This window comes from Schistocerca gregaria, chromosome 11 (assembly GCF_023897955.1).
Source record: "Schistocerca gregaria isolate iqSchGreg1 chromosome 11, iqSchGreg1.2, whole genome shotgun sequence".
Lineage (NCBI taxonomy): Eukaryota > Metazoa > Arthropoda > Insecta > Orthoptera > Acrididae > Schistocerca > Schistocerca gregaria.
In genome coordinates this window covers 9,075,298-9,219,476 of record NC_064930.1, presented here as the reverse complement: position 1 = coordinate 9,219,476, position 144,179 = coordinate 9,075,298, and positions in this window count along the sequence as shown.

Genomic DNA, 144,179 nt, shown 5'->3' with positions numbered 1-144,179 from the left:
AGAAATTGCATCGGGATTGAATACAACAGTCACCATCCACACTTTCTTCCATGGGAGTAATGTCTGAAACAGTCCACGCTTTGATCGTTCCCTGGAAGACCAGTAGTAGTTTCCGATGCACATCTGGTGGCATTATGTAATCTGTGGACTATCAGAGTGTTGATGGAACACAGAAATTGTATGGGGATTGAATACAACAGTCACCATGCGCACTTTCCTCCACGGGAGTAATGTCCGAAACAGTCTATCTTTGATCGTTCCCTGGAAGACCAGTAGTAGTTTCCGATGCACATCTGGAGGCATTCTGTAATCTGTGGACTATCATAGTGTTGATGAAACAAAGAAATTGCATCGGGATTGAATACAACAGTCACCATGCGCACTTTCTTCCATGGGAGTAATGTCTGAAACAGTCTACGCTTAGATCGTTCCCTGTAAGACCAGTAGTAGTTTCCGATGCACATATGGAATCAATATGTAATCTGTGGACCTTCAAAGTGTTGATGAATCACAAAAATTGCATCGAGATTGAATACAACAGTCACCATGCGCACTTTCCTCCATGTTAGTAATGTCTCAAACAGTCTACGCATTGATCGTTCCCTGGAAGACCAGTAGTAGTTTCCGATGCACATCTGGAGGCATTCTGTAATCTGTGGACTATCATAGTGTTGATGAAACAGAAATTGCATCGGGATTGAATACAACAGTCACCATGCGCCCTTTCCTCCATGGGAGTAATGTGTGAAACAGTCTGCGCTTTAATCGTTCCCTGGAAGACCAGTAATATTTTCCGATGCACATCTGGAGGCAATCTGTAATCTGTGGACTATCAGAGTGTTGATGAAACGCAGAAATTGCATCGGGATTGAATACAACAGGCACCATCCGTAGATTTCTCCATGGTGGTAATGTCTCAAACTGTCACCGCTATCGTCGTTCCCTGTAGACCAGTATGAGTTTCGGATGCACATCTGGAGGCATTCAGTAATCTGTGGACTATCCGAGTGTTGATGAAACACAGAAATTGCATCGGGATTGAATACAATAGGCGCCATGCGTACATTTCTCCATGGGAGTAATGTCTCAAACTGACATCGCTTTGATCGTCCCTGAAGACCAGTAGTAGTTTTCGATGCACATCTGGAGGCATTCTGTAATCTGTGGACTATCCGAGTGTTGATGAAACATAGAAATTGCATCGGCATTGAATAAAACAGTCACCATGCGCACCTTCCACCATGGGAGTAATGTATCGAACAGTCTACGCCTTGATTGTTCTCTGGAAGACCAGTAGTAGTTTCCGATGCACATCTGGAGGCATTCTGTAATCTGTGGTCTATCCGGGTGTTGATGAAACACAGAAATTGCATCGGGATTGAGTACAACAGGCACCATGCGTACATTTCTCCATGGGAGTAATGTCTAAAACTGTCATCGCTTTGATCGTTCCCTGAAGACCAGTAGTAGTTTCCGATGCACATCTTGGGGCATTCTGTAATCTGTGGAATATCAGAGTGTTGTTGAAACACAGAAATTGCATCGGGATTGAATACAACAGTCACCATGCGCACTTTCCTCCATGGGAGTAATGTCTCAAACAGTTTACGCTTTGATCGTTCCCTGGAAGACCAGTAGTAGTTTCCGATGCACATCTGGAGGCATTTTGTAATCTGTTTACTATCATAGTGTTGTTGAAACACAGAAATTGAATCCGGATTGAATACAACAGTCACCATGCGTACTTTTCTCCATGGGAGTAATGTCTCAAACAGTCTACGCTTTGATCGTTCCCTGGAAGACCAGTAGTAGTTTCCGATGCACATCTGGGGGCATTCTGTAATTTGTGGACTATCAGAGTGTTGTTGAAACACAGAAATTGCATCGGGATTGAATACAACAGCCACCATGCGCACTTTCCTTCATGGGAGTAATGTCTCAAACAGTCTACGTTTTGATCGTTCCCTGGAAGAAAAGTAGTAGCTCCGATGCACATCTGAAGGCATTCTGTAATCTGTGGACTATCAGAGTGTTGATGAAGCACAGAAATTCAATCGGGATTGAATACAACAGTCACCATGCGCACTTTCCTGCATGGGAGTAATTTTCAAACAGTCTACACTTTGATCGTTCCCTGGAAGACCAGTAGTAGTTTCCGATGCACATCTGGAGGCATTCTGTAATCTGTGGACTTTCAAAGTGTTGATGAAACACAGAAATTGAATCTTGAGTGAAAACAACAGTCACCATCCGCACTTTCCTCCAAGGGAGTAATGTTTGAAACAGTCTACGATTTGATCGTTCCCCGGAAGACCAGTAGTAGTTTCGATTCACATCTGGAGGCATTCTGTAATCTGTGGACCTTCAAAGTGTTGATGAAACACAGAAATTGCATCGGGATTGAATACAACAGTCACCATCCGAATTTCCCTCCATGGGAGTAATGTCCCAAACAGTCTACGCTTTGATCGTTCCCTGGAAGACCAGTAGTAGTTTCCGATGCACATCTGGGGGCATTCTGTAATCTGTGGACTATCAGAGTGTTGTTGAAACACAGATATTGCATCGGGATTGAATACAAGAGTCATCATGCGCCCTTTCCTCCATGGGAGTAATGACTCAAACAGTCTACGCTTTGATCGTTACCTGGAAGACCAGTAGTAGTTTCCGGTGCGCATGTGGTGGCATTCTGTAATCTGTGGACCTTCAAAGTGTTGATGAAGCACAGAAATTGCATCGGGATTGAATACAACAGTCATTATCCGCATTTCCCTCCATCGGAGTAATGTCTCGAACCGTCTACGCTTTGATCGTTCCCAGGAAGACCAGTAGTAGTTTCCGATGCACATCTGGAGGCATTCTGTAATCTGTTTACTATCATAGTGTTGTTGAAACACAGAAATTGAATCCGGATTGAATACAACAGTCACCATGCAAACTTTCCTCCATGGGAGTAATGTCTCAAAAGTCTACACTTTGATCGTTCCCTGGAAGACCAGTAGTAGTTTCCGATGCACATCTGGGGGCATTCTGTAATCTGTGGACTATCAGAGTGTTGTTGAAACACAGAAATTGCATCGGGTTGAATACAACAGCCACCATGCGCACTTTCCTCCATGGGAGTAATGTCTCAAACAGTCTACGCTTTGATCGTTCCCTGGAAGACCAGTAGTAGTTTCCGATGTTATCTGGAGGCATTCTGTATTCTGTGGACTATCAGAGTGATGATGAAAGACAGATATTGCATCGGGATTGAATACAACTGTCCCCATGCGCACTTTCCTCCATGGGAGTTATGTCTCAAACAGTCTACGCTTTGATCGTTCCCTGGAAGACCAGTAGTAGTTTCCGATGCACATCTGGAGGCATTCTGTAATCTGTGGACCTTCAAAGTGTTGATGAAACACAGAAATTGCATCGGGATTGAATACAACCGGCACCATGCGTACATTTCTCCATGGGAGTAATGTCTCAAACTGTCATCGCTTTGATCGATCCCTGAAGACCAGTAGTAGTTTCCGATGCACATCTGGAGGCAATCTGTAATCTGTGGACCTTCAAAGTGTTGATGAAACACAGAAATTGCATCATGAGTGAATACAACAGTCACCATCTGCACTTTCCTCCATGGGAGCAATGTCTGAAACAGTCTACGCTTTGATCGTTCCCTGGATGACCAGTAGTAGTTTCGATTCACATCTGGAGGCATTCTGTATTCTGTGGACCTTCAAAGTGTTGTTGAAACACAGAAATTGCATCGGGATTGAATACAACAGTCACCAAGCGCACCTTCCTCCATGGGAGTAATGTCTCGAACAGTCTACGCCTTGATTGTTCCCTGGAAGACCAGTAGTAGTGTCCGATGCACATCTGGAGGCATTCTGTAATCTGTGGTCTATCTGGGTGTTGATGAAACATAGAAATGGCATCGGCATTGAATACAACAGTCACCATGCGCACGCTCCTCCATGGGAGTAATGTCTCAAACAGTCTACGCCTTGATCGTTCCCTGGAAGACCAGTAGTAGTTTCCGATGTTATCTGAAGGCATTCTGTAATCTGTGGACAATCAGGGTGTTGTTGAAACACAGAAATTGCATCGCGATTTGATACAAGAGTCACCATGTGCACTTTCCTCCATGGGAGTAATGTCTCAAACAGTCTACGCTTTCTTCGTTCCCAGGAAGATCAGTAGTAGTTTCCGATGCACATGTGGTGGCATTCTGTAATCTGTGGACTATTAGAGTGTTGCTGAAACACAGAAATTGCATCGGGATTGAATACAACAGTCACCATCCACACTTTCTTCCATGTGAGTAATGTCTGAAACAGTCCACGCTTTGATCGTTCCCTGGAAGAGCAGTAGTAGTTTCCGATGCACATCTGGTGGCATTATGTAATCTGTGGACTATCAGAGTGTTGATGGAACACAGAAATTGTATGGGGATTGAATACAACAGTCACCATGCGAACTTTCCTCCACGGGAGTAATGTCCGAAACAGTCTATCCTTTGATCGTTCCCTGGAAGACCAGTAGTAGTTTCCGATGCACATCTGTAGGCATTCTGTAATCTGTGGACTATCATAGTGTTGATGAAACAAAGAAATTGCATCGGGATTGAATACAACAGTCACCATGCGCACTTTCTTCCATGGGAGTAATGTCTGAAACAGTCTACACTTTGATCGTTCCCTGTAAGACCAGTAGTAGTATCCGATGCACATCTGGAATCAATATGTAATCTGTGGACCTTCAAAGTGTTGATGAATCACAAAAATTGCATCGGGATTGAATACAACAGTCACCATGCGCACTTTCCTCCATGTTAGTAATGTCTCAAACAGTCTACGCATTGATCGTTCCCTGGAAGACCAGTAGTAGTTTCCGATGCACATCTGGAGGCATTCTGTAATCTGTGGACTATCATAGTGTTGATGAAACAGAAATTGCATCGGGATTGAATACAACAGTCACCATGCGCCCTTTCCTCCATGGGAGTAATGTGTGAAACAGTCTACGCTGTAATCGTTCCCTGGAAGACCAGTAAAATTTTCCGATGCACATCTGGAGGCAATCTGTAATCTGTGGACTATCAGAGTGTTGATGAAACGCAGAAATTGCATCGGGATTGAATACAACAGGCACCATGCGTACATTTCTCCATGGTGGTAATGTCTCAAACTGTCACCGCTATCGTCGTTCCCTGTAGACCAGTATGAGTTTCGGATGCACATCTGGAGGCATTCAGTAATCTGTGGACTATCCGAGTGTTGATGAAACACAGAAAATGCATCGGGATTGAATACAACAGGCACCATGCGTACATTTCTCCATGGGAGTAATGTCTCAAACTGACATCGCTTTGATCGTCCCTGAAGACCAGTAGTAGTTTTCGATGCACATCTGGAGGCATTCTGTAATCTGTGGACTATCCGAGTGTTGATGAAACATAGAAATTGCATCGGCATTGAATACAACAGTCACCATACGCACCTTCCACCATGGGAGTAATGTCTCGAACAGTCTACGCCTTGATTGTTCTCTGGAAGACCAGTAGTAGTTTCCGATGCACATCTGGAGGCATTCTGTAATCTGTGGTCTATCCGGGTGTTGATGAAACACAGAAATTGCATCGGGATTGAGTACAACAGGCACCATGCGTACATTTCTCCATGGGAGTAATGTCTAAAACTGTCATCGCTTTGATCGTTCCCTGGAAGACCAGTAGTAGTTTCGATTCACATCTGGAGGCATACTGTAATCTGTGGGCCTTCAAAGTGTTGATGTAGCACAGAAATTGCATCGGGATTGAATACAACAGTCACCATCCGAATTTTCCTCCATGTGAGTAATGTCTCAAACCGTCTACGCTCTGATCGTTCCCAGGAAGACTAGTAGTAGTTTCCGATGCACATCTGAAGGCATTCTGTAATCTGTGGACCCTCAAAGTGTTGATGAAACACAGAAATTCCATCGGGATTGAATACAACAGTCACCCTGCGCACATTCCTCCATGGGAGTAATTCTCAAACAGTCTACGATTTGATCGTTCCCTCGAAGACCAGTAGTAGTTTCCGATGCACATCTTGAGGCATTATGTAATCTGTGGACCTTCAAAGTTTTGATGAAACACTGAAATTGAATCTTGAGTGAAAACAACAGTCACCATCCGCACTTTCCTCCATGGGAGTAATGTCTGAAACAGTCTAAGATTTGATCGTTCCCTGGAAGACCAGTAGTAGTTTCGACTCACATCTGGGGACATTCTGTAATCTGTGGACCTTCAAAGTGTTGATGAAACACAGAAATTGCATCGGGATTGAATACAACAGCCACCATGCGCACTTTCCTCCATGGGAGTAATGTCTCAAACAGTCTACGCTTTGATCGTTCCCTGGAAGACCAGTAGTAGCTCCGATGCACATCTGAAGGCATTCTGTAATCTGTGGACTATCAGAGTGTTGATGAAACACAGAAATTCCATCGGGATTGAATACAACAGTCACAATGCGCACTTTCCTCCATGGGAGTAATTCTCAAACAGTCTAAGCTTTGATCGTTCCCTGGAAGACCAGTAGTAGTTTCCGATTCCCATCCGGTGGCATTCTGTAATCTGTGGACCTTCAATTGTGTTGATGAAACAAAGAAATTGATTCTTGAGTGAAAACAACAGTCACCATCCACACTTTCCTGAATGGGAGTAATGATTGAAACAGTCTACGATTTGATCGTTCCCTGGAAGGCTAGTAGTAGTTTCGATTCACATCTGGAGTCATTCTGTAATCTGTGGACCTTCAAAGTGTTGATGAAACACAGAAATTGCATCGGGATTGAATACAACAGTCACCATCCGCATTTTCCTCCATGGGAGTAATGTCCCAAACAGTCTACGCTTTGATCGTTCCCTGGAAGACCAGTAGTAGTTTCCGATGCAAATCTGGGGGCAATCTGTAATCCGTGGACTATCAGAGTGTTGTTGAAACTCAGATATTGCATCGGGATTGAATACAAGAGTCACCATGCGCACTTTCCTCCAAGGGAGTAATGACTCAAACAGTCTACGCTTTGATCGTTCCCTGGAAGACCAGTAGTAGTTTCCGGTGCACATGTGGTGGCATTCTGTAATCTGTGGACCTTCAAAGTGTTGATGAAGCACAGAAATTGCATGGGGATTGAATACAACAGTCATTATCCGCATTTCCCTAAATGGGAGTAATGTCTCAAACCGTCTACGTTTTGATCGTTCCCAGGAAGACCAGTAGTAGTTTCCGATGCACAACTGGAGGCAATCTGTAATCTGTTTACTATCATAGTGTTGTTGAAACACAGAAATTGAATCCGGATTGAATACAACAGTCACCATGCGGACTTTCCCAAATGGGAGTAATGCCTCAAACAGTCTACGCTTTGATCGTTCATTGGAAGACCAGTAGTAGTTTCCGATGCACATCTGGGGGCATTCTGTAATCTGTGGACTATCAGAGTGTTGTTGAAACACAGAAATAGCATCGCGATTGAATACAACAGCCACCATGCGTACTTTCCTCCATGGGAGTAAAGTCTCAAACAGTCTACGCTTTGATCGTTCCCTGGAAGACCAGTAGTAGTTCCCGATGTTATCTAGAGGCATTCTGTAATCAGTGGACTATCAGAGTGTTGTTAAAACACAGAAATTGCATCGCGATTTAATACAAGAGTCACCATGAGCACTTTGCTCCATAGGAGTAATGACTTAAACAGCCTACGTTTTCATCGTTCGCAGGAAGACCAGTAGTATTTTCCGATGCACATGTGGTGGCATTCTGTAATCTGTGGACTATCAGAGTGTTGATGAAACACAGAAATTGCGTCGGCATTGAATACAACAGTCACCATGCGCACCTTCCTCCATGGGAGTAATGTCTCGAACAGTCTACGCCTTGATCGTTCCATGGAAGACTTGTAGTACTTTCCGATGCACATCTGGAGGCATTCTGTAATCTGTGGTCTATCCGGGTGTTGATGAAACATAGATATGGCATCGGGATTGAATACAACAGTCACCATGCGTACGCTCCTCCATGGGAGTAATGTCTCAAACAGTCTACACCTTCATCGTTCCCTGGAAGCCCAGTAATAGTTTCCGATGTTATCTGAAGGCATTCTGTAATCTGTGGACAATCAGAGTGTTGTTGAAACACAGAAATTGCATCGCGATTTGATACAAGAGTCACCATGCGCTCTTTCCTCCATGGGAGTAATGTCTCAAACAGTCTACGCTTTGATCGTTCCCTGGAAGACCAGTAGTAGTTTCACATGCACGTCTGGAGGCATTTTGTAATCTGTGGACTATCAGAGTGTTGATGAAAAACAAAAATTGCATCGGGATTGAATACAAGAGTCAATATTCGCACTTTCCTAGATGGGAGTAATGTCTCAAACAGCATACGTTTTGATCGTTCCCTGGAAGACCAGTAGTAGTTTCCGATGCACATCTGGTGGCATTATGTAATCTGTGGACTATCAGAGTGTTGATGGAACACAGAAATTGTATGTGGATTGAATACAACAGTCACCATGCGCACTTTCCTCCACGGGAGTAATGTCCAAAACAGTCTATTCTTTGATCGTTCCCTGGAAGACCAGTAGTAGTTTCCGATGCACATCTGGAGGCATTCTGAAATCTGTGGACGATCATAGTGTTGATGAAACAAAGAAATTGCATCGGGATTGAATACAACAGTCACCATGCGCACTTTCCTCCATGTTAGTAATGTCTCAAACAGTCTACGCATTGATCGTTCCCTGGAAGACCAGTAGTAGTATCCGATGCACATTTGGAGGCATTCTGTAATCTGTGGACGATCATAGTGTTGATGAAACAGAACTTGCATCGGGCATGAATACAACAGTCACCATGCGCCCTTTCCTCCATGGGAGTAATGTCTGAAACAGTCTACGCTTTGCCCGTTCCCTAGAAGACCAGTAATATTTTCCGATGCACATCTGGAGGCAATCTGTAATCTGTGGACTATCAGAGTGTAGATGAAACGCAGAAATTGCATCGGGATTGAATACAACAGGCACCATGCGTACATTTCTCCATGGTGGTAATGTCTCAAACTGTCATCGGTATGGTCGTTCCCTGTAGACCAGTATTAGTTTCCGATGCACATCTGGAGGCATTCAGTAATCTGTGGACTATCCGAGTGTTGATGATACACAGAAATTGCATCGGGATTGGATACAACAGGCACCATGCGTACATTTCTCCATGGGAGTAATGTCTCAAACTGTCATCGCTTTGATCGTTCCCTGAAGACCAGTAGTAGTTTCCGATGCACATCTGGAGGCATTCTGTAATCTGTGGACCTTCAATTGTGTTGATGAAACACAGAAATTGAATCTTGAGTGAAAACAACAGTCACCATCCGCACTTTCCTCCATGGGAGTAATGTTTGAAACAGTCTACGATTTGATCGTTCCCTGGAAGACCAGTAGTAGTTTCGATTTACATCTGGAGTCATTCTGTAATCTGTGGACCTTCAAAGTGTTGATGAAACACAGAAATTGCATCGGGATTGAATACAACTGTCCCCATGCGCACTTTCCTCCATGGGAGTAATGTCTCAAACAGTCTACGCTTTGATCGTTCCCTGGAAGACCAGTAGTAGTTTCCGATGCACATCTGGAGGCATTCTGTAATCTGTGGACCTTAAAAGTTTTGATGAAACACAGAAATTGCATCGGGATTGAATACAACCGGCACCATGCGTACCTTTCTCCATGATAGTAATGTCTCAAACTGTCATCGCTTTGATCGTTCCCTGAAGACCAGTAGTAGTTTCCGATGCACATCTGGAGGCAATCTGTAATCTGTGGACCTTCAAAGTGTTGATGAAACACAGAAATTGCATCATGAGTGAATACAACAGTCACCATCCGCACTTTGCTACATGGGAGTAATGTCTGAAACAGTCTACGCTCTGATCGTTCCCTGGATGACCAGTAGTAGTTTCGATTGACTTCGGGAGGCATTCTGCATTTTGTGGACCTTCAAAGTGGTGATGAAACACAGAAATTGCGTCGGCATTGAATATAACAGTCACCATCCGCACCCTCCTCCATGGGAGTAATGTCTCAAACAGTCTACACCTTCATCGTTCCCTGGAAGCCCAGTAGTAGTTTCCGATGTTATCTGAAGGCATTCTGTAATCTGTGGACAATCAGAATGTTCTTGAAACACAGAAATTGCAACGCGATTTGATACAAGAGTCACCATGCGCTCTTTCCTCCATGGGAGTAATGTCTCAAACAGTCTACGCTTTCATCGTTCCCAGGAAGACCAGTAGTAGTTTCCGATGCACATGTGGTGGCATTCTGTGATCTGTGGACTATCAGAGTGTTGATGAAACACAGAAATTGCATCGGGTTTGAATACAACAGTCACCATCCACACTTTCTTCCATGGGAGTAATGTCTGAAACAGTCCACGCTTTGATCGTTCCCTGGAAGAACAGTAGTAGTTTCCGATGCACATCTGGTGGCATTATGTAATCTGTGGACTATCAGAGTGTTGATGGAACACAGAAACTGTATGGGGATTGAATACAACAGTCTCCATGCGCACTTTCCTCCACGGGAGTAATGTCCCAAACAGTCTATCCTTTGATCGTTCCCTGGAAGACCAGTAGTAGTTTCCGATGCACATCTGGAGGCATTCTGAAATCTGTGGACGATCATAGTGTTGATGAAAACAAGAAATTGCATCGGGATTGAATACAACAGTCACCATGCGCACTTTCCTCCATGTTAGTAATGTCTCAAACAGTCTACGCATTGATCGTTCCCTGGAAGACCAGTAGTAGTTTCCGATGCACATCTGGAGGCATTCTGTAATCTGTGGACCTTAAAAGTTTTGATGAAACACAGAAATTGCATCGGGATTGAATACAACCGGCACCATGCGTACCTTTCTCCATGATAGTAATGTCTCAAACTGTCATCGCTTTGATCGTTCCCTGAAGACCAGTAGTAGTTTCCGATGCACATCTGGAGGCAATCTGTAATCTGTGGACCTTCAAAGTGTTGATGAAACACAGAAATTGCATCATGAGTGAATACAACAGTCACCATCCGCACTTTGCTACATGGGAGTAATGTCTGAAACAGTCTACGCTCTGATCGTTCCCTGGATGACCAGTAGTAGTTTCGATTCACTTCGGGAGGCATTCTGCATTTTGTGGACCTTCAAAGTGTTGATGAAACACAGAAATTGCGTCGGCATTGAATACAACAGTCACCATGCGCACCTTCCTCCATGGGAGTAATGTCTCGAACAGTCTACGCCTTGATCGTTCCCTGGAAGACCTGTAGTAGTTTCCGATGCACATCTGGAGGCATTCTGTAATCTGTGGTCTATCCGGGTGTTGATGAAACATAGATATGGCATCGGGATTGAATACAACAGTCACCATGCTCACGCTCCTCCATGGGAGTAATGTCTCAAACAGTCTACACCTTCATCGTTCCCTGGAAGCCCAGTAGTAGTTTCCGATGTTATCTGAAGGCATTCTGTAATCTGTGGACAATCAGAGTGTTCTTGAAACACAGAAATTGCATTGCGATTTGATACAAGAGTCACCATGCGCTCTTTCCTCCATGGGAGTAATGTCTCAAACAGTCTACGCTTTCATCGTTCCCAGGAAGACCAGTAGTAGTTTCCGATGCACATGTGGTGGCATTCTGTAATCTGTGGACTATCAGAGTGTTGATGAAACACAGAAATTGCATCGGGTTTGAATACAACAGTCACCATCCACACTTTCTTCCATGGGAGTAATGTCTGAAACAGTCCACGCTTTGATCGTTCCCTGGAAGAACAGTAGTAGTTTCCGATGCACATCTGGTGGCATTATGTAATCTGTGGACTATCAGAGTGTTGATGGAACACAGAAATTGTATGGGGATTGAATACAACAGTCACCATGCGCACTTTCCTCCACGGGAGTAATGTCCCAAACAGTCTATCCTTTGATCGTTCCCTGGAAGACCAGTAGTAGTTTCCGATGCACATCTGGAGGCATTCTGAAATCTGTGGACGATCATAGTGTTGATGAAACAAAGAAATTGCATCGGGATTGAATACAACAGTCACCATGCGCACTTTCCTCCATGTTAGTAATGTCTCAAACAGTCTACGCATTGATCGTTCCCTGGAAGACCAGTAGTAGTTTCCGATGCACATCTGGTGGCATCCTGTAATCTGTGGACTATCATAGTGTTGATGAAACAGAAATTGCATCGGGCATGAATACAACAGTCACCATGCGCCCTTTCCTCCATGGGAGTAATGTCTGAAACAGTCTACGCTTTGTCCGTTCCCTGGAAGACCAGTAATATTTTCCGATGCACATCTGGAAGCAATCTGTAATCTGTGGACTATCAGAGTGTAGATGAAACCCAGAAATTGCATCGGGATTGAATACAACAGGCACCATGCGTACATTTCTCCATGGTGGTAATGTCTCAAACTGTCATCGCTATGGTCGTTCCCTGTAGACCAGTATTAGTTTCCGATGCACATCTGGAGGCATTCAGTAATCTGTGGACTATTCGAGTGTTGATGAAACACAGAAATTGCATCGGGATTGGATACAACAGGCACCATGCGTACATTTCTCCATGGGAGAAATGTCTCAAACTGTCATCGCTTTGATCGTTCTCTGAAGACCAGTAGTATTTTCCGATGCACATGTGGTGGCATTCTGTAATCTGTGGACTATCAGAGTGTTGATGAAACACTGAAATTTGCATCGGGATTGAATACAACTGTCCCCATGCGCACTTTCCTCCATGGGAGTATTGTCTCAAACAGTCTACGCTTTGATCGTTCCCTGGAAGACCAGTAGTAGTTTCCGATGCACATCTGGAGGCATTCTGTAATCTGTGGACCTTAAAAGTTTTGATGAAACACAGAAATTGCATCGGGATTGAATACAACCGGCACCATGCGTACTTTTCTCCATTGGAGTAATGTCTCAAACTGTCATCGCTTTGATCGTTCCCTGAAGACCATTAGTAGTTTCCGATGCAAATCTGGAGGCAATCTGTAATCTGTGGACCTTCAAAGTGTTGATGAAACACAGAAATTGCATCATGAGTGAATACAACAGTCACCATCCGCACTTTCCTCCATGGGAGTAATGTTTGAAACAGTCTACGATTTGATCGTTCTCTGGAAGACCAGTAGTAGTTTCGATTCACATCTGGAGTCATTCTGTAATCTGTAGACCTTCAAAGAGTTGATGAAACACAGAAATTGCATCGGGACTGAATACAACAGTCACCATCTGCATTTTCCTCCATGGGAGTAATGTCCCAAACAGTCTACGCTTTGATCGTTCCCTGGAAGACCAGTAGTAGTTTCCGATGCACATCTGGGGGCATTCTGTAATCTGTGGACTATCAGAGTGTTGTTGAAACTCAGATATTGCATCGGGATTGAATACAAGAGTCACCATGCGCACTTTCCTCCATGAGAGTAATGTCCCAAAGAGTCTACGCTTTGATCGTTCCCTGGAAGACCAGTAGTAGTTTCCGGTGCACATGTGGTGGCATTCTGTAATCTGTGGACCTTCAAAGTGTTGATGAAGCACAGAAATTGCATCGGGATTGAATACAACAGTCATTATCCACATTTCCATAAATGGGAGTAATGTCTTAAACCGTCTACGTTTTGATCCTTCCCAGGAAGGCCAGTAGTAGTTTCCGATGCACAACTGGAGGCAATCTGTAATCTGTTTACTATCATAGTGTTGTTGAAACACAGAAATTGAATCCGGATTGAATACAACAGTCACCATGCGGACTTTCCCCCATGGGAGTAATGTCTCAAACAGTCTACGGTTTGATCGTTCATTGGAAGACCAGTAGTAGTTTCCGATGCACATCTGGGGGCATTCTGTAATCTGTGGACCATCAGAGTGTTGTTGAAACACAGAAATTTCATCGGGATTGAATACAACAGCCACCATGCGCACTTTCCTTCATGGGAGTAATGTCTCAAACAGTCTACGCTTTGATCGTTCCCTGGAAGACCAGTAGTAGTTTACGATGTTATCTAGAGGCATTCTGTAATCAGTGGACTATCAGAGTGTTGTTAAAACACAGAAATTGCATCCCGATTTAATACAAGAGTCACCATGAGCACTTTGCTCCATAGGAGTAATGACTTAAACAGCCTACGTTTTCATCGTTCGCAGGAAGACCAGTAGTATTTTCCGATGCACATGTGGTGGCATTCTGTAATCTGTGGACTATCAGAGTGTTGATGAAACACAGAAATTGCATCGGGATTGAATACAACACTCAGCATACGCACTTTCTTCCATGGGAGTAATGTCTGAAACAGTCCACGCTTTGATCGTTCCCTGGAAGAGGAGTAGTAGTTTCCGAAGTTATCTGGAGGCATTCTGTAATCTGTGGACTACCAGAGTGATCATGAAAGACAGAAATTGCATCGGGATTGAATACATCTGTCCCCATGCGCACTTTCCTCCATGGGAGTAATGTCTCAAACAGTTTACGCTTTGATCGTTCCCTGGAAGACCAGTAGTAGTTTCCAATGCACATCTGGAGGCATTCTGTAATCTGTGGATCTTAAAAGTTTTGATGAAACACAGAAATTGCATCGGGATTGAATACAACCGGCATCATGCGTACTTTTCTCCATGATAGTAATGTCTCAAACTGTCATCGCTTTGATCGTTCCCTGAAGATCAGTAGTAGTTTCCGATGCACATCTGGAGGCAATCTGTAATCTGTGGATCTTCAAAGTGTTGATGAAACACAGAAATTGCATCATGAGTGAATACAACAGTAACCATCCGCACTTTCCTCCATGGGAGTAATGTCTGAAACAGTCTACGCTTTGATCGTTCCCTGGATGACCAGTAGTAGTTTCGATTCACTTCGGGAGGCATTCTGCATTCTGTGGACCTTCAAAATGTTGATGAAATACAGAAATTGCGTCGGCATTGAATACAACAGTCACCATGCGCACCTTCCTCCATGGGAGTAATGTCTCGAACAGTCTACGCCTTGATCGTTCCCTGGAAGACCTGTAGTAGTTTTCGATGCACATCTGGAGGCATTCTGTAATCTGTGGTCTATCCGGGTGTTGATGAAACATAGAAATGGCATCGGGATTGAATACAACAGTCACCATCCACACTTTCTTCCATGGGAGTAATGTCTGAAACAGTCCACGCTTTGATCGTTCCCTGGAAGAACAGTAGTAGTTTCCGATGCACATCTGGTGGCATTATGTAATCTGTGGACTATCAGAGTGTTGATGGAACACAGAAATTGTATGGGGATTGAATACAACAGTCACCATGCGCACTTTCCTCCACGGGAGTAATGTCCCAAACAGTCTATCCTTTGATCGTTCCCTGGAAGACCAGTAGTGGTTTCCGATGCACATCTGGAGGAATTCTGTAATCTGTGGACTATCAGACTGTTGATGAAACACATAAATGGCATCGGGATCGAATGCAACAGTCAATATTCGCACTTTCCGCCATTGCAGTAATGTCTCAATCAGCATACGCTTTGATCGTTCCCTGTAAGAACAGTAGTAGTTTCCGATGCACATCTGGAGGCATTCTGTAATCTGTGGACTATCAGAGTGTTGATGAAACACAGAAATTGCATCTCGACTGAATACAACAGTCACCATGCGTACTTTCCTCCATACTAGTAATGTCTGAAACAGTCTACGCTTTGATCGTTCCCTGGAAGACCAGTAGTAGTTTCCGATGCACATCTGGAGGCATTCTGTAATCTGTGGACTATCAGAGTGTTCATGAAACACAGAAATTCCATCGGGATTGAATACAACTGTCACCATGCGCACTTTCCTTCATGGGAGTAATTCTCGAACAGTCTACGCTTTTATCGTTCACTATAAGACCATTAGTAGTTTCCGATGGACATCTGGTAGCATTCTGTAATCTGTGGACAATCAGAGTGTTGATGAAACACAGAAATATCATGGGGATTGATAACATCAGTCACCATGCGCACTTTCCTCCACGGGAGTAATGTCTCAAACAGTCAACCTTTTGAATGTTCCCTGGAAGACCAGTAACATTTTCCGATGCACATCTGGAGGCATTCTGTAATCTGTGGACTATCCGAGTTTTGATGAAACACAGAAATTGCATCGGGATTGAATACAACAGTCACCATGACCACTTTCCTCCGTGGGAGTAATGTCTCAAACAGTCTACGCTATGATCGTTCCCTGGAAGACCAGTAGTAGTTTCGATTCACATCTGGAGGCAATCTGTAATCTGTGGACCTTCAAAGTGTTGATAAAAGACAGATATTGCATCGGGATTGAATACAACAGTAACCATGCACGCTTTCCTCCATGGGAGTAATATCTCAAAGAGTCTACGTTTTCACCTTTCCCAGGAATACCTGTAGTAGTTTCCGATGCACATCTGGAGTCATTCTGTAATCTGTGGATTATCAGAGTGTTGATGACACACAAAAATTGCATCCGGATTCAATACAACAGTCACCATGCGCACTTTCCTCCATGGGAGTAATGTCTAAATCAGTCTACGATTTGATCGTTCCATGGAAGACCAGTAGTAGTTTCCCATGCACACCTGGAGACATTCTGTAATCTGTGGACTATCAGAATGTTGATGAAACACAGAAATTGCATCGGGATTGAATACAACAGTCACCATGCGCACTCTCCTCCATACTAGTAATGTCTCAAACAGTCTACGCTTTGATCGTTCCCTTGAAGACCAGTAGTAGTTTCCGATGCACATCTGGAGGCAATCTGTAATCTGTTGACCTTAAAAGTGTTGATGAAAAACACAGAGATTGCATCAGGAGTGAATACAACAGTCAGCATCCCCACTTTCCTACATGGGAATAATGCCTGTAAGAGTCTACGGTTTGATCGTTCCGCGAAGACCAGTAGTAGTTTCCGATGCACATCTGGAGACAATCTGCAAATCTGTGGACTATCAGAGTGTTGATGAAATACAGACATTTCATCGGGATTGAATACAACAGTCACCATCCGCACTTTCCTCCGAGGGAGTAACGTCTGAATCAGTCTACGCTTTGATCGTTCACAGGAAGACCAGTAGTAGTTTCCGATGCACATCTGGAGGCAATCTGTAATCTGTGGACCTTCAAAGTGTTGATGAAACACAGAAAATGCATTATGAGTGAATACAACAGTCACCATCCGCACTTTCCTCCATGGGAGTAATGTCTGAAACAGTCTACGCTTTGATCGTTCCCTGGATGACCAGTAGTAGTTTCGATTCACTTCGGGAGGCATTCTGCATTCTGTGGACCTTCAAAGTGTTGATGAAACACAGAGATTGCGTCGGCATTGAATACAACAGTCACCATGCACACCTTCCTCCATGGGAGTAATGTCTCGAACAGTCTACGCCTTGATCGTTCCCTGGAAGACCTGTAGTAGTTTCCGATGCACATCTGGAGGCATTCTGTAATCTGTGGTCTATCCGGGTGTTGATGAAACATAGAAATGGCATCGGGATTGAATACAACAGTCACCATCCACACTTTCTTCCATGGGAGTAATGTCTGAAACAGTCCACGCTTTGATCGTTCCCTGGAAGAACAGTAGTAGTTTCCGATGCACATCTGGTGGCATTATGTAATCTGTGGACTATCAGAGTGTTGATGGAACACAGAAATTGTATGGGGATTGAATACAACAGTCACCATGCGCACTTTCCTCCACGGGAGTAATGTCCCAAACAGTCTATCCTTTGATCGTTCCCTGGAAGACCAGTAGTGGTTTCCGATGCACATCTGGAGGAATTCTGTAATCTGTGGACTATCAGACTGTTGATGAAACACATAAATGGCATCGGGATCGAATGCAACAGTCAATATTCGCACTTTCCGCCATTGCAGTAATGTCTCAATCAGCATACGCTTTGATCGTTCCCTGGAAGAACAGTAGTAGTTTCCGATGCACATCTGGAGGCATTCTGTAATCTGTGGACTATCAGAGTGTTGATGAAACACAGAAATTGCATCTCGACTGAATACAACAGTCACCATGCGCACTTTCCTCCATACTAGTAATGTCTGAAACAGTCTACGCTTTGATCGTTCCCTGGAAGACCAGTAGTAGTTTCCGATGCACATCTGGAGGCATTCTGTAATCTGTGGACTATCAGAGTGTTCATGAAACACAGAAATTCCATCGGGATTGAATACAACTGTCACCATGCGCACTTTCCTTCATGGGAGTAATTCTCGAACAGTCTACGCTTTTATCGTTCACTATAAGACCATTAGTAGTTTCCGATGGACATCTGGTAGCATTCTGTAATCTGTGGACCATCAGAGTGTTGATGAAACACAGAAATATCATGGGGATTGATAACATCAGTCACCATGCGCACTTTCCTCCACGGGAGTAATGTCTCAAACAGTCAACCTTTTGATCGTTCCCTGGAAGACCAGTAACATTTTCCGATGCACATCTGGAGGCATTCTGTAATCTGTGGACTATCCGAGTTTTGATGAAACACAGAAATTGCATCGGGATTGAATACAACAGTCACCATGACCACTTTCCTCCGTGGGAGTAATGTCTCAAACAGTCTACGCTATGATCGTTCCCTGGAAGACCAGTAGTAGTTTCGATTCACATCTGGAGGCAATCTGTAATCTGTGGACCTTCAAAGTGTTGATAAAAGACAGATATTGCATCGGGATTGAATACAACAGTAACCATGCACGCTTTCCTCCATGGGAGTAATATCTCAAAGAGTCTACGTTTTCACCTTTCCCAGGAATACCTGTAGTAGTTTCCGATGCACATCTGGAGTCATTCTGTAATCTGTGGATTATCAGAGTGTTGATGACACACAAAAATTGCATCCGGATTCAATACAACAGTCACCATGCGCACTTTCCTCCATGGGAGTAATGTCTAAATCAGTCTACGATTTGATCGTTCCATGGAAGACCAGTAGTAGTTTCCCATGCACACCTGGAGACATTCTGTAATCTGTGGACTATCAGAATGTTGATGAAACACAGAAATTGCATCGGGATTGAATACAACAGTCACCATGCGCACTCTCCTCCATACTAGTAATGTCTCAAACAGTCTACGCTTTGATCGTTCCCTTGAAGACCAGTAGTAGTTTCCGATGCACATCTGGAGGCAATCTGTAATCTGTTGACCTTAAAAGTGTTGATGAAAAACACAGAGATTGCATCAGGAGTGAATACAACAGTCAGCATCCCCACTTTCCTACATGGGAATAATGCCTGTAAGAGTCTACGGTTTGATCGTTCCGCGAAGACCAGTAGTAGTTTCCGATGCACATCTGGAGACAATCTGCAAATCTGTGGACTATCAGAGTGTTGATGAAATACAGACATTTCATCGGGATTGAATACAACAGTCACCATCCGCACTTTCCTCCGAGGGAGTAACTTCTGAATCAGTCTACGCTTTGATCGTTCACAGGAAGACCAGTAGTAGTTTCCGATGCACATCTGGAGGCAATCTGTAATCTGTGGACCTTCAAAGTGTTGATGAAACACAGAAAATGCATTATGAGTGAATACAACAGTCACCATCCGCACTTTCCTCCATGGGAGTAATGTCTGAAACAGTCTACGCTTTGATCGTTCCCTGGATGACCAGTAGTAGTTTCGATTCACTTCGGGAGGCATTCTGCATTCTGTGGACCTTCAAAGTGTTGATGAAACACAGAGATTGCGTCGGCATTGAATACAACAGTCACCATGCACACCTTCCTCCATGGGAGTAATGTCTCGAACAGTCTACGCCTTGATCGTTCCCTGGAAGACCTGTAGTAGTTTCCGATGCACATCTGGAGGCATTCTGTAATCTGTGGTCTATCCGGGTGTTGATGAAACATAGAAATGGCATCGGGATTGAATACAACAGTCACCATCCACACTTTCTTCCATGGGAGTAATGTCTGAAACAGTCCACGCTTTGATCGTTCCCTGGAAGAACAGTAGTAGTTTCCGATGCACATCTGGTGGCATTATGTAATCTGTGGACTATCAGAGTGTTGATGGAACACAGAAATTGTATGGGGATTGAATACAACAGTCACCATGCGCACTTTCCTCCACGGGAGTAATGTCCCAAACAGTCTATCCTTTGATCGTTCCCTGGAAGACCAGTAGTAGTTTCCGATGCACAACTGGAGGCATTCTGTAATCTGTGGACGATCATAGTGTTGATGAAACAAAGAAATTGCATCGGGATTGAATACAACGGTCACCATGCGCACTTTCCTCCATGTTAGTAATGTCTCAAACAGTCTACGCTTTGCCCGTTCCCTGTAAGACCAGTAATATTTTCCGATGCACATCTGGAGGCAATCTGTAATCTGTGGACTATCAGAGTGTAGATGAAACGCAGAAATTGCATCGGGATTGAATACAAGAGGCACCATGCGTACATTTCTCCATGGTGGTAATGTCTCAAACTGTCATCGCTATGGGCGTTCCCTGTAGACCAGTATTAGTTTCCGATGCACATCTGGAGGCATTCAGTAATCTGTGGACTATCCGAGTGTTGATGAAACACAGAAATTGCATCGGGATTGGATACAACAGGCACCATGCGTACATTTCTCCATGGGAGTAATGTCTCAAACTGTCATCGCTTTGATCGTTCCCTGAAGACCAGTAGTAGTTTCCGATGCACATCTGGTGGCAATCTGTAATCTGTGGACCTTCTATTGTGTTGATAAAACACAGAAATTGAATCTTGAGTGAAAACAACAGTCACCATCCGCACTTTCCTCCATGGGAGTAATGTCTAAAACAGTCTACGCTTTGATCGTTCAATGGATGACCACTAGTAGTTTCGATTCTCATCTGGAGGCATTCTGTATTCTGTGGACCTTCAAAGTGTTGATGAAACACATAAATATCATCGGCATTGAATACAACAGTCACCATGCGCACCTTCCTCCATGAGAGTAGTGTCTCGAACAGTCTACGCCTTGATCGTTCCCTGGAAGACCAGTAGTAGTTTCCGATGCAAATCTGGATTCATTCTGTAATCTGTGGTCTATCCGGGTGTTGATGAAACATAGAAATGGCATCGGCATTGAATACAACAGTCACCATGCGCACGCTCCTCCATGATAGTAATGTCTCAAACAGTCTACGCCTTGATCGTTCCCTGGAAGACCAGTAGTAGTTTCGATTCACATCTGGAGGCAATCTGTAATCTGTGGACCTTCAAAGTGTTGATGAAGCACAGAAATTGCATCGGGATTGAATACAACAGTCACCATCCGCATTTCCCTACATGGGAGTAATGTCTCAAACCGTCTACGCTTTTGATCGTTCCCAATAAGACCAGTAGTAGTTTCCGATGCACATCTGGAGGCATTCTGTAATCTGTTTACTATCATAGTGTTGTTGAAACACAGAAATTGAATTCGGGTTGAATACAAGTGTCACCATGCGCACTTTCCTCCACGGGAGTAATGTCCCAAACAGTCTATCCTTTGATCGTTCCCTGGAAGACCAGTAATATTTTCCGATGCACATCTGGAGGCAATCTGTAATCTGTGGCCTATCAGAGTGTTGATGAAACGCAGAAATTGCATCGGGATTGAATACAACAGGCACCATGCGTACATTTCTCCATGGTGGTAATGTCTCAAAGTGTCATCGCTATGGTCGTTCCCTGTGGACCAGTATTATTTTCCGATGCACATCTGAAGGCATTCAGTAATGTGTGGACTATCCGAGTGTTGATGAAACACAGAAATTGCATCGGGATTGAATACAACAGGCACCATGCGTACATATCTCCATGGGAGTAATGTCTCAAACTGTCATCGCTTTGATCGTTCTCTGAAGACCAGTAGTAGTTTCCGATGCACATCTGGAGGCATTCTGTAATCTGTGGACTATCCGAGTGTTGATGAAACACAGAAATTGCATTGGGATTGAATACAATAGTCACCATGACCACTTTCCTCCGTGGGAGTAATGTCTCAAACAGTCTAAGCTATGATCGTTCCCTGGAAGACCAGTAGTAGTTTCGATTCACATCTGGAGGCAATCTGTAATCTGTTGACCTTCATAGTGTTGATGAAACACAGAAATTGCATCAGGAGTGAATACAACAGTCAGCATCCGCACTTTCCTCCATAGGAGTAAAGTCTCATACAGTCTACGCTTTGATCGTTCCCAGGAAAACCAGTAGTAGTTTCCGATGCACATCTGGAGTCATTCTGTAATCTGTAGATTATCAGAGTGTTGATGACACACAGAAATTGCATCGGGATTCAATACAACAGTCACCATGCGCACTTTCCTCCATGGGAGTAATGTCTAAATCAGTCTACGCTTTGATCGTTCCCTGGAAGACCAGTACTAGTTTCCCATGCACATCTGGAGGCATTCTGTAATCTGTGGACTATCAGACTGTTGATGAAACACATAAATGGCATAGGGATCGATTGCAACAGTCAATATTCGCACTTTCCTCCATGGGAGTAATGTCTCAAGAAGCATACGCTTTGATCGTTCCCTGGATGAACAGTAGTAGTTTCTGATGCACATCTGGAGGCATTCTGTAATCTGTGGACTATCCGAGTGTTGATGATACACAGAAATTGCATTGGGATTGAATACAACAGTCACCATCAGCACTTTCCTCCATAGGAGTAAAGTCTCATACAGTCTACGCTTTGATCGTTCCCAGGAAAACCAGTAGTAGTTTCCGATGCACATCTGGAGTCATTCTGTAATCTGTAGATTATCAGAGTGTTGATGACACACAGAAATTGCATCGGGATTCAATACAACAGTCACCATGCGCACTTTCGTCCATGGGAGTAATGTCTAAATCAGTCTACGCTTTGATCGTTCCCTGGAAGACAAGTAGTAGTTTCCCATGCACATCTGGAGGCATTCTGCAATCTGTGGACTATCAGACTGTTGATGAAACACATAAATGGCATAGGGATCGAATGCAACAGTCAATATTCGCACTTTCCTCCATGGGAGTAATGTCTCAAGAAGCATACGCTTTGATCGTTCCCTGGAAGAACAGTAGTAGTTTCTGATGCACATCTGGAGGCATTCTGTAATCTGTGGACTATCAGAGTGTTGATGAAACACAGAAATTGCATCGGGATTGAATACAACAGTCACCATGCGCACTCACCTCCATACTAGTAATGTCTGAAACAGTCTACGCTTTGATCGTTCCCTGGAAGACCAGTAGTAGTTTCCGATGGACATCTGGAGGTATTCTGTAATCTGTGGTCTATCAGAGTGTTGATAAACACAGAAATAGCATGGGGAGTGATAACAACAGTCACCATGCGCACTTTCCTCCACGGGAGTAATGTCTCAAACAGTCTACGCTTCGATCGTTCCCTGGAAGACCAGTAGTAGTTTCCGATGCACATCTGGAGACAATCTGTAATCTGTGGACTATCCGAGTGTTGATGATACACAGAAATTGCATTGGGATTGAATACAACAGTCACCATCCGCACTTTCCTCCGTGGGAGTAACGTCTGAATCAGTCTACGCTTTGATCGTTCCCAGGAAGACCAGTAGTAGTTTCGATTCACATCTGGAGGTATTCTGTAATCTGTGGACTATCAGACTGTTGATGAAACACATAAATGGCATCGGGATCGATTGCAACAGTCAATATTCGCACTTTCCTCCATGGGAGTAATGTCTCAAACAGCATACGGTTTGATCGATCCCTTGAAGAACAGTAGTAGTTTCCGATGCACATCTGGAGGCATTCTGTAATCTGTGGACTGTCAGAGTGTTGATGAAACACAGAAATTGCATCGGGATTGAATACAACAGTCACCATGCGCACGTTCCTACATATTAGTAATGTCTCAAACAGTAAACGCTTTGATCGTTCCCTGGAAGACCAGTAGTAGTTCCCTATGCACATCTGGAGGCATTCTGTAATCTGTGGATTATCAGAGTGTTGCTGAAACACAGAAATTGCATCGGGATTCAATACAACAGTCACCATGCGCACTTTCCTCCATGGGAGTAATGTCTAAATCAGTCTACGCCTTGATCGTCCCCTGGAAGACCAGTAGTAGTTTCCCATGCACATCTGGAGGCATTCTGTAATCTGCGGACTATCAGACTGTTGATGAAACACATAAATGGCATCGGGATCGAATGCAACAGTCAATATTCGCACTTTCCTCCATGGGAGTAATGTCTCGAACAGCATAAGCTTTGATCGTTCCCTGGAAGAACAGTAGTAGTTTCCGATGCACATCTGGAGGCATTCTGTAATCTGTGGACTATCAGAGTGTTGATGAAACACAGAAATTGAATCGAGATTGAATACAACAGTCACCATGCGCACTTTCCTCCATACTAGTAATGTCTGAAACAGTCTACGCTTTGATCGTTCCCTGGAAGACCAGTAGTAGTTTCCGATGCACATCTGGAGGCATTCTGTAATCTGTGGACTATCAGAGTGTTCATGAAACACAGAAATTCCATCGGGATTGAATACAACAGTCACCATGCGCACTTTCCTTCATGGGAGTAATTCTCGAACAGCCTACGCTTTGATCGTTCACTATAAGACCATTAGTAGTTTCCGATGGACATCTGGTAGCATTCTGTAATCTGTGGACAATCAGAGTGTTGATGAAACACAGAAATATCATGGGGATTGATAACGTCAGTCACCATGCGCACTTTCCTCCACGGGAGTAATGACTCAAACAGTCTACCTTTTGATCGTTCCCTGGAAGACCAGTAACATTTTCCGATGCACATCTGGAGGCAATCTGTAATCTGTGGACTATCAGAGTGTTGATGAAACGGAGAAATTGCATCGGGATTGAATAAAACAGGCACCATGCGTACATTTCTCCATGGTGGTAATTCTCAAACTGTCATCGCTATGGTCGTTCCCTGTAGACCAGTATTAGTTTCCGATGCACATCTGAAGGCATTCAGTAATCTGTGGACTGTCCGAGTGTTGATGAAACACAGAAATTGCATCGGGATTGAATACAACAGGCACCATGCGTACATTTCTCCATGGGAGTAATGTCTCAAACTGTCATCGCTTTGATCGTTCCCTGAAGACCTGTAGTAGTTTCCGATGCACATCTGGAGGCATTCTGTAATCTGTGGACTATCCGAGTTTTGATGAAAAACAGAAATTGCATCGGGATTGAATACAACAGTCACCATGACCACTTTCCTCCGTGGGAGTAATGTCTCAAACAGTCTACGCTATGATCGTTCCCTGGAAGACCAGTAGTAGTTTCGATTCACATCTGGAGGCAATCTGTAATCTGTGGACCTTCAAAGTGTTGATAAAAGACAGATATTGCATCGGGATTGAATACAACAGTCACCATCTGCATTTCCCTCCATGGGAGTAATGTCTCAAACCGTCTACGCTTGATCGTTCCCAGTAAGACCAGTAGTAGTTTCCGATGCACATCTGGGGGCATTCTGTAACCTGTGGACTATCAGAGTGTTGTTGATACACAGAAATTGCATCGGGATTGAATACAACAGTAACCATGCACGCTTTCCTCCATGGGAGTAATATCTCAAAGAGTCTACGCTTTCACCTTTCCCAGGAATACCTGTAGTAGTTTCCGATGCACATCTGGAGTCATTCTGTAATCTGTAGATTATCAGAGTGTTGATGACACACAGAAATTGCATCGGGATTCAATACAACAGTCACCATGCGCACTTTCCTCCATGGGAGTAATGTCTAAATCAGTCTACGCTTTGATCGTTCCATGGAAGACCTGTAGTAGTTTCCCATGCACACCTGGAGACATTCTGTAATCTGTGGACTATCAGAATGTTGATGAAACACAGAAATTGCATCGGGATTGAATACAACAGTCACCATGCGCACTCTCCTCCATACTAGTAATGTCTGAAACAGTCTACGCTTTGATCGTTCCCTTGAAGACCAGTAGTAGTTTCCGATGCACATCTGGATGCATTCTGTAATCTGTGGACTATCAGAGTGTTGATGAAACACAGAAATTGCATCGGGATTGAATACAACAGTCACCATGCGCACTCTCCTCCATACTAGTAATGTCTGAAACAGTCTACGCTTTGATCGTTCCCTGGAAGACCAGTAGTAGTTTCCGATGCACATCTGCAGGCATTCTGTAATCTGTGGACTATCAGAGTGTTCATGAAACACAGAAATTCCATCGGGATTGAATACAACAGTCACCATGCGCACTTTCCTTCATGGGAGTAATTCTCGAACAGTCTACGCTTTGATCGTTCCCTATAAGACCAATAGTAGTTTCCGATGGACATCTGGTAGCATGCTGTAATCTGTGGACAGTCAGAGTGTTGATGAAACACAGAAATAGCATGGGGATTGAAAACAACAGTCACCATGCGCACTTTGGCCTATCAGACTGTTGATGAAACACATAAATGGCATCGGGATCGAATGCAACAGTCAATATTCGCACTTTCCTCCATGGGAGTAATGTCTCAAACAGCATACGCTTTGATCGATCCCTGGAAGAACAGTAGTAGTTTCCGATGCACATCTGGAGGCATTCTGTAATCTGTGGACTATCAGACTGTTGATGAAACACAGAAATTGCATCGAGATTGAATTCAACAGTCACCATGCGCACTCTCCTCCATACTAGTAATGTCTGAAACAGTCTACGCTTTGATCGTTCCCTTGAAGACCAGTAGTAGTTTCCGATGCACATCTGGATGCATTCTGTAATCTGTGGACTATCAGAATGTTGATGAAACACAGAAATTGCATCGGGATTGAATACAACAGTCACCATGCGCACTCTCCTCCATACTAGTAATGTCTGAAACAGTCTACGCTTTGATCGTTCCCTTGAAGACCAGTAGTAGTTTCCGATGCACATCTGGAGGCAATCTGTAATCTGTTGACCTTAAAAGTGTTGATGAAAAACACAGAAATTGCATCAGGAGTGAATACAACAGTCAGCATCCCCACTTTCCTACATGGGAATAATGCCTGTAAGAGTCTACGGTTTGATCGTTCCACGAAGACCAGTAGTAGTTTCCGATGCACACCTGGAGACAATCTGCAAATCTGTGGACTATCAGAGTGTTGATGAAATACAGACATTTCATCGGGATTGAATACAACAGTCACCATCCGCACTTTCCTCCGAGGGAGTAACGTCTGAATCAGTCTACGCTTTGATCGTTCACAGGAAGACCAGTAGTAGTTTCCGATGCACAATTGGAGTAATTCTGTAATCTGTGGCCTATCAGACTGTTGATGAAACACATAAATGGCATCGGGATCGAATGCAACAGTCAATATTCGCACTTTCCTCCATGGGAGTAATGTCTCAAACAGCATACGCTTTGATCGATCCCTGGAAGAGCAGTAGTAGTTTCCGATGCACATCTGGAGGCATTCTGTAATCTGTGGACTATCAGACTGTTGATGAAACACAGAAATTGCATCGGGATTGAATTCAACATTCACCATGCGCACTCTCCTCCATACTAGTAATGTCTGAAACAGTCTACGCTTTGATCGTTCCCTTGAAGACCAGTAGTAGTTTCCGATGCACATCTGGATGCATTCTGTAATCTGTGGACTATCAGAGTGTTGATGAAACACAGAAATTGCATCGGGATTGAATACAACAGTCACCATGCGCACTCTCCTCCATAGTAGTAATGTCTGAAACAGTCTACGCTTTGATCGTTCCCTTGAAGACCAGTAGTAGTTTCCGATGCACATCTGGAGGCATTCTGTAATCTGTGGCCTATCAGACTGTTGATGAAACACATAAATGGCATCGGGATCGATTGCAACAGTCAATATTCGCACTTTCCTCCATGGGAGTAATGTCTCAAACAGCATACGCTTTGATCGTTCCCTGGAAGAACAGTAGTAGTTTCCGATGCACATCTGGAGGCATTTTGTAATCTGTGGACTATCAGAGTGTTGATGAAACACATATATTGCATCGGGATTGAATACAACAGTCACCATGCGCACGTTCCTACATATTAGTAATGTCTCAAACAGTAAACGCTTTGATCGTTCCCTGGAAGACCAGTAGTAGTTTCCGATGCACATCTGCAGGCATTCTGTAATCTGTGGACTATCAGAGTGTTCATGAAACACAGAAATTCCATCGGGATTGAATACAACAGTCACCATGCGCACTTTCGTTCATGGGAGTAATTCTCGAACAGTCTACGCTTTGATCGTTCCCTATAAGACCAATAGTAGTTTCCGATGGACATCTGGTAGCATTCTGTAATCTGTGGACAGTCAGAGTGTTGATGAAACACAGAAATAGCATGGGGATTGATAACGACAGTCACCATGCGCACTTTGCTCCACGGGAGTAATGTCTGAAACAGTCTACGCTTTGATCGTTCCCTGGAAGACCAGTAGTAGTTTGCGATGCACATCTGGAGACAATCTGCAAATCTGTGGACTATCAGAGTGTTGATGAAATACAGAAATTGCATCGGGATTGAATACAACAGTCACCATCCGCACTTTCCTCCGTGGGAGTAACGTCTGAATCAGTCTACGCTTTGATCGTTCCCAGGAAGACCAGTAGTAGTTTCCGATGGACATCTGGAGGAATTCTGTAATCTGTGGACTATGAGACTGTTGATGAAAAACAGAAATTGCATCGGGATTGAATACAACAGACAATATTCGTACTTTCCTAGATGGGAGTAATGTCTCAAACAGTATACGCTTGGATCGTTCGCTGGAAGAACAGTTGTAGTTTCCGATGCACATCTAGGAGGCATTCTGTAATCTGTGGACTATCAGAGTGTTGATGAAACACAGAAATTGCATTGGGATTGAATACAACAGTCACCATGCGCACTTTCCTACATATTAGTAATGTCTGAAACAGTCTACGTTTTGATCGTTCCCTGGAAGACCAGTAGTAGTTTCCGATGCACATCTGGAGGCATTCTGTAAACTGTGGACTATCAGAGTTTTGATGAATCACAGAAATTGCATCGGGATTCAATGCAACAGTCACCATGCGCACTTTCCTCCATGGGAGTAATGTCTCAAACAGTCTACGCTTTGATCGTTCCCTGGAAGACCAGTAGTAGTTTCCCATGCACATCTGGAGGCATTTTGTAATCTGTGGACTATCAGAGTGTTGATGAAACACAGAAATGGCATGGGGATTGATAACAACAGTCACCATGCGCACTTTCCTCCATGGGAGTAATGTATGAAACAGTTTACGCCGTGATCGTTCCCTGGAAGACCAGTAGTAGTTTCCGATGTTATCTGGAGGCAATCTGTAATCTGTGGACAATCAGAGTGTTGTTGAAACTCAGAAATTGTATCGCGATTTAATACAAGAGTCACCATGCGCAATTTCCTCCATGGGAGTAATGACTCAAACAGTCTACGCATTCATCGTTCTCAGGAAGACCGGTAGTAGTTTCCGATGCACATGTGGTGGCATTCTGTAATCTGTGGACTATCAGAGTGTTGATGAACCTCAGAAATTGCATCGGGATTCAATACAACAGTCACCATGCGCACTTTCCTCCATGGGAGTAATGTCTAAATCAGTCTACGCTTTGATCGTTCCATGGAAGACCAGTAGTAGTTTCCCATGCACACCTGGAGACATTCTGTAATCTGTGGACTATCAGAATGTTGATGAAACACAGAAATTGCATCGGGATTGAATACAACAGTCACCATGCGCACTCTCCTCCATACTAGTAATGTCTGAAACAGTCTACGCTTTGATCGTTCCCTTGAAGACCAGTAGTAGTTTCCGATGCACATCTGGAGGCAATCTGTAATCTGTTGACCTTAAAAGTGTTGATGAAAAACACAGAAATTGCATCAGGAGTGAATACAACAGTCAGCATCCCCACTTTCCTACACGGGAATAATGCCTGTAAGAGTCTACGGTTTGATCGTTCCACGAAGACCAGTAGTAGTTTCCGATGCACACCTGGAGACAATCTGCAAATCTGTGGACTATCAGAGTGTTGATGAAATACAGACATTTCATCGGGATTGAATACAACAGTCACCATCCGCACTTTCCTCCGAGGGAGTAACGTCTGAATCAGTCTACGCTTTGATCGTTCACAGGAAGACCAGTAGTAGTTTCCGATGCACATCTGGAGTAATTCTGTAATCTGTGGCCTATCAGACTGTTGATGAAACACATAAATGGCATCGGGATCGAATGCAACAGTCAATATTCGCACTTTCCTCCATGGGAGTAATGTCTCAAACAGCATACGCTTTGATCGATCCCTGGAAGAACAGTAGTAGTTTCCGATGCACATCTGGAGGCATTCTGTAATCTGTGGACCTTCAAAGTGTTGATGAAACACAGAAATTGCATCGGGATTGAATACAACAGTCACCATGCGCACTCTCCTCCATAGTAGTAATGTCTGAAACAGTCTACGCTTTGATCGTTCCCTTGAAGACCAGTAGTAGTTTCCGATGCACATCTGGAGGAATTCTGTAATCTGTGGACTATCAGACTGTTGATGAAACACATAAATGGCATCGGGATCGAATGCAACAGTCAATATTCGCACTTTCCGCAATGGGAGTAATGTCTCAAACAGCATACGCTTTGATCGTTCCCTGGAAGAACAGTAGTAGTTTCCGATGCACATCTGGAGGCATTTTGTAATCTGTGGACTATCAGAGTGTTGATGAAACACATATATTGCATGGCGATTGAATACAACAGTCACCATGCTCACTTTCCTCCATACTAGTAATGTCTGAAACAGTCTACGCTTTGATCGTTCCCTGGAAGTCCAGTAGTAGTTTCCGATGCACATCTGCAGGCATTCTGTAATCTGTGGACTATCAGAGTGTTCATGAAACACATAAATTCCATCGGGATTGAATACAACAGTCACCATGCGCACTTTCCTTCATGGGAGTAATTCTCGAACAGTCTACGCTTTGATCGTTCCCTATAAGACCAATAGTAGTTTCCGATGGACATCTGGTAGCATTCTGTAATCTGTGGACAGTCAGAGTGTTGATGAAACACAGAAATAGCATGGGGATTGAAAACAACAGTCACCATGCGCACTTTGCTCCACGGGAGTAATGTCTGAAACAGTCTACGCTTTGATCGTTCCCTGGAAGACCAGTAGTAGTTTGCGATGCACATCTGGAGACAATCTGCAAATCTGTGGACTATCAGAGTGTTGATGAAATACAGAAATTGCATCGGGATTGAATACAACAGTCACCATCCGCACTTTCCTCCGTGGGAGTAACGTCTGAATCAGTCTACGCTTTGATCGTTCCCAGGAAGACCAGTAGTAGTTTCCGATGGACATCTGGAGGAATTCTGTAATCTGTGGACTATGAGACTGTTGATGAAAAACAGAAATTGCATCGGGATTGAATACAACAGTCAATATTCGTACTTTCCTAGATGGGAGTAATGTCTCAAACAGTATACGCTTGGATCCTTCGCTGGAAGAACAGTTGTAGTTTCCGATGCACATCTAGGAGGCATTCTGTAATCTGTGGACTATCAGAGTGTTGATGAAACACAGAAATTGCATTGGGATTGAATAAAACAGTCACCATGCGCACTTTCCTACATATTAGTAATGTCTGAAACAGTCTACGTTTTGATCGTTCCCTGGAAGACCAGTAGTAGTTTCCGATGCACATCTGGAGGCATTCTGTAAACTGTGGACTATCAGAGTTTTGATGAATCACAGAAATTGCATCGGGATTCAATGCAACAGTCACCATGCGCACTTTCCTCCATGGGAGTAATGTCTCAAACAGTCTACGCTTTGATCGTTCCCTGGAAGACCAGTAGTAGTTTCCCATGCACATCTGGAGGCATTTTGTAATCTGTGGACTATCAGAGTGTTGATGAAACACAGAAATGGCATGGGGATTGATAACAACAGTCACCATGCGCACTTTCCTCCATGGGAGTAATGTATGAAACAGTTTACGAAGTGATCGTTCCCTGGAAGACCAGTAGTAGTTTCCGATGTTATCTGGAGGCAATCTGTAATCTGTGGACAATCAGAGTGTTGTTGAAACTCAGAAATTGTATCGCGATTTAATACAAGAGTCACCATGCGCAATTTCCTCCATGGGAGTAATGACTCAAACAGTCTACGCATTCATCGTTCTCAGGAAGACCGGTAGTAGTTTCCGATGCACATGTGGTGGCATTCTGTAATCTGTGGACTATCAGAGTGTTGATGAACCTCAGAAATTGCATCGGGATTTAATACAACAGTCATCATCCGCACTTTCTTCCACGGGAGTAATGTCCCAAACAGTCTACGCTTTGATCGTTCCATGAAAGACCAGTAGTAGTTTCCGATGCACATCTGAATCATTCTGTAATCTGTGGACCTTCAAAGTGTTGATGAAACACAGAAATTGCATCGGGATTGAATACAACAGTCACCATGCGCACTTTCCTCAATGGGAGTAATGTCTCAAACAGTCTACGCTTTGATCGTTCCCTGGAGGACCAGTAGTAGTTTCCGATACACATCTGGTGGCATTCTATAATCTGTGGACCTTGAAAGTGTTGATGAAACACAGAAATTGCATCGGCATTGAATACAAGAGTCACCATGCGCACCTTCCTCCATGGGAGTAATGTCTCAAATAGTCTACGCTTTCATCGTTCCCAGGAAGACCAGTAGTAGTTTCCGATGCACATGTGGTGGCATTCTGTAATCTAAGGACTATCAGAGTGTTGATGAAACACAGAAATTGCATCAGGATTGAATACCACAGTGACCATCCATACTTTCCTCCATGGGAGTAATGTCTGATACACTCCACGCTTTGATCGTTCCCTGGAGGAACAGTAGTAGTTTCCGATGCACATCTGGTGGCATTATGTAATCTGTGGACTATCAGAGTGTTGATGAAACAGAAATTGCCTCGGGATTGAATACAACAGTCATCATGCGCACTTGCCTCCATGGGAGATATATCTCAAACAGTCTACGCTTTTATCGTTCCCAAGAAGGGCAGTAGTAGTTTCCGATGCACATCTGGAGGCAATCTGTAATCTATGGACTATCAGAGTGTTGATGAAACACAGAAATTGCATTGGGATTGAATACAACAGGCACCATGCGTACATTTCTCCATGGCAGTATTGCCTCAAACTGTCATCGCTTTGATCGTTCCCTGAAGACCAGTAGTAGATTCCGATGCACATCTGGAGGCATTCTGTAATCTGTGGACTATCCGAGTGTTGATGAAACACAGAAATTGCATCTGGATTGAATACAACAGGCACCATGCGTACATTTCTCCATGGCAGTAATGCCTCAAACTGTCATCACTTTGATCGTTCCCTGAAGACCAGTAGTAGTTTCCGATGCACATCTGGAGGCATTCTGTAATCTGTGGACTATCCGAGTTTTGATGAAACACAGAAATTGCATCGGGATTGAATACAACAGTCACCATGACCACTTTCCTCCATGGGAGTAATGTCTCAAACCGTCTACGCTTTGATCGTTCCATGGAAGACCAGTAGTAGTTTCGATTCACATCTGGGGGCATTCTGCAATCAATGGTCTATCCGGGTGTTGATGAAACACAGAAATTGCATCGGCATTGAATACAACAGCCACCATACGCACGCTCCTCCATGGGATCAATGTCTCAAACAGTGTACGCCTTGATCGTTCCCTGGAAGACCAGTAGTAGTTTCCGATGTTATTTGGAGGTATTCTGCAATCTGTGGACTATCAGACTGTTGATGAAACACAGAATTGGCATGGGGATTGAATACAACAGTCACCATTCGCACTTTCCTCCACGGAGTAATGTCTCAAACAGCATACGCTTTGATCATTCCCTGGAAGACCAGAAGTAGTTTCCGATGCACATCTGGAGACATTCTGTAATCTGTGGACTATCAGAGTGTTGATGAAACACAGAAATTGCATCGGGATTGAATACAACAGTCACCAACAGCACTTTCTTCCAAGGGAGTAATGTCTCAAACAGTCTACGCTTTGATCGTTCCCAGGATGACCAGTAGTAGTTTCCGATGCACATCTGGAGGCAATCTGTAATCTGTGGACTATCATAGTGTTGATTAAACAGAAATTGCATCGGGATTGAATACAACTGTCACCAAGCGCACTTTCCTCCATGGGAGTAATGTCTGAAAGAGTCTACGCTTTGATCGTTCCCTGGAAGATCAGTAGTAGTTTCCGATGCACATTTGGACTCAATCTATAATCTGAGGACCTTCAAAGTGTTGATGAAACACAGAAATTGCGTCGGGATTGAATACATCAGTAACCACGCACACTTTCCTCCATGGGAGTTATATCTCAAATAGTCTACGCTTTGATTGTTCCCAAGAAGGCCAGTAGTAGTTTCCGATGCACATCTGGAGGCATTCTGTAATCTGTTTACTATCATAGTGTTGTTGAAACACAGAAATTGCATAGGGATTGAATACAACAGTGACCTTGCGGACTTTCCTCCATGGGAGTAATGTCTCAAACAGTCTACGCTCTGATCGTTCCCTGGAAGACCAGTAGTAGTTTCCGATGCACATCTGGGGCATTCTGTAATCTGTGGACTATCAAAGTGTTGTTGAAACACAGAAATTGCATCGGGATTGAATACAACAGTTACCATGCGCACTTCCCTCCATGGGAGTAATCTCACAAACAGTCTACGCTTTGATCGTTCCCTGGAAGACCAGTAGTAGTTTCCGATGCACATCTGGAGGCATTCTGTAATCTGTGGTCTATCCGGGTGTTGATGAAACACAGAAATTGCATCGGCATTGAATACAACAGTCACCAACAGCACTTTCTTCCAAGGGAGTAATGTCTCAAACAGTCTACGCTTTGATCGTTCCCTGGAAGACCAGTAGTAGTTTCCGATGCACATCTGGAGACAATCTGTAATTTGTGGACTATCAGAGTGTTTAGGAAATACAGAACTTGCATGAGGATTGAATACAACTTTCACCATCCGCACTTTCCTCCATGGGAGTAACGTCTGAAACAGTCTACGCTTTGATCGATCCCTGGAAGACCAGTAATAGATTCCGATGCACATCTGGAGGCATTCTGTAATCTGTGGACTATCAGAGTGTTGATGAAAACAGATATCCAATAGGGATTGAATACAACAGTCAAATTGCGCACTTTCCCCCATGGGAGTAATTCTCAAACAGTCTACGCTTTGATCGTTCCCTGGAAGAGCAATAGTCGTTTCTGATGCTCATCTGGTGGCATTCTCTAATCTGTGGACTATCAGAGTGTTGTTGAAACACAGAAAATGCATCGGGATTGAATATAACAGTAACCATGAAAACTTTCCTCCATGGGAGTAATAGCTCAAACAGCGTACGCTTTGATCATTCCCAGGAAGACCAGTAGTAGTTTCCGATGCACATCTGGAGGCATTCTGTAATCTGTGGACTATCAGACTGTTGATGAAACACAGAAATTGCATCCGGATTGAATACAACAGTCAATATTCGCTCTTTCCTCCATGGGAGTAATGTCTCAAACAGCCTACGCTTCGATCGCTCCCTGGAAGGAAAGTAGTTGTTTCCGATGCACATCTGGAGGAGTTCTGTAATCTGTGGACTAACAGAGTGTTGATGAAACACAGAAATTGCATCGGGATTGAATACAACAGTCACCATGCGCACTTTCCTCCATAGGAGTAATGTCTGAAACAGTCTACGCTTTGATCGTTCCCTGTAAGACCAGTAGTAGTTTCCGATGCACATCTGGAATCATTCTGTAATCTGTGGACTATCAGAGTGTTGATGAAAACAGAAATCCTATCGGGATTGAATACAACAGTCAAATTGCGCACTTTTCTCCATGGGAGTAATTCTCAAACAGTCTACGCTTTGATCGTTCCCTGGAAGAGCAATAGTAGTTTCCGATGCAAATCTGGTGGCATTCTCTAATCTGTTCACTATCAGAGTGTTGATGAAACACAGAAATGGATTTGGGATTGATAACGACAGTCACCATGCGCACTTTCCTCCACGGGAGTAATGTCTCAAACAGTCTACGCTTTGATCGTTCCCTGGAAGACCAGTAGTAGTTTCGATTCACATCTGGAGGCATTCTGTAGTCTGTCGACCTTCAAAGTGTTGATGAAACACAGAAATTGCATCGGGATTGAATACAACAGTCACCATCCGCATTTCCCTCCATGGGAGTAATGTCTCAAACAGTATAAGCTTTGATCGTTCCCTGGAAGACCAGTAGTAGTTTCCGATGCACATCTGGGGCATTCTGTAATCTGTGGACAATCAAAGTGTTGTTGAAACACAGAAATTGCAATGGGATTGAATACAACAGTCACCATGCGCACTTTCCTCCATCTGAGTAATGTCTCAAACAGTCTACGCTTTGATCGTTCCCTGGAAGACCAGCAGTAGTTTCGAATCGCATCTGGAGTCATTCTGTAATCTGTGGACCTGCAAAGTGTTGATGAAACACAGAAATGGCATGGGGATTGATAACGACAGTCACGATGCGCACTTTCCTCCACGGGAGTAATGTCTCAAACAGTCTACGCTTTGATCGTTCCCTGGAAGACAAGTAGTAGTTTCCGATGCACATCTGGAGGCAATCTGTAATCTGTGGACCTTCAAAGTGTTGATGAAACACAGAAATTGCATCATGAGTGAAAACAACAGTCACCATCCGCTCTTTTCTTAATGGGAGTAATGTCTGAAACAGTCTACGCTTTGATCGTTCCCTGGAAGACCAGTAGTAGTTTCGATTCACATCTGGAGGCATTCTGTAGTCTGTGGACTTTCAAAGTGTTGATGAAACACAGAAATTGCATCGGGATTGAATACAACAGTCACCATCCGCATATGCCTCCATGGGAGTAATGTCTCAAACAGTCTACGCTTTGATCGTTCCCTGGAAGACCAGTAGTGGTTTCCGATGCACATCTGGAGGCATTCTGTAAACTGTTTACTATCATAGTGTTGTTGAAACACAGAAATTGCATCGGGATTGAATACAACAGGCACCATGCGGACTTTCCTCAATGGGAGTAATGTCTCAAACTGTCTACGCTTTGATCGTTCCCTGGAAGAAACGTAGTAGTTTCCGATGCACATCTTGGGGAATTCTGTAATCTGTGGACTATCAGAGTGTTGTTGAAACACAGAAATTGCAGCGGGATTGAATACCACAGTCACCATCGCACTTTCCTCCATAGGAGTAATGTCTCAAACAGTCTACGCCTTGATCTTTCCCTGGAAGACCAGTAGTAGTTTCCGATGCACATCTGGAAGCATTCTGTAATCTGTGGTCTATCCGGGTGTTGATGAAACACAGAAATTGCATCGGCATTGAATACAACAGTTACCATGCGCACGCTCCCCCATGGGATTAATGTCTCAAACAGTCTACGCCTTGATCGTTCCCTGGAAAACCAGTAGTAGTTTCCGATGTTATCTGGAGGTATTCTGTAATCTGTGGACTATCAGACTGTTGATGAAACACAGAAATGGCATGGGGATTGAATACAACAGTCACCATGCGCATTTTCCTCCACGGAGTAATGTCTCAAACAGCATACGCTTTGATCGTACCCTGGAAGACCAGTAGTAGTTTCCGATGCACATCTGGAGACAATCTGTAATCTGTGGACTATCAGAGTGTTGATTAAACACAGAAATTGCATCGGGATTGAATACAACAGTCACCAACCGCACTTTCTTCCAAGGGAGTAATGTCTCAAACAGTCTACGCTTTGATCGTTCCCAGGAAGACCAGTAGTAGCTTCCGATGCACATCTGGGGGCATTCTGTAATCTGCGGACTATCAGAGTGTTATTGAAACACAGAAATTGCAACGGGATTGACTACAACAGTCACCATGCGCATTTCCTTCCATGGGAGTAATGTCTCAAACAGTCTACGCTTTGATCGTTCCCTGGAAGACCAGTAGTAGTTTCGATTCACATCTGGAGGCATTCTGTAATCTGTGGACCTTCAAAGTGTTGATGAAACACAGAAATTGCATCGGCATTGAATTCAACAGTCACCATGCGCACCTTGCCATGGGACTACTGTTTCAAACAGTCTACGCCTTGATCGTTCCCTGAAGACCAGTAATAGTTTCCGATGCACATCTGGAGGCATTCTGTAATCTGTGGTCTCTCCGGGCGTTGATGAAACACAGAAATTGCATCGGCATTGAATACAACAGTCACCATTCGCACGCTCCTCCATGGGATTAATGTCTCAAACAGTCTATGCCTCGATCATTCCCTGGAAGACCAGTAGTAGTTCCCGATGTTATCTGGAGGCATTCTGTAATCTGTGGACTATCAGACTGTTGATGAAACACAGAAATGGCAGGCGGATTGAATACAACACTCAACATGCGCACTTTCCTCCACGCAGTAATGTCTCAAACAGCATACGCTTTGATCGTTAGCTGGAAGACCAGTAGTAGTTTCCGATGCACATCTGGAGACAATCTGTAATCTGTGGACTATCAGAGTGTTGATGAAACACAGAAATTGCATCGTGATTGAATACAACAGTCACCAACCGCACTTTCTTCCAAGGGAGTAATGTCTCAAACAGTCTACGTTTTCATCGTTCCCAGGAAGAACAATAGTAGTTTCCGATGCACATCTGGAGGAAATCTGTAATCTGTGGACTGTCAGAGTGTTGATGAAACACAGAAATTGCATCAAGATTGAATACAACAGTCAACATCCGCACTTTCCTCCATGGGGGTAATGTCTGAAACAGTCTACGCTTTGATCGTTCCCTGGAAGACCAGTAGTAGTTTCGATTCACATCTGGAGGCATTCTGTAATCTGTGGACCTTCAAAGTGTTGATGAAACACAGAAATTGCATCGGCATTGAATACAACAGTCACCATGCGCACGCTCCTCCATGGGATTAATGTCTCAAACAGTCTACGCCTCGATCGTTCCCTGGAAGACCAGTAGTAGTTTCCGATGTTATCTGGAGGCATTCTGTAATCTGTGGACTATCAGACTGTTGATGAAACACAGAAATGGCATGGGGATTGAATACAACACTCAACATGCGCACTTTCCTCCACGGAGTAATGTCTCAAACAGCATACGTTTTGATCGTTAGCTGGATGACCAGTAGTAGTTTCCGATGCACATCTGGAGACAATCTGTAATCTGTGGACTATCAGAGTGTTGATGAAACACAGAAATTGCATCGGGATTGAATACAACAGTCACCAATCGCACTTTCTTCCAAGGGAGTAATGTCTCAAACAGTCTACGCTTTGATCGTTCCCAGGAAGACCAGTAGTAGTTTCCGATGCACATCTGGAGGAAATCTGTAATCTGTGGACTGTCAGAGTGTTGTTGAAACACAGAAATTGCATCAAGATTGAATACAACAGTCAACATCCGCACTTTCCTTCATGGGGGTAATGTCTGAAACAGTCTACCCTTTTATCGTTCCCTGGAAAACCAGTAGTAGTTTCCGATGCACATCTGGAGGCATTCTGTAATCTGTGGACCTTCAAAGTGTTGATGAAACACAGAAATTGCATCGGGATTGAATACAACAGTAACCATGCATACTTTCCTCCATGGGAGTAATAGCTCAAACAGCCTACGCTTTGATCATTCCCAGGAAGACCAGTAGTAGTTTCCGATGTTATCTGGAGGCATTCTGTAATCTGTGGACTATCAGACTGTTGATGAAACACAGAAATGGCATGGGGATTGAATACAACACTCAACATGCGCACTTTCCTCCACGGAGTAATGTCTCAAACAGCATACGCTTTGATCGTTAGCTGGAAGACCAGTAGTAGTTTCCGATGCGCATCTGGAGACAATCTGTAATCTGTGGACTATCAGAGTGTTGATGAAACACAGAAATTGCATCGGGATTGAATACAACAGTCACCAATCGCACTTTCTTCCAAGGGAGTAATGTCTCAAACAGTCTACGCTTTGATCGTTCCCAGGAAGACCAGTAGTAGTTTCGATTCACATCTGGAGGCATTCTGTAATCTGTGGACCTTCAAAGTGTTGATGAAACACAGAAATTGCATCGGCATTGAATACAACAGTCACCATGCGCACCTTCCTCCATGGGACTACTGTTACAAACAGTCTACGCCTTGATCGTTCCCTGAAGACCAGTAGTAGTTTCCGATGCACATCTGGAGGCATTCTGTAATCTGTGGTCTCTCCGGGCGTTCATGAAACACAGATATTGCTTCGGCATTGAATACAACAGTCACCATTCGCACGCTCCTCCATGGGATTAATGCCTCAAACAGTCTACGCCTCGATCATTCCCTGGAAGACCAGTAGTCGTTTCCGATGTTATCTGGAGGCATTCTGTAATCTGTGGACCTTCAAAGTGTTGATGAAACACAGAAATTGCATCGGCATTGAATACAAGAGTCACCATGCGCACGCTCCTCCATGGGATTAATGTCTCAAACAGTCTACGCCTCGATCGATCCCAGGAAGACCAGTAGTAGTTTCCGATGTTATCTGGAGGCATTCTGTAATCTGTGGACTATCAGACTGTTGATGAAACACAGAAATGGCATGGGGATTGAATACAACACTCAACATGCGCACTTTCCTCCACGGAGTAATGTCTCAAACACCATACGCTTTGATCGTTAGCTGGAAGACCAGTAGTAGTTTCCGATGATCATCTGGAGACAATCTGTAATCTGTGGACTATCAGAATGTTGATGAAACACAGAAATTGCATCGGGATTGAATACAACAGTCACCAACCGCACTTTCTTCGAAGGGAGTCATGTCTCAAGCAGTCTACGTTTTTATCGTTCCCAGGAAGACCAGTAGTAGTTTCCGATGCACATCTGGAGGAAATCTGTAATCTGTGGACTGTCAGAGTGTTGATGAAACACAGAAATTGCATCAAGATTGAATACAACAGTCACCCTCCGAACTTTCCTCCATGGGAGTAACGTTTGAAACAGTCTACGCTTTGATCGTTCCCTGGAAGACCAGTAGTAGAGTCCGATGCACATCAGGAGGCATTCTGTAATCTGTGGACCTTCAAAGTGTTGATGAAACACAGAAATTGCATCGGGATTGAGTACAACAACACCATCCATACTTTCCTCCATGGGAGTAATAGCTCAAACAGCCTACGCTTTGATCATTCCCAGGAAGACCAGTAGTAGTTTCCGATGCACATCTGGAGGCATTCTGTAATCTGTGGACTATCAGACTGTTGATGAAAAACATAAATTGCATCGGGATTGAATACAACAGTCAATATTCGCTCTTTCCTCCATGGGAGTAATGTCTCAAACAGCATACGCTTTCATCGTTCCCTGGAAGGCCATTAGTTGTTTCCGATGCACATCTGGGGGAATTCTGTAATCTGTGGACTAACAGAGTGTTGATGGAACACAGAAATTGTATGGGGATTGAATACAACAGTCATCATGCGCACTTTCCTCTACGAGAGTAATGTCTCAAACAGTCTACGCATTGATCGTTCCCTGGAAGACCAGGAGTAGTTTCCGATGCACATCAGGAGGCATTCTGTAATCTGTGGACTATCATAGTGTTGATGAAACACAGAAATTGCATCGGGATTGAATACAACAGTCACCATGACCACTTTACTCCATGATAGTAATGTCTCAAACCGTCTACGCTTTGATCGTTCCATGGAAGACCAGTAGTAGTTTCGATTCACATCTGGAGGCATTCTGCAATCTGTGGTCTATCCGGGTGTTGATGAAACACAGAAATTGCATCGGCATTGAATACAACAGCCACCATGCGCACGCTTCTCCATGGGATCAATGTCTCAAACAGTCTACGCCTTGATCGTTCCCTGGAAGACCAGTAGTAGTTTCCGATGCATATCTGGGGGCATTCTGTAATCTGTGGACTATCAGAGTGTTGTTGAAACACAGAAATTCCATCGAGATTGAATACAACAGTCACCATGCGCACTTTCCTCCATGGGAGTAATGTCCCAAACAGACTACGCCTCGATCGTTCCCTGGAAGACCAGTAGTAGTTTCCGATGTTATCTGGAGGCATTCTGTAATCTGTGGACTATCAGACTGTTGATGAAACACAGAAATGGCATGGGGATTGAATACAACACTCAACATGCGCACTTTCCTCCACGGAGTAATGTCTCAAACAGCATACGTTTTGATCGTTAGCTGGAAGACCAGTAGTAGTTTCCGATGCACATCAGGAGACAATCTGTAATCTGTGGACTATCAGAGTGTTGATGAAACACAGAAATTGCATCGGGATTGAATACAACAGTCACCAATCGCACTTTCTTCCAAGGGAGTAATGTCTCAAACAGTCTACGCTTTGATCGTTCCCAGGAAGACCAGTAGTAGTTTCCGATGCACATCTGGAGGAAATCTGTAATCTGTGGACTGTCAGAGTATTTTTGAAACACAGAAATTGCATCAAGATTGAATACAACAGTCAACATCCGCACTTTCCTTCATGGGGGTAATGTCTGAAACAGTCTACCCTTTGATCGTTCCCTGGAAGACCAGTAGTAGTTTCCGATGCACATCTGGAGGCATTCTGTAATCTGTGGACCTTCAAAGTATTGATGAAACACAGAAATTGCATCGGGATTGAATACAACAGTAACCATGCATACTTTCCTCCATGGGAGTAATAGCTCAAACAGCCTACGCTTTGATCATTCCCAGGAAGACGAGTAGTAGTTTCCGATGTTATCTGGAGGCATTCTGTAATCTGTGGACTATCAGACTGTTGATGAAACACAGAAATGGCATGGGGATTGAATACAACACTCAACATGCGCACTTTCCTCCACGGAGTAATGTCTCAAACAGCATACGCTTTGATCGTTAGCTGGAAGACCAGTAGTAGTTTCCGATGCACATCTGGAGACAATCTGTAATCTGTGGACTATCAGAGTGTTGATGAAACACAGAAATTGAATCGGGATTGAATACAACAGTCACCAATCGCACTTTCTTCCAAGGGAGTAACGTCTCAAACAGTCTACGGTTTGATCGTTCCCAGGAAGACCAGTAGTTGTTTCGATTCACATCTGGAGGCATTCTGTAATCTGTGGACCTTCAAAGTGTTGATGAAACACAGAAATTGCATCGGCATTGAATACAAGAGTCACCATGCGCACGCTCCTCCATGGGATTAATGTCTCAAACAGTCTACGCCTCGATCGATCCCAGGAAGACCAGTAGTAGTTTCCGATGTTATCTGGAGGCATTCTGTAATCTGTGGACTATCAGACTGTTGATGAAACACAGAAATGGCATGGGGATTGAATACAACACTCAACATGCGCACTTTCCTCCACGGAGTAATGTCTCAAACAGCATACGCTTTGATCGTTAGCTGGAAGACCAGTAGTAGTTTCCGATGCACATCTGGAGACAATCTGTAATCTGTGGACTATCAGAGTGTTGATGAAACACAGAAATTGAATCGGGATTGAATACAACAGTCACCAATCGCACTTTCTTCCAAGGGAGTAACGTCTCAAACAGTCTACGGTTTGATCGTTCCCAGGAAGACCAGTAGTAGTTTCCGATGCACATCTGGAGGAAATCTGTAATCTGTGGACTGTCAGAGTGTTGATGAAACACAGAAATTGCATCAAGATTGAATACAACAGTCAACATCCGCACTTTCCTTCATGGGGGTAATGTCTGAAACAGTCTACGCTTTGATCGTTCCCTGGAAGACCAGTAGTAGTTTCCGATGCACATCTGGAGGCATTCTGTAATCTGTGGACCTTCAAAGTGTTGATGAAACACAGAAATTGCATCGGGATTGAATACAACAGTAACCATGCATACTTTCCTCCATGGGAGTAATAGCTCAAACAGCCTACGCTTTGATCATTCCCAGGAAGACCAGTAGTAGTTTCCGATGCACATCTGGAGGCATTCTGTAATCTGTGGACTATCAGACTGTTGATGAAACACATAAATTGCATCGGGATTGAATACAACAGTCAATATTCGCCCTTTCCTCAATGGGAGTAATGTCTCAAACAGCATACGCTTTGATCGTTCCCTGGAAGGCCAGTAGTTGTTTCCGATGCACATCTGGGGGAATTCTGTAATCTGTGGACTAACAGAGTGTTGATGAAACACAGAAATTGCATCGGGATTGAATACAACAGTCACCATGCGCACTTTCCTCCATAGGAGTAATGTCTGAAACAGTCTACGCTTTGATCGTTCCCTGGAAGACCAGTAGTAGTTTCCGATGTACATCTAGAGGCATTCTGTAATCAATGGAATATCAGTGTGTTGATGAAAACAGAAATTCCATCGGGATTGAATACAACAGTCACCATGCGCACTTTCCTCCATGGGAGTAATGTCTGAAACAGTCCACGCTTTGATCGTTCCCTGGAAGACCAGTAGTAGTTTCCGATGCACAACTGGAGGCAATCTGTAATCTGTGGACCTTCAAAGTGTCGATGAAACACAGAAATTGCACCGGGATTGAATACATCATTAACCATGCACACTTTCCTCCATGGGAGTTATATCTCAAACAGTCTACGCTTTGATCTTTCCCAAGAAGGCCAGTAGTAGTTTGCGATGCAATTCTGGAGGCATTCTGTAATCTGTGGACTATCCGAGTGTTGTTGAAACACAGAAATTGCATCGGGATTGAATACAACAGTCACCATGACCACTTTCCTCCATTGGAGTAATGTCTCAAACAGTCTACGCTTTGGTCGTTCCCTGGAAGACTAGTAGTAGTTTCTATTCACATCTGGAGGCATTCTGTAATCTGTGGACCTTAAAAGTTTTGATGAAACACAGAAATTGCATCGGGATTGAATACAAAAGTCGCCATCCGCATTTACCTCCATGGGAGTAATGTCTCAAACCGTCTACGCATTGATCGTTCCTAGGAAGTCCAGTAGTAGTTTCCGATGCACATCTGGAAGCATTCTGTAATCTGTTTACTATCATAGTGTTGTTGAAACAGAGAAATTGCATCGGGATTAAATACAACAGTCACCTTGCGGACTTTCCTCCATGGGAGTAATGTCTCGAACAATCTACGGTTTGATCGTTCCCTGGAAGAGCAGTAGTAGTTTCCGATGCACATCTGGGGCATTCTGTAATCTGTGGACTATCAAAGTGTTGTTGAAACACAGAAATTGCATCGGGATTGAATACAACAGTCACCATGCGCATTTCCCTCCATGGGAGTAATGTCTCAAACAGTCTACGCTTTGATCGTTCCCTGGAAGACCAGTAGTAGTTTCGATTCACATCTGGAATCATTCTGTAATCTGTGGACCTTCAAAGTGTTGATGAAACACAGAAATTGCATCGGGATTGAATACAACAGTCACGATGCGCACCTTCCTCCGTGGGACTAATGTTTCATACAGTCTACGCCTTGATCGTTCCCTGGAGGAGTAGTAGTAGTTTCCGATGCACAGCTGGAGGCATTCTGTAATCTGTGGTCTATCTGGTGGTTGATGAAACACAGAAATTGCATCGGCATTGAATACAACAGTCACCATGCGCACGCTCCTCCATGGGATTAATGTCTCAAACAGTCTACGCCTTGATCGTTCCCTGCAAGACCAGTAGTAGTTTCTGAAGTTATCTGGAGGCATTCTGTAATCTGTGGACTATCAGACTGTTGATGAAACACAGAAATGGCATGGGGATCGAATACAACGGACACCATGCGCACTTTCCCCCACAGAGTAATGTCTCAAACAGCACACGCTTTGATCGTTAGCTGGAAGACCAGTAGTAGTTTCCGATGCACATCTGGAGACAATCTGTAATCTGTGGACTATCAGAGTGTTGATGAAACACAGAAATTGCATCGGGATTGAATACAACAGTCACCTTGCGAACTTTCCTCCATGGGAGTAATGTTTCGAACAGTCTACGGTTTGATCGTTCCCTGGAAGAGCAGTAGTAGTTTCCGATGCACATCTGGGGCATTCTGTAAACTGTGGACTATCAAAGTGTTGTTGAAACACAGATATTGCATCGGGATTGAATACAACAGTCACCATGCACATTTCCCTCTATGGGAGTAATGTCTGAAACAGCCTACGCCTTCATCGTTCCCAGGAAAACCAGTAGTAGTTTCCGATGCACATCTGGAGACAATCTGTAATCTGTGGACTATCAGAGTGTTTATGAAATACAGAAATTGCATTGGGATTGAATACAACAGTCACCATCCGCACTTTCCTCCATGGGAGTAACGTCTGAAACAGTCTACGCCTTGATCGTTCCCAGGAAGACCAGTAGTAGTTTCCGATGCACATCTGGAGACAATCGGTAATCTGTGGACTATCAGAATGTTTACGAAATACAGAAATTGCATTGGGATTGAATACAACAGTCACCATCCGCACTTTCGTCCATGGGAGTGACGTCTGAAACAGTCTACGCTTTGATCGTTAGCTGGAAGACCAGTAGTAGTTTCGACTCACAACTGGAGGCATTCTGTAATCTGTGGACCTTCAAAGTGTTGATGAAACACAGATATTGCATCGGCATTGAATACAACAGTCACCATGCTCACCTTCCTCCATGGGAGTAATGTCTCGAACAGTCTACACCTTGATCGTTCCCTGGAAGACCAGTAGTAGTTTCCGATGCAAATCTGGAGGCATTCTGTAATCTGTGGTCTATCCGGGTGTTGATGAAACACAGAAATGGCATCGGCATTGAATACAACAGTCACCATGAGCACGCTCCTCCATGATAGTAATGTCTCAAACAGTATACGCCTTGATCGTTCCCTGGAAGACCAGTAGTAGTTTTCGATGTTATCTGGAGTCATTCTGTAATCTGTGGACAATCAGAGTGTTGTTGAAACACAGAAATTGCATCGCGATTTAATATAAGAGTCACCATGTGCACTTTCCTCCATGGGAGTAATGACTCAAACAGTCTGCGATTTCATCGTTCCCAGGAAGACAAGTAGTAGTTTCCGTTGCACATGTGGTGGCATTCTGTAATCTGTGGACTATCAGAGTGTTGATGAAACACAGAAATTGCATCGGTATTGAATACAACAGTCACCATCCGCACTTTCCTCCATGGGAGTAATGTCAGAAACAGTCCACGCTTTGATCGTTCCCTGGAAGACCTGTAGTAGTTATGATGCACATCTGGTGGCATTATGTATTCTGTGGACTATCAGAGTGTTGATGAAACACAGAAATTGCATCGGGATTGAATACAACAGTCACCATGCGCACTTTCCTCCAAGGGAGTAATGTCTGAAACAGTCTACGCTTTGGTCGTTCCCTGGAAGACAAGTAGTAGTTTCCGATGCACATCTGGAGGCAATCTGTAATCTGTGGACATTCAAAGTGTTGATGAAACAAAAAAATTGCATAGGGATTGAATACAACAGTAACCATGCACACTTTCCTCCATGGGAGTTATATCTCAAACAGTCCACGCTTTGATCGTTCCCAGGAAGGCCAGTAGTAGTTTCCGATGCACTTCTGGAGGCAATCTGTAAGCTGTGTCCTATCAGAGTGTTGATGAAACACAGATATTGCATCGGGATTGAATACTACAGGCACCATGCGTACATTTCTCCATGGTATTAATGTCTCAAACTGTCATCGCTATGATCGTTCCCTGTAGACCAGTAGTAGTTTCCGATGCCCATCTGGAGGCTTTCTGTAATCTGTGGACTATCAAAGTGTTGATGAAACACAGAAATTGCATCGGGATTGAATTCAACAGGCACCAACCGCACTTTCTTCCAAGGGAGTAATGTCTCAAACAGTCTACGCTTTGATCGTTCCCAGGAAGACCAGTAGTAGTTTCCGATGCACATCTGGAGGCAATCTGTAATCTGTGGACTATCAGAGTGTTGATGAAACACAGAAATTGCATCGAGATTGAATACAACAGTCAACATCCGCACTTTCCTCCATGGGGGTAATGTCTGAAACAGTCTACGCATTGATCGTTCCCTGGAAGTCCAGTAGTAGTTTCCGATGCACATCTGGAGGCAATCTGTAATCTGTGGACCTTCAAAGTGTGGATGAAACACAGAAATTGCATCAGGAGTGAATTCAATAGTCACCATCCGCACTTTCCTCCATGGGAGTAACGTCTGAAACAGTCTACGGTTTGATCGTTCCCAGGAAGACCAGTAGTAGTTTCCGATCCACATCTGGAGACAATCTGTAATCTGTGGACTATCAGAGTGTTTATGAAATACAGAAATTGCATGGGGATTGAATACAACAGTCACCATCCGCACTTTCCTCCATGGGAGTAACGTCTGAAACAGTCTACGCTTTGATCGTTCCCTGGAAGACCAGTAGTAGATTCCGATGCATATCTGGAGGCGTTCTGTAATGTGTGGACCTTCAAAGTGTTGATGAAACACAGAAATTGCATCAGGATGGAATACAACAGTAACCATGCACACTTTCCTCCATGGGAGTAATAGCTCAAACAGCCTACGCTTTGATCATTCCCAGGAAGGCCAGTAGTAGTTTCCGATGCACATCTGGAGATAATCTGTAATCTGTGGACTATCAGAGTGTTGATGAAACACAGAAATTGCATCGGCATTGAATACAACAGTCACCATGCTTCCCCTTCCTCCATGGGAGTAATGTCTCGAACAGTCTACGCCTTAATCGTTCCCTGGAAGACCAGTAGTAGTTTCCGATGAAATCTGGAGGCATTCTGTAATCTGTGGACTATCCGTGTGTTGATGAAACACAGAAATTGCATCGGGATTGAATACAACAGGCACCATGCGTACATTTCTCCGTGGGAGTAAGGTCTCAAACAGTCTACGCTTTGATCGTTCAGTGGAAGACCAGTAGTAGTTTCCGATGTTATCTGGAGGCATTCTGTAATCTGTGGACAATCAGAGTGTTGTTAAAACACAGAAATTGCATCGCGATTTAATACAAGAGTCACCATGAGCACTTTCCTCCATGGGAGTAATGACTCAAACAGTCTACGCTTTCGTCGTTCCAGGGATGATCAGTAGTAGTTTCCGATGCACATGTGGTGGCATTCTGTAATCAGTGGACTATCAGAGTGTTGATGAAACACAGAAATTGCTTCGGGATTGAATACAACAGTCACCATCCGCACTTTCCTCCATGGGAGTAATGTCTGAAACAGTCCACGCTTTGATCGTTCCCTGGAAGAACAGTAGCAGTTTCCGATGCACATCTGGTGGCACGATGTAATCTGTAGACTATCAGAGTGTTGATGGAACACAGAAATTGTATGGGGATTGAATACAACAGTCACCATACGCACTTTCCTCCACGGGATTAATGTCCCAAACAGTCTACCCTTTGATCGTTCCCTGGAAGACCAGTAGTAGTTTTCGATGCACATCTGAAGGCATTCGGTAAGTTGGGGACATTCAAAGTGTTGTTGAAACACAGAAATTGCATCGGGATTGAATACAACAGTCACAATGCGCACTTTCCTCCATGGGAGTAATGTCTCAAACAGTATACGCATTGATCGTTCCCAGGAAGACCAGTAGTAGTTTCCGATGCACATCTGGAGGCATTCTGTAATCTGTGGACTATCATAATGTTGATGAAACAGAAATTGCATCGGGATTGAATACTACAGTCACAATGCGCACTTTCCTCCAAGGGAGTAGTGTCTGAAAGAGTCTACGCTTTGATCGATCCCTGGAAGACCAGTAGTAGTTACCGATTCATATCTGGAGTCAATCTGTAATCTGTGGACCTTCAAAGTGTTGATGAAACACAGAAATTGCATCGGGATTGAATACAACAGTCACAATGCGCACTTTCCTCCATGGGAGTAATGTCTCAAACAGTATACGCATTGATCGTTCCCTGGAAGACCAGTAGTAGTTTCCGATGCACATCTGGAGGCATTCTGTAATCTGTGGACTATCAGAGTGTTGATGAATCACAGAAATTGCATCGGGATTGAATACAACAGTCACCATCCGCAATTTCCCATGGGAGTAATGTCTCAAACAGTATACGCATTGATCGTTCCCTGGAAGACCAGTAGTAGTTTCCGATGCACATCTGGAGGCATTCTGTAATCTGTGGACTATCATAGTGTTGATGGAACAGAAATTGCATCGGGATTGAATACGACAGTCACAATGCGCACTTTCCTCCATGGGAGTAATGTCTGAAACAGTCTACGCTTTGATCGATATCTGGAAGACCAGTAGTAGTTTCCGATGCATATCTGGAGGCAATCTGTAATCTGTGGACCTTCAAAGTGTTGACGAAACACAGAAATTCCATCGGGACTGAATACAACAGTCACCATGCGCACTAACCTCCATGGGAGTAATGTCTGAAACAGTCTATGCTTTGATCGTTCATTGGAAGACCAGTAGTAGTTTCCGAAGCACATCTGGAGGCATTCTGTAATCTGTGGACCTTCAAAGTGTTGATGAAACACAGAAATTGCATCGGGATTGAATACAACAGTCACCAGGTTTACTATCATAGTGTTGTTGAAACACAGAAATTGCATCGGGATTGAATACCACAGTCACCATGCGGACTTTCCTCCATGGAGTAATGTCTCAAACAGTCTACGCTTTGATCGGTTCCTGGAAGAAACGTAGTAGTTTCCGATGCACATCTAGGGCATTCTGTAATCTGTGGACTATCAGAGTGTTGTTGAAACACAGAAATTGCATCGGGATTGAATACAACAGTCTCCATCCGCATTTTCCTCCATGGGAGTAATGTCTCAAACAGTCTACGCTTTGATCGTTCCCTGGAAGACCAGTAGTAGTTTCGATTCACATCTGGAATCATTCTGTAATCTGTGGACCTTCAAAGTGTTGATGAAACACAGAAATTGCATCGGGATTGAATACAACAGTCACGATGCGCACCTTCCTCCGTGGGACTAATGTTTCATACAGTCTACGCCTTGATCGTTCCCTGGAGGAGTAGTAGTAGTTTCCGATGCACAGCTGGAGGCATTCTGTAATCTGTGGTCTATCCGGTGGTTGATGAAACACAGAAATTGCATCGGCATTGAATACAACAGTCACCATGCGCACGCTCCTCCATGGGATTAATGTCTCAAACAGTCTACGCCTTGATCGTTCCCTGCAAGACCAGTAGTAGTTTCTGAAGTTATCTGGAGGCATTCTGTAATCTGTGGACTATCAGACTGTTGATGAAACACAGAAATGGCATGGGGATCGAATACAACGGACACCATGCGCACTTTCCCCCACAGAGTAATGTCTCAAACAGCACACGCTTTGATCGTTAGCTGGAAGACCAGTAGTAGTTTCCGATGCACATCTGGAGACAATCTGTAATCTGTGGACTATCAGAGTGTTGATGAAACACAGAAATTGCATCGGGATTGAATACAACAGTCACCTTGCGAACTTTCCTCCATGGGAGTAATGTTTCGAACAGTCTACGGTTTGATCGTTCCCTGGAAGAGCAGTAGTAGTTTCCGATGCACATCTGGGGCATTCTGTAAACTGTGGACTATCAAAGTGTTGTTGAAACACAGATATTGCATCGGGATTGAATACAACAGTCACCATGCACATTTCCCTCTATGGGAGTAATGTCTGAAACAGCCTACGCCTTCATCGTTCCCAGGAAAACCAGTAGTAGTTTCCGATGCACATCTGGAGACAATCTGTAATCTGTGGACTATCAGAGTGTTTATGAAATACAGAAATTGCATTGGGATTGAATACAACAGTCACCATCCGCACTTTCCTCCATGGGAGTAACGTCTGAAACAGTCTACGCCTTGATCGTTCCCAGGAAGACCAGTAGTAGTTTCCGATGCACATCTGGAGACAATCGGTAATCTGTGGACTATCAGAATGTTTACGAAATACAGAAATTGCATTGGGATTGAATACAACAGTCACCATCCGCACTTTCGTCCATGGGAGTGACGTCTGAAACAGTCCACGCTTTGATCGTTCCCTGGAAGACCTGTAGTAGTTATGATGCACATCTGGTGGCATTATGTATTCTGTGGACTATCAGAGTGTTGATGAAACACAGAAATTGCATCGGGATTGAATACAACAGTCACCATGCGCACTTTCCTCCAAGGGAGTAATGTCTGAAACAGTCTACGCTTTGGTCGTTCCCTGGAAGACAAGTAGTAGTTTCCGATGCACATCTGGAGGCAATCTGTAATCTGTGGACATTCAAAGTGTTGATGAAACAAAAAAATTGCATAGGGATTGAATACAACAGTAACCATGCACACTTTCCTCCATGGGAGTTATATCTCAAACAGTCCACGCTTTGATCGTTCCCAGGAAGGCCAGTAGTAGTTTCCGATGCACTTCTGGAGGCAATCTGTAAGCTGTGTCCTATCAGAGTGTTGATGAAACACAGATATTGCATCGGGATTGAATACTACAGGCACCATGCGTACATTTCTCCATGGTATTAATGTCTCAAACTGTCATCGCTATGATCGTTCCCTGTAGACCAGTAGTAGTTTCCGATGCCCATCTGGAGGCTTTCTGTAATCTGTGGACTATCAAAGTGTTGATGAAACACAGAAATTGCATCGGGATTGAATTCAACAGGCACCAACCGCACTTTCTTCCAAGGGAGTAATGTCTCAAACAGTCTACGCTTTGATCGTTCCCAGGAAGACCAGTAGTAGTTTCCGATGCACATCTGGAGGCAATCTGTAATCTGTGGACTATCAGAGTGTTGATGAAACACAGAAATTGCATCGAGATTGAATACAACAGTCAACATCCGCACTTTCCTCCATGGGGGTAATGTCTGAAACAGTCTACGCATTGATCGTTCCCTGGAAGTCCAGTAGTAGTTTCCGATGCACATCTGGAGGCAATCTGTAATCTGTGGACCTTCAAAGTGTGGATGAAACACAGAAATTGCATCAGGAGTGAATTCAATAGTCACCATCCGCACTTTCCTCCATGGGAGTAACGTCTGAAACAGTCTACGGTTTGATCGTTCCCAGGAAGACCAGTAGTAGTTTCCGATCCACATCTGGAGACAATCTGTAATCTGTGGACTATCAGAGTGTTTATGAAATACAGAAATTGCATGGGGATTGAATACAACAGTCACCATCCGCACTTTCCTCCATGGGAGTAACGTCTGAAACAGTCTACGCTTTGATCGTTCCCTGGAAGACCAGTAGTAGATTCCGATGCATATCTGGAGGCGTTCTGTAATGTGTGGACCTTCAAAGTGTTGATGAAACACAGAAATTGCATCAGGATGGAATACAACAGTAACCATGCACACTTTCCTCCATGGGAGTAATAGCTCAAACAGCCTACGCTTTGATCATTCCCAGGAAGGCCAGTAGTAGTTTCCGATGCACATCTGGAGATAATCTGTAATCTGTGGACTATCAGAGTGTTGATGAAACACAGAAATTGCATCGGCATTGAATACAACAGTCACCATGCTCCCCTTCCTCCATGGGAGTAATGTCTCGAACAGTCTACGCCTTAATCGTTCCCTGGAAGACCAGTAGTAGTTTCCGATGAAATCTGGAGGCATTCTGTAATCTGTGGACTATCCGTGTGTTGATGAAACACAGAAATTGCATCGGGATTGAATACAACAGGCACCATGCGTACATTTCTCCGTGGGAGTAAGGTCTCAAACAGTCTACGCTTTGATCGTTCAGTGGAAGACCAGTAGTAGTTTCCGATGTTATCTGGAGGCATTCTGTAATCTGTGGACAATCAGAGTGTTGTTAAAACACAGAAATTGCATCGCGATTTAATACAAGAGTCACCATGAGCACTTTCCTCCATGGGAGTAATGACTCAAACAGTCTACGCTTTCGTCGTTCCAGGGATGATCAGTAGTAGTTTCCGATGCACATGTGGTGGCATTCTGTAATCAGTGGACTATCAGAGTGTTGATGAAACACAGAAATTGCTTCGGGATTGAATACAACAGTCACCATCCGCACTTTCCTCCATGGGAGTAATGTCTGAAACAGTCCACGCTTTGATCGTTCCCTGGAAGAACAGTAGCAGTTTCCGATGCACATCTGGTGGCACGATGTAATCTGTAGACTATCAGAGTGTTGATGGAACACAGAAATTGTATGGGGATTGAATACAACAGTCACCATACGCACTTTCCTCCACGGGATTAATGTCCCAAACAGTCTACCCTTTGATCGTTCCCTGGAAGACCAGTAGTAGTTTTCGATGCACATCTGAAGGCATTCGGTAATTTGGGGACATTCAAAGTGTTGTTGAAACACAGAAATTGCATCGGGATTGAATACAACAGTCACAATGCGCACTTTCCTCCATGGGAGTAATGTCTCAAACAGTATACGCATTGATCGTTCCCAGGAAGACCAGTAGTAGTTTCCGATGCACATCTGGAGGCATTCTGTAATCTGTGGACTATCATAATGTTGATGAAACAGAAATTGCATCGGGATTGAATACTACAGTCACAATGCGCACTTTCCTCCAAGGGAGTAGTGTCTGAAAGAGTCTACGCTTTGATCGATCCCTGGAAGACCAGTAGTAGTTACCGATTCATATCTGGAGTCAATCTGTAATCTGTGGACCTTCAAAGTGTTGATGAAACACAGAAATTGCATCGGGATTGAATACAACAGTCACAATGCGCACTTTCCTCCATGGGAGTAATGTCTCAAACAGTATACGCATTGATCGTTCCCTGGAAGACCAGTAGTAGTTTCCGATGCACATCTGGAGGCATTCTGTAATCTGTGGACTATCAGAGTGTTGATGAATCACAGAAATTGCATCGGGATTGAATACAACAGTCACCATCCGCAATTTCCCATGGGAGTAATGTCTCAAACAGTATACGCATTGATCGTTCCCTGGAAGACCAGTAGTAGTTTCCGATGCACATCTGGAGGCATTCTGTAATCTGTGGACTATCATAGTGTTGATGGAACAGAAATTGCATCGGGATTGAATACGACAGTCACAATGCGCACTTTCCTCCATGGGAGTAATGTCTGAAACAGTCTACGCTTTGATCGATATCTGGAAGACCAGTAGTAGTTTCCGATTCATATCTGGAGGCAATCTGTAATCTGTGGACCTTCAAAGTGTTGACGAAACACAGAAATTCCATCGGGACTGAATACAACAGTCACCATGCGCACTAACCTCCATGGGAGTAATGTCTGAAACAGTCTATGCTTTGATCGTTCATTGGAAGACCAGTAGTAGTTTCCGAAGCACATCTGGAGGCATTCTGTAATCTGTGGACCTTCAAAGTGTTGATGAAACACAGAAATTGCATCGGGATTGAATACAACAGTCACCAGGTTTACTATCATAGTGTTGTTGAAACACAGAAATTGCATCGGGATTGAATACCACAGTCACCATGCGGACTTTCCTCCATGGAGTAATGTCTCAAACAGTCTACGCTTTGATCGGTTCCTGGAAGAAACGTAGTAGTTTCCGATGCACATCTAGGGCATTCTGTAATCTGTGGACTATCAGAGTGTTGTTGAAACACAGAAATTGCATCGGGATTGAATACAACAGTCTCCATCCGCATTTTCCTCCATGGGAGTAATGTCTGAAACAGTACACGCTTTGATCGTTCCCTGGAAGACCAGTGGTAGTTATGATGCACATCTGGTGGCATTATGTTATCTGTGGACTATCAAAGTGTTGATGAAACACAGAAATTGTATGGGGATTGAATACAACAGTCACCATGCGCACTTTCCTTCACGGGAGTAATGTCCCAAACAGTCTACGCTTTGATCGTTCCCTGGAAGACCAGTAGTAGTTTCCGATGCACATCTGAAGGCATTCTGTAATTTGTGGTCTATCCGGGTGTTGATGAAACACAGAAATGGCAACGGCATTGAATACAACAGTCACCATGCTCACCTTCCTCCATGGGAGTAATGTCTCGAAGAGTCTACGCTTGGATCGTTCCCTGGAAGACCAGTAGTAGTTTCCGATGCAAATCTGGAGGCATTCTGTAATCTGTTGTCTATCCGGATGTTGATGAAACACAGAAATGGCATCGGCATTGAATACAGCAGTCACCATGCGCACGCTCCTCCATGGGAGTAATGTCTCAAACAGTCTACGCCTTGATCGTTCCCTGGAAGACCAGTAGTAGTTTCCGATGTTATCTGGAGGCATTCTGTAATCTGTGGACAATCAGGTGTTGTTGAAACACAGAAATTGAATCGCGATTTAATACAAGAGTCACCATGCGCACTTTCCTCCATGGGAGTAATGACTCAAACAGTCTACGCTTTGATCGTTCCCTGGAAGACCAGTAGTAGTTTCCGATGTACATCTGGATGCATTCTGTAATCTGTGGACTATCAGAGTGTTGATGAAAATAGAAGTTCCATCGGGATTGAATACAACAGTCAAATTGCGCACTTTCCTCCATGGGAGTAATTCTCAAACAGTCTACGATTTGATCGTTCCCTGGAAGAGCAATAGTAGTTTCCGATGCACATCTGGTGGCATTCTGTAATCTGTGGACTATCAGAGTGTTGATGAAACACAGAAATGGCATGGGGATTGATAACAACAGTCACCAAGCGCACTTTCCTCCACGGGAGTAATGTCTCAAACATTCTACGCTTCTACCGTTCCCTGGAAGACCAGTAGTAGTTTCCGATGCACATCTGTAGACAATCTGTAATCTGTGGACTATCAGAGTGTTGATGAAACACAGAAATTGCATCGGGATTGAATACAACAGTTACCATCCGCACTTTCCTCCATGGAAGTAATGTCTCAATCAGTCAACCCTTTGATCGTTCCCAGGAAGACCAGTAGTAGTTTCCGATGCACATCTGGAGGCAATCTGTAATCTGTGGACATTCAAAGTGTTGATGAAACACAGAAATTGCATCATGAGTGTAATCAACAGTCTCCATCCGCACTTTTCTCCATGGGAGTAATGTCTGAAACAGTCTACGCTTTGAACGTTCCCTGGAAGACCGGTAGTAGTTTCGATTCAGATCTGGAGGCATTCTGTAGTCTGTGGACCTTCAAAGTGTTGATGAAGCACAGAAATTGCATCGGGATTGAATACAACAGTCACCATGTTTACTATCATAGTGTTGTTGAAACACAGAAATTGCATCGGGATTGAAAACCACAGTCACCATGCGGACTTTCCTCCATGGGAGTAATGTCTCAAACAGTCTACGCTTTGATCGGTTCCTGGAAGAAACGTAGTAGTTTCCGATGCACATCTGGGGCATTCTGTAATCTGTGGACTATCAGAGTGTTGTTAAAACACAGAAATTGCATCGGGATTGAATACAACTGTCACCATCCGCACTTTCCTCCATGGGAGTAATGTCTGAAACAGTCCACGCTTTGATCGTTCCCTGGAAGACCAGTGGTAGTTATGATGCACATCTGGTGGCATTATGTAATCTGTGGACTATCAGAGTGTTGATGAAACAGAGAAATTGCATCGGGATTGAAAACCACAGTCACCATGCGGACTTTCCTTCACGGGAGTAATGTCCCAAACAGTCTACGCTTTGATCGTTCCCTGGAAGACCAGTAGTAGTTTCGATTCAGATCTGGAGGCATTCTGTAGTCTGTGGACCTTCAAAGTGTTGATGAAGCACAGAAATTGCATCGGGATTGAATACAACAGTCACCATGTTTACTATCATAGTGTTGTTGAAACACAGAAATTGCATCGGGATTGAAAACCACAGTCACCATGCGGACTTTCCTTCACGGGAGTAATGTCCCAAACAGTCTACGCTTTGATCGTTCCCTGGAAGACCAGTAGTAGTTTCCGATGCACATCTGAAGGCATTCTGTAATCTGTGGACCTTCTAAGTTTTGATGAAACACAAAAATTGCATCGGCATTGAATACAACACTAACCATGCACACTTTCCTCCATGGGAGTTATATCTCAAACAGTCCACGCTTTGATCGTTCCCAGGAAGGCCAGTATTAGTTTCCGATGCACTTCTGGAGGCAATCTGTAATCTCTGGACTATCAGAGTATTGATGAAACACAGATATTGCATCGGGATTTAATACAACAGGCACCATGCGTACATTTCTCCATTGTAGTAATGCCTCAAACTGTCATCGCTATGAACGTTCCCTGTACACCAGTAGTAGTTTCCGATGCACATCTGGGGGGATTCTGTAATCTGTGGACTACCGTGTGTTAATAAAACACAGAAATTGCATCGGGATTGAATACAACAGGCACCATGCGTACATTTCTCCGTGGGAGTAATATCTCAAACAGTCTACGCATTGATCGTTCCCTGGAAGACCAGTAGTAGTTTCCGATGCACATCTGGAGGCATTCTGTAATCTGTGGACTATCGGAGTGTTGATGGAACACAGAAATTCCATCGAGAATGAATACAACAGTCACCATGCGCACTTTCCTCCATGGGAGTAATGTCTCAAACAGTATACGCCTTGATCGTTCCCTGGAAGACCAGTAGTAGTTTCGATACACATCCCGAGGCATTCTGCAATCCGTGGACCTTCAAAGTGTTGATGAAACACAGAAATTGCATCGGCATTGAATACAACAGTCACCATGCGCACCTTCCTCAATTGGAGTAATGTCTCGAATAGTCTACGTCTTGATCGTTACCTGGAAGACCAGTAGTAGTTTCCGATGCACATCTGGAGACATTCTGTAAACTGTTTACTATCATAGTGTTGTTGAAACACAGAAATTGCATCGGGTTTGAATACAACAGTCACCATGCGGACTTTCCTCCATGGGAGTAATGTCTCAAACCGTCTACGCTTTGATCGTTCCCTGGAAGACCAGTAGTAGTATCCGATGCACATCTGGAGACATTCTGTAAACTGTTTACTATCATAGTGTTGTTGAAACACAGAAATTGCATCGGTTTTGAATACAACAGTCACCATGCGGACTTTCCTCCATGGGAGTAATGTCTCAAACAGTCTACGCTTTGATCGTTCCCTGGATGAAACGTAGTAGTTTCCTATGCACATCTCGGGGCATTCTGTAATCTGTGGTCTATCCAGGTGTTGAAGAAACACAGAAATGGCATCGGCATTGAATCCAACAGTCACCATGCGCACGCTCCTCCATGGGAGTAATGTCTCAAACAGTCTACGCCTTGATCGTTCCCTGGAAGACTAGTAGTAGTTTCCGATGTTATCTGGAGGCATTCTGTAATCTGTGGACAATCAGAGTGTTGTTGAAACACAGAAATTGCATCGCAATATAATACAAGAGTCACCATGCGCACTTTCCTCCATGGGAGTAATGTCTCAAACAGACTACGCTTTGATCGTTCCCAGGAAGACCAGTAGTAGTTTCCGATGCACATGTGGTGGCATTCTGTAATCTGTGGACTATCAGAGTGTTGCTGAAACACAGAAATTGCATCATGAGTGTAAACAACAGTCACCATCCGCACTTTTCTCCATGGGAGTAATGTCTGAAACAGTCTACGCTTTGAACGTTCCCTGGAAGACCAGTAGTAGTTTCCTATGCACATCTGGAGACATTCGGTAATCTGTGGACCTTCAAAGTGTTGATGAAACACAGAAATTGCATCGGGAGTGAATACAACATTCACCATGCGCACCTTTCTCAATTGGAGTAATGTCTCGAATAGTCTACGTCTTGATCGTTACCTGGAAGACCAGTAGTAGTTTCCGATGCACATCTGGAGACATTCTGTAAACTGTTTACTATCATAGTGATGTTGAAACACAGAAATTGCATCGGTTTTGAATACAACAGTCACCATGCGGACTTTCCTCCATGGGAGTAATGTCTCAAACCGTCTACGCTTTGATCGTTCCCTGGAAGACCAGTAGTAGTATCCGATGCACATCTGAAGACATTCTGTAAACTGTTTACTATCATAGTGTTGTTGAAACACAGAAATTGCATCGGTTTTGAATACAACAGTCACCATGCGGACTTTCCTCCATGGGAGTAATGTCTCAAACAGTCTACGCTTTGATCGTTCCCTGGATGAAACGTAGTAGTTTCCTATGCACATCTCGGGGCATTCTGTAATCTGTGGTCTATCCAGGTGTTGAAGAAACACAGAAATGGCATCGGCATTGAATCCAACAGTCACCATGCGCACGCTCCTCCATGGGAGTAATGTCTCAAACAGTCTACGCCTTGATCGTTCCCTGGAAGACTAGTAGTAGTTTCCGATGTTATCTGGAGGCATTCTGTAATCTGTGGACAATCAGAGTGTTGTTGAAACACAGAAATTGCATCGCAATATAATACAAGAGTCACCATGCGCACTTTCCTCCATGGGAGTAATGTCTCAAACAGACTACGCTTTGATCGTTCCCAGGAAGACCAGTAGTAGTTTCCGATGCACATGTGGTGGCATTCTGTAATCTGTGGACTATCAGAGTGTTGCTGAAACACAGAAATTGCATCATGAGTGTAAACAACAGTCACCATCCGCACTTTTCTCCATGGGAGTAATGTCTGAAACAGTCTACGCTTTGAACGTTCCCTGGAAGACCATTAGTAGTATCGATTCACATCTGGAGGCATTCTGTAGTCTGTGGACCTTCAAAGTGTTGATGAAACACAGAAATTGCATCGGGATTGAATACAACAGTCACCATCCGCATTTCCCTCCGTGGGAGTAATGTCTCAAACAGTCTACGCTTTGATCGTTCCTGGAAGACCAGTAGTAGTTTCCTATGCACATCTGGAGACATTCTGTAATCTGTGGACCTTCAAAGTGTTGATGAAACACAGAAATTGCATCGGGAGTGAATACAACAGTCACAATGCGCACTTTCCTCCATGGGAGTAATGTCTCAAACAGTATACGCATTGATCGTTCCCTGGAAGACCAGTAGTAGTTTCCGATGCACATCTGGAGGCATTCTGTAATTGCATTCACAAATTGCATCGGGATTGAATACGACAGTCCCAATGCGCACTTTCCTCCATGGGAGTAATGTCTGAAACAGTCTACGATTTGATCGATATCTGGAAGACCAATAGTAGTTTCCGATGCATATCTGGAGGCAATCTGTAATCTGTGGACCTTCAAAGTGTTGACGAAACACAGAAATTCCATCGGGACTGAATACATCAGTCACCATGCGCACTTACCTCCATGGGAGTAATGTCTGAAACAGTCTATGCTTTGATCGTTCATTGGAAGACCAGTAGTAGTTTCCGAAGCACATCTGGAGGCATTCTGTAATCTGTGGACCTTCAAAGTGTTGATGAAACATAGAAATTGCATCGGGATTGAATACAACAGTCACCATCCGCATTTCCCTCCATGGGAGTAATGTCTCAAACCATCTACGCTTTGATCGTTCCCAGGAAGACCAGTAGTAGTTTCCGATGCACATCTCGAGGCATTCTGTAATCTGTTTACTATCATACTGTTGTTGAATCACAGAAATTGCATAGGGATTGAATACAACAGTCACCATGCGGACTTTAATCGATAGGAGTAATGTCTCAAACAGTCTACGATTTGATCGTTCCCTGGAAGACCAGTAGTAGTTTCCGATGCACATTTGGGGGCATTCTGTAATTTGTAGACTATCAGAGTGTTTTTGAAACACAGATATTGCATCGGGATTGAATACAACAGTCAGCATGCGCACTTTCCTCCATGGTAGTAATGTCTCAAACAGTCTACGGTTTGATCGTTCCCTGGAAGTCCAGTAGTAGTTTCGATTCACATCTGGAGGCATTCTGTAATCTGTGGACCTTCAAAGTGTTGATGAAACACAGAAATTGCTTCGGCATTGAATACAACAGTCACCATACGCACCTTCCTACATGGGAGTAATGTCTCAAACAGTCTACGCCTTGATCGTTCCTTGGAAGACCAGTAGTAGTTTCCGATGCACATCTGGAGGCATTCTGTAATCTGTGGTCTATCCGGGTGTTGATGAAACACAGAAATTGCATCGGCATTGAATACAACAGTCACCAAGCGCACCTTCCTCCATGGGAGTATTGTCTCGAACAGTCTACGCCTCGATCGTTCCCTGGAAGACCAGTAGTAGTTTCCGATGTTATCTGGAGGCATTCTGTAATCTGTGGACAATCAGAGTGTTGTTGAAACACAGAAATTTCATCGCGATTTAATACAAGAGTCTCCATGCGCTCTTTCCTCCATGGGAGTAATGTCTCAAACAGTCTACGCTTTGAACGTTCCCAGGAAGACCAGTAGTAGTTTCCGATGGACATGTGGTGGCATTCTGTAATCTGTGGACTATCAGAGTGTTGATGAAACACAGAAATTGCATCGGGATTGAATACAACAGTCACCATCCGCACTTTCCTCCATGGGAGTAATGTCTGAAACAGTCCACGCTTTGATCGTTCCCTGGAAGAACAGTAGTAGTTTCCGATGCACATCTGGTGGCATGATGTAATCTGTGGATTATCAGAGTGTTGATGGAACACAGAAATTGTATATGGATTGAATACAACAGTCGCAGTGCGCACTTCCCTTCACGGGATTAATGTCCCAAACAATCTACCCTTTGATCGTTCCCTGGAAGACCAGTAGTAGTTTCCGATGCACATCATAAGGCATTCTGTAATTTGTGGTCTATCCGGGTATTGATGAAACACAGAAATGGCATCGGCATTGAATACAACAGTCACCATGCTCACCTTCCTCCATGGGAGTAATGTCTCGAGCAGTCTACGCTTGGATCGTTCCCTGGAAGACCAGTAGTAGTTTCCGATGCAAATCTGGAGGCATTCTGTAATCTGTGGTCTATCCGGGTGTTGATGAAACACAGAAATGGCATCGGCATTAAATACAGCAGTCACCATGCGCACGCTCCTCCATGGGAGTAATGTCTCATACAGTCTACGCCTTGATCGTTCCCTGGAAGACCAGTAGTAGTTTCCGATGTTATCTGGAGGCAGTCTGTAATCTGTAGACAATCAGAGTGTTGTTGAAACACAGGAATTGCATCGCGATTTAATACAAGAGTCACCATGCGCACTTTCCTCCATGGGAGTAATGACTCAAACAGTCTACGCTTTCATCGTTCCCAGGAAGACAAGTAGTAGTTTCCGATGCACAGGTGGTGGCATTCTGTAATCTGTAGACTATCAGAGTGTTGATGAAACACAGAAATTGCATCGGGATTGAATACAACAGTCACCATGCGCACTTTCCTCCATGGGAGTAATGTCTGAAACAGTCAACGCTTTGATCGTTCCCTGGAAGACCAGTAGTAGTTTACGATGCACATCTGGAGGCAATCTGTAATCTGTGGACCTTCAAAGTGTTGATGAAACAAAAAAATTGCATCGGTATTGAATACAACAGTAACCATGAACACTTTCCTCCATGGGAGTTATATCTCAAACAGTCCACGCTATGATCGTACCCAGGACGGCCAGTACTGGTTTCCGATGCACATCTGGAGACAATCTGTAATCTGTGGACCTTCAAAGTGTTGATGAAACACAGAAATTGCATCGGGATTGAATACAACAGTCACCATCCGCATTTCCCTCCATGGGAGTAATGTCTCAAACAGTCTACGCTTTGATCGTTCCCTGGAAGACCAGTAGTAGTTTCCGATGCACATCTGGAGACATTCTGTAATCTGTGGACCTTCAAAGTGTTGATGAAACACAGAAATTGCATCGGGATTGAATACAACAGTCACAATGCGCACTTTCCTCCATGGGAGTAATGTCTCAAACAGTATACGCATTGATCGTTCCCTGGAAGACCAGTAGTAGTTTCCGATGCACATCTGGAGGCATTCTGTAATCTGTGGACCTTCAAAGTGTTGACGAAACACAGAAATTCCATCGGGACTGAATACAACAGTCACCATGCGCACTTACCTCCATGGGAGTAATGTCTGAAACAGTCTATGCTTTGATCGTTCATTGGAAGACCAGTAGTAGTTTCCGAAGCACATCTGGAGGCATTCTGTAATCTGTGGACCTTCAAAGTGTTGATGAAACATAGAAATTGCATCGCGATTGAATACAACAGTCACCATCCGCATTTCCCTCCATGGGAGTAATGTCTCAAACCATCTACGCTTTGATCGTTCCCAGGAAGACCAGTAGTAGTTTCCGATGGACATGTGGTGGCATTCTGTAATCTGTGGACTATCAGAGTGTTGATGAAACACAGAAATTGCATCGGGATTGAATACAACAGTCACCATCCGCACTTTCCTCCATGGGAGTAATGTCTGAAACAGTCCACGCTTTGATCGTTCCCTGGAAGAACAGTAGTAGTTTCCGATGCACATCTGGTGGCATGATGTAATCTGTGGATTATCAGAGTGTTGATGGAACACAGAAATTGTATATGGATTGAATACAACAGTCACAGTGCGCACTTTCCTCCACGGGATTAATGTCCCAAACAGTCTACCCTTTGATCGTTCCCTGGAAGACCAGTAGTAGTTTCCGATGCACATCTGAAGGCATTCTGTAATTTGTGGTCCATCCGGGTGTTGATGAAACACAGAAATGGCATCGGCATTGAATACAACAGTCACCATGCTCACCTTCCTCCATGGGAGTAATGTCTCGAGCAGTCTACGCTTGGATCGTTCCCTGGAAGACCAGTAGTAGTTTCCGATGCAAATCTGGAGGCATTCTGTAATCTGTGGTCTATCCGGGTGTTGATGAAACACAGAAATGGCATCTCCATTAAATACAGCAGTCACCATGCGCACGCTCCTCCATGGGAGTAATGTCTCATACAGTCTACGCCTTGATCGTTCCCTGGAAGACCAGTAGTAGTTTCCGATGTTATCTGGAGGCAGTCTGTAATCTGTAGACAATCAGAGTGTTGTTGAAACACAGGAATTGCATCGCGATTTAATACAAGAGTCACCATGCGCACTTTCCTCCATGGGAGTAATGACTCAAACAGTCTACGCTTTCATCGTTCCCAGGAAGACAAGTAGTAGTTTCCGATGCACAGGTGGTGGCATTCTGTAATCTGTAGACTATCAGAGTGTTGATGAAACACAGAAATTGCATCGGGATTGAATACAACAGTCACCATGCGCACTTTCCTCCATGGGAGTAATGTCTGAAACAGTCAACGCTTTGATCGTTCCCTGGAGGACCAGTAGTAGTTTACGATGCACATCTGGAGGCAATCTGTAATCTGTGGACCTTCAAAGTGTTGATGAAACAAAATAATTGCATCGGTATTGAATACAACAGTAACCATGAACACTTTCCTCCATGGGAGTTATATCTCAAACAGTCCACGCTATGATCGTACCCAGGACGGCCAGTAGTAGTTTCCGATGCACATCTGGAGACAATCTGTAATCTGTGGACCTTCAAAGTGTTGATGAAACACAGAAATTGCATCGGGATTGAATACAACAGTCACAATCCGCATTTCCCTCCATGGGAGTAATGTCTCAAACAGTCTACGCTTTGATCGTTCCCTGGAAGACCAGTAGTAGTTTCCGATGCACATCTGGAGACATTCTGTAATCTGTGGACCTTCAAAGTGTTGATGAAACACAGAAATTGCATCGGGATTGAATACAACAGTCACAATGCGCACTTTCCTCCATGGGAGTAATGTCTCAAACAGTATACGCATTGATCGTTCCCTGGAAGACCAGTAGTAGTTTCCGATGCACATCTGGAGGCATTCTGTAATCTGTGGACTATCATAGTGTTGATGAAACAGAAATTGCATCGGGATTGAATACGACAGTCCCAATGCGCACTTTCCTCCATGGGAGTAATGTCTGAAACAGTCTACGCTTTGATCGATATCTGGAAGACCAGTAGTAGTTTCCGATGCATATCTGGAGGCAATCTGTAATCTGTGGACCTTCAAAGTGTTGATGAAACACAGAAATTGCATCGGGATTGAATACAACAGTCACAATGCGCACTTTCCTCCATGGGAGTAATGTCTCAAACAGTATACGCATTGATCGTTCCCTGGAAGACCAGTAGTAGTTTCCGATGCACATCTGGAGGCATTCTGTAATCTGTGGACTATCATAGTGTTGATGAAACAGAAATTGCATCGGGGATTGAATACGACAGTCCCAATGCGCACTTTCCTCCATGGGAGTAATGTCTGAAACAGTCTACGCTTTGATCGATATCTGGAAGACCAGTAGTAGTTTCCGATGCATATCTGGAGGCAATCTGTAATCTGTGGACCTTCAAAGTGTTGATGAAACACAGAAATTCCATCGGGACTTAATACAACAGTCACCATGCCCACTTACCTCCATGGGAGTAATGTCTGAAACAGTCTATGCTTTGATCGTTCATTGGAAGACCAGTAGTAGTTTCCGAAGCACATCTGGAGGCATTCTGTAATCTGTGGACCTTCAAAGTGTTGATGAAACATAGAAATTGCATCGGGATTGAATACAACAGTCACCATCCGCATTTCCCTCCATGGGAGTAATGTCTCAAACCATCTACGCTTTGATCGTTCCCAGGAAAACCAGTAGTAGTTTCCGATGCACAGGTGGTGGCATTCTGTAATCTGTAGACTATCGGAGTGTTGATGAAACACAGAAATTGCATCGGGATAGATTACAACAGTCACCATGCGCACTTTCCTCCATGGGAGTAATGTCTGAAACAGTCAACGCTTTGATCTTTCCCTGGAAGACCAGTAGTAGTTTACGATGCACATCTGGAGGCAATCTGTAATCTGTGGACCTTCAAAGTGTTGATGAAACAAAAAAATTGCATCGGTATTGAATACAACAGTAACCATGAACACTTTCCTCCATGGGAGTTATATCTCAAACAGTCCACGCTATGATCGTACCCAGGACGGCCAGTAGTAGTTTCCGATGCACATCTGGAGACAATCTGTAATCTGTGGACCTTCAAAGTCTTGATGAAACACAGAAATTGCATTGGGATTGAATACAACAGTCACCATCCGCAGTTTCCCCCATGGGAGTAATGTCTCAAACAGTCTACGCTTTGATCGTTCCCTGGAAGACCAGTAGTAGTTTCCGATGCACATCAGGAGGCATTCTGTAATCTGTGGACTATCAGAGTGTTGATGAAACACAGAAATTGCATCGGGATTGAATACAACAGTCACCATCCGCAGTTTCCACCATGGGAGTAATGTCTCAAACAGTATACGCTTTGATCGTTCCCTGGTAGACCAGTAGTAGTTTCCGATGCACATCAGGAGGCATTCTGTAATCTGTGGACTATCATAGTGTTGATGAAACAGAAATTGCATCGGGATTGAATACGACAGTCCCAATGCGCACTTTCCTCCATGGGAGTAATGTCTGAAACAGTCTACGCTTTGATCGATATCTGGAAGACCAGTAGTAGTTTCCGATGCATATCTGGAGGCAATCTGTAATCTGTGGACCTTCAAAGTGTTGACGAAACACAGAAATTCCATCGGGACTGAATACAACAGTCTCCATGCGCACTTACCTCCATGGGAGTAATGTCTGAAACAGTCTATGCTTTGATCGTTCATTGGAAGACCAGTAGTAGTTTCCGATGCACATCTGGAGACATTCTGTAAACTGTTTACTATCATAGTGTTGTTGAAACACAGAAATTGCATCGGGTTTGAATACAACAGTCACCATGCGGACTTTCCTCCATGGGAGTAATGTCTCAAACCGTCTACGCTTTGATCGTTCCCTGGAAGACCAGTAGTAGTATCCGATGCACATCTGGAGACATTCTGTAAACTGTTTACTATCATAGTGTTGTTGAAACACAGAAATTGCATCGGTTTTGAATACAACAGTCACCATGCGGACTTTCCTCCATGGGAGTAATGTCTCAAACAGTCTACGCTTTGATCGTTCCCTGGATGAAACGTAGTAGTTTCCTATGCACATCTCGGGGCATTCTGTAATCTGTGGTCTATCCAGGTGTTGAAGAAACACAGAAATGGCATCGGCATTGAATCCAACAGTCACCATGCGCACGCTCCTCCATGGGAGTAATGTCTCAAACAGTCTACGCCTTGATCGTTCCCTGGAAGACTAGTAGTAGTTTCCGATGTTATCTGGAGGCATTCTGTAATCTGTGGACAATCAGAGTGTTGTTGAAACACAGAAATTGCATCGCAATATAATACAAGAGTCACCATGCGCACTTTCCTCCATGGGAGTAATGTCTCAAACAGACTACGCTTTGATCGTTCCCAGGAAGACCAGTAGTAGTTTCCGATGCACATGTGGTGGCATTCTGTAATCTGTGGACTATCAGAGTGTTGCTGAAACACAGAAATTGCATCATGAGTGTAAACAACAGTCACCATCCGCACTTTTCTCCATGGGAGTAATGTCTGAAACAGTCTACGCTTTGAACGTTCCCTGGAAGACCATTAGTAGTATCGATTCACATCTGGAGGCATTCTGTAGTCTGTGGACCTTCAAAGTGTTGATGAAACACAGAAATTGCATCGGGATTGAATACAACAGTCACCATCCGCATTTCCCTCCGTGGGAGTAATGTCTCAAACAGTCTACGCTTTGATCGTTCCTGGAAGACCAGTAGTAGTTTCCTATGCACATCTGGAGACATTCGGTAATCTGTGGACCTTCAAAGTGTTGATGAAACACAGAAATTGCATCGGGAGTGAATACAACAGTCACAATGCGCACTTTCCTCCATGGGAGTAATGTCTCAAACAGTATACGCATTGATCGTTCCCTGGAAGACCAGTAGTAGTTTCCGATGCAATTCAGGAGGCATTCTGCAATCCGTGGACCTTCAAAGTGTTGATGAAACACAGAAATTGCATCGGCATTGAATACAACAGTCACCATGCACACCTTTCTCAATTGGAGTAATGTCTCGAATAGTCTACGTCTTGATCGTTACCTGGAAGACCAGTAGTAGTTTCCGATGCACATCTGGAGACATTCTGTAAACTGTTTACTATCATAGTGATGTTGAAACACAGAAATTGCATCGGTTTTGAATACAACAGTCACCATGCGGACTTTCCTCCATGGGAGTAATGTCTCAAACCGTCTACGCTTTGATCGTTCCCTGGAAGACCAGTAGTAGTATCCGATGCACATCTGAAGACATTCTGTAAACTGTTTACTATCATAGTGTTGTTGAAACACAGAAATTGCATCGGTTTTGAATACAACAGTCACCATGCGGACTTTCCTCCATGGGAGTAATGTCTCAAACAGTCTACGCTTTGATCGTTCCCTGGATGAAACGTAGTAGTTTCCTATGCACATCTCGGGGCATTCTGTAATCTGTGGTCTATCCAGGTGTTGAAGAAACACAGAAATGGCATCGGCATTGAATCCAACAGTCACCATGCGCACGCTCCTCCATGGGAGTAATGTCTCAAACAGTCTACGCCTTGATCGTTCCCTGGAAGACTAGTAGTAGTTTCCGATGTTATCTGGAGGCATTCTGTAATCTGTGGACAATCAGAGTGTTGTTGAAACACAGAAATTGCATCGCAATATAATACAAGAGTCACCATGCGCACTTTCCTCCATGGGAGTAATGTCTCAAACAGACTACGCTTTGATCGTTCCCAGGAAGACCAGTAGTAGTTTCCGATGCACATGTGGTGGCATTCTGTAATCTGTGGACTATCAGAGTGTTGCTGAAACACAGAAATTGCATCATGAGTGTAAACAACAGTCACCATCCGCACTTTTCTCCATGGGAGTAATGTCTGAAACAGTCTACGCTTTGAACGTTCCCTGGAAGACCATTAGTAGTATCGATTCACATCTGGAGGCATTCTGTAGTCTGTGGACCTTCAAAGTGTTGATGAAACACAGAAATTGCATCGGGATTGAATACAACAGTCACCATCCGCATTTCCCTCCGTGGGAGTAATGTCTCAAACAGTCTACGCTTTGATCGTTCCTGGAAGACCAGTAGTAGTTTCCTATGCACATCTGGAGACATTCTGTAATCTGTGGACCTTCAAAGTGTTGATGAAACACAGAAATTGCATCGGGAGTGAATACAACAGTCACAATGCGCACTTTCCTCCATGGGAGTAATGTCTCAAACAGTATACGCATTGATCGTTCCCTGGAAGACCAGTAGTAGTTTCCGATGCACATCTGGAGGCATTCTGTAATTGCATTCACAAATTGCATCGGGATTGAATACGACAGTCCCAATGCGCACTTTCCTCCATGGGAGTAATGTCTGAAACAGTCTACGATTTGATCGATATCTGGAAGACCAATAGTAGTTTCCGATGCATATCTGGAGGCAATCTGTAATCTGTGGACCTTCAAAGTGTTGACGAAACACAGAAATTCCATCGGGACTGAATACATCAGTCACCATGCGCACTTACCTCCATGGGAGTAATGTCTGAAACAGTCTATGCTTTGATCGTTCATTGGAAGACCAGTAGTAGTTTCCGAAGCACATCTGGAGGCATTCTGTAATCTGTGGACCTTCAAAGTGTTGATGAAACATAGAAATTGCATCGGGATTGAATACAACAGTCACCATCCGCATTTCCCTCCATGGGAGTAATGTCTCAAACCATCTACGCTTTGATCGTTCCCAGGAAGACCAGTAGTAGTTTCCGATGCACATCTCGAGGCATTCTGTAATCTGTTTACTATCATACTGTTGTTGAATCACAGAAATTGCATAGGGATTGAATACAACAGTCACCATGCGGACTTTAATCGATAGGAGTAATGTCTCAAACAGTCTACGATTTGATCGTTCCCTGGAAGACCAGTAGTAGTTTCCGATGCACATTTGGGGGCATTCTGTAATTTGTAGACTATCAGAGTGTTTTTGAAACACAGATATTGCATCGGGATTGAATACAACAGTCAGCATGCGCACTTTCCTCCATGGTAGTAATGTCTCAAACAGTCTACGGTTTGATCGTTCCCTGGAAGTCCAGTAGTAGTTTCGATTCACATCTGGAGGCATTCTGTAATCTGTGGACCTTCAAAGTGTTGATGAAACACAGAAATTGCTTCGGCATTGAATATAACAGTCACCATACGCACCTTCCTACATGGGAGTAATGTCTCAAACAGTCTACGCCTTGATCGTTCCTTGGAAGACCAGTAGTAGTTTCCGATGCACATCTGGAGGCATTCTGTAATCTGTGGTCTATCCGGGTGTTGATGAAACACAGAAATTGCATCGGCATTGAATACAACAGTCACCAAGCGCACCTTCCTCCATGGGAGTATTGTCTCGAACAGTCTACGCCTCGATCGTTCCCTGGAAGACCAGTAGTAGTTTCCGATGTTATCTGGAGGCATTCTGTAATCTGTGGACAATCAGAGTGTTGTTGAAACACAGAAATTTCATCGCGATTTAATACAAGAGTCTCCATGCGCTCTTTCCTCCATGGGAGTAATGTCTCAAACAGTCTACGCTTTGAACGTTCCCAGGAAGACCAGTAGTAGTTTCCGATGGACATGTGGTGGCATTCTGTAATCTGTGGACTATCAGAGTGTTGATGAAACACAGAAATTGCATCGGGATTGAATACAACAGTCACCATCCGCACTTTCCTCCATGGGAGTAATGTCTGAAACAGTCCACGCTTTGATCGTTCCCTGGAAGAACAGTAGTAGTTTCCGATGCACATCTGGTGGCATGATGTAATCTGTGGATTATCAGAGTGTTGATGGAACACAGAAATTGTATATGGATTGAATACAACAGTCGCAGTGCGCACTTCCCTTCACGGGATTAATGTCCCAAACAATCTACCCTTTGATCGTTCCCTGGAAGACCAGTAGTAGTTTCCGATGCACATCATAAGGCATTCTGTAATTTGTGGTCTATCCGGGTGTTGATGAAACACAGAAATGGCATCGGCATTGAATACAACAGTCACCATGCTCACCTTCCTCCATGGGAGTAATGTCTCGAGCAGTCTACGCTTGGATCGTTCCCTGGAAGACCAGTAGTAGTTTCCGATGCAAATCTGGAGGCATTCTGTAATCTGTGGTCTATCCGGGTGTTGATGAAACACAGAAATGGCATCGGCATTAAATACAGCAGTCACCATGCGCACGCTCCTCCATGGGAGTAATGTCTCATACAGTCTACGCCTTGATCGTTCCCTGGAAGACCAGTAGTAGTTTCCGATGTTATCTGGAGGCAGTCTGTAATCTGTAGACAATCAGAGTGTTGTTGAAACACAGGAATTGCATCGCGATTTAATACAAGAGTCACCATGCGCACTTTCCTCCATGGGAGTAATGACTCAAACAGTCTACGCTTTCATCGTTCCCAGGAAGACAAGTAGTAGTTTCCGATGCACAGGTGGTGGCATTCTGTAATCTGTAGACTATCAGAGTGTTGATGAAACACAGAAATTGCATCGGGATTGAATACAACAGTCACCATGCGCACTTTCCTCCATGGGAGTAATGTCTGAAACAGTCAACGCTTTGATCGTTCCCTGGAAGACCAGTAGTAGTTTACGATGCACATCTGGAGGCAATCTGTAATCTGTGGACCTTCAAAGTGTTGATGAAACAAAAAAATTGCATCGGTATTGAATACAACAGTAACCATGAACACTTTCCTCCATGGGAGTTATATCTCAAACAGTCCACGCTATGATCGTACCCAGGACGGCCAGTACTGGTTTCCGATGCACATCTGGAGACAATCTGTAATCTGTGGACCTTCAAAGTGTTGATGAAACACAGAAATTGCATCGGGATTGAATACAACAGTCACCATCCGCATTTCCCTCCATGGGAGTAATGTCTCAAACAGTCTACGCTTTGATCGTTCCCTGGAAGACCAGTAGTAGTTTCCGATGCACATCTGGAGACATTCTGTAATCTGTGGACCTTCAAAGTGTTGATGAAACACAGAAATTGCATCGGGATTGAATACAACAGTCACAATGCGCACTTTCCTCCATGGGAGTAATGTCTCAAACAGTATACGCATTGATCGTTCCCTGGAAGACCAGTAGTAGTTTCCGATGCACATCTGGAGGCATTCTGTAATCTGTGGACTATCATAGTGTTGATGAAACAGAAATTTCATCGGGATTGAATACGACAGTCCCAATGCGCACTTTCCTCCATGGGAGTAATGTCTGAAACAGTCTACGCTTTGATCGATATCTGGAAGACCAGTAGTAGTTTCCGATGCATATCTGGAGGCAATCTGTAATCTGTGGACCTTCAAAGTGTTGACGAAACACAGAAATTCCATCGGGACTGAATACAACAGTCACCATGCGCACTTACCTCCATGGGAGTAATGTCTGAAACAGTCTATGCTTTGATCGTTCATTGGAAGACCAGTAGTAGTTTCCGAAGCACATCTGGAGGCATTCTGTAATCTGTGGACCTTCAAAGTGTTGATGAAACATAGAAATTGCATCGCGATTGAATACAACAGTCACTATCCGCATTTCCCTCCATGGGAGTAATGTCTCAAACCATCTACGCTTTGATCGTTCCCAGGAAGACCAGTAGTAGTTTCCGATGGACATGTGGTGGCATTCTGTAATCTGTGGACTATCAGAGTGTTGATGAAACACAGAAATTGCATCGGGATTGAATACAACAGTCACCATCCGCACTTTCCTCCATGGGAGTAATGTCTGAAACAGTCCACGCTTTGATCGTTCCCTGGAAGAACAGTAGTAGTTTCCGATGCACATCTGGTGGCATGATGTAATCTGTGGATTATCAGAGTGTTGATGGAACACAGAAATTGTATATGGATTGAATACAACAGTCACAGTGCGCACTTTCCTCCACGGGATTAATGTCCCAAACAGTCTACCCTTTGATCGTTCCCTGGAAGACCAGTAGTAGTTTCCGTTGCACATCTGAAGGCATTCTGTAATTTGTGGTCCATCCGGGTGTTGATGAAACACAGAAATGGCATCGGCATTGAATACAACAGTCACCATGCTCACCTTCCTCCATGGGAGTAATGTCTCGAGCAGTCTACGCTTGGATCGTTCCCTGGAAGACCAGTAGTAGTTTCCGATGCAAATCTGGAGGCATTCTGTAATCTGTGGTCTATCCGGGTGTTGATGAAACACAGAAATGGCATCGGCATTAAATACAGCAGTCACCATGCGCACGCTCCTCCATGGGAGTAATGTCTCATACAGTCTACGCCTTGATCGTTCCTTGGAAGACCAGTAGTAGTTTCCGATGTTATCTGGAGGCAGTCTGTAATCTGTAGACAATCAGAGTGTTGTTGAAACACAGGAATTGCATCGCGATTTAATACAAGAGTCACCATGCGCACTTTCCTCCATGGGAGTAATGACTCAAACAGTCTACGCTTTCATCGTTCCCAGGAAGACAAGTAGTAGTTTCCGATGCACAGGTGGTGGCATTCTGTAATCTGTAGACTATCAGAGTGTTGATGAAACACAGAAATTGCATCGGGATTGAATACAACAGTCACCATGCGCACTTTCCTCCATGGGAGTAATGTCTGAAACAGTCAACGCTTTGATCGTTCCCTGGAGGACCAGTAGTAGTTTACGATGCACATCTGGAGGCAATCTGTAATCTGTGGACCTTCAAAGTGTTGATGAAACAAAATAATTGCATCGGTATTGAATACAACAGTAACCATGAACACTTTCCTCCATGGGAGTTATATCTCAAACAGTCCACGCTATGATCGTACCCAGGACGGCCAGTAGTAGTTTCCGATGCACATCTGGAGACAATCTGTAATCTGTGGACCTTCAAAGTGTTGATGAAACACAGAAATTGCATCGGGATTGAATACAACAGTCACAATCCGCATTTCCCTCCATGGGAGTAATGTCTCAAACAGTCTACGCTTTGATCGTTCCCTGGAAGACCAGTAGTAGTTTCCGATGCACATCTGGAGACATTCTGTAATCTGTGGACCTTCAAAGTGTTGATGAAACACAGAAATTGCATCGGGATTGAATACAACAGTCACAATGCGCACTTTCCTCCATGGGAGTAATGTCTCAAACAGTATACGCATTGATCGTTCCCTGGAAGACCAGTAGTAGTTTCCGATGCACATCTGGAGGCATTCTGTAATCTGTGGACTATCAGAGTGTTGATGAAACAGAAATTGCATCGGGATTGAATACGACAGTCCCAATGCGCACTTTCCTCCATGGGAGTAATGTCTGAAACAGTCTACGCTTTGATCGATATCTGGAAGACCAGTAGTAGTTTCCGATGCATATCTGGAGGCAATCTGTAATCTGTGGACCTTCAAAGTGTTGATGAAACACAGAAATTGCATCGGGATTGAATACAACAGTCACAATGCGCACTTTCCTCCATGGGAGTAATGTCTCAAACAGTATACGCATTGATCGTTCCCTGGAAGACCAGTAGTAGTTTCCGATGCACATCTGGAGGCATTCTGTAATCTGTGGACTATCAGAGTGTTGATGAAACAGAAATTGCATCGGGATTGAATACGACAGTCCCAATGCGCACTTTCCTCCATGGGAGTAATGTCTGAAACAGTCTACGCTTTGATCGATATCTGGAAGACCAGTAGTAGTTTCCAATGCATATCTGGAGGCAATCTGTAATCTGTGGACCTTCAAAGTGTTGATGAAACACAGAAATTCCATCGGGACTTAATACAACAGTCACCATGCCCACTTACCTCCATGGGAGTAATGTCTGAAACAGTCTATGCTTTGATCGTTCATTGGAAGACCAGTAGTAGTTTCCGAAGCACATCTGGAGGCATTCTGTAATCTGTGGACCTTCAAAGTGTTGATGAAACATAGAAATTGGATCGGGATTGAATACAACAGTCACCATCCGCATTTCCCTCCATGGGAGTAGTGTCTCAAACCATCTACGCTTTGATCGTTCCCAGGAAAACCAGTAGTAGTTTCCGATGCACAGGTGGTGGCATTCTGTAATCTGTAGACTATCGGAGTGTTGATGAAACACAGAAATTGCATCGGGATAGATTACAACAGTCACCATGCGCACTTTCCTCCATGGGAGTAATGTCTGAAACAGTCAACGCTTTGATCTTTCCCTGGAAGACCAGTAGTAGTTTACGATGCACATCTGGAGGCAATCTGTAATCTGTGGACCTTCAAAGTGTTGATGAAACAAAAAAATTGCATCGGTATTGAATACAACAGTAACCATGAACACTTTCCTCCATGGGAGTTATATCTCAAACAGTCCACGCTATGATCGTACCCAGGACGGCCAGTAGTAGTTTCCGATGCACATCTGGAGACAATCTGTAATCTGTGGACCTTCAAAGTCTTGATGAAACACAGAAATTGCATTGGGATTGAATACAACAGTCACCATCCGCAGTTTCCCCCATGGGAGTAATGTCTCAAACAGTCTACGCTTTGATCGTTCCCTGGAAGACCAGTAGTAGTTTCCGATGCACATCAGGAGGCATTCTGTAATCTGTGGACTATCAGAGTGTTGATGAAACACAGAAATTGCATCGGGATTGAATACAACAGTCACCATCCGCAGTTTCCACCATGGGAGTAATGTCTCAAACAGTATACGCTTTGATCGTTCCCTGGTAGACCAGTAGTAGTTTCCGATGCACATCAGGAGGCATTCTGTAATCTGTGGACTATCATAGTGTTGATGAAACAGAAATTGCATCGGGATTGAATACGACAGTCCCAATGCGCACTTTCCTCCATGGGAGTAATGTCTGAAACAGTCTACGCTTTGATCGATATCTGGAAGACCAGTAGTAGTTTCCGATGCATATCTGGAGGCAATCTGTAATCTGTGGACCTTCAAAGTGTTGACGAAACACAGAAATTCCATCGGGACTGAATACAACAGTCTCCATGCGCACTTACCTCCATGGGAGTAATGTCTGAAACAGTCTATGCTTTGATCGTTCATTGGAAGACCAGTAGTAGTTTCCGAAGCACATCTGGAGGCATTCTGTAATCTGTGGACCTTCAAAGTGTTGATGAAACATAGAAATTGCATCGGGATTGAATACAACAGTCACCATCCGCATTTCCCTCCATGGGAGTAATGTCTCAAACCATCTACGCTTTGATCGTTCCCAGGAAGACCAGTAGTAGTTTCCGATGCACATCTCGAGGCATTCTGTAATCTGTTTACTATCATACTGTTGTTGAATCACAGAAATTGCATAGGGATTGAATACAACAGTCACCATGCGGACTTTAATCGATGGGAGTAATGTCTCAAACAGTCTACGATTTGATCGTTCCCTGGAAGACCAGTAGTAGTTTCCGATGCACATCTGGGTAGCATTCTGTAATTTGTAGACTATCAGAGTGTTTTTGAAACACAGATATTGCATCGGGATTGAATACAACAGTCAGCATGCGCACTTTCCTCCATGGGAGTAATGTCTCAAACAGTCTACGCTTTGATCGTTCCCTGGAATACCAGTAGTAGTTTCGATTCACATCTGGAAGCATTCTGTAATCTGTGGACCTTCAAAGTGTTGATGAAACACAGAAATTGCTTCGGCATTGAATACAACAGTCACCATACGCACCTTCCTACATGGGAGTAATGTCTCAAACAGTCTACGCCTTGATCGTTCCTTGGAAGACCAGTAGTAGTTTCCGATGCACATCTGGAGGCATTCTGTAATCTGTGGTCTATCCGGGTGTTGATGAAACACAGAAATTGCATCGGCATTGAATACAACAGTCACCAAGCGCACCTTCCTCCATGGGAGTATTGTCTCGAACAGTCTACGCCTTGATCGTTCCCTGGAAGACCAGTAGTAGTTTCCGATGTTATCTGGAGGCATTCTGTAATCTGTGGACAATCAGAGTGTTGTTGAAACACAGAAATTGCATCGGGTTTGAATACAACAGTCACCATGCGGACTTTCTTCCATGGGAGTAATGTCTCAAACAGTCTACGCTTTGAACGTTCCCAGGAACACCAGTAGTAGTTTCCGATGGACATGTGGTGGCATTCTGTAATCTGTGGACTATCAGAGTGTTGATGAAACACAGAAATTGCATCGGGATTGAATACAACAGTCACCATCCGCACTTTCCTCCATGGGAGTAATGTCTGAAACAGTCCACGCTTTGATCGTTCCCTGGAAGAACAGTAGTAGTTTCCGATGCACATCTGGTGGCATGATGTAATCTGTGGATTATCAGAGTGTTGATGGAATACAGAAATTGTATATGGATTGAATACAACAGTCACAGTGCGCACTTTCCTCCACGGGATTAATGTCCCAAACAGTCTACCCTTTGTTCGTTCCCTGGAAGACCAGTAGTAGTTTCCGATGCACATCTGAAGGCATTCTGTAATTTGTGGTCTATCCGGGTGTTGATGAAACACAGAAATGGCATCGGCATTGAATACAACAGTGACCATGCTCACCTTCCTCCATGGGAGTAATGTCTCGAGCAGTCTACGCTTGGATCGTTCCCTGGAAGACCAGTAGTAGTTCCGATGCAAATCTGGAGGCATTCTGTAATCTGTGGTCTATCCGGGTGTTGATGAAACACAGAAATGGCATCGGCATTAAATACAGCAGTCACCATGCGCACGCTCCTCCATGGGAGTAATGTCTCATACAGTCTACGCCTTGATCGTTCCCTGGAAGACCAGTAGTAGTTTCCGATGTTATCTGGAGGCAGTCTGTAATCTGTTGACAATCAGAGTGTTGTTGAAACACAGAAATTGCATCGCGATTTAATACAAGAGTCACCATGCGCACTTTAATCCATGGGAGTAATGACTCAAACAGTCTACGCTTTCATCGTTCCCAGGAAGACAAGTAGTAGTTTCCGATGCACAGGTGGTGGCATTCTGTAATCTGTAGACTATCAGAGTGTTGATGAAACACAGAAATTGCATCGGGATTGAATACAACAGTCACCATGCGCACTTTCCTCCATGGGAGTAATGTCTGAAACAGTCAACGCTTTGATCGTTCCCTGGAAGACCAGTAGTAGTTTACGATGCACATCTGGAGGCAATCTGTAATCTGTGGACCTTCAAAGTGTTGATGAAACAAAAAAATTGCATCGGTATTGAATACAACAGTAACCATGCACACTTTCCTCCATGGGAGTTATATCTCAAACAGTCCACGCTATGATCGTACCCAGGACGGCCAGTAGTAGTTTCCGATGCACATCTGGAGACAATCTGTAATCTGTGGACCTTCAAAGTGTTGATGAAACACAGAAATTGCATCGGGATTGAATACAACAGTCACCATCCGCATTTCCCTCCATGGGAGTAATGTCTCAAACAGTCTACGCTTTGATCGTTCCCTGGAAGACCAGTAGTAGTTTCCGATGCACATCTGGAGACATTCTGTAAACTGTTTACTATCATAGTGTTGTTGAAACACAGAAATTGCATCGGGATTGAATACAACAGTCACCATGCGGACTTTCCTCCATGGGAGTAATGTCTCAAACAGTCTACGCCTTGATCGTTCCCAGGAAGACCAGTAGTAGTTTCCGATGCACATGTGGTGGCATTCTGTAATCTGTTAACTATCAGAGTGTTGATGAAACACAGAAATTGCGTCGGGATTGAATACAACAGTGACCATCCGCACTTTCCTCCATGGGACTAATGTCTGAAACAGTCACGCTTTGATCGTTCCCTGGAAGAACAGTAGTAGTTTCCGATGCACATGTGGTGGCATTCTGTAATCTGTGGACTATCAGAGTGTTGATGAAACACAGAAATTGTATGGGAATTGAATACAACAGTCACCATGCGCACTTTCCTTCACGGGAGTAATGTCCCAAACAGTCTACCCTTTGATCGTTCCCTGGAACACCAGTAGTAGTTTCCGATGCACATCTGAAGGCATTCTGTAATTTGTGGACCTTCAAAGTGTTGTTGAAACACAGAAATTGCATCGGGATTGAATACAACAGTCACAATGCGCACTTTCCTCCATGGGATAATGTCTCAAACAGTATACGCATTGATCGTTCCCTGGAAGACCAGTAGTAGTTTCCGATGCACATCTGGAGGCATTCTGTAATCTGTGGACTATCATAGTGTTGATGAAACAGAAATTGCATCGGGATTGAATACGACAGTCACAATGCGCACTTTCCTCCATGGGAGTAATGTCTGAAACAGTCTACGCTTTGATCGATCCCTGGAAGGCCAGTATTAGTTTCCGATGCATATCTGGAGTCAATCTGTAATCTGTGGACCTTCAAAGTGTTGATGAAACACAGAAATTGCATCGGGATTGAATACAACAGTCACAATGCGCACTTTCCTCCATGGGAGTAATGTCTCAAACAGTATACGCATTGACCGTTCCCTGGAAGACCAGTAGTAGTTTCCGATGCACATCTGGAGGCATTCTGTAATCTGTGGACTATCAGAGTGTTGATGAAACACAGAAATTGCATCGGGATTGAATACAACAGTCACCATCCGCATTTCCCTCCATGGGAGTAATGTCTCAAACCGTCTACGCTTTGATCGTTCCCAGGAAGACCAGTAGCAGTTTCCGAGGCACATCTCGAGTCATTCTGTAATCTGTTTACTATCATACTGTTGTTGAATCACAGAAATTGCATAGGGATTGAATACAACAGTCACCATGCGGACTTTCCTCGATGGGAGTAATGTCTCAAACAGTCTACGATTTGATCGTTCCCTGGAAGACCAGTAGTAGTTTCCGATGCACATCTGGGGGCATTCTGAAATTTGTGGACTATCAGAGTGTTTTTGAAACACAGAAATTGCATCGGGATTGAATACAACAGTCAGCTTGCGCACTTTCCTCCATGGGAGTAATGTCTGAAACAGTCTACGCTTTGATCGTTCCTTGGAAGACCAGTAGAAGTTTCGATTAACATCGGGAGGCATTCTGTAATCTGTGGACATTCAAAGTGTTGATGAAACACAGAAATTGCTTCGGCATTGAATACAATAGTCACCATACGCACCTTCCTACCTGGGAGTAATGTCTCAAACAGTCTACGCCTTGATCGTTCCTTGGTCGACCAGTAGTAGTTTCCGATGCACATCTGGAGGCATTCTGTAATCTGTGGTCTATCTGGGTGTTGATGAAACACAGAAATTGCATCGGCATTGAATACAACAGTCACCATGCGCACCTTCCTCCATGGGAGTAATGTCTCGAACAGTCTACGCCTTGATCGTTCCCTGGAAGACCAGTAGTAGTTTCCGATGTTATCTGGAGGCATTCTGTAATCTGTGGACAATCAGAGTGTTGTTGAAACACAGAAATTGCATCGCGATTTAATACAAGAGTCTCCATGCGCACTTTCCTCCATTGGAGTAATGTCTCAAACAGTCTACGCTTTGATCGTTCCCAGGAAGACCATAGTAGTTTCCGATGGACATGTGGTGGCATTCTGTAATCTGTGGACTATCAGAGTGTTGATGAAACACAGAAATTGCATCGGGATTGAATACAACAGTCACCATCCGCACTTTCCTCCATGGGAGTAATGTCTGAAACAGTCCACGCTTTGATCGTTCCCTGGAAGATCAGTAGTAGTTTCCGATGCACATCTGGTGGCATGATGTAATCTGTAGATTATCAGAGAGTTGATGGAACACAGAAATTGTATATGGATTGAATACAACAGTCACCATGCTCACCTTCCTCCATGGGAGTAATGTCTCGAACAGTCTACGCTTGGATCGTTCCCTGGAAGACCAGTAGTAGTTTCCGATGCAAATCTGGAGGCATTCTGTAATCTGTGGTCTATCCGGGTGTTGATGAAACACAGAAATGGCATCGGCATTGAATACAACAGTCACCATGCGCACGCTCCTCCATGGGAGTAATGTCTCAAACAGTCTACACCTTGATCGTTCCCTGGAAGACCAGTAGTAGTTTCCGATGTTATCTGGAGGCATTCTGTAATCTGTGGACCTTCAAAGTGTTGATGAAACAAAAAAATTGCATCGGTATTGAATACAACAGTAACCATGAACACTTTCCTCCATGGGAGTTATATCTCAAACAGTCCACGCTTTGATCGTACCCAGGAAGGCCAGTAGTAGTTTCCAATGCACATCTGGAGGAATTCTGTAATCTGTGGCCTAACAGAGTGTTGATGAAACACAGAAATTGCATAGGGGTTGAATACAACAGTCACCATGCGCACTTTCCTCCATAGGAATAATGTCTGAAACAGTCTACGCTTTGATCGTTCCCTGGAAGACCAGTAGTAGTTTCCGATGAACATCTGGATGCATTTTGTAATCTGTGGACTATCAGAGTGTTGATGAAAATAGAAGTTCCATCGTGATTGAATACAACAGTCAAATTGCGCACTTTCCTCCATGGGAGTAATTCTCAAACAGTCTACGATTTGATCGTTCCCTGGAAGAGCAATAGTAGTTTCCGATGCACATCTGGTATCATTCTGTAATCTGTGGACTATCAGAGTGTTGATGAAACACAGAAATGGCATGGGGATTGATAACAACAGTCACCATGCGCACTTTCATCCCCGGGAGTAATGTCTCAAACATTCTACGCTTCTATCGTTCCCTGGAAGACCAGTAGTAATTTCCGATGCACATCTGGAGACAATCTGTAATCTGTGGACTATCAGAGTGTTGATGAAACACAGAAATTGCATCCGGATTGAATACAACAGTTACCATCCGCACTTTCCTCCATGGAAGTAATGTCTGAAACAGTCCACGCTTTGATCGTTCCCAGGAAGACCAGTAGTAGTTTCCGATGCACATGTGGTGGCACTCTGTAATCTGTGGACTATCAGAGTGTTGATGAAACACAGGAATTGAATCGGGATTGAATACAAGAGTCACCATGAGCACTTTCCTCCATGGGAGTAATGAATCAAACACTCTACGCTTTGATCGTTCCCAGGAAGACCAGTAGTAGTTTCCGATGCACATCTGGTGGCATGATGTAATCTGTGGACTATCAGAGTGTTGATGGAACACAGAAATTGTATGGGGATTGAATACAACAGTCACCATGTTTACTATCATAGTGTTGTTGAAACACAGAAATTGCATCGGGATTGAATACCACAGTCACCATGCGGACTTACCTCCATGGGAGTAATGTCTGAAACAGTCCACGCTTTGATCGTTCCCTGGAAGACCAGTAGTAGTTATGATGCACATCTGGTGGCATTATGTAATCTGTGGACTATCAGAGTGTTGATGAAACATAGAAATTGTATGGGGATTGAATACAAAAGTCACCATGCGCACTTTCCTCCATGGGAGTAATGTCTCAAACAGTCTACGCTTTGATCGTTCCCTGGAAGACCAGTAGTAGTTTCCGATGCACATCTGAAGGCATTCTGTAATCTGTGGACCTTCTAAGTTTTGATGAAACACAAAAATTGCATCGGCATTGAATACAGCACTAACCATGCACACTCTCCTCCATGGGAGTTATATCTCAAACAGTCCACGCTTTGATCGTTCCCAGGAAGGCCAGTATTAGTTTCCGATGCACTTCTGGAGGCAATCTGTAATCTGTGGACTATCAGAGTGTTGATGAAACACAGATATTGCATCGATATTGAATACAACAGGCACCATGCGTACATTTCTCCATGGTAGTAATGCCTCAAACTGTCATCGCTATGATCGTTCCCTGTACACCAGTAGTAGTTTTCCGTTGCACATCTTGGGGCATTCTGTAATCTGTGGACTACCGTGTGTTGATGAAACACAGAAATTGCATCGGGATTGAATACAACAGGCACCATGCGTACATTTCTCCGTGGGAGTAATGTCTCAAACAGTCTACGCATTGATCGTTCCCTGGAAGACCAGTAGTAGTTTCCGATGCACATCTGGAGGCATTCTGTAATCTGTGGACTATCAGAGTGTTGATGGAGCACAGAAATTCCATCGAGAATGAATACAACAGTCACCATGCGCACTTTCCTCCATGGGAGTAATGTCTCAAACAGTATACGCTTTGATCGTTCCCTGGAAGACCAGTAGTAGTTTCGATTCACATCTCGAGGCATTCAGTAATCTGTGGACCTTCAAAGTGTTGATGAAACACAGAAATTGCATTGGCATTGAATACAACAGTCACCATGCGCACCTTCCTCCATTGGAGTAATGTCTCGAATAGTCTACGGCTTGATCGTTCCCTGGAAGACCAGTAGTAGTTTCCGATGCACATCTGGAGGCATTCTGTAATCTGTGGTCTATCCAGGTGTTGATGAAACACAGAAATGGCATCGGCATTGAATCCAACAGTCACCATGCGCACGCTCCTCCATGGGAGTAATGTCTCAAACAGTCTACGCCTTGATCGTTCCCTGGAAGACTAGTAGTAGTTTCCGATGTTATCTGGAGGCATTCTGTAATCTGTGGACAATCAGAGTGTTGTTGAAACACAGAAATTGCATCGCAATATAATACAAGAGTCACCATGCGCACCTTCCTCCATGGGAGTAATGTCTCAAACAGTCTACGCTTTGATTGTTCCCTGGAAGACCAGTAGTAGTTTCGATTCACATCTGAAGGCATTCTGTAATCTGTGGTCTATCCGTTTATTGATGAAACACAGAAATTGCATCGGCATTGAATACAGCAGTCAACATGCGCACGCCCCTCCATGGGATTAATGTCTAAAACAGTCTATGCCTTGATCGTTAACTGGAAGACCAGTAGTAGTTTCCGATGTTACAGGAGGCATTCTGTAATCTGTGGACTTTCAGAGTGTTGTTGAAACACAGAAATAGCATCGCGATTTAATACAAGAGTCACCATGAGCACTTCCCTCCATGGGAGTAATGACTCAAACAGTCTACGCTTTCATCGTTCCCAGGAAGACCAGTAGTAGTTTCCGATGCACATGTGGTGGCATTCTGTAATCTGTGGACTATCAGAGTGTTGATGAAACACAGAAATTGCATCGGGATTGAATACAACAGTCACCATCCGCAGTTTCCCCCATGGGAGTAATGTCTGAAACAGTCCACGCTTTGATCGTTCCCAGGAAGACCAGTAGTAGTTTCCGATGCACATGTGGTGGCATTCTGTAATCTGTGGACTATCAGAGTGTTGATGAAACACAGGAATTGAATCGGGATTGAATACAAGAGTCACCATGAGCATTTTCCTCCATGGGAGTAATGACTCAAACACTCTACGCTTTGATCGTTCCCAGGAAGACCAGTAGTAGTTTCCGATGCACATCTGGTGGCATGATGTAATCTGTGGACTATCAGAGTGTTGATGGAACACAGAAATTGTATGGGGATTGAATACAACAGTCACCATGCGCTCTTACCTCCACGGGATTAATGTCCCAAACAGTCTACCCTTTGATCGTTACCTGGAAGACCACTAGCACTTTCCGATGCACATCTGGAGGCATTCTGTAATCTGTGGACTATCATAGTGTTGATGAAACAGAAATTGCATCGGGATTGAATGCAACAGTCACAATGCGCACTTTCCTCCATGGGAGTAATGTCTGAAACAGTCTACGCTTTGATCGTTCCCTGGAAGACCAGTAGTAGTTTCCGATGCACATCTGGAGGCAACCTGTAATCTGTGGACCTTCAAAATGTTGATGAAACACAGAAATTCATCGGGATTGAATACAACAGTAACCATGCACACTTTCCTACATGGAAGTTATATCTCAAACAGTCTACACTTTGATCGTTCCCTGGAAGCCCAGTAGTAGTTTCGATTCACATCTGGAGGCATTCTGTAATCTGTGGACCTCCAAAGTGTTGATAAAACACAGAAATTGCATCGGGATTGAATACAACAGTCACCATGCGCACTTTCCTCCATGGGGGTAATGTGTCAAACAGTCTACGCTTTGATCGTTCCCTGGAAGACCAGTAGTAGTTTCGATTCACATCTGGAGGCATTCTGTAATCTGTGGACCTTCAAAGTGTTGATGAAACACGGAAATTGCTTCGGCATTGAATACAACAGTCACCATACGCACCTTCCTACATGGGAGTAATGTCACAAACAGTCTACGCCTTGATCGTTCCATGGAAGACCAGTAGTAGTTTCCGATGCACATCTGGAGGCATTCTGTAATCTGTGGTCTATCCGGGTGTTGATGAAACACAGAAATTGCATCGGCATTGAATACAACAGTCACAATGCGCACTTTCCTCCATGGGTGTAATGTCTGAAACAGTCTACGCTTTGATAGTTCCCTGGAAGACCAGTAGTAGTTTCCGATGCACATCTGGTGGCAATCTATAATCTGTGGACCTTCAAAGTGTTGATGAAACACAATAATTGCATCAGGATTGAATACATCAGTAACCATGCACACTTTCCTCCATGGGAGTTATATCTCAATCAGTCTTCGCTTTGATCGTTCCCTGGAAGACCAGTAGTATTTTCGATTCACATCTGGAGGCATTCTGTAATCTGTGGACCTTCCAAGTGTTGATGAAACACAGAAATGGCATCGGGATTGAATACACCAGTCACCATGCGCACTTTCCTCCATGGGGGTAATGTGTCAAACAGTCTACGCTTTGATCGTTCCCTGGAAGACCAGTAGTAGTTTCCGATGCACATCTGAAGGCATTCTGTAATCTGTGGACCTTCAAAGTTTTGATGAAACACAAAAATTGCATCGGCATTGAATACAACACTAACCATGCACACTTTCCTCCATGGGAGTAATGTCTGAAACAGTCAACGCTTTGATCGTTCCCTGGAAGAACAGTAGTAGTTTCCGATGCACATCTGGTGGCCGATGTAATCTGTGGACTATCAGAGTGTTGATGGAACACAGAAAGAGTATGGGGATTGAAAACAACAGTCACCATGCGCACTTTCCTCCACGCGATTAATGTCCCAAACAGTCTACCTTTTGATCGTTCCCTGGAAGACCAGTAGTAGTTTCCGATGCACATCTGAGGGCATTCGGTAATTTGTGGACCTTCAACGTGTTGTTGAAACACAGAAATTGCATCGGGATTGAATACAACAGTCACAATGCGCACTTTCCTCCATGGGAGTAATGTCTCAAACAGTATACGCATTGATCGTTCCCTGGAAGACCAGTAGTAGTTTCCGATGCACATCTGGAGGCATTATGTAATCTGTGGACTATCATAGTGTTGATGAAACAGAAATTGCATCGGGATTGAATACGACAGTCACAATGCGCACTTTCCTCCATGGGAGTAATATCTGAAACAGTCTACGATTTGATCGTTCCCTAGAAGACCAGTAGTAGTTTCCGATGCACATCTGGAGGCATTCTGTAATCTGTGGTCTATCCGGGTGTCGATGAAACAAAATATTGCATCGGCATTGAATACAACAGTTACCATGCGCACGCCCCTCCATGGGATTAATGTTTAAAACAGTCTACGCCTTGATCGTTAACTGGAAGACCAGTAGTAGTTTCCGATGTTACAGGAGGCATTCTGTAATCTGCGGACTTTCAGAGTGTTGTTGAAACACAGAAATAGCATCGCGATTTAATACAAGAGTCACCATGAGCACTTTCCTATATGGAAGTAATGACTCAAACAGTCTACGCTTTCATCGTTCCCAGGAAGACCAGTAGTAGTTTCCGATGCACATGTGGTGGCATTCTGTAATCTGTGGACTATCAGAGTGTTGATGAAACACAGAAATTGCATCGGGATTGAATACAACAGTCACCATCCGCAGTTTCCCCCATGGGAGTAATGTCTGAAACAGTCCACGCTTTGATCGTTCCCAGGAAGACCAGTAGTAGTTTCCGATGCACATGTGGTGGCATTCTGTAATCTGTGGACTATCTGAGTGTTGATGAAACCCAGAAATTGAATCGGGATTGAATACAAGAGTCACCATGAGCACTTTCCTCCATGGGAGTAATGACTCAAACACTCTACGCTTTGATCGTTCCCAGGAAGACCAGTAGTAGTTTCGATTCACATCTGGAGGCATTCTGTAATCTGGGGACCTTCAAAGTGTTGATGAAACACAGAAATTGCATCGGCATTGAATACAACAGTCACCATACGCACCTTCCTCCATGGGAGTAATATCTCGAACAGTCTACGCCTTGATCGTTCCCTGGAAGACCAGTAGTAGTTTCCGATGTTATCTGGAGGCATTCTGTAATCTGTGGACAATCAGAGTGTTGTTGAAACAGAAATTGCATCGGGATTGAATACGACAGTCACAATGCGCACTTTCCTCCATGGGAGTAATGTCTGAAACAGTCTACCCTTTGATCGTTCCCTGGAAGACCAGTAGTAGTTTCCGATGCACATCTGGAGGCAATCTGTAATCTGTGGACCTTCAAAGTGTTGATGAAACAGAGAAATTGCATCGGGATTGAATACAACAGTAACCATGCACACTTTTCTCCATGGGAGTTATATCACAAAGAGTCTACGCTTTGATCGTTCCCTGGAAGACCAGTAGTACTTTCGATTCACATCTGGAGGCATTCTGTAATCTGTGGACCTTCAAAGTGATGATGAAACACAGAAATTGCTTCGGCATTGAATACAACAGTCACCATACGCACCTTCCTACATGGGAGTAATGTCTCAAACAGTCTACGCCTTGATCGTTCCTTGGAAGACCAGTAGTAGTTTCCGATGCACATCTGGAGGCATTCTGTAATCTGTGGTCTATCCAGGTGTTGATGAAACACAGAAATTGCATCGGCATTGAATACAACAGTCACCATGCGCACGCCCCTCCATTTGATTAATGTCTAAAACAGTCTACGCCTTGATCGTTAACTGGAAGACCAGTAGTAGTTTCCGATGTTATCAGGAGGCATTCTGTAATCTGTGGACTATCAGAGTGTTGATGAAACACAGAAATTGCATCGGGATTGGATACAACAGTCACCATCAGCAGTTTCCCCCATGGGAGTAATGTCTGAAACAGTCCACGTTTTGATCGTTCCCTGGAAGACCAGTAGTAGTTTCCGATGCACATCTGGTTTCATTCTGTAATCTGTGGACTATCAGAGTGTTGAAGAAAAACAGAAATTGCATCGGGATTGAATACAACAGTCACCATGCGCACTTTCCTCTATGGGAGTAATGTCTCAAACAGTCTACGCTTTGATCGTTCCCTGGAAGACCAGTAGTAGTTTCGATTCACATCTGGAGGCATTCTGTAATCTGTGGACCTTCAAAGTGTTGATGAAACACAGAAATTGCATCGGCATTGAATACAACAGTCACCATGCGCACCTTCTTCCATGGGAGTAATGTCTCGAACAGTCTACGCCTTGATCGTTCCCAATAAGACCAGTAGTAGTTTCCGATGTTATCTGGAGGCATTCTGTAATCTATGGACTATCAGAGTGTTGATGAAACACAGAAATTGCATCGGGATTGAATACAACAGTCACCATCCGCACTTTCCTCCATGGGAGTAATGTCTGAAACAGTCCACGCTTTGATCGTTCCCTGGAAGAACAGTAGTAGTTTCCTATGCACATCTGGTGGCATGATGTAATCTGAGCATTATCAGAGTGTTGATGGAACACAGAAATTGTATGGGGATTGAATACAGCAGTCACCATGCGCACTTTCCTCCACGGGATTGATGTCCCAAACAGTCTACCCTTTGATCGTTCCCTGAAAGACCAGTAGTAGTTTCCGATGCACATCTGAAGGCATTCTGTAATTTGTGGTCTATCCGGGTGTTGATGAAACACAGAAATGGCATCGGCATTGAATACAACAGTTACCATGCTCACCTTCCTCCATGGGAGTAATGTCTCGAACAGTCTACGCCTTGATCGTTCCCTGGAAGACCAGTAGTAGTTTCCGATGCAAATCCGGAGGCATTCTGTAATCTGTGGTCTATCCGGGTGTTGATGAAACACAGATATGGCATTGGCATTGAATACAACAGTCACCATGCGCACTTTCCTCCGTGGGAGTAATGTCTGAAACAGTCTACGCTTTGATCGTTCCCTGGAAGACCAGTAGTAGTTTCCGATGCACATCTGGAGGCAATCTGTAATCTGTGGACCTTCAAAGTGTTGATGAAACAAAAAAATTGCATCGGGATTGAATACAACAGTAACCATGAACACTTTCCTCCATGGGAGTTATATCTCAAACAGTCCATGCTTTGATCGTACCCAGGAAGGCCAGTAGTAGTTTCCGATGCTCTTCTGGAGGCAATCTGTAAGCTGTGGACTATCAGAGTGTTGATGAAACACAGATATTGCATCGGGATGGAATACTACAGGCACAATGCGTACATTTCTCCATGGTATTAATGTCTCAAACTGTCATCGCTATGATCGTTCGCTGTAGACCAGTAGTAGTTTCCGATGCACATCTGGAGGCATTCTGTGGACTATCAGAGTGTTGATGAAACACAGAAATTGCATCGGGATTGAATACAACAGGCACCAACCGCACTTTCTTCCAAGGGAGTAATGTCTCAAACAGTCTGCGCTTTGATCGTTCCCAGAAACACCAGTAGTAGTTTCCGATGCACATCTGGAGGGCAATCTGTAATCTGTGGACTGTCAGAGTGTTGATGAAACACAGAAATTGCATCGAGATTGAATACAACACTCAACATCCGCACTTTCCTCCATGGGGGTGATGTCTGAAACAGTCTACGCTTTGATCGTTCCCTGGAAGACCAGAAGTAGTTTCCGATGCACATCGGGATGCAATCTGTAATCTGTGGACCTCCAAAGTGTGGATGAAACACAGAAATTGCATCAGGAGTGAATTCAACAGTCACCATCCGCACTTTCCTCCATGGGAGTAATGTCTGAAACAGTCTACGGTTTGATCGTTCCCAGGAAGACCTGTAGTAGTTTCCGATGCACATCTGGAGACAGTCTGTAATCTGTGGACCTTCAAAGTGTTGATGAAACACAGAAATTGCATCGGGATTGAATACAACAGTAACCATGCACACTTTCCTCCATGGGAGTTATATCTCAAACAGTCTACGCTTTGATCGTTCAATGGAAGACCAGTAGTAGTTTCGATTCACATCTGGAGGCATTCTCTAATCTGTGGACTATCATAGTGTTGATGAAACAGAAATTGCATCGGGATTGAATACAACAGTCACCATCTGCATTTCCCTCCATGGGAGTAATGTCTCAAACAGTCTACGCTTTGATCGTTCCCTGGAAGACCAGTAGTAGTTTCCGATGCACATCTGGAGGCATTCTGTAAACTGTTTACTATCATAGTGTAGTTGATACACGGAAATTGCATCGGGATTGAATACCACAGTCACCATGCGGACTTTCCTCCATGGGAGTAATGTCTCAAACAGTCTACGCTTTGATCGTTCCCTGGAAGAAACGTAGTAGTTTCCGATGCACATCTGGGGGCATTCTGTAATCTGTGGACTATCAGAGTGTTGTTGAAACACAGAAATTGCATCGGGATTGAATACAACAGTCACCATGCGCACCTTCCTCCATGGGGGTAATGTCTCTAACAGTCTACGCTTTGATCGTTCCCTGGAAGACCAGTAGTAGTTTCGACGCACATCTGGAGGCATTCTGTAATCTGTGGACTATCAGAGTGTTGATGAAACACAGATATTGCATTGGGATTGAATACAACAGTCACCATCCGCACTTTCCTCCATAGGAGTAATGTCTCAAATAGTCTACGCTTAGATCATCCCTGGAAGACCAGTAGTAGTTTCCGATGCACATCTGGAGACAATCTGAAAATCTGTGGACTATCAGAGTGTTGATGAAACACAGAAATTGCACCGGGATTGAATACAACAGTCACCATCCGCACTTTCCTCCATGGGAGTAATGTCTGAAACAGTCCACGCTTTGATCGTTCCCTGGAAGACCAGTGGTAGTTATGATGCACATCTGGTGGCATTATGTAATCTGTGGACTATCAGAGTGTTGATGAAACACAGAAATTGTATGGGGATTAAATACAACAGTCACCATGCGCACTTTCCTTCACGGGAGTAATGTCCCAAACAGTCTACGCTATGATCGTTCCGTGGAAGACCAGTAGTAGTTTCCGATGCATATCTGAAGGCATTCTGTAATCTGTGGACCTTCAAAGTTTTGATGAAACACAAAAATTGCATCGGCATTGAATACAACACTAACCATGCACACTTTCCTCCATGGGAGTTATATCTCAAACAGTCCACGCTTTGATCGTTCCCAGGAAGGCCAGTAATAGTTTCCGATGCACTTCTGGAGGCAATCTGTAATCTGTGGACTATCAGAGTGTTGATGCAACACAGACATTGCATCGGGATTGAATACAGCAGTCACCATGCGTACATTTCTCCATGGTAGTAATGCCTCAAACTGTCATCGCTATGATCGTTCCCTGTACACCAGTAGTAGTTTCCGAATCACATCTGGGGGAATTCTGTAATCTGTGGACTATCCGTGTGTTGATGAAACACAGAAATTGCATCGGGATTGAATACAACAGGCACCATGCGTACATTTGTCCGTGGGAGTAAGGTGTCAAACAGTCTACGCTTTGATCGTTCCCTGGAAGACCAGTAGTAGTTTCCGATGTTATCTGGAGACATTCTGTAATCTGTGGACTATCAGAGTGTTGTTAAAACACAGAAATAGCATCGCGATTTAATACAAGAGTCACCATGAGCACTTTCCTCCATGGGAGTAATGACTCAAACAGTCTACGCTTTCATCTTTCCCAGGATGTTCAGTAGTAGTTTCCGATGCACCTGTGGTGGCATTCTGTAATCTGTGGACCTTCAAAGTGTTGATGAAACACAGAAATTGCTTCGGCATTGAATACAACAGTCACCATGCGCACGCCCCTGCATGGGATTAATGTCTAAAACAGTCTACGCCTTGATCGTTAACTGGAAGACCAGTAGTAGTTTCCGATGTTACAGGAGGCATTCTGTTATCTGTGGCCTTTCAGAGTGTTGATGAAACACAGAAATTGCATCGGGATTGAATACAACAGTCACCATGCGCACGCCCCTCCATGGGAGTAATGTCGGAAACAGTCTACGCTTTGATCGATCCCTGGAAGACCAGTAGTAGTTTCCGAAGCATATCTGGAGGCAATCTGTAATCTGTGGACCTTCAAAGTGTTGATGAAACACAGAAATTGCATCGGGATTGAATACAACAGTAACCATGCACACTTTCCTCCATGGGAGTTATATCTCAAACAGTCTACGCTTCGATCGTTCAATGGAAGACCAGTAGTAGTTTCGATTCACATCTGGAGGCATTCTGTAATCTGTGGACTATCATAGTGTTGATGAAACAGAAATTGCATCGGGATTGAATACGACAGTCACAATGCGCATTTATCTCCATGGGAGTAATGTCTGAAACAGTCTACGTTTTGATCGTTCCCTGGAAGACCAGTAGTAGTTTCCGATGCACATCTTGAGGCAATCTGTAATCTGTGGAAGTTCACAGTGTTGATGAAACACAGATATTGCATCGGGATTGAATACAACAGTAATCATGCACACTTTCCTCCATGGGAGTTAAATCTCAAACAGTCTACGCTTTGATCGTTCCCTGGAAGACCAGTAGTAGTTTCGATTCACATCTGGAGGCATTCTGTAATCTGTATACCTTCAAAGTGTTGATGAAACACAGAAATTGTATCGGGATTGAATACAACAGTCACCATGCGCACTTTCCTCCATGGGGGTAATGTGTCAAACAGTCTACGCTTTGATCGTTCCCTGGAAGACCAGTAGTAGTTTCGATTCACATCTGAAGGCATTCTGTAATCTGTGGACCTTCAAAGTGTTGATGAAACACAGAAATTGCTTCGGCATTGAATAAAACAGTCACCATACGCACCTTCCTACATGGGAGTAATGTCTCAAACAGTCTACGCCTTGATCGTTCCTTGGAAGACCAGTAGTAGTTTCCGATGCACATCTTGAGGCAATCTGTAATCTGTGGACCTTCACAGTGTTGATGAAACACAGATATTGCATCGGGATTGAATACAACAGTCACCATGCGCACGCCCCTCCATGGGAGTAATGTCTCAAACAGTCTACGCTTTGATCGTTCAATGGAAGACCAGTAGTAGTTTCGATTCACATCTGGAGGCATTCTGTAATCTGTGGACCTTCAAAGTGTTGATGAAACACAGAAATTGCACCGGGATTGAATACAACAATCACCATCCGCATTTCCCTCTCAAACCGTCTACGCTTTGATCGTTCCCAGGAAGACCAGTAGTAGTTTCCGATGCACATTACGAGGCATTCTGTAATCTGTTTACTATCATATTGTTGTTGAAACACAGAAATTCCATAGGGATTGAATACAACAGTCACCATGCGGACTTTCCTCGATGGAACAGTCTACGATTTGATCGTTCCCTGGAAGACCTGTAGTAGTTTCCGATGCACATCTGGGGGCATTCTGTAATTTGTGGACTATCAGAGTGTTGTTGAAACACAGATATTGCATCGGGATTGAATACAACAGTCAGCATGCGCACTTTCCTCCATGGGAGTAATGTCTCAAACAGTCTACGCTTTGATCGTTCCCTGGAAGACCAGTAGTAGTTTCGATTCACATCTGGAGGCATTCTGTAATCTGTGCACCTTCAAAGTGTTGATGAAACACAGAAATTGCTTCGGCATTGAATGCAACAGTCACCATACGCACCTTCCTACATGGGAGTAATGTCTCAAACAGTCTACGCCTTGATCGTTCCTTGGAAGGCCAGTAGTAGTTTCCGATGCACATCTGAAGGCATTCTGTAATCTGTGGTCTATCCGGGTGTTGATGAAACACAGAAATTGCATCGGCATTGAATACAACAGTCACCATGCGCACCTTCCTCCATGGGATTAATGTCTAAAACAGTCTACGCCTTGATCGTTAACTGGAAGACCGGTAGTAGTTTCCGATGTTACAGGAGGCATTCTGTAATCTGTGGACTTTCAGAGTGTTGTTGAAACACAGAAATAGCATCGCGATTTGATACAAGAGTCACCATGAGCACTTTCCTCCATGGGAGTAATGACTCAAACAGTCTACGCTTTCATCGTTCCCAGGAAGACCAGTAGTAGCTTCCGATGCAGATGTGGTGGCAATCTGTAATCTGTGGACTATCAGAGTGTTGATGAAACACAGAAATTGCATCGGGATTGAATACAACAGTAACCATGCACACTTTCCTCCATGGGAGTTATATCTCAAACAGTCTACGCTTTGATCGTACCCTGTAAGACCAGTAGTAGTTTCAATTCACATCTGGAGGCATTCTGTAATCTGTGGACCTTCAAAGTGTTGATGAAACACAGAAATTGCATCGGGATTGAATACAACAGTCACCATGCGCACTTTCCTCCATGGGGGTAATGTGTCAAACAGTCTACGCTTTGATCGTTCCCTGGAAGATCAGTACTAGTTTCGATTCACATCTGGATTCATTCTGTAATCTGTGGACCTTCAAAGTGTTGATGAAACACAGAAATTGCTTCGGCATTGATTACAACAGTCACCATACGCACCTTCCTACATGGGAGTAATGTCTCAAACAGTCTACGCCTTGATCGTTCCTTGGAAGACCAGTAGTTGTTTCCGATGCACAACTGGAGGCATTCTGTAATCTGTGGACTATCAGAGTGTTGATGAAACACAGAAATTGCATCGGGATTGAATACAGCAGTCACCATCCGCAGTTTCCCCCATGGGAGTAATGTCTGAAACAGTCCACGCTTTGATCGTTCCCTGGAAGACCAGTAGTAGTTTCCGATGCACATCTGGTTTCATTCTGTAATCTGTGGACTATCAGAGTGTTGATGAAAAAAAGAAATTGCATGGGAATTGAATACAACAGTCACCATGCGCACCTTCCTCCATGGGAGTAATGTCTCGAACAGTCTACGTCTTGATCGTTCCCTGGAAGAACAGTAGTAGTTTCCGATGCACATCTGGTGGCATGGTGTAATCTGTGGATTATCAGAGTGTTGATGGAACACAGAAATTGTATGGGGATTGAATACAACAGTCACCATGCGCACTTTCCTACCTGGGAGTAACGTCTCAAACAGTCTACGCTTTGATCGTTCCCTGGAAGACCAGTAGTAGTTTCGATTCACATCTCGAGGCATTCTGTAATCTGTGGACCTTCAAAGTGTTGATGAAACACAGAAATTGCATCGGCATTGAATACAACAGTCACCATGCGCACCTTCCTCCATGGGAGTAATGTCTCGAACAGTCTACGCCTTGATCGTTCCCTGGAAGAACAGTAGTAGTTTCCGATGCACATCTGGTGGCATGATGTAATCTGTGGATTATCAGAGTGTTGATGGAACACAAAAATTGTATGGGGATTGAATACAACAGTCACCATGCGCACTTTCCTCCACGGGATTAATGTCCCAAACAGTCTACCCTTTGATCGTTCCCTGGAAGACCAGTAGTAGTTTCCGATGCACATCTGAAGGCATTCTGTAATTTGTGGTCTATCCGGGTGTTGATGAAACACAAAAATGGCATCGGCATTGAATACAACAGTCACCATGCTCACCTTCCTCCATGGGAGTAATGTCTCGAACAGCCTACGACTTGATCGTTCCCTGGAAGACCAGTAGTAGTTTCCGATGCAAATCTGGAGGCATTCTGTAATCTGTGGTATATCCGGGTGTTGATGAAACACTGAAATGGCATCGGCATTGAATACAACAGTCACCATGCGCACGCTCCTCCATGGAAGTAATGTCTCAAACAGTCTACGCCTTGATCGTTCCCTGGAAGACCAGTAGTTGTTTCCGATGTTATCTGGAGGCATTCTGTAATCTGTGGACAATCAGAGTGTTGTTGAAACACAGAAATTGCATCGCGATTTAATACAAGAGTCACCATGCGCACTTTCCTCCATGTGAGTAATGACTCAAACAGTCTACGCTTTCATCGTTCCCAGGAAGACAAGTAGTAGTTTCCGATGCACAGGTGGTGGCATTCTGTATTCTGTGGACTATCAGAGTGTTGATGAAACACAGAAATTGCATCGGGATTGAATACAACAGTCACCATGCGCACTTTCCTCCATGGGAATAATGTCTGTAACTGTCTACGCTTTGATCGTTCCCTGGAAGACCAGTAGTAGTTTCCGATGCTCATCTGGAGGCAATCTGTATTCTGTGGACCTTCAAAGGGTTGATGAAACAAAAAAATTGCATCGGGATTGAATACAACAGTTACCATGAACACTTTCCTCCATGGGAGTTATATCTCAAACAGTCCACGATTTGATCGTACCCAGGAAGACCAGTAGTAGTTTCCGATGCACTTCTGGAGGCAATCTGTAAGCTGTGGACTATCAGAGAGTTGATGAAACACAGATATTGCATCGGGATTGAATACTACAGGCACCATGCTTACATTTCTCCATGGTATTAATGTCTCAAACTGTCATCGCTATGATCGTTCCCTGTAGACCAATAGTAGTTTCCGATGCACATTCGGAGGCATTCTGTAATCTGTGGACACTCAGAGTGTTGATGAAGCACAGAAATTGCATCGGGATTGAATACAACAGGCACCAACCGCACTTTCTTCCAAGGGAGTAATGTCTCAAACAGTCTACGCTTTGATCGTTCCCAGGAACACCAGTAGTAGTTTCCGATGCACATCTGGGGGCAATCTGTAATCTGTGGACTGTCAGAGTGTTGATGAAACACAGAAATTGCATCGAGATTGAATACAACACTCAACATTGGCACTTTCCTCCATGGGGGTAATGTCTGAAACAGTCTACGCTTTGATCGTTCCCAGGAACACCAGTAGTAGTTTCCGATGCACATCTGGGGGCCATCTGTAATCTGTGGACTGTCAGAGTGTTGATGAAGCACAGAAATTGCATCGGGATTGAATACAACAGGCACCAACCGCACTTTCTTCCAAGGGAGTAATGTCTCAAACAGTCTACGCTTTGATCGTTCCCAGGAACACCAGTAGTAGTTTCCGATGCACATCTGGGGGCAATCTGTAATCTGTGGACTGTCAGAGTGTTGATGAAACACAGAAATTGCATCGGGATTGAATACAACAGTCAACATTCGCTCTTTCCTCCATGGGAGTAATGTCTCAAACAGCATATTCTTTTGATCGTTCCCTGGAAGGCCAGTAGTTGTTTCCGATGCACATAGGGAGGAATTCTGTAATCTGTGGCCTAACAGAGTGTTGATTAAACACAGATATTGCATAGGGATTGAATACAACAGTCACCATGCGCACTTTCCTCCATAGGAGTAATGTCTGAAACAGTTTACGCTTTGATCGTTCCCTTTAAGACCAGTAGTAGTTTCCGATGTACATCTGGATGCATTCTGTAATATGTGGACTATCAGAGTGTTGATGAAAACAGAAGTTCCATCGGGATTGAATACAACAGTCAAATAGCGCACTTTCCTCCATGGGAGTAATTCTCAAACAGTCTACGCTTTGATCGTTCCCTGGAAGAGCAATAGTAGTTTCCGATGCACATCTGGTGGCATTCTGTAATCTGTGGACTATCAGAGTGTTGATGAAACACAGAAATGGCATAGGGATTGATAACAACATTCACCATGCACACTTTCCTCCACGGGGGTTATGTCTCAAACATTCTACGCTTTTATCTTTCCCTGGAAGACCAGTAGTAGTTTCCGATGCACATCTGGAGACAATCTGTAATCTGTGGAATATCAGAGTGTTAATGGAACACAGAAATTGCATCGGGATTGAATACAACAGTAACCATCCGCACCTTCCTCCATGGAAGTAATGTCTCAATCAGTCTACGCTTTGATCGTTCCCAGGAAGACCAGTAGTAGTTTCCGATGCACATCTGGAGGCAATCTGTAATTTGTGGACCTTCAAAGTGTTGATGAAACACAGAAATTGCATCATGAGTGTAAACAATAGTCACCATCCGCACTTTTCTCCATGGGAGTAATGTCTGAAACAGTCTACGCTTTGAACGTTCCCTGGAAGACCAGTAGTAGTTTCGATTCACATCTGGAGGCATTCTGTAGTCTGTGGACCTTCAAAGTGTTGATGAAACACAGAAATTGCATCGGGATTGAATACAACAGTCACCATCCGCATTTCCCTCCATGGGAGTAATGTCTCAAACAGTGTACGCTTTGATCGTTCCCTGGAAGACCAGTAGTAGTTTCCGATGCACATCTGAAGGCATTCTGTAATCTGTGGAACTTCAAAGTTTTGATGAAACACAAAAATTGCATCGGCATTGAATACAACACTAACCATGCACACTTTCCTCCATGGGAGTTATATCTCAAACAGTCCACGCTTTGATCGTTCCCCGGAAGGCCAGTATTAGTTTCCGATCCACTTGTGTAGGCAATCTGTAATCTGTGGACTATCAGAGTGTTGATGAAACACAGATGTTGCATCGGGATTGAATGCAACATTCACCATGCGTACATTTCTGCATGGTAGTAATGCCTCAAACTGTCATCGCTATGATCGTTCCCTGTACACCAGTAGTAGTTTCCGACGCACATCTGGGGGCATTCTGTAATCTGTGTACTATCCGTGTGTTGATGAAACACAGAAATTGCATCGGGATTGAATACAACAGGCACCATGCGTACATTTCTCCGTGGGAGTAAAGTCTCAAACAGTCTACGCTTTGATCGTTCCCTGGAAGACCAGTCGTAGTTTCCGATGTTATCTGGAGGCATTCTGTAATCTGTGGACTATCAGAGTGTTGTTAAAACACAGAAATTGCATCGCGATTTAATACAAGAGTCACCATGAGCACTTTCCTCCATGGGAGTAATGACTCAAACAGTCTACGCTTTCATCGTTCCCAGGATGATCAGTAGTAGTTTCCGATGCACGTGTGGTGGCATTCTGTAATCTGTGGACTATCAGAGTGTTGATGAAATACGGAAATTGCATCGGGATTGAATGCAACAGTCACCATCCGCACTTTCTTCCATGGGAGTAATGTCTGAAACAGTCCACGCTTTGATCGTTCCCTGGAAGACCAGTAGTAGTTTCCGATGCACATCTGGTGGCATTCTGTAATCTGTGGACCTTCAAAGTGTTGATGAAACTCTGAAATTGCATCGGGATTGGTTACAACAGTCACCAACCGCACTTTCCACCATGGGAGTAATGTCTCAAACAGTCTACGCATAGATCGTTCCCTGGAAGACCAGTAGTAGTTTCCGATGCACATCTGGAGGCATTCTGTAATCTGTGGACAATCAGAGTGTTGATGAACCACAGAAATTCCATCGCGAATGAATACAACAGTCACCATGCGCACTTTCCTCCATGGGAGTAATGTCTCAAACAGTCTACGCTTTGATCGTTCCCTGGAAGACCAGTAGTAGTTTCGATTCACATCTCGAGGCATTCTGTAATCTGTGGACCTTCAAAGTGTTGATGAAACACAGAAATTGCATCGGCATTGAATACAACAGTCACCATGCGCACCTTCCTCCATGGGAGTAATATCTCGAACAGTCTACGGCTTGATTGTTCCCTGGAAGACCAGTAGTAGTTTCCGATGCACATCTGGAGGCATTCTGTAATCTGTGGTCTATCCAGGTGTTGATGAAACACAGAAATGGCATCGGCATTGAATCCAACAGTCACCATGCGCACGCTCCTCCATGGGAGTAATGTCTCAAAAAGTCTACGCCTTGATCGTTCCCTGGAAGACCAGTAGTAGTTTCCGATGCACATGTGGTGGCATTCTGTAACCTGTGGACTATAAGAGTGTTGATGAAACACAGAAATTGCATCGGGATTGAATACAACAGTCACCATCCGCACTTTCCTCCATGGGAGTAATGCTTGAAACAGTCCACGCTTTGATCGTTCCCTGGAAGAACAGTAGTAGTTTCCGATGCACATCTGGTGGCACGATGTAATCTGTGGACTATCAGAGTGTTGATGGAACACAGAAAGTGTATGGGGATTGAAAACAACAGTCACCATGCGCACTTTCCTCCACGGGATTAATGTCCCAAACAGTCTACCTTTTGATCGTTCCCTGGAAGACCAGTAGTAGTTTCCGATGCACATCTGAAGGCATTCGGTAATTTGTGGACCTTCAAAGTGTTGTTGAAACACAGAAATTGCATCGGGATTGAATACAACAGTCACAATGCGCACTTTCCTCCATGGAAGTAATGTCTGAAGCAGTCTACGATTTGATCGTTCACTGGAAGACCTGTAGTAGTTTCCGATGCACATCTGGGGACATTCTGTAATTTGTGGACTATCAGAGTGTTGTTGAAACACAGATATTGCATCGGGATTGAATATAACAGTCAGCATGCGCACTTTCCTCCATGGAAGTAATGTCTCAAACAGTCTACGCTTTGATCGTTCCCTGGAAGACCAGTAGTAGTTTCGATTCACATCTGGAGGGATTCTGTAATCTGTGGACCTTCAAAGTGTTGATGAAACACAGAAATTGCTTCGGCATTGAATACAACAGTCACCATACGCACCTTCCTACATGGGAGTAATGTCTCAAACAGTCTACGCCTTGATCGTTCCTTGGAAGACCAGTAGTAGTTTCCGATGCACATCTGGAGGCATTCTGTAATCTGTGGTCTATCCGGGTGTTGATGAAACACAGAAATTGCATCGGCATTGAATACAACAGGCACCATGCGAACGCCCCACCATGGAATTAATGTCTAAAACAGTCTACGCCTTGATCGTTAACTGGAAGACCAGTAGTAGTTTCCGATGCACATCTGGAGGCATTCTGTAATCTGTGGACAATCAGAGAGTTGATGAAACACAGAAATTCCATCGAGAATGAATACAACAGTCACCATCCGCACTTTCTTCCATGGGAGTAATGTCTGAAACAGTCCACGCTCTGATCGTTCCCTGGAAGACCAGTAGTAGTTTCCGATGCACATCTGGTGGCATTCTGTAATGTGTGGACCTTCAAAGTGTTGATGAAACTCTGAAATTGCATCGGGATTGGATACAACAGTCACCAACCGCACTTTCCACCATGGGAGTAATGTCTCAAACAGTCTACGCATTGATCGTTCCCAGGAAGACTTGTAGTAGTTTCCGATGCACATCTCGAGGCATTCTGTAATCTGTGGACAACAGAGTGTGGATGAAAGACAGAAATTCCATCGAGAATGAATACAACAGTCACCATGCGCACTTTCCTCCATGGTTTGTAATGTCTCAAACAGTCTACGCTTTGATCGTTCCCTGGAAGACCAGTAGTAGTTTCGATTCACATCTGGAGGCATTCTGTAATCTGTGGACCTTCAAAGTGTTGATGAAACACAGAAATTGCATTGGCATTGAATACAACAGTCACCATGCGCACCTTCCTCCATGGGAGTAATGTCTCGAACAGTCTACGGCTTGATCGTTCCCTGGAAGACCAGTAGTAGTTTCCGATGCACATCTGGAGGCATTCTGTAATATGTGGTCTATTCAGGTGTTGATGAAACACAGAAATGGCATCGGCATTGAATCCAACAGTCACCATGCGCACGCTCCTCCATGGGAGTAATGTCTCAAACAATCTACGCCTTGATCGTTTCCTGGAAGACTAGTAGTAGTTTCCGATGTTATCTGGAGGCATTCTGTAATCTGTGGACAATCAGAGTGTTGTTGAAACAATGAAATTGCATCGCAATATAATACAAGAGTCACCATGCGCAATTTCCTCCATGGGAGTAATGTCTCAAACAGTCTACGCTTTGATCGTTCCCAGGAAGACCAGTAGTAGTTTCCGATGCACATGTGGTGGCATTCTGTATTTCTGTGGACTATCAGAGTGTTGATGAAACACAGAAACTGCATCGGGATAGAATACAACAGTCACCATTAGCACTTTCCTCCGTGGGAGTAATGTTTGAAACAGTCCACGCTTTGATCTTTCCCTGGAAGAACAGTAGTAGTTTCCGATTCACATCTGGTGGCACGATGTAATCTGTGGACTATCAGAGTGTTGATGGAACACAGAAAGTGTATGTGGATTGAAAACAACAGTCACCATGCGCACTTTCCTCCACGGGATTAATGTCCCAAACAGTCTACCCATTAATCGTTCCCTGGAAGACCAGTAGTAGTTTCCGATGCACATCTGAAGGCCTTCGGTAATTTGTGGACCTTCAAAGTGTTGTTGAAACACAGAAATTGCATCGGGATTGAATACAACAGTCACAATGCGCACTTTCCCCCATGGGAGTAATGTCTGAAACAGTCTACGATTTGATCGTTCCCTGGGAGACCTGTAGTAGTTTCCGATGCACATCTGGGGGCATTCTGTAATTTGTGGACTATCAAAGTGTTGATGAAACACAGAAATTGCCTCGGGATTGAATACAACAGTCACCATGCGCACTTTCCTCCATGTGAGTAATGTCTCAACCAGTCTACGTTTTGATCGTTCCCTGGAAGACCAGTAGTAGTTTAGATTCACATCTCGAGGCATTCTGTAATCTGTGGACCTTCAAAGTGTTGATGAAACACAGAAATTGCATCGGCATTGAATACAACAGTCACCATGCGCACCTTCCTCCATGGGAGTAATATCTCGAACAGTCTACGGCTTGATTGTTCCCTGGAAGACCAGTAGTAGTTTCCGATGCACATCTGGAGGCATTCTGTAATCTGTGGTCTATCCAGGTGTTGATGAAACACAGAAATGGCATCGGCATTGAATCCAACAGTCACCATGCGCACGCTCCTCCATGGGAGTAATGTCTCAAAAAGTCTACGCCTTGATCGTTCCCTGGAAGACCAGTAGTAGTTTCCGATGCACATGTGGTGGCATTCTGTAACCTGTGGACTATAAGAGTGTTGATGAAACACAGAAATTGCATCGGGATTGAATACAACAGTCACCATCCGCACTTTCCTCCATGGGAGTAATGTTTGAAACAGTCCACGCTTTGATCGTTCCCTGGAAGAACAGTAGTAGTTTCCGATGCACATCTGGTGGCACGATGTAATCTGTGGACTATCAGAGTGTTGATGGAACACAGAAAGTGTATGGGGATTGAAAACAACAGTCACCATGCGCACTTTCCTCCACGGGATTAATGTCCCAAACAGTCTACCTTTTGATCGTTCCCTGGAAGACCAGTAGTAGTTTCCGATGCACATCTGAAGGCATTCGGTAATTTGTGGACCTTCAAAGTGTTGTTGAAACACAGAAATTGCATCGGGATTGAATACAACAGTCACAATGCGCACTTTCCTCCATGGAAGTAATGTCTGAAGCAGTCTACGATTTGCTCGTTCACTGGAAGACCTGTAGTAGTTTCCGATGCACATCTGGGGACATTCTGTAATTTGTGGACTATCAGAGTGTTGTTGAAACACAGATATTGCATCGGGATTGAATATAACAGTCAGCATGCGCACTTTCCTCCATGGAAGTAATGTCTCAAACAGTCTACGCTTTGATCGTTCCCTGGAAGACCAGTAGTAGTTTCGATTCACATCTGGAGGGATTCTGTAATCTGTGGACCTTCAAAGTGTTGATGAAACACAGAAATTGCTTCGGCATTGAATACAACAGTCACCATACGCACCTTCCTACATGGGAGTAATGTCTCAAACAGTCTACGCCTTGATCGTTCCTTGGAAGACCAGTAGTAGTTTCCGATGCACATCTGGAGGCATTCTGTAATCTGTGGTCTATCCGGGTGTTGATGAAACACAGAAATTGCATCGGCATTGAATACAACAGGCACCATGCGAACGCCCCTCCATGGAATTAATGTCTAAAACAGTCTACGCCTTGATCGTTAACTGGAAGACCAGTAGTAGTTTCCGATGCACATCTGGAGGCATTCTGTAATATGTGGTCTATCCAGGTGTTGATGAAACACAGAAATGGCATCGGCATTGAATCCAACAGTCACCATGCGCACGCTCCTCCATGGGAGTAATGTCTCAAACAGTCTACGCCTTGATCGTTTCCTGGAAGACTAGTAGTAGTTTCCGATGTTATCTGGAGGCATTCTGTAATCTGTGGACAATCAGAGTGTTGTTGAAACAATGAAATTGCATCGCAATATAATACAAGAGTCACCATGCGCAATTTCCTCCATGGGAGTAATGTCTCAAACAGTCTACGCTTTGATCGTTCCCAGGAAGACCAGTAGTAGTTTCCGATGCACATGTGGTGGCATTCTGTATTTCTGTGGACTATCAGAGTGTTGATGAAACACAGAAACTGCATCGGGATTGAATACAACAGTCACCATTAGCACTTTCCTCCATGGGAGTAATGTTTGAAACAGTCCACGCTTTGATCTTTCCCTGGAAGAACAGTAGTAGTTTCCGATGCACATCTGGTGGCACGATGTAATCTGTGGACTATCAGAGTGTTCATGGAACACAGAAAGTGTATGGGGATTGAAAACAACAGTCACCATGCGCACTTTCCTCCACGGGATTAATGTCCCAAACAGTCTACCCATTGATCGTTCCCTGGAAGACCAGTAGTAGTTTCCGATGCACATCTGAAGGCCTTCGGTAATTTGTGGACCTTCAAAGTGTTGTTGAAACACAGATATTGCATCGGGATTGAATACAACAGTCACAATGCGCACTTTCCCCCATGGGAGTAATGTCTGAAACAGTCTACGATTTGATCGTTCCCTGGGAGACCTGTAGTAGTTTCCGATGCACATCTGGGGGCATTCTGTAATTTGTGGACTATCAAAGTGTTGATGAAACACAGAAATTGCCTCGGGATTGAATACAACAGTCACCATGCGCACTTTCCTCCATGTGAGTAATGTCTCAACCAGTCTACGTTTTGATCGTTCCCTGGAAGACCAGTAGTAGTTTAGATTCACATCTCGAGGCATTCTGTAATCTGTGGACCTTCAAAGTGTTGATGAATCACAGAAATTGCATCGGCATTGAATACAACAGTCACCATGCGCACCTTCCTCCAATGGAGTAATGTCTCGAACAGTCTACGGCTTGATCGTTCCCTGGACGACCAGTAGTAGTTTCCGATGCACATCTGGAGGCATTCTGTAAACTGTGGTCTATCCAGGTGTTGATGAAACACAGAAATGGCATCGGCATTGAATCCAACAGTCACCATGCGCACGCTCCTCCATGGGAGTAATGTCTCAAACCATCTACGATTTGATCGTTCCCAGGAAGACCAGTAGTAGTTTCCGATGCACATGTGGTGGCATTCTGTAATCTTTGGACTATCAGAGTGTTGATGAAACACAGAAATTGAATCGGGATTGAATATAACAGTCACCATCCGCACTTTCCTCCATGGGAGTAATGTTTGAAACAGTCCACGCTTTGATCGTTCCCTGGAAGAACAGAAGTAGTTTCCGATGCACATCTGGTGGCACGATGGAATCTGTGGACTATCAGAGTGTTGATGGAACACATAAAGTGTATGGGGATTGATAACAACAGTCACCATGCGCACTTTCCTCCACGGGATTAATGTCCCAAACAGTCTACCCTTTGATCGTTCCCTGGAAGACCAGTATTAGTTTCCGATGCACATCTGAAGGCATTCGGTAATTTGTGGACCTTCAAAGTGTTGTTGAAACACAGAAATTGCATCGGGATTGAATACAACTGTCACAATGCGCACTTTCCTCCACGGGAGTAATGTCTCAAACAGAATACGCATTGATCGTTCCCTGGAAGACCAGTAGTAGTTTCCGATGCACATCTGGAGGCATTCTGTAATTTGTGGACTATCAGAGTGTTGTTGAAACACAGATATTGCATCGGGATTGAATACAACTGTCAGCATGCTCCCCTTCCTCCATGGGAGTAATGTCTCAAACAGACTACGCTTTGATCGTTCCCTGGAAGACCAGTAGTAGTTTCGATTCACATCTGGAGGGATTCTGTAATCTGTGGACCTTCAAAGTGTTGATGAAACACAGAAATTGCGTCGGCATTGAATACAACAGTCACCATGCGCACCTTCCTCCATGGGAGTAATGTCTCGAACAGTCTACGGCTTGATCGTTCCCTGGACGACCAGTAGTAGTTTCCGATGCACATCTGGAGGCATTCTGTAAACTGTGGTCTATCCAGGTGTTGATGAAACACAGAAATTTCATCGGCATTGAATCCAACAGTCACCATGCGCACGCTCCTCCATGGGAGTAATGTCTCAAACAGTCTACGCCTTGATCGTTCCCTGGAAGACTAGTAGTAGTTTCCGATGTTATCTGGAGGCATTCTGTAATCTGTGGACAATCAGAGTGTTGTTGAAACACAGAAATTGCATCGCAATATACACTCCTGGAAATGGAAAAAAGAACACATTGACACCGGTGTGTCAGACCCACCATACTTGCTCCGGAAACTGCGAGAGGGCTGTACAAGCAATGATCACAAGCACGGCACAGCGGACATACCAGGAACCGCGGTGTTGGCCGTCGAATGGCGCTAGCTGCGCAGGATTTGTGCAACGCCGCCGTCAGTGTCAGCCAGTTTGCCATGGCATACGGAGCTCCATCGCAGTCTTTAACACTGGTAGCATGCCGTGACAGCATGGACGTGAACCGTATGTGCAGTTGACGGACTTTGAGCGAGGGCGTATAGTGGGCACGCGCGAGGCCGGGTGGACGTACCGTCGAATTGCTCAACACGTGGGGCGTGAGGTCTCCACAGTACATCGATGTTGTCGCCAGTGGTCGGCGGAAGGTGCACATGCCCGTGGACCTGGGACCGGACCGCAGCGACGCACGGATGCACGCCAAGACCTTAGGATCTTACGCAGTGCCGTAGGGGACCGCACCGCCACTTCCCAGCAAATTAGGGACACTGTTGCTCCTGGGGTACCGGCGAGGACCATTCGCAACCGTCTCCATGAAGCTGGGCTACGGTCCCGCACACCGTTAGGCTGTCTTCCGCTCACGCCCCAACATCGTGCAGCCCGCCTCCTGTGGTGTCGCGACAGGCGTGAATGGAGGGACGAATGGAGACGTGTCGTCTTCAGCGATGAGAGTCGCTTCTGCCTTGGTGCCAATGATGGTCGTATGCGTGTTTGGCGCCGTGCAGGTGAGCGCCACAATCAGGACTGCATACGACCGAGGCATACAGGGCCAACACCCGGCATCATGGTGTGGGGAGCGATCTCCTACACTGGCCGTACACCTCTGGTGATCGTCGAGGGGACACTGAATAGTGCACGGTACATCCAAACCGTCATCGAACCCATCGTTCTGCCATTCCTAGACCGGCAAGGGAACTTGCTGTTCCAACAGGACAATGCACGTCCGCATATATCCCGTGCCACCTAACGTGCTCTAGAAGGTGTAAGTCAACTACCCTGGCCAGCAAGATCTCCGGATCTGTCCCCCATTGAGCATGTTTGGGACTGGATGAAGCATCGTCTCACGCGGTCTGCACGTCCAGCACGAACGCTGGTCCAACTGAGGCGCCAGGTGGAAATGGCATAGCAAGCCGTTCCACAGGACTACATCCAGCATCTCTACGATCGTCTCCATGGGAGAATAGCAGCCTGCATTGCTGCAAAAGGTGGATATACACTGTACTAGTGCCGACATTGTGCATGCTCTGTTGCCAGTGTCTATGTGCCTGTGGTTCTGTCAGTGTGATCACGTGATGTATCTGACCCCAGGAATGTGTCAATAAAGTTTCCCCTTCCTGGGACAATGAATTCACGGTGTTCTTATTTCAATTTCCAGGAGTGTAATACAAGAGTCACCATGCGCACTTTCCTCCATGGGAGTAATGTCTCAAACAGTCTACGATTTGATCGTTCCCAGGAAGACCTGTAGTAGTTTCCGATGCACATGTGGTGGCATTCTGTAATCTGTGTACTATCAGAGTTTTCATGAAACACAGAAATTGCATCGGGATTGAATACAACAGTCACCATCCGCACTTCCTCCACGGGAGTAATGTCACAAACAGAATACGCATTGATCGTTCCCTGGAAGACCAGTAGTAGTTTCCGATGCACATCTGGCGGCATTCTGTAATTTGTGGACTATCAGAGAGTTGATGCAACACAGAAATTGTATGGGGATTGAATACAACAGTCACCATGCGCACTTTCCTCCATGGGAGTAATGTCTCAAACAGTCTACGCTTTGATCGTTCCCTGGAAGACCAGTAGTAGTTTCTATTCACATCTGGAGGGATTCTGTAATCTGTGGACCTTCAAAGTGTTGATGAAACACAGATATTGCTTCGGCATTGAATACAACAGTCACCATACGCACCTTCCTACATGGGAGTAATGTCTCAAACAGTCTACGCCTTGATCGTTCCTTGGAAGACCAGTAGTAGTTTCCGATGCACATCTGGAGGCATTCTGTAATCTGTGGTCTATCCAGGTGTTGATGAAACACAGAAATTGCATCGGCATTGAATACAACAGTCACCATGCGCACGCCCCTCCATGGAATTATTGTCTAAAACAGTCTACGCCTTGATCGTCAACTGGAAGACCAGTAGTAGTTTCCGATGCACATCTGGAGGCATTCTGTAATCTGTGAACAATCAGAATGTTGATGAAACACAGATATTCCATCGAGAATGAATACAACAGTCACCATCCGCACTTTCTTCCATGGGCGTAATGTCTGAAACAGTCCACGCTTTGATCGTTCCCTGGAAGACCAGTAGTAGTTTCCGATGCACATCTGGTGGCATTCTGTAATCTGTGGACCTTCAAAGTGTTGATGAAACTCTGAAATTGCATCGGGATTGGATACAACAGTCACCAACCGCACTTTCCACCATGGGAGTAATGTCTCAAACAGTCTACGCATTGATCGTTCCCAGGAAGACCAGTAGTAGTTTCCGATGCACATCTGGAGGCATTCTGTAATCTGTGGACAATCAGAGTGTTGATGAAACACAGAAATTCCATCGAGAATGAATACAACAGTCACCATGCGCACTTTCCTCCATGGGAGTAATGTCTCAAACAGTCTACGCTTTGATCGTTCCCTGGAAGACCAGTAGTAGTTTCGATTCACATCTGGAGGCATTCTGTAATCTGTGGACCTTCAAAGTGTTGATGAAACACAGAAATTGCATCGGCATTGAATACAACAGTCACCATGCGCACCTTCCTCCATGGGAGTAATGTCTCGAACAGTCTACGGCTTGATCGTTCCCTGGAAGACCAGTAGTAGTTTCCGATGCACATCTGGAGGCATTCTGTAAACTGTGGTCTATCCAGGTGTTGATGAAACACAGAAATGGCATCGGCATTGAATCCAACAGTCACCATGCGCATGCTCCTCCATGGGAGTAATGTCTCAAACAGTCTACGCCTTGATCGTTCCCTTGAAGACTAGTAGTAGTTTCCGATGTTATCTGGAGGCATTCTGTAATCTGTGGACAATCAGAGTGTTGTTGAAACACAGAAATTGCATCGCAATATAATACAAGAGTCACCATGCGCACTTTCCTCCATGGGAGTAATGTCTGAAACAGTCTACGATTTGATCGTTCCCAGGAAGACCAGTAGTAGTTTCCGATGCACATGTGGTGGCATTCTGTATTCTGTGGACTATCAGAGTGTTGATGAAACACAGAAATTGCATCGGGATTGAATACAACAGTCACCATCCGCACTTTCCCCCATGGGAGTAATGTTTGAAACAGTCCACGCTTTGACCGTCCCCTGGAAGAACAGTAGTAGTTTCCGATGCACATCTGGTGGCACGATGTAATCTGTGGACTATCAGAGTGTAGATGGAACACATAAAGTGTATGGGGATAGAAAACAAAAGTCACCATGCGCACTTTCCTCCACGGGATTAATGTCCCAAACAGTCTACCCTTTGATCGTTCCCTGGAAGACCAGTAGTAGTTTCCGATGCACATCTGAAGGCATTCGGTAATTTGTGGACCTTCAAAGTGTTGTTGAAACACAGAAATTGCATCGGGATTGAATACAACAGTCACAATGCGCACTTTCCTCCACGGGAGTAATGTCTCAAACAGTATACGCATTGATCGTTCCCTGGAAGACCAGTAGTAGTTTCCGATGCACATCTGGGGGCATTCTGTAATTTGTGGAAAATCAGAGTGTTGTTGAAACACAGATATTGCATCGGGATTGAATACGACAGTCACCATGCGCACTTTCCTCCATGGGAGTAATGTCTCAAACAGTCTACGTTTTGATCGTTCCCTGGAAGACCAGTAGTAGTTTCTATTCACATCTGGAGGGATTCTGTAATCTGTGGACCTTCAAAGTGTTGATGAAACACAGAAATTGCTTCGGCATTGAATACAACAGTCACCATACGCACCTTCCTACATGGGAGTAATGTCTCAAACAGTCTACGCCTTGATCGTTCCTTGGAAGACCAGTAGTAGTTTCCGATGCACATCTGGAGGCATTCTGTAATCTGTGGTCTATCCGGGTGTTGATGAAACACAGAAATTGCATTGGCATTGAATACAACAGTCACCATGCGCATGCCCCTCCATGGGATTAATGTCTAAAACAGTCTACGCCTTGATCGTTAACTGGAAGACCAGTAGTAGTTACCGATGTTACAGGAGGCATTCTGTAATCTGTGGACTTTCAGAGTGTTGTTGAAACACAGAAATAGCATCGCGAATTAAAACAAGAGTCACCATGAGCACTTTCCTCCATGGGAGTAATGACTCAAACAGTCTACGCTTTCACCGTTCCCAGGAAGACCAGTAGTAGTTTCCGATGCACATGTGGTGGCATTCTGTAATCTGTGGACTATCAGAGTGTTGATGAAAGACAGAAATTGCATCGGGATTGAATACAACAGTCACCATGCGGACTTTCCTCCATGGGAGTAATGTCTGAAACAGTCCACGCTTTGATCGTTCCCAGGAAGACCAGTAGTAGTTTCCGATGCACATGTGGTGGCATTCTGTAATCTGTGGACTATCAGAGTGTTGATGAAACACAGAAATTGAATCGGGATTGAAATCAAGAGTCACCATGAGCACTTTCCTCCATGGGAGTAATGACTCAAACACTCTACGCTTTGATCGTTCCCAGGAAGACCAGTAGTAGTTTCCGATGCACATCTGGTGGCATGATATAATCTGTGGGCTCTCAGAGTGTTGATGGAACACAGAAATTGTATGGGGATTGAATACAACAGTCACCATGCGCTCTTTCCTCCACGGGATTAATGTCCCAAACAGTCTACCCTTTGATCATTCCCTGGAAGACCACTAGCAGTTTCCGATGCACATCTGGAGGCATTCTGTAATCTGTGGACTATCATAGTGTTGATGAAACAGAAGTTGCATCGGGATTGAATACGACAGTCACAATGCGCACTTTCCTCCATGGGAGTAATGTCTGAAACAGTCTACGCTTTGATCGTTCCCTGGAAGACCAGTAGTAGTTTCCGATGCACATCTGGAGGCAATCTGTAATCTGTGGACCTTCAAAGTCTTGATGAAACACAGAAATTGCATCGGGATTGAATACATCAGTAACCATGCACACTTTCCTCCATGGGAGTTATATCTCAATCAGTCTACGCTTTGATCGTTCCCTGGAAGACCAGTAGTAGTTTCGATTCACATCTGGAGGCATTCTGTAATCTGTGGACATTCAAAGTGTTGATGAAACACAGAAATTGCATCGGGATTGAATACAACAGTCACCATGCGCACTTTCCTCCACGGGATTAATGTCCCAAACAGTCTACCCTTTGATCGTTCCCTGGAAGACCAGTAGTAGTTTCCGATGCACATCTGAAGGCATTGTGTAATCTGTGGACCTTAAAAGTGTTGATGAAACACAGAAATTGCATCGGGATTGAATACAACAGGGACCACGCGTACATTTCTCCATGGGAGTAATGTGTCAAACAGTCTACGCTTTGATCGTTCCCTGGAAGACCAGTAGTAGTTTCCGATGTTATCTGGAGGCATTCTGTAATCTGTGGACTATCAGTGTGTTGTTAAAACACAGAAATTTAATCGTGATTTAATACAACTATCACCATCCGCACTTTCTTCCATGGGAGTAATGTCTGAAACAGTCCACGCTTTGATCGTTCCCTGGAAGACCAGTAGTAGTTCCCGATGCACATGTGGTGGCATTCTGTAATCTGTGGACTATCAGAGTGTTAATGAAACACAGAAATTGCATCGGGATTGAATACAACAGTCACCATCCGAAGTTTCCCCCATGGGGGTAATGTCTGAAACAGTCCACTCTTTGATCGTTCCCTAGAAGACCAGTAGTAGTTTCCGATGCACATCTGGTTTCCTTCTGTAATCTGTGGACTATCAGAGTGTTGATGAAATACATAAATAGTATGGGGATTGAATACAACAGTCACCATGCGCACTTTCCTCCACGGGAGTAAAGTGTCAAACAGTCTACTCTTTGATCGTTCCCTGAAAGACCAGTAGTAGTTTCCGATGCACATCTGAAGGCATTGTGTAATCTGTGGACCTTAAAAGTGTTGATGAAACACAGAAATTGCATCGGGATTGAATACAACAGGGACCACGCGTACATTTCTCCATGGGAGTAATGTGTCAAACAGTCTACGCTTTGATCGTTCCCTGGAAGACCAGTAGTAGTTTCCGATGTTATCTGGAGGCATTCTGTAATCTGTGGACTATCAGTGTGTTGTTAAAACACAGAAATTTAATCGTGATTTAATACAACTATCACCATCCGCACTTTCTTCCATGGGAGTAATGTCTGAAACAGTCCACGCTTTGATCGTTCCCTGGAAGACCAGTAGTAGTTCCCGATGCACATCTGGTGGCATTCTGTAATCTGTGGACTATCAGAGTGTTGATGAAACACAGAAATTGTATGGGGATTGAATAAAACAGTCATCATGCGCACTTTCCTCCACGGGAGTAATGTCTCAAACAGTCTACGCTTTGATCGTTAGCTGGAAGACCAGTAGTAGTTTCCGATGTACATCTGAAAACATTCTGTAATCTGTGGACTATCATAGTGTTGATGAAACACAGAAATTGCATCGGCATTGAATACAACAGTTACCATGCGCACTTTCCTCCATGGGAGTAATGTCTCAAACAGTCTACGATTCGATCCTTCCCTGGAAGACCAGTAGTAGTTTCCGATGCACATCTGGAGGCATTATGTAATCTGTGGACTATCAGTGTGTTGATGAAAGACAGAAATTGCATCGGGATTTAATACAACAGTCACCATGCGCTCTTTCCTTCATGGGAGTAATGTCTCAAACAGTCTACGCTTTGATCGTTTCCTGGAAGACCAGTAGAAGTTTCCGATTCACATCTGGAGGCATTCTGTATTCTGTGGACCTTCAAAGTGCTGATGAAACACAGAAATTGCTTCGGGATTGAATACAACAGGCACCATGCGTACATTTCTCCATGGGAGTAATGTCTCATACAGTCTACGCTTTGATCGTTCCCTAGAAGACCAGTAGTAGTTTCCGATGCACACCTGAAGGCATTCTGTAATCTGTGGACCTTCAAAGTGTTCATGAAACACAGAAATTGCATCGGGATTGGATACAACAGTCACCAACCGCACTTTCCCCCATGGGAGTAATGTCTCAAACAGTGTACGCATTGATCGTTCCCTGGAAGACCAGTAGTAGTTTCCGATGCACATCTTTAGGCATTCTGTAATCTGTGGAGTATCAGAGGATTGAAGAAACACAAAAATTGCATCGGGATTGAATACAACAGTCACCATGACCACTTTCCTCCATGGGAGTAATGTCTCAAACAGTCTACACTTCGATCGTTCCCTGGAAGACCAGTAGTAGTTTCCGATGCACATCTGGAGGCATTCTGTAATCTGTGGACTATCAGAGTGTTGATGAAACACAGAAATTCCATCGAGATTGAATACAACAGTCACCATGCGCACTTTCCTCCATGGGAGTAATGTCTGAAGTAGTGTAAGCTTTGATCTTTCCCTGGAAGACCAGTAGTAGTTTCCGATGCACATCTGTAGGCATTCTGTAATCTGTGGACTATCAGAGTGTTGATGAAATACATAAATAGTATGGGGATTGAATACAACAGTCACCATGCGCACTTTCCTCCACGGGAGTAAAGTCTCAAACAGTCTACTCTTTGATCGTTCCCTGGAAGACCAGTAGTAGTTTCCGATGCACATCTGAAGGCATTGTGTAATCTGTGGACCTTAAAAGTGTTGATGAAACACAGAAATTGCATCGGGATTGGATACAACTGTCACCAACCGCACTTTCCCCCTTATGAGTAATGTCACAAACAGTCTACGCATTGATCGTTCCCTGGAAGATCAGTAGTAGTTTCCGATGCACGTCTGGAGGCATTCTGTAATCTGTGGACTATCAGAGTGTTGAAGAAACACAGAAATTGCATCGGGATTTAATACAAGAGTCACCATAAGCACTTTCCTCCATTGGGGTAATGACTCAAACAGTCTACGCTTTCATCGTTCCCAGGAAGACCAGTAGTAGTTTCCGATGCACATCTGGAGGCATTCTGTAATCTGTGGTCTATCCGGGTGTTGATGAAACACAGAAATGGCATCGGCATTGAATACAACAGTCACCATGCGCACGCTCCTTCATGGGAGTAATGTCTCAAACAGTCTACGACTTGATCGCTCCTTGGAAAACCAGTAGTAGTTTCCGAGATTATCTGGAGGCATTCTGCAATCTGTGGACAATCAGAGTGTTGTTGAAACGCAGAAATTGCATAGCGATTGAATACAAGAGTCACCATGCGCACTTTCCTCCATCGGAGTAATGACTCAAACAGTCTACGCTTTCATCGTTCCCAGGATGACCAGTAGTAGTTTCCGATGCACATGTGGTGGCATTCTGTAATCTGTGGACTATCAGAGTGTTGATGAAACACAGAAATTGCATCGGGATTGAATACAACAGTCACCATCTGCACTTTCCTCCATGGAGTAATGTCTGAAACAGTCCACGCTTTGATCGTTCCCTGGAAGACCAGTAGTAGTTATGATGCACATCTGGTGGCATTATGTAATCTGTGGACTATCAGAGTGTTGATGAAACACAGAAATTGCACCGGGATTGAATACAACAGTCACCACGCGCACTTTCCTCCACGAGAGTAATGTCCCAAACAGTCTACGCTTTCATCGTTCCCTGGAAGAGCAGTATTAGTTTCCGATCCACATCTGAAGGCATTCTGTAATCTGTGGACCTTCAAAGTGTTGATGAAACACAGAAATTGCATCGGGATTAAATACAACAGTCACCATGCGCACTTTCCTCCATGGGAGTAATGTCTCGAAGATTCTACGCATTGATCGTTCCCTGGAAGACCAGTAGTAGTTTCCGATGTACATCTGGTGGCATTCTGTAATCTGTGGACTATCGTAGTGTTGATGAAACACAGATATTGCATCGGGATTGAATACAACAGTCACCATGCGCACTTTCCTCCATTGGAGTAATGTCTGAAACAGTCTACGCTTTGATCGTTCCCTGGAAGACCAGTAGTAGTTATGATGCACATCTGGAGGCATTCTGTAATCTGTGGACTATCAGAGTGTTGATGAAACACAGATATTGCATCGGGATTGAATACAACAGGCACCATGCGTACATTTCTTCATGGTAGTAATGTCTCAAACTGTCATCGCTATGATCGTTCCCTGTAGACCAGTAGTAGTTTCCGATGCACATCTGGAGGCATTCTGTAATCTGTGGACTATCCGAGTGTTGATGAAACACAGAAATTGCATCGGGATTGAATACAACAGGGACCACGCGTACATTTCTCCATGGGAGAAATGTCTCAAACAGTCTACGCTTTGATCGTTCCCTGGAAGACCAGTAGTAGTTTCCGATGTTATCTGGAGGCATTCTGTAATCTGTGGACTATCAGAGTGTTGTTAAAACACAGAAATTTAATCGTGATTTAACACAACAGTCACCATCCGCACTTTCTTCCATGGGAGTAATGTCTGAAACAGTTTACGCTTTGATCGTTCCCTGAAAGACCAGTAGTAGTTTCCGATGCACATCTGGTGGCATTCTTTAATCTGTGGACTATCAGAGTGTTGATGAAACACAGAAATTGTATGGGGATTGAATACAACAGTTACCATGCGCACTTTCCTCCACGGGAGTAATGTCTCAAACAGTCTACGCTTTGATCGTTAGCTGGAAGACCAGTAGTAGTTTCCGATGCACATCTGAAGGCATTCTGTAATCTGTGGAACTTCAAAGTGTTGATGAAACACAGAAATTGCATTGGGATTGGATACGAAAGTCACCAACCGCACTTTCCCCTATGGGAGAAATGTCTCAAACAGTCTACGCAATGATCGTTCCCTGGAAGACCAGTATTAGTTTCCGTTGCACGTCTGGAGGCATTGTGTAAACTGTGGACTATCAGAGTGTTGACGAAACACAGATATTGCATCGGGATTGAATACAACAGTCACCATGCGCACTTTCCTCCATGGGAGTAATGTCTTAAACAGTCTACGCTTCGATCCTTCCCTGGAAGACCAGTAGTAGTTTCCGATGCACATCTGGAGGCATTCTGTAATCTGTGGACTATCAGAGTGTTGATGAAACACAGAAATTCCATCGAGATTGAATACAACAGTCACCATGCGCACTTTCCTCCATGGGAGTAATGTCTGAAGTAGTCTAAGCTTTGATCGTTCCCTTTAAGACCAGTAGTAGTTTCCGATGCGCATCTGGAGGCATTATGTAATCTGTGGACCTTAAAAGTGTTCATGAAACACAGAAATTGCATCGGGATTGGATACAACAGTCACCATTCGCATTTTCCCCCATGGGAGTAATGTCTCAAACAGTGTACGCATTGATCGTTCCCTGGAAGACCAGTAGTAGTTTCCGATGCACATCTGGAGGCATTCTGTAATCTGTGGAGTATCAGAGAATTGAAGAAACACAAAAATTGCATCGGGATTGAATACAACAGCCACCATGACCACTTTCCTCCATGGGAGTAATGTCTCAAACAGTCTACACTTCGATCGTTCCCTGGAAGACCAGTAGTAGTTTCCGATGCACATCTGGAGGCATTCTGTAATCTGTGGACTATCAGAGTGTTGTTGAAACACAGAAATTCCATCGAGATTGAATACAACAGTCACCATGCGCACTTTCCTCCATGGGAGTAATGTCTGAAGTAGTGTAAGCTTTGATCGTTCCTGGGAAGACCAGTAGTAGTTTCCGATGCACATCTGTAGGCATTCTGTAATCTGTGGACTATCAGAGTGTTGATGAAAGACAGAAATTGCATCGGGATTGAATACAACAGGCACCATGCGTACATTTCTCCATGTGAGTAATGTCTCAAACTGTCATCGCTTTCATCGTTCCCTGAAGATAAGTGGTAGTTTCCGATGCACATCTGGAGGCCTTCTGTAATCTATGGACTATCCGAGTGTTGATGAAACACAAAAATTGCATCGGGATTGAATACAACAATCACCATGACCATTTTCCTCCGTGGGAGTAATGTCTCAAACAGTCTACTCTTTGATCGTTCCCTGGAAGACCAGTAGTAGTTTCGATTCACATCTGCGGCATTCAGTAATCTGTTGACCTTCAAAGTGTTGATGAAACACAGAAATTGCATCGGGATTGAATAAACTAGTCATCATCCGCATTTTACTCCATGGGAGTAAGGTCTCAAACACTCTACGCTTTGATCGTTCCCTGGATGACCAGTAGTAGTTTCCGATGCATATCTGGAGGCATTCTGTAATCTGTTTACTATCATAGTGTTGTTGAAACACAGAAATTGCATCGGGAGTGAATACAACAGTCACCATGCGGACTTTCCTACATGGGAGTAATGTCTCAAACAGTCTACGCTTTGATCGTTCCCTGGAAGACCAGTAGTAGTTCCGATTCACATCTGAAGGCATTCTGTAATCTGTGGACCTTAAAGGTGTTGTTGAAACACAGAAATTGCATCGGCATTGAATACAACAGTCACGATGCGGACCTTCCTCCATGGGAGTAATGTCTCAAACAGTCTACGGCTTGATCGTTCCCTGGAAGACCAGTAGTAGTTTCCGTTGCCCATCTGGAGGCATTCTGTAATTTGTGGTCTATCCGGGAGTTGATGAAACACAGAAATTGCAACGGCATTGAATACAACAGTCACCATGCGCACGCTCCTCCATGGGAGTAATGACTCAAACAGTATACGCTTTCATAGTTCCCAGGAAGACCAGTAGTAGTTTCCGATGCACATCTGGTGGCATTCTGTAGTCTGTGGACTGTCAGAGTGTTGATGAAACACAGAAATTGAATCGCGATAGAATACAACAGTCACCATGCGCACTTTCCTCCATGGGAGTAATGTCTGAAACAGTCTAAGTTTGATCGTTCCCTGGAAGACCAGTAGTAGCTTAAGATGCACATCTGGAGGCATTCTGTAATCTGTGGACCTTCAAAGTGTTGATGAAACATAGAAATTGCATCGGGAGTGAATACAACAGTCACCATCCGCAGTTTCCTCCATGGGAGTAATGTCTGAAACAGTGTATGCTTTGTTCGTTCCCAGGAAGACCATTAGTAGTTTCCGATGCACATCTGGAGACAATTTATAATCTGTGGACTATCAGAGTGTTGATGAAACAAAGAAATTGCATCTGGATTGAATACCACAGTCACCATGCGCACTTTCCTCCATGGGAGTTATGTCTGAAACAGTATAAGCTTTGATCGTTCCCTGGAAGACCAGTAGTAGTTTCCGATGCACATCTGGAGGCATTCTGTAATCTGTGGTCTATCCGGGTGTTGATGAAAAACAGAAATGGCATCGGCATTGAATACAACAGTCACCATGAGCACCTTCCTCCATGGGAGTAATGTCTCAAACAGTCTACGCTTTGATCGTTCCCTGGAAGACCAGTAGTAGTTTCCGATGCACATCTGGAGGCATTCTGTAATCTGTGGACTATCAGAGTCTTGATGCAACACAGAAATTGTATGGTAATAGAATACAACAGTCACCATGCGCACTTTCCTCCACGGGAGTAATGTCTCAAACAGTTTCCGCTTTGATCGTTCCCTGGAAGACCAGTAGTAGTTTCCGATGCACATTGAAGGCATTCTGTAATCTGTGGACCTTCAAAGTGTTGATGAAACACAGAAATTGCATCGGGATTGAATACAACAGTCACCATGCGCACTTTCCTCCATGGGATTAATGTCTCAAACACTCTAAGCTTTGATCGTTCCCTGGAAGACCAGTAGTAGTTTCCGATACACATCTGGAGGCATTCTGTAGTCTGAGGACTATCAGAGTGATTATGAAACACAGAAATTGCACCGGGATTGATTACAACAGTCACCATGAGCACTTTCCTCCATGGGAGTAATGTCTCAAAGAGACTACGCTTTGATCGTTCCCTAAAAGACCGGTAGTAGTTTCCGATGCACATCTGGAGGCATTCTGTAATCTGTGGACTATCAGAGTATTGATGAAACACAGAAAATACATCGAGATTGAATACAACAGTCACCATGCGCACTTTCCTCCATGGGAGTAAGTCTCAAACAGTCTACGCTTTGATCGTTCCCTGGAAGACCAGTAGTAGTTTTCGATGCGCATATGGAGGCATTTGGTAATCTGTGGACCTTCAAAGTGTTGATGAAACACAGAAATTGCTTCGGGATTGAATATACAACAGTAACCATGTGCACTCTCCTCCACGATACTATTGTCTCAAACAGTCTACGCTTTGATCGCTCCCTGGAAGACCAGTAGTAGTTTCTGATGCACATCTGGAGACAATCTGCAAATCCGTGGACTATCAGAGTGTTGATGAAACACAGAAATTGCATCGGGATTGAATACAACAGTACACATGCACACTTTCCTCAGCGGCAGTTATATCAAACAGTGTACGCTTTGATCGTTCCCAGGAAGACCAGTAGTAGTTTCCGATGCACATCGGGAAGCATTCTGTAATCTGTGGACTATCAGAGTGTTGATGAAACACAGAAATTGCATCGGGATTCAATACAACAGTCACCGTGCGCACTTTCCTCCTTGGGAGTAATGTCTCAAACAGTCTACGCTTTGATCGATCCCTGGAAGACCAGTAGTAGTGTCCGATGCACATCTGGAGGCAATCTGAAGTCTGTGGACTATCAGAGTGTTGATGAAACACAGTAATTGCATCGGGATTGAATACAACTGTCACCATCCGCACTTTCCTCCATAGGAGTAATGTGTCAAACAGACTACGCTTTGATCGTTCCCTGGAAGACCAGTAGTAGCTTCCGATGCACATCTGGAGGCAATCTGTAATCTGTGGACTATCAGAGTGTTGATGAAACACAGTAATTGCATCGGGATTGAATACAACTGTCACCATGCGCACTTTCCTCCATGGGAGTAATGTCTCAAACAGTCTACGCTTTGATCGTTCCCTGGAAGACCAGTAGTAGTTTCCGATGCACATCTGGAGACAATCTGTAATCTGTGGACTATAAGAGTGTTGATGAAACACTGATATTGCATTGGGATTGAATACAACAGTCACCATCCGCACTTTCCACCATAGGAGTAATGTCTCAAACAGTCTACGCTTTGATCGTTCCCTGGAAGACCAGTAGTAGCTTCCGTTGCACATCTGGAGGCCTTCTGTAATCTATGGACTATCCGAGTGTTGATGAACACAGAAATTGCATCGGGATAGAATACAACAATCACCATGCGGACTTTCCTACATGGGAGTAATGTCTCAAACAGTCTACGCTTTGATCGTTCCCTGGAAGACCAGTAGTAGTTCAGATTCACATCTGGAGGCATTCTGTAATCTGTGGACCTTAAAAGTGTTGATGAAACACAGAAATTGCATCGGCATTGAATATAACTGTCACCATGCGGACCTTCCTCCATGGGAGTAATGTCTCAAACAGTCTACGCCTTGATCGTTCCCTGGAAGACCAGTAGTAGTTTCCGTTGCCCATCTGGAGGCATTCTGTAATCTGTGGTCTATCCGGGAGTTGATGAAACACAGAAATTGCAACGGCATTGAATACAACAGTCACCATGCGCACGCTCCTCCATGGGAGTAATGACTCAAACAGTATACGCTTTCATGATTCCCAGGAAGACCAGTAGTAGTTTCCGATGCACATCTGGTGGCATTCTGTAGTCTGTGGCCTATCAGAGTGTTGATGAAACACAGAAATTGCATCGGGATTTTATACAACAGTCACCATGCGCACTTTCCACCATGGGAGTAGTGTCTCAAACAGTCAATTCTTTGATCGTTCCCAGAAAGACCAGTAGTAGTTTCCGATGCACATGTGGAGGCAATCTGTAATCTGTGGACTGTCAGAGTGTTGATGAAACACAGAAATTGAATCGCGAATGAATACAACAGTCACCATGCGCACTTTCCTAGATGGGAGTAATGTCTGAAACAGTCTAAGTTTGATCGTTCCCTGGAAGAACAGTAGTAGCTTAAGATGCACATATGGATTCATTCTGTAATCTGTGGTCTATCCGGGTGTTGATGAAAAACAGAAATGGCATCGGCATTGAATACAACAGTCACCATGCCCACATTCCTCCATGGGAGTAATGTCTCAAACAGTCTACGCTTTGATCGTTCCCTGGAAGACCAGTAGTACTTTCCGATGCACATCTGGAGGCATTCTGTAATCTGTGGACTATCAGAGTCTTGATGCAACAGAGAAATTGTATGGTAATAGAATACAACAGTCACCATGCGCACTTTACTCCACGGGAGTAATGTCTCAAACAGTCTACGCTTTCATCGTTCCCTGGAAGACCAGTAGTAGTTTCCGGTGCACATTGAAGGCATTCTGTAATCTGTGGACCTTCAAAGTGTTGATGAAACACAGAAATTGCATCGGGATGGAATACAACAGTCACCATGCGCACCTTCCTCCATTGGAGTAATGTCTCAAACAGTCTACGCTTTGATCGTTCCCTAGAAGACCAGTAGTAGTTTCCGATGCACATCTGGAGGCATTCTGTAATCTGTGGACTATCAGAGTATTGATGAAACACAGAAAATACATCGAGATTGAATACAACAGTCACCATGCGCACTTTCCTCCATGGGAGTAATTCTCAAACAGTCTACGCTTTGATCGTTCCCTGGAAGACCAGTAGTAGCTTCCGATGCGCATATGGAGGCATTTGGTAATCTGTGGACCTTCAAAGTGTTGATGAAACACAGAAATTGCATCGGGATTGAATATACAACAGTAACCATGCGCACTCTCCTCCATGGGACTATTGTCTCAAACAGTCTACGCTTTGATCGCTCCCTGGAAGACCAGTAGTAGTTTCCGATGCACATCTGGAGACAATCTGCAAATCTGTGGACTATCAGAGTGTTGATGAAACACAGAAATTGCATCGGGGTTGAATACAACAGTACACATGCACACTTTCCTCAGTGGCAGTAATATCTCAAACAGTCTACGCTTTGATCGTTCCCAGGAAGACCAGTAGTAGTTTCCGATGCACATCTGGAAGCATTCTTTAATCTGTGGACTATCAGAGTGTTGATGAAACACAGAAATTGCATCGGGATTCAATACAACAGTTGCCGTGCGCTCTTTCCTCCTTGGGAGTAATGTCTCAAACAGTCTACGATCTGATCGTTCCCTGGAAGACCAGTAGCAGTTTCCGATGCACATCTGGAGACAATCTGTAATCTGTGGACTATCAGAGTGTTGATGAAACACAGAAATTGCATCGGGATTGAATACAACAGTCACCATCCGCACTTTCCTCCATAGGAGTAATGTCTCAAACAGTCTACGCTTTGATCGTTCCCTGGAAGACCAGTAGAAGCTTCCGATGGACATCTGGAGGCAATCTGTAATGTGTGGACTATCAGAGTGTTGATGAAACACAGATATTGCATCGGGATTGAATACAAGAGTCACCATGCGCACTTTCCTCCATGGGAGTAATTCTCAAACAGTCTACGCTTTGATCGTTCCCTGGAAGGCTCGTAGTAGTTTCCCATGCACATTTGGAGGCATTCTGTAATCTGTGGACTATCAGACTGTTGATGAAACACAGATATTGCATCGGGATTGAATACAACAGTCACCATGCGCACTTTCCTCCATAGGAGTATTGTCTGAAACAGTCTACGCTTTGATCGTTCCCTGGAAGACCAGTAGTAGTGTCCGATGCACATCTGGAGTCAATCTGAAATCTGTGGACTATCAGAGTGTTGATGAAACACAGTAATTGCATCGGGATTGAATTCAACAGTCAACATCCCCACTTTCCTCCATGGGAGTAAAGTCTGAAACAGTCTACGATTTGATCGTTCCCTGGAAGACCAGTAGTAGTTTCCGATGCACATCTGGAGACAATCTGTAATCTGTGGACTATCAGAGTGTTGATGAAACACAGATATTGCATTGGGATTGAATACAACAGTCACCATCCGCACTTTCCTCCATAGGAGTAATGTCTCAAACTGTCTACGCATTGATCGTTCCCTGGAAGACCAGTAGTAGTTTCCGATGCACATCTGGAGGCAATCTGTAATCTGTGGACTATCAGAGTGTTGATGAAACACTGATATTGCATTGGGATTGAATACAACAGTCACCATCCGCACTTTCCTCCATAGGAGTAATGTCTCAAACAGTCTACGCTTTGATCGATCCCTGGAAGACCAGTAGTAGCTTCCGATGCACATCTGGAGGCAATCTGTAATCAGTGGACTATCAGAGTGTTGATGAAACACAGAAATTGCATCGGGATTGAATACAACAGTCAGCATCCGCACTTTCCTCCATGAGAGTAATCTCTGAAACAGTCTACGCTTTGATCGTTCCCTGGAAGACCAGTAGTAGTTTCCGATGCACATCTGGAGGCAATCTGTAATCTGTGGACCTTTAAAGTGTTGATGAAACACAGAAATTGCTTCAGGAGTGAATACAACAGTCAGCATCCGCACTTTCCTACATGGGAATAATGTCTGAAACAGTCTACGGTTTGATCGTTCCAGGAAGACCAGTAGTAGTTTCCGATGCACATCTGGAGACAATCTGCAAATCTGTGGACTATCAGAGTGTTGATGAAACACAGAAATTGCATCCAGATTGAATACAACAGTACACATGCACACTTTCCTCAGCGGCAGTAATATCTCAAACAGTCTACGCTTTGATCGTTCCCAGGAAGACCAGTAGTAGTTTCCGATGCACATCTGGAGGCATTCTGTAATCTGTGGACTATCAGAGTGTTGATGAAACACAAGAATTGCATCGGGATTCAATACAACAGTCACCTTGCGTACTTTCCTCCATGGGAGTAATGTCTCCAACAGTCTACGCTTTGATCGTTCCCTGGAAGACCAGTAGTAGCTTCCGATGGACATCTGGAGGCAATCTGTAATGTGTGGACTATCAGAGTGTTGATGAAACACAGAAATTGCATCGGGATTGAATACAACAGTCACCATGCGCACTTTCCTCCATAGGAGTAATGTCTGAAAGAGTCTACGCTTTGATCGTTCAATGGAAGACCAGTAGTAGTTTCCGATTCACATCTGGTGGAATTCTGTAATCTGTGGACTATCAGAGTGTTGATGAAACACAGAAATGGCATGGGGATTGATAAAAACAGACACCATGCGCACTTTACTCCACGTGAGTAATGTCTCAAACAGTCTGCGCTTTGATCGTTCTCTGGAAGACCAGTAGTAGTGTCCGATGCACATCTGGAGGCAATCTGAAATCTGTGGACTATCAGAGTGTTGATGAAACACAGTAATTGCATCGGGATTGAATACAACAGTCAACATCCGCACTTTCCTCCATGGGAGTAAAGGCTGAAACAGTCTACGATTTGATCGATCCCTGGAAGACCAGTAGTAGTTTCCGATGCACATCTGGAGGCAATCTGTAATCTGTGGACCTTCAAAGTGTTGATGAAACACAGAAATTGCATCAGGAGTGAATACAACAGTCACCATCCGCACTTTCTTCCATGGGAGTAATGTCTGAAACAGTCTACGGTTTGATCATTCCCAGGAAGACCAGTAGTAGTTTCCGATGCACACCTGGAGATAATCTGTAATCAGTGGACTATCAGAGTGTTGATGAAATACAGAAATTGCATCGGGATTGAATACAACAGTCACCATCCACATATTCCTCCATGGGAGTAACGTCTGAAACAGTCTACGCTTTGATCGTTCCCTGGAAGACCAGTAGTAGTTTCCGATGCACATCTGGCGACAATCTGTAATCTGTGCACTATCAGAGTGTTGATGAACCACAGATATTGCATTGGGATTGAATACAACAGTCACCATCCGCACTTTCCTCCATAGGAGTAATGTCTCAAACAGTCTACGCTTTGATCGTTCCCTGGAAGACCAGTAGTAGCTTCCGATGCACATCTGGGGGCAATCTGTAATCTGTGGACTATCAGAGTGTTGATGAAACACAGAAATTGCATCGGGATTGAATACAACAGTCAGCATCCGCACTTTCCTCCATGAGAGTTATCTCTGAAACTGTCTACGCTTTGATCGTTCCCTGGAAGACCAGTAGTAGTTTCCGATGCACATCTGGAGGCAATCTGTAATCTGTGGACCTTAAAAGTGTTGATGAAAAACAGAAATTGCTTCAGGAGTGAATACAACAGTCAGCATCCGCACTTTCCTACATGGGAATAATGTCTGAAACAGTCCACGGTTTGATCGTTCCAGGAAGACCAGTAGTAGTTTCCGATGCACATCTGGAGACAATCTGCAAATCTGTGGACTATCAGAGTGTTGATGAAACACAGAAATTGCATCGGCATTGAATACAACAGTACACATGCACACATTCCTCAATGGCAGTAATATCTCAAACAGTCTACGCTTTGATCGTTCCAGGGAAGATGAGTAGTAGTTTCCGATGCACATCTGGAGGCATTCTGTAATCTGTGGACTATCAGAGTGTTGATGAAACACAGAAATTGCATCGTGATTCAATACAACAGTCACCATGCGCACTTTCCTCAATTTGAGTAATGTCTCAAACAGTCTACGCTTTGATCGTTCCCTGGAAGACCAGTAGTAGCTACCGATGGACATCTGGAGGCAATCTGTAATGTGTGGACTATCAGAGTGTTGATGAAACACAGAAATTGCATCGGGATTGAATACAACAGTCACCGTGCGCACTTTCCTCCATGGGAGTAATTCTCAAACAGTCTACGGTTTGATCGTTCCCAGGAATACCAGTAGTAGTTTCCGATGCACATCTGGAGACAATCTGTAATCAGTGGACTATCAGAGTGTTGATGAAATACAGAAATTGCATCGGGATTGAATACAACAGTCACCATCCACATATTCCTCCATGGGACTAACGTCTGAAACAGTCTACGCTTTGATCGTTCCCTGGAAGACCAGTAGTAGTTTCCGATGCACATCTGGAGACAATCTGTAATCTGTGGACTATCAGAGTGTTGATGAAAGACAGATATTGCATTGGGATTAAATACAACAGTCACCATCCGCACTTTCTTCCATAGGAGTAATGTCTCAAACAGTCTACGCTTTGATCGTTCCCTGGAAGACCAGTAGTAGCTTCCGATGCACATCTGGAGGCAATCTGTAATCTGTGGACTATCAGAGTGTTGATGAAACACAGAAATTGCATCGGGATTGAATACAACAGTCAGCATCCGCACTTTCCTCCATGAAGGTAATCTCTCAAACTGTCTACGCTTTGATCGTTCCCTGGAAGACCAGTAGTAGTTTCCGATCCACATCTGGAGGCAATCTGTAATCTGTGGACCTTAAAAGAGTTGATGAAACACAGAAATTGGTTCAGGAGTGAATACAACAATCAGCATCCGCACTTTCCTACATGGGAATAATGTCTGAAACAGTCTACGGTTTGATCGTTCCAGGAAGACCAGTAGTAGTTTCCGATGCACATCTGGAGACAATCTGCAAATCTGTGGACTATCAGGGTGTTGATGAAACACAGAAATTGCATCGGGATTCAATACAACAGTCACCATGAGCACTTTCCTCCGTGGGAGTAATGTCTCAAACAGTCTACGCTTTGATCGTTCCCTGGAAGACCAGTAGTAGTTTCCGATGCACATCTGGAGACAATCTGTAATCTGTGGACTATCAGAGTGTTGATGAAACACAGAAATTGCATCGGGATTGAATACAACAGTCAGCATCCGCACTTTCCTAGATGGGAATAATGTCTGAAACAGTCTACGGTTTGATCGATCCAGGAAGACCAGTAGTAGTTTCCGATGCACATCTGGAGACAATCTGCAAATCTGTGGACTATCAGAGTGTTGATGAAACAAAGAAATTGCATTGGGATTGAATACAACAGTACACATGCACACTTTCCTCAGTGGCAGTAATATCTCAAACAGTCTACGCTTTGATCGTTCCCAGGAACCCGGTAGTAGTTTCCGATGCACATCTGGAGGCATTCTGTAATCTGTGGACTATCAGAGTGTTGATGAAAGACAGAAATTGCATCGTTATTGAATACAACAGTACACTTGCACACTTTCCTCAGTGGCAGTAATATCTCAAGCAGTCTACGCTTTGATCGTTCCCAGGAAGACCAGTAGTAGTTTCCGATGCACATCTGGAGACAATCTGTAATCTGTGGACTATCAGAGTGTTGATGAAACACACAAATTGCATCGGGATTGAATACAACAGTCACCATCCGCACTTTCCTCCATAGGAGTAATGTCTCAAACAGTCCATGCTTTGATCGTTCCCTGGAAGACCAGTAGTAGCTTCCAAAGGACATCTGGAGGCAATCTGTAATGTGTGGACTGTCAGAGTGTAGATGAAACAGAAATTGCATCGGGATTGAATACAACAGTCACCATGCGCACTTTCGTCCATGGGAGTGATTCTCAAACAGTCTACGCTTTGATCGTTCCCTGGAAGGCCAGTAGTAGTTTCCCATGCACATTTGGAGGCATTCTGTAATCTGTGGACTATCACACTGTTGATGAAACACAGAAATTGCATCGGGATTGAATACAACAGTCACCATGCGCACTTTCCTCCATAGGAGTAATGTCTGAAACAGTCTACGCTTTGATCGTTCCCTGGAAAACCAGTAGTAGTTTCCGATGCACATCTGGAGACAATCTGCAAATCTGTGGACTATCAGAGTGTTGATGAATCACAGAAATTGCATCGGGATTGAATACAACAGTCACCATGCGCAATTTCCTCCATGGGAGTAATGTCTCAAACTGCATACGCTTTGATCGTTCCCTGGAAGAACAGTAGTAGTTTCTGATGCACATCTGGAAGCATTCTGTAATCTGTGGACTATCAGAGTGTTGATGAAACACAGAATTGGCATCGGGATTGAATACAACAGTCAGCATCCGCACTTTCCTCCATGAGAGTAATCTCTGAAACTGTCTACGCTTTGATCGTTCCCTGGAAGACCAGTAGTAGTTTCCGATGCACATCTGGAGGCAATCTGTAATCTGTGGACCTGAAAAGAGTTGATGAAACACAGAAATTGCTTCAGGAGGTAATAACACTGTCAGCATCCGCACTTCCTACATGGGAATAATGTCTGAAACAGTCTATGGTTTGATCGTTCCAGGAAGACCCGTAGTGGTTTCCGATGCACATCTGGAGACAATCTGCAAATCTATGGACTATCAGTGTGTTGATGAAACACAGAAATTGCATCGGGATTGAATACAACAGTACACATGCACACATTCCTCAATGTCAGTAATATCTCAAACAGTCTACGCTTTGATCGTTCCAGGGAAGACCAGTAGTAGTTTCCGATGCACATCTGGAGGCATTCTGTAATCTGTGGACTATCAGAGTGTTGATGAAACACAGAAATTGCATCGGGATTCAATACAACAGTCACCATGCGCACTTTCCTACATGGGAGTAATGTCTCAAATTGTCTACGCTTTGATCGTTCCCTGGAAGACAAGTAGTACTTTCCCATGCACATCTGGAGACAATCTGTAATCTGTGGACTATCAGAGTGTTGATGAAACACAGATATTGCATTGGGATTGTGTACAACAGTCACCATTCGCACTTTCCTCCATAGGAGTAATGTCTCAAACAGTCTACGCTTTGATCGTTCCCTGGAAGACCAGTAGTAGCTTCCGATGCACATCTGGAGGCAATCTTTAACCTGTGGACTATCAGAGTGTTGATGAAACACAGATATTGCATTGGGATTGAATACAACAGTCACCATCCGCACTTTCTTCCATAGGAGTAATGTCTCAAATAGTCTACGCTTTGATCGTTCCTTGGAAGACCAGTAGTAGTTTCCGATGCACATCTGGAGACAATCTGCAAATCTGTGGACTATCAGGGTGTTGATGAAATACAGAAATTGCATCGGGATTGAATACAACAGTACACATGCACACATTCCTCAATGGCAGTAATATCTCAAACAGTCTACGCTTTGATCGTTCCAGGGAAGACCAGTAGTAGTTTCCGATGCACATCTGGAGGCATTCTGTAATCTGTGGACTATCAGAGTGTTGATGAAACACAGAAATTGCATCGGGATTGAATACAACAGTCAGCATCCGCACTTTCCTAGATGGGAATAATGTCTGAAACAGTCTACGGTTTGATCGTTCCAGGAAGACCAGTAGTAGTTTCCGATGGACACCTGGAGACAATCTGCAAATCTGTGGACTATCAGAGTGTTGATGAAACAAAGAAATTGCATTGGGATTGAATACAACAGTACACATGCACACTTTCCTCAGTGGCAGTAATATCTCAAACAGTCTACGCTTTGTTCGTTCCCAGAACCCAGTAGTAGTTTCCGATGCACATCTGGAGGCATTCTGTAATCTGTGGACTATCAGAGTGTTGATGAAACACAGAAATTGCATTGGGATTGAATACAACAGTCACCATGCGCACTTTCCTCCATTGGAGTAATGTCTGAAACAGTCTACGCTTTGATCGTTCCCTGGAAGACCAGTAGTAGTTTCCGATGCACATCTGGAGGCAATCTGTAGTCTGTGGACCTTCAAAGTGTTGATGAAACACAGAAATTGCATCAGGAGTGAATTCAACAGTCACCATCCGCACTTTCTTCCATGGGAGTAATGTCTGAAACAGTCTACGGTTTGATCGTTCCCAGAAAGACCAGTAGTAGTTTCCGATGCACATCTGGAGACAATCTGTAATCAGTGGACTATCAGAGTGTTGATGAAATACAGAAATTGCATCGGGATTGAATACAACAGTCACCATCCACATATTCCTCCATGGGACTAACGTCTGAAACAGTCTACGCTTTGATCGTTCCCTGGAAGACCAGTAGTAGTTTCCGATGCACATCTGGAGACAATCTGTAATCTGTGGACTATCAGAGTGTTGATGAAACACAGATATTGCATTGGGATTGAATACAACAGTCACCATCCGCACTTTCCTCCATAGGAGTAATGTCTCAAACAGTCTACGCTTTGATCGTTCCCTGGAAGACCAGTAGTAGCTTCCGATGCACATCTGGAGGCAATCTGTAATCTGTGGACTATCAGAGTGTTGATGAAACACAGAAATTGCATCGGGATTGAATACAACAGTCAGCATCCGCACTTTCCTCCATGAGAGTAATCTCTCAAACTGTCTACGCTTTGATCGTTCCCTGGAAGACCAGTAGTAGTTTCCGATCCACATCTGGAGGCAATCTGTAATCTGTGGACCTTAAAAGAGTTGATGAAACACAGAAATTGGTTCAGGAGGGAATACAACAGTCAGCATCCGCACTTTCCTACATGGGAATAATGTCTGAAACAGTCTACGGTTTGATCGTTCCAGGAAGACCAGTAGTAGTTTCCGATGCACATCTGGAGACAATATGCAAATCTGTGGACTATCAGATTGTTGATGAAACACAGAAATGGCGTCGGGATTGAATACAACAGTACACATGCACACATTCCTCAATGGCAGTAATATCTCAAACAGTCTACGCTTTGATCGTTCCCAGGAACCCGGTAGTAGTTTCCGATGCACATCTGGAGGCATTCTGTAATCTGTGGACTATCAGAGTGTTGATGAAAGCCAGAAATTGCATCGTTATTGAATACAACAGTACACTTGCACACTTTCCTCAGTGGCAGTAATATCTCAAGCAGTCTACGCTTTGATCGTTCCCAGGAAGACCAGTAGTAGTTTCCGATGCACATCTGGAGGCAATCTGTAATGTGTGGATTGTCAGAGTGTGGATGAAACAGAAATTGCATCGGGATTGAATACAACAGTCACCATGCGCACTTTCTTCCATGGGAGTAATGTCTCAAACAGTCCACGCTTTGATCGTTCCCTGGAAGAGCAGTAGTAGCTTCCGATGGACATCTGGAGGCAATCTGTAATCTGTGGACTATCAGAGTGTTGATGAAACACAGAAATTGCATCGGGATTGAATACAACAGTCACCATGCGCACTTTCCTCCATTGGAGTAATGTCTGAAACAGTCTACGCTTTGATCGTTCCCTGGAAGACCAGTAGTAGTTTCCGATGCACATCTGGAAGCATTCTGTAATCTGTGGACTATCAGAGTGTTGATGAAACACAGAAATTGCATCGGGATTGAATACAACAGTCAGCATCCGCACTTTCCTCCATGAGAGTAATCTCTGAAACTGTCTACGCTTTGATCGTTCCCTGGAAGACCAGTAGTAGTTTCCGATGCACATCTGGAGGCAATCTGTAATCTGTGGACCTGAAAAGAGTTGATGAAACACAGAAATTGCTTCAGGAGGTAATAACACTGTCAGCATCCGCACTTCCTACATGGGAATAATGTCTTAAACAGTCTATGGTTTGATCGTTCCAGGAAGACCAGTAGTGGTTTCCGATGCACATCAGGAGACAATCTGCAAATCTGTGGACTATCAGTGTGTTGATGAAACACAGAAATTGCATCGGGATTGAATACAACAGTACACATGCACACATTCCTCAATGTCAGTAATATCTCAAACAGTCTACGCTTTGATCGTTCCAGGGAAGACCAGTAGTAGTTTCCGAAACACATCTGGAGGCATTCTGTAATCTGTGGACTATCAGAGTGTTGATGAAACACAGAAATTGCATCGGGATTCAATACAACAGTCACCATGCGCACTTGCCTCCATGGGAGTAATGTCTCAAATTGTCTACGCTTTGATCGTTCCCTGGAAGACAAGTAGTAGTTTCCCATGCACATCTGGAGACAATCTGTAATCTGTGGACTATCAGAGTGTTGATGAAACACAGATATAGCATTGGGATTGTGTACAACAGTCACCATTCGCACTTTCCTCCATAGGAGTAATGTCTCAAACAGTCTACGCTTTGATCGTTCCCTGGAAGACCAGTAGTAGCTTCCGATGCACATCTGGAGGCAATCTTTAACCTGTGGACTATCTGAGTGTTGATGAAACACAGATATTGCATTGGGATTGAATACAACAGTCACCATCCGCACTTTCCTCCATAGGAGTAATGTCTCAAACAGTCTACGCTTTGATCGTTCCCTGGAAGACCAGTAGTAGCTTCCGATGCACATCTGGAGGCAATCATTAACCTGTGGACTATCAGAGTGTTGATGAAACACAGAAATTGCATCGGGATTGAATACAACAGTCACCATCCACATATTCCTCCATGGGAGTAACGTCTGAAACAGTCTACGCTTTGATCGTTCCCTGGAAGACCAGTAGTAGTTTCCGATGCACATCTGGAGACAATCTGTAATCTGTGGATTAGCGGAGTGTTGATGAACCACAGATATTACATTGGGATTGAATACAACAGTCACCATCCGCACTTTCCTCCATAGGAGTAATGTCTCAAACAGTCTACGCTTTGATCGTTCCCTGGAAGACCAGTAGTAGCTTCCAATGCACATCTGGGGGCAATCTGTAATCTGTGGACTATCAGAGTGTTGATGAAACACAGAAATTGCATCGGTATTGAATACAACAGTCACCATCCGCACTTTCCTCCATAGGAGTAATGTCTCAAACAGTCCACGCTTTGATCGTTCCCTGGAAGACCAGTAGTAGCTTCCGATGGACATCTGGAGGCAATTTGTAATGTGTGGACTGTCAGAGTGTAGATGAAACACAGAAATTGCATCGGGATTGAATACAACAGTCACCATGCGCAATTTCCTCCATGGGAGTAATGTCTCAAACTGCATACGCTTTGATCGTTCCCTGGAAGAACAGTAGTAGTTTCTGATGCACATCTGGAAGCATTCTGTAATCTGTGGACTATCAGAGTGTTGATGAAACACAGAAATTGCATCGGGATTGAATACAACAGTCAGCATCCGCACTTTCCTCCATGAGAGTAATCTCTGAAACTGTCTACGCTTTGATCGTTCCCTGGAAGACCAGTAGTAGTTTCCGATGCACATCTGGAGGCAATCTGTAATCTGTGGACCTGAAAAGAGTTGATGAATCACAGAAATTGCTTCAGGAGGTAATAACACTGTCAGCATCCGCACTTCCTACATGGGAATAATGTCTGAAACAGTCTACGGTTTGATCGTTCCAGGAAGACCAGTAGTGGTTTCCGATGCACATCTGGAGACAATATGCAAATCTGTGGACTATCAGAGTGTTGATGAAACACAGAAATTGCATCGGGATTGAATACAACAGTACACATGCACACATTCCTCAATGTCAGTAATATCTCAAACAGTCTACGCTTTGATCGTTCCAGGGAAGACCAGTAGTAGTTTCCGATGCACATCTGGAAGCATTCTGTAATCTGTGGACTATCAGAGTGTTGATGAAACACAGAAATTGCATGGGGATTCAGTACAACAGTCACCATGCGCACTTCCCTCCATGGAGTAATGTCTCAAATTGTCTACGGTTTGATCGTTCCCTGGAAGACAAGTAGTAGTTTCCCATGCACATCTGGAGACAATCTGTAATCTGTGGACTATCAGAGTGTTGATGAAACACAGATATTGCATTGGGATTGTGTACAACAGTCACCATTCGCACTTTCCTCCATAGGAGTAATGTCTCAAACAGTCTACGCTTTGATCGTTCCCTGGAAGACCAGTAGTAGCTTCCGATGCACATCGGGAGGCAATCTGTAACCTGTGGACTATCAGAGTGTTGATGAAACACAGATATTGCATTGGGATTGAATACAACAGTCACCATCCGCACTTTCCTCCATAGGAGTAATGTCTCAAATAGTCTACGCTTTGATCGTTCCTTGGAAGACCAGTAGTAGTTTCCGATGCACATCTGGAGACAATCTGTAATCTGTGGATTATCAGAGTGTTGATGAAATACAGAAATTTCATCGGAATTGAATACAACAGTACACATGCACACATTCCTCAATGGCAGTAATATCTCAAACAGTCTACGCTTTGATCGTTCCAGGGAAGACCAGTAGTAGTTTCCGATGCACATCTGCAGGCATTCTGTAATCTGTGGACTATCTGAGTGTTGATGAAACACAGAAATTGCATCGGGATTGAATACAACAGTCAGCATCCGCACTTTCCTAGATGGGAATAATGTCTGAAACAGTCTACGGTTTGATCGTTCCAGGAAGACCAGTAGTAGTTTCCGATGCACATCTGGAGACAATCTGCAAATCTGTGGACTATCAGAGTGTTGATGAAACAAAGAAATTGCATTGGGATTGAATACAACAGTACACATGCACACTTTCCTCAGTGGCAGTAATATCTCAAACAGTCTACGCTTTGATCGTTCCCAGAACCCAGTAGTAGTTTCCGATGCACATCTGGAGGCATTCTGTAATCTGTGGACTATCAGAGTGTTGATGAAACACAGAAATTGCATCGGGATTGAATACAACAGTCACCATGCGCACTTTCCACCATTGGAGTAATGTCTGAAACAGTCTACGCTTTGATCGTTCCCTGGAGGACCAGTAGTAGTTTCCGATGCACATCTGGAGGCAATGTGTAATCTGTGGACTTTCAAAGTGTTGATGAAACACAGAAATTGCATCGGGATTGAATACAACAGTCACCATGCTCACTTTCCTCCATGGGAGTAATTCTCAAACAGTCTACGCTTTGATCGTTCCCTGGAAGGCCAGTAGTAGTTTACCATGCACATTTGGAGGCATTCTGTAATCTGTGGACTATCAGACTGTTGATGAAACACAGAAATTGCTTTGGGATTGAATACAACAGTCACCATGCGCACTTTCCTCCATGGGAGTAATATCTGAAACAGTCTACGGTTTGATCGCTCCCAGAAAGACCAGTAGTAGTTTCCGATGCACATCTGGAGACAATCTGAAATCAGTGGACTATCAGAGTGTTGATGAAACACAGAAATTGCTTCAGGAGTGATTACAACAGTCAGCATCCGCACTTTCCTACATGGGAATAATATCTGAGACAGTCCACGGTTTGATCGTTCCAGGAAGACCAGTAGTAGTTTCCGATGCACATCTGGAGACAATCTGCAAATCTGTGGACTATCAGAGAGTTGATGAAACACAGAAATTGCATCGGCATTGAATACAACAGTACACATGCACACATTCCTCAATGGCAGTAATATTTCAAACAGTCTACGCTTTGATCGTTCCAGGGAAGATGAGTAGTAGTTTCCGATGCACATCAGGAGGCATTCTGTAATCTGTGGACTATCAGAGTGTTGATGAAACACAGAAATTGCATCGTTATTGAATACAACAGTACACTTGCACACTTTCCTCAGTGGCAGTAATATCTCAAGCAGTCTACGCTTTGATCGTTCCCAGGAAGACCAGTAGTAGTTTCCGATGCACATCTGGAGACAATCTGTAATCTGTGGACTATCAGAGTGTTGATGAAACACAGAAATTGCATCGGAATTGAATACAACAGTCACCATCCGCACTTTCCTCCATGGGAGTAATTCTCAAACAGTCTACGCTTTGATCGTTCCCTGGAAGGCCAGTAGTAGTTTCCCATGCACATTTGGAGGCATTCTGTAATCTGTGGACTATCAGACTGTTGATGAAACACAGAAATTGGTTTGGGATTGAATACAACAGTCACCTTGCGCACTTTCCTCCATAGGAGTAATGTCTGAAACAGTCTACGCTTTGATCGTTCCCTGGAAGACCAGTAGTAGTTTCCGATGCACATCTGGAGACAATCTGCAAATCTGTGGACTATCAGAGTGTTGATGAAACACAGAAATTGCATCGGGATTGAATACAACAGTCACCATGCGCAATTTCCTCCATGGGAGTAATGTCTCAAACTGCATACGCTTTGATCGTTCCCTGGAAGAACAGTAGTAGTTTCTGATGCACATCTGGAAGCATTCTGTAATCTGTGGACTATCAGAGTGTTGATGAAACACAGAAATTGCATCGGGATTGAATACAACAGTCAGCATCCGCACTTTCCTCCATGAGAGTAATCTCTGAAACTGTCTACGCTTTGATCGTTCCCTGGAAGACAAGTAGTAGTTTCCGATGCACATCTGGAGGCAATCTGTAATCTGTGGACCTGAAAAGAGTTGATGAAACACAGAAATTACTTCAGGAGGTAATAACACTGTCAGCATCCGCACTTCCTATGTGGGAATAATGTCTGAAACAGTCTACGGTTTGATCGTTCCAGGACGACCAGTAGTGGTTTCCGATGCACATCTGGAGACAATATGCAAATCTGTGGACTATCAGAGTGTTGATGAAACACAGAAATTGCATCGGGATTGAATACAACAGTACACATGCACACATTCCTCAATGTCAGTAATATCTCAAACAGTCTACGCTTTGATCGTTCCAGGGAAGACCAGTAGTAGTTTCCGATGCACATCTGGAGGCATTCTGTAATCTGTGGACTATCAGAGTGTTGATGAAACACAGAAATTGCATCGGGATTCAGTACAACAGTCACCATGCGCACTTCCCTCCATGGGAGTAATGTCTCAAATTGTCTACGGTTTGATCGTTCCCTGGAAGACAAGTAGTAGTTTCCCATGCACATCTGGAGACAATCTGTAATCTGTGGACTATCAGAGTGTTGATGAAACACAGATATTGCATTGGGATTGTGTACAACAGTCACCATTCGCACTTTCCTCCATAGGAGTAATGTCTCAAACAGTCTACGCTTTGATCGTTCCCTGGAAGACCAGTAGTAGCTTCCGATGCACATCGGGAGGCAATCTGTAACCTGTGGACTATCAGAGTGTTGATGAAACACAGATATTGCATTGGGATTGAATACAACAGTCACCATCCGCACTTTCCTCCATAGGAGTAATGTCTCAAATAGTCTACGCTTTGATCGTTCCTTGGAAGACCAGTAGTAGTTTCCGATGCACATCTGGAGACAATCTGTAATCTGTGGACCATCAGAGTGTTGATGAAATACAGAAATTTCATCGGAATTGAATACAACAGTACACATGCACACATTCCTCAATGGCAGTAATATCTCAAACAGTCTACGCTTTGATCGTTCCAGGGAAGACCAGTAGTAGTTTCCGATGCACATCTGGAGGCATTCTGTAATCTGTGGACTATCTGAGTGTTGATGAAACACAGAAATTGCATCGGGATTGAATACAACAGTCAGCATCCGCACTTTCCTAGATGGGAATAATGTCTGAAACAGTCTACGGTTTGATCGTTCCAGGAAGACCAGTAGTAGTTTCCGATGCACATCTGGAGACAATCTGCAAATCTGTGGACTATCAGAGTGTTGATGAAACAAAGAAATTGCATTGGGATTGAATACAACAGTACACATGCACACTTTCCTCAGTGGCAGTAATATCTCAAACAGTCTACGCTTTGATCGTTCCCTGAACCCAGTAGTAGTTTCCGATGCACATCTGGAGGCATTCTGTAATCTGTGGACTATCAGAGTGTTGATGAAACACAGAAATTGCATCGGGATTGAATACAACAGTCACCAAGCGCACTTTCCACCATTGGAGTAATGTCTGAAACAGTCTACGCTTTGATCGTTCCCTGGAGGACCAGTAGTAGTTTCCGATGCACATCTGGAGGCAATGTGTAATCTGTGGACTTTCAAAGTGTTGATGAAACACAGAAATTGCATCGGGATTGAATACAACCGTCACCATGCTCACTTTCCTCCATGGGAGTAATTCTCAAACAGTCTACGCTTTGATCGTTCCCTGGAAGGCCAGTAGTAGTTTACCATGCACATTTGGAGGCATTCTGTAATCTGTAGACTATCAGACTGTTGATGAAACACAGAAATTGCTTTGGGATTGAATACAACAGTCACCATGCGCACTTTCCTCCATGGGAGTAATGTCTGAAACAGTCTACGGTGTGATCGTTCCCAGAAAGACCAGTAGTAGTTTCCGATGCACATCTGGAGACAATCTGTAATCAATGGACTATCAGAGTGTTGATGAAACACAGAAATTGCTTCAGGAGTGATTACAACAGTCAGCATCCGCACTTTCCTACATGGGAATAATATCTGAGACAGTCCACGGTTTGATCGTTCCAGGAAGACCAGTAGTAGTTTCCGATGCACATCTGGAGACAATCTGCAAATCTGTGGACTATCAGAGAGTTGATGAAACACAGAAATTGCATCGGCATTGAATACAACAGTACACATGCACACATTCCTCTATGGCAGTAATATTTCAAACAGTCTACGCTTTGATCGTTCCAGGGAAGATGAGTAGTAGTTTCCGATGCACATCTGGAGGCATTCTGTAATCTGTGGACTATCAGAGTGTTGATGAAACACAGAAATTGCATCGTTATTGAATACAACAGTACACTTGCACACTTTCCTCAGTGGCAGTAATATCTCAAGCAGTCTACGCTTTGATCGTTCCCAGGAAGACCAGTAGTAGTTTCCGATGCACATCTGGAGACAATCTGTAATCTGTTGACTATCAGAGTGTTGATGAAACACAGAAATTGCATCGGGATTGAATACAACAGTCACCATCCGCACTTTCCTCCATGGGAGTAATTCTCAAACAGTCTACGCTTTGATCGTTCCCTGGAAGGCCAGTAGTAGTTTCCCATGCACATTTGGAGGCATTCTGTAATCTGTGGACTATCAGACTGTTGATGAAACACAGAAATTGCTTTGGGATTGAATACAACAGTCACCTTGCGCACTTTCCTCCATAGGAGTAATGTCTAAAACAGTCTACGCTTTGATCGTTCCCTGGAAGACCAGTAGTAGTTTCCGATGCACATCTGGAGACAATCTGCAAATCTGTGGACTATCAGAGTGTTGATGAAACACAGAAATTGCATCGGGATTGAATACAACAGTCACCATGCGCAATTTCCTCCATGGGAGTAATGTCTCAAACTGCATACGCTTTGATCGTTCCCTGGAAGAACAGTAGTAGTTTCTGATGCACATCTGGAAGCATTCTGTAATCTGTGGACTATCAGAGTGTTGATGAAACACAGAAATTGCATCGGGATTGAATACAACAGTCAGCATCCGCACTTTCCTCCATGAGAGTAATCTCTGAAACTGTCTACGCTTTGATCGTTCCCTGGAAGACCAGTAGTAGTTTCCGATGCACATCTGGAGGCAATCTGTAATCTGTGGACCTGAAAAGAGTTGATGAAACACAGAAATTGCTTCAGGAGATAATAACACTGTCAGCATCCGCACTTCCTATGTGGGAATAATGTCTGAAACAGTCTACGGTTTGATCGTTCCAGGAAGACCAGTAGTGGTTTCCGATGCACATCTGGAGACAATCTGCAAATCTGTGGACTATCAGAGTGTTGATGAAACACAGAAATTGCATCGGGATTGAATACAACAGTACATATGCACACATTCCTCAATGTCAGTAAAATCCCAAACAGTCTACGCTTTGATCGTTCCAGGGAAGACCAGTAGTAGTTTCCGATGCACATCTGGAGAAATTCTGTAATCTGTGGACTATCAGAGTGTTGATGAAACACAGAAATTGCATCGGGATTCAATACAACAGTCACCATGCGCACTTTCCTCCATGGGAGTAATGTCTCAAATTGTCTACGCTTTGATCGTTCCCTGGAAGACAAGTAGTAGTTTCCCATGCACATCTGGAGACAATCTGTAATCTGTGGACTATCAGAGTGTTGATGAAACACAGAAATTGCATCGGGATTGAATACAACAGTCAGCATCCGCACTTTCCTAGATGGGAGTAATGTCTGAAACAGTCTACGGTTTGATCGCTCCCAGAAAGACCTGTAGTAGTTTCCGATGCACATCTGGAGACAATCTGTAATCAGTGGACTATCAGAGTGTTGATGAAATACAGAAATTGCATCGGGATTGAATACAACTGTCACCATCCACATATTCCTCCATGGGAGTAACGTATGAAACAGTCTACGCTTTGATCGTTCCCTGGAAGACCAGTAGTAGTTTCCGATGCACATCTGGAGACAATCTGTAATCTGTGGACTATCGGAGTGTTGATGAACCACAGATATTGCATTGGGATTGAATACAACAGTCACCATCCGCACTTTCCTCCATAGGAGTAATGTCTCAAACAGTCTACGCTTTGATCGTTCCCTTGAAGACCAGAAGTAGCTTCCAATACACATCTGGGGGCAATCTGCAATCTGTGGACCATCAGAGTGTTGATGAAACACAGAAATTGCATCGGGATTGAATACAACATTCAGCATCCGCACTTTTCTCCATGAGAGTAATCTCTGAAACTGTCTACGCTTTGATCGTTCCCTGGAAGACCAGTAGTAGTTTCCGATGCACATCTGGAGACAATCTGCAAATCTGTGGACTATCAGAGTGTTGATGAAACACAGAAATTGCATCGGCATTGAATACAACAGTACACATGCACACATTCCTCAATGGCAGTAATATCTCAAACAGTCTACGCTTTGATCGTTCCAGGGAAGATGAGTAGTAGTTTCCGATTCACATCTGGAGGCATTCTGTAATCTGTGGACTATCAGAGTGTTGATGAAACACAGAAATTGCATCGTTATTGAATACAACAGTACACTTGCACACTTTCTCCAGTGGCAGTAATATCTCAAGCAGTCTACGCTTTGATCGTTCCCAGGAAGACCAGTAGTAGTTTCCGATGCACATCTGGAGACAATCTGTAATCTGTGGACTATCAGAGTGTTGATGAAACACACAAATTGCATCGGGATTGAATACAATAGTCACCATGCGCACTTTCCTCCACGGGAGTAATGTCTCAAACAGTCTACGCTCTGATCGCTCCCTAGAAGACCAGTAGTAGTTTCCGATGCACATCTGGAGACAATCTGTAATCTGTGGACTATCAGAGTGTTGATGAAACACAGAAATTGCATCGGGATTGAATACAACAGTCACCATCCGCACTTTCCTCCATAGGAGTAAAGTCTCAAACAGTCCACGCTTTGATCGTTCCCTGGAAGACCAGTAGTAGCTTCCGATGGACATCTGGAGGCAATTTGTAATGTGTGGACTGTCAGAGTGTAGATGAAACACAGAAATTGCATCGGGATTGAATACAACAGTCAACATCCGCACTTTCCTCCATGGGAGTAATGTCTCAAACTGCATACGCTTTGATCGTTCCCTGGAAGAACAGTAGTAGTTTCTGATGCACATCTGGAAGCATTCTGTAATCTGTGGACTATCAGAGTATTGATGAAACACAGAAATTGCATCGGGATTGAATACAACAGTCAGCATCCGCACTTTCCTCCATGAGAGTAATCTCTGAAACTGTCTACGCTTTGATCGTTCCCTGGAAGACCAGTAGTAGTTTCCGATGCACATCTGGAGGCAATCTGTAATCTGTGGACCTGAAAAGAGTTGATGAAACACAGAAATTGCTTCAGGAGGTAATAACACTGTCAGCATCCGCACTTCCTACATGGGAATAATGTCTGAAACAGTCTACGGTTTGATCGTTCCAGGAAGACCAGTAGTGGTTTCAGATGCACATCTGGAGACAATCTGCAAATCTGTGGACTATCAGAGTGTTGATGAAACACAGAAATTGCATCGGGATTGAATACAACAGTACACATGCACACATTCCTCAATGTCAGTAATATCTCAAACAGTCTACGCTTTGATCGTTCCAGGGAAGACCAGTAGTAGTTTCCGATGCACATCTGGAGGCATTCTGTAATCTGTGGACTATCAGAGTGTTGATGAAACACAAAAATTGCATCGGGATTCAATACAACAGTCACCATGCGCACTTCCCTCCATGGGAGTAATGTCTCAAATTGTCTACGGTTTGATCGTTCCCTGGAAGACAAGTAGTAGTTTCCCATGCACATCTGGAGACAATCTGTAATCTGTGGACTATCAGAGTGTTGATGAAACACAGATATTGCATTGGGATTGTGTACAACAGTCACCATTCGCACTTTCCTCCATAGGAGTAATGTCTCAAACAGTCTACGCTTTGATCGTTCCCTGGAAGACCAGTAGTAGCTTCCGATGCACATCGGGAGGCAATCTGTAACCTGTGGACTATCAGAGTGTTGATGAAACACAGATATTGCATTGGGATTGAATACAACAGTCACCATCCGCACTTTCCTCCATAGGAGTAATGTCTCAAATAGTCTACGCTTTGATCGTTCCTTGGCAGACCAGTAGTAGTTTCCGATGCACATCTGGAGACAATCTGTAATCTGTTGACTATCAGAGTGTTGATGAAATACAGAAATTGCATCGGGATTGAATACAACAGTACACATGCACACATTCCTCAATGGCAGTAATATCTCAAAGAGTCTACGCTTTGATCGTTCCAGGGAAGACCAGTAGTAGTTTCCGATGCACATCTGGAGGCATTCTGTAATCTGTGGACTATCAGAGTGTTGATGAAACACAGAAATTGCATCGGGATTGAATACAACAGTCAGCATCCGCACTTTCCTAGATGGGATTAATGTCTGAAACAGTCTACGGTTTGATCGTTCCAGGAAGACCAGTAGTAGTTTCCGATGCACATCTGGAGACAATCTGCAAATCTGTGGACTATCAGAGTGTTGATGAAACAAAGAAATTGCATTGAGATTGAATTCAACAGTACACATGCACACTTTCCTCAGTGGCAGTAATATCTCAAACAGTCTACGCTTTGATCGTTCCCAGAACCCAGTAGTAGTTTCCGATGCACATCTGGAGGCATTCTGTAA